This window comes from Antechinus flavipes, chromosome 3 (genome assembly GCF_016432865.1).
Source record: "Antechinus flavipes isolate AdamAnt ecotype Samford, QLD, Australia chromosome 3, AdamAnt_v2, whole genome shotgun sequence".
In the NCBI taxonomy this organism is placed as follows: domain Eukaryota; kingdom Metazoa; phylum Chordata; class Mammalia; order Dasyuromorphia; family Dasyuridae; genus Antechinus; species Antechinus flavipes.
In genome coordinates, this window is record NC_067400.1 from 594,610,578 (window position 1) to 594,734,901 (window position 124,324).

The 124,324-nt window shown below is 48.0% G+C and overlaps 3 protein-coding genes across 5 annotated transcripts; 1 reads left to right on the forward strand and 2 right to left on the reverse strand.

Moving 5' to 3' along the window:
- Nucleotides 1–2,034: 2,034 nt before the first annotated feature.
- On the reverse strand, nucleotides 2,035–9,778 carry UBIAD1 (UbiA prenyltransferase domain containing 1). The gene is made up of 2 exons (XM_051988578.1): nucleotides 8,070–9,778; nucleotides 2,035–4,301 (listed from the first exon to the last, which is right to left on the reverse strand). Exons 1-2 carry the CDS (start codon nucleotides 8,608–8,610, stop codon nucleotides 3,814–3,816), a joined length of 1,029 nt encoding a protein of 342 aa, XP_051844538.1. The 5' UTR covers nucleotides 8,611–9,778; the 3' UTR covers nucleotides 2,035–3,813.
- Nucleotides 9,779–11,240: 1,462 nt separating this feature from the next.
- On the forward strand, nucleotides 11,241–117,580 carry MTOR (mechanistic target of rapamycin kinase). Of its 3 annotated transcripts, XM_051988557.1 has the most exons (59): nucleotides 11,263–11,338; nucleotides 11,691–11,975; nucleotides 15,077–15,224; nucleotides 16,282–16,390; nucleotides 16,832–17,061; nucleotides 17,366–17,566; nucleotides 18,425–18,559; nucleotides 19,271–19,546; nucleotides 19,631–19,739; nucleotides 21,646–21,832; nucleotides 22,989–23,117; nucleotides 23,427–23,671; nucleotides 24,847–25,062; nucleotides 27,157–27,362; nucleotides 29,982–30,104; nucleotides 30,801–30,890; nucleotides 31,004–31,096; nucleotides 33,848–33,982; nucleotides 34,524–34,653; nucleotides 35,976–36,226; nucleotides 38,225–38,311; nucleotides 40,428–40,595; nucleotides 41,267–41,379; nucleotides 41,629–41,791; nucleotides 42,100–42,192; nucleotides 42,729–42,875; nucleotides 44,872–45,014; nucleotides 46,446–46,608; nucleotides 46,755–46,900; nucleotides 74,355–74,430; nucleotides 77,726–77,865; nucleotides 79,550–79,650; nucleotides 80,656–80,771; nucleotides 82,395–82,472; nucleotides 82,668–82,775; nucleotides 87,061–87,186; nucleotides 87,301–87,432; nucleotides 90,840–90,955; nucleotides 91,619–91,736; nucleotides 94,511–94,717; nucleotides 95,190–95,290; nucleotides 96,041–96,137; nucleotides 96,264–96,362; nucleotides 96,533–96,655; nucleotides 96,792–96,974; nucleotides 100,527–100,661; nucleotides 100,909–101,083; nucleotides 102,411–102,546; nucleotides 102,991–103,138; nucleotides 103,878–104,000; nucleotides 104,160–104,242; nucleotides 106,163–106,235; nucleotides 106,733–106,807; nucleotides 107,376–107,511; nucleotides 108,261–108,326; nucleotides 114,146–114,226; nucleotides 114,486–114,566; nucleotides 115,810–115,915; nucleotides 116,730–117,580. In XM_051988557.1, the coding sequence occupies exons 3-59, from the start codon at nucleotides 15,105–15,107 to the stop codon at nucleotides 116,743–116,745; spliced, it is 7,563 nt and encodes a 2,520-aa protein (XP_051844517.1). In that variant the 5' UTR covers nucleotides 11,263–11,338; nucleotides 11,691–11,975; nucleotides 15,077–15,104; the 3' UTR covers nucleotides 116,746–117,580. The 3 variants fall into 3 exon arrangements, with proteins under 3 accessions (XP_051844515.1, XP_051844517.1, XP_051844516.1); XM_051988555.1 differs by lacking the exon at nucleotides 11,691–11,975 and having other exon boundaries at nucleotides 11,241–11,338; XM_051988556.1 differs by lacking the exon at nucleotides 11,263–11,338 and having other exon boundaries at nucleotides 11,429–11,975.
- On the reverse strand, nucleotides 50,282–57,512 carry ANGPTL7 (angiopoietin like 7). The gene is made up of 5 exons (XM_051988576.1): nucleotides 56,879–57,512; nucleotides 53,648–53,748; nucleotides 53,134–53,328; nucleotides 52,403–52,601; nucleotides 50,282–52,089 (listed from the first exon to the last, which is right to left on the reverse strand). The coding sequence occupies exons 1-5, from the start codon at nucleotides 57,246–57,248 to the stop codon at nucleotides 51,920–51,922; spliced, it is 1,035 nt and encodes a 344-aa protein (XP_051844536.1). The 5' UTR covers nucleotides 57,249–57,512; the 3' UTR covers nucleotides 50,282–51,919.
- Nucleotides 117,581–124,324: the final 6,744 nt, after the last annotated feature.

Consider the following 124,324-nt stretch of genomic DNA (forward strand, 5'->3'; position numbering starts at 1 on the left):
ATTGCTGGGAGTTTCTCCAGCCAAGCGGTGGGGACAGCTGGCCACCCGTGCTCGTTTCCAAGGAAACTGCTCTACTGGGGAGGGACACACTGGTCAACGGGCTCTGAATTACTTTCTGGGAGCTGTCCTACTTCCTACAAAAGCCCTCCCAGGGAGAGTTATTCTTAACTGATCCCATCAGTCTCCCGCTCACCTCATAATCCCTAAATTCACCTTTAGCCTCGGTAGCACACGGCAAATTGTCATCACTGTATTTAGATCCAAGCCACTGTGCATTATGGGGCAAAAGACGGGGCTTTCCTCCCTCCCCATTAAATATATGACTTTAGTCTCAATCACTTTGAACCTCAGCTTTTTCATCTACCAAACTGTGGTAGTAATATCTGCTTCAAGGGCCGAGGGACAATGTTCCATAGGGGGATAATTAATATTGATCAGTAACAATATTAATAGTTATAATAATATTGATTATTGGTTATTATCACGGCATTTATGTAGTACTAATGTTAAGCACTTTATAATTATCTCATTTGATCCCCCCAACAAGCCTAGGAGTTAGGGGGAGCATTATTATCCCCATTTTACAAAGGGCTGCGTGACCACCTAACAAGTCACTTAACTCCAATTGCTTCACCAAAAATAAATATATAAACAAATATAAGTGTTGGTTGTCCCAGTGGACAGAGCACAGCTCTAGAGTTAAGAGGACACGAGTTCAAATGCAGCCTTAGACACTTAATACTGCTGCGTGACCACCCACAAGTCCCCTAACTCCAATTGTTTCACTAAAAATAAATATATAAACAAACAAATTACAGCCAGAGGCGCTGACGTTTTACCAAGCGCTCTGGGCCAGAGTCCGAGGGTGACGGCCCACTAGCAGCGGGGCTTTCTCCAGGACCGTCAGCCATCCTCATGCGAAGGACCTTGAAGGGTAAACTCAATTCTGTGTATTTGGGTGTGTGTCCCAAACACCACACACACACACACACACACACACACACACACACACACACACACACACACACGACACACAAACTATCAATAGCAGCTGAGCTCATTACGGCTGGCAGAGAGATTAATGTCCAGCACTTAATTCAACAAACATTGATTAAATACTTCCCATGTGCCCGGGACACCTATGCTAGGTGACCCTGAATAAGTTACTTTTTACTCTCCGGGCTCTCAACTGTCCAAGAGCAGAAGTTGCTGGGAAGGTGCTGACTTGCACTGGGGGAGACTCTTTACTGAAGGGTTTCCTACCCCGGGGCTTCTTAAATTGTTTCTTACAACCCCTTTGGCCCAATAAATGTTTATGGGACCCTGGGTGTGGATATATAAACTAGGTAGACAAATAAAACATTTACTGATAATGAATGATAATTTGACAATATTGTTAGCTGACCCCCTGTGGAGTTGTGACCCTAAGAAGCTTTTCCCACCCCAATGAAATCCCTGCTCCAGCCCTTCCCCCCTACTGTGGGCGAGGAACGAGGTAGCTCTGGGCAGGGAGACACAAGGCTGGGCGAGGGTCCAAGGCACCCGGCTGGCTTCAGATCATTCCCTTCCCCTTTCTGGACCAGCTTCCTCACGGGCGAAAGCCCTTGTGTCTTGGCCCATGACACCTCAGCGCCTGTCAGTGGGACTGAAGGAGCCCGTCCTGGTCTCCCCGAGCCCTGCCTTGATCAGTCCCGGGGAGGCTGATGCAGCCGGGTCTTTGGGTCTGCGGGCCCAGCGCTCGAAAGGGAGGTGAAGCTTCTTGGCTCCTGGGAGATGTGCTAGAGTTGTCCCTGTGTGACAGTGTCTCCCAGGTCCGTCAGGGGGGCGTGACCAGTGCAGAGGTGGGTCCCTTCTAGCTCTGGTCTCACTTTAAACTTCCACACGTGACCCAGGACAGCTTCTGGGGGGGTGGGGGGGGAACCTAAGAACCCAACTTTGCTAAACCACTGGATCAAACCGCTGTCTCGTGTTCCAGGGACCTTAAGAGAACCCGGCAGGGAAGTGCAGGGGAGGCAAAGAGAAGCCAGAGACTGGTGATGAGAGAATTCTTTTTTTTTTTTTAATCAACAAGACTAAGAAAAATTCACTGAATCAAGGATAGCAGTATAAATGCATGGTGAGCTGTGTACAAAACTCAATACCAAATTGGCCTCGTCAGGGTGTGCGTGTATCAAAAATGTATTAAAATCGGCACTAGACTCTAGCTTGCAGGCTGATGAGACAGATGGGACGGGGTCAGAGTGGTGGCCAAGCTGGGGATCCACAGAAGACCCTCTCCTCAGAGGGCCAAGCTCTGGGAGGGGCCACTTCACACACGGATGGACAAGAGCAGCGCCTACAACTCCACAAGTTGGCATTTCTTACCAAGGTCTTGGGAGAGGAGTGCTGGGGAGGACTTCAGCCTTTCTCTTTGCTGCGGGTTCTGTGCCGGGACCAGAACTGTTGCTAAGAACATCCAGGGTCTCCCCTCTTTCTCTTTGTGATGTGACCCGCTCTGCTCATGGTCTGTGACCTGTGCGGTGAACCTGGCCCGCCCGCTACCCTGGGTAGCCTTAGAGCTGCTCAGGAGAGGGGCTGCAAATATTTGGGATGGTCAGATGATGTCATCATACTCTAGCATAGAATGTGGCAGTCTGCCCCCCCCCCCCCCCCCCCCCCCCCCCCCCCCGTGGGATCTAGCCCTGGGCCTTCATTACGCAAGTGAGCAAAGGCAGTCCTAGAACCACCATCTGTCTTCGGGGAGGGGGAAAAGCAGCCCCTGCCAAGACAAAGCCCACCCATTTTTAAGGTGTCCTTAGCAAGGTCCTCCTCGGAACGGGGAGCAGCATCTCAAAACCCTCTAGTGAAAATGTGTCAGAACTGCCTCGGCTTCAGAGATTCTAAATTCGCTGTGTTTGGCCCGCTCTGGCTCAGAAACGGCCACGGGCCTGACCCGGGAACCCCAGGGATTTGTGGGCTTAGTTGGCTTACCCTGGGCTCTGCGACAGCTTCTAAACTCTTACCAGGAAATCTAGGGGCGGAATGCTGTGTTTTCCTCTATGAAAACTGGACAAGGGTATTCAAAAGAAATATTAAAGGATATTCAAAAGGGGAAGGGCTGAGAGCAGGGGTGAAGGGAAAATGGTGTCCCGGACGCCCTCAAACAGCCGACCACGCTGTCATTTCGGGCCAAGGACAGCCGGAACTCCTGGTCCTGCCTCCTTTATGGCTTCCTACCAAGGAAACAGCCACTGCCCTTCCCACACCGGCGGCAGAGCGCCCTCTGGGGCCCGTCTCCTTCGGAAAGGGTGACCCGCTCTCACTGGCAGAACCCGACCGAGAGCGGATCCATCGGGAGAGCTTGTCTGAGCCCTGCGGGCTGTGAACGAGGGGCTCTCTGGGCCCCAAAGGGGAAGAGATGGCCGGGCCCATGTTAACGAGCCCGGGGCGACCATTACCACAGAAGACCAAAACTGGTAAGGGAATGAGCTTCAATGTAAGGGTTCTGGGAGCGCCCTGTGAGGAGGGGCCTGACGGGAGGGGGCTGGGAGGCTGGCCACACGTGGAAGGGACAGTCTCATTTCAAAGTGACCCGACGCTGCCCTCTAGTGGAAGCTGTGAACAGAGCGGGCCGGCGCCGCGGACTGCTCCTGGGTCCCAGCATCCACGGCAGAATCCCAAGGACTGCGAGAAAACATGGATAGCTATAAGACTCTGTTACCCCAAAGGCGAAAGCTCCCAGGTCCCAGGTCCTTCTCACATTCACACACTGAGCCGGGAGTCACGGTCCGCTGGAGGGGACGGGGCGGGGGGGGGAGGGCAGACCCCGGCCCGTTAGAGTCTGGGCAGGGTGCCCGGCGGGGCCAGGATGATCCCAAAGACGTAGAAGAGCCCCAGCAGGAGGTTGAGCTTGGCAGTCCTCTGGGGCAGTTTGTTGAAGTTCTGGCTCCTGAACTGTCTCTCGAGCGCAAAGGCCAGGGGGATGGTGAGCAGGGGCAGTGCCATGCTGATGGTGTAGTGCGTGGCCAGGATGCTGAAGATGAGGTAGGGCACGAAGAGCAGCGTGTTGTAGAGCACGTAGGAGAAGGCCGGGCCGATGAGGATGGCCAGGGTCACGATGCCGGCCTCTCGGTCGGACTCCATGTCCCTGGTGTTGTTGGAGTGCAGGATGGCCTCGGTGCTGAGAGCCAGCGGGATGGCGTACACCAAGGGGAAGATGGCCACCGAGCCCACCTGCACAGCGTAGGCGAACATCACGGCCAGCGGGCCGAAGGTGATGAGGATGACCAGGTCGCCAAGAGCCACGTATTTGAATCCAACCCCTAGGACCAGAAAACAAAGAGCTGACATGAAATCAGAGGCTGTGAATTAAGAGGATTAAAAAAACAAAACAAAACAGAGGAGTTCATCTCACTCTTACCATCAAAAGTCAAACAGCTTTGTAAGAAAAGGGGAACCTGAAGTGGGGTGGCAAGCCCACCATCAGCTCGCCTTCTCAAACAGCGGCGAGGCAAAAATGGATTTATTCACAGATGGAGCAAAGGGATCCAAAGATTACCAATCAATTTGTTTCCAATCAAGCCCCCAGTAATATTCCGACGACTCTCCCAATAACCTAACATTTATTAGGTGCCCACTGTCCAGGGTATCCCTCCACGTGCTAGATGAAACACAAAGTTTAATGAGCTGTTTCCTGACCTCAAGGCTCTTACAATCTGCGGGGGGCAGGAAGACACTGACACAGGGGGTCCTAACCTTTCCAAGCTTCAGCTGCCTCTCAGGGACTGTACTGCCCAGAGTGCCAGGCCAAGAGGCAGGGCCTGATCCTTGCCAGCCCCAGGCAGGTGACTATCTCTGCCTCAGTATCTTCAACTGTAAAATGGAGGCATCTTCCTCCCTGGGCACTTAAACAAGTCACCATCATAAGGCGCTTGCACCCTGGATGCTCATCCTTCATCACCTTCACCCGCTATTGAGCGACCCTAACCCTACTGATTCTAGAACAGTGCTCTCCATGAAACCACCAGAGCTTACCCAGTGAAGTGCCCGGGGGGGAGGGAGAGGAGGGGAGAGAGACCCTGTCCCCAGAACCCCTTCGCACTTGGGGCTCCCCTTCCTAAGCGCCCCGAGTGCACAGCTCTGGGCGGGCCTCCCTGCTCCACTCACTCCTCCTGAGGGCACCCAAGGGAAAGAGCCTTCATTGCAGGATCTGCCCATCGCCTTCAGTCACCATGAATGTGAGCCCTCGGCCTCCCAGAAACACTCAGGCCCAGGATGAGCGCGACGTCCCTGAAGCAGCTGAGGCTCCAAGGCCCCGAGTCACACAAAAGCCGGGGAAGGTTTCCAGGTTGGGCCCTTTCCTACAGCAGCTCTCTCTCCTGAAGACTGCCCAAGGACAGGCGGTCCCCACACTCCCTGAACAGCCCTTGGGTTCTCCTCTGTAATTCAGTGTAACTCGAAAGATCCCTCCCCTCACGCACACGAGTCATTTAGGCTCCTTCTACCCTCCGAGACAGACCAGCAGGAGCGGTCTGAGAAGTATTAAGCAGCTTCCCTCAGCCCCACGGCCCAAGTGAGCCTGGGGAAGCAGAGTGAAAAGTGACCTGCTGCCCCTCTTTGCCTTCTGTCCTTTTGGGCCCGGGTAAGAACAAACCCAGGGCCCTTCCCTTTGCTCACCCGCAGGCTCTCCGGTTCAACCTCTGGTTTTACGGTATCTAAAAACAAAGCCAGCAACCAGTGGGGACGAGGGTTCCTTAAATGTGACACAGTACCGAGATCGAAGCCACATTCAGGAAATGGAGCCCGGCCCCCAGAGGGGCTTGGCAGGAAGCCTCGAGGCGAGAACCCATGATAGCCCAGATCCCAGAGCCCGCATTTCACCAAGTCACAAGGCTCTCTCTTTCAGTCATGGCAGTCCAGGGGCAAAGACTCAGGATGCAGGGGATGGGCCTGGTCCCTAGAACAAGCTCTTCTCCATCGCCCAATCCACCGGGGACATCTTCCCATCCTGGGGGTAGACACCCTTCCCCCAATTCCCTGCTCTGCTTCCTTGGCTACCAAGAGGAGTAATCGGCTTCCTTGTCCTATCTCTCCCAGATCAGACAAGCTAGGGCTGAAGTCCTGAGGAGTTTCTGCAGCCTTAGGGGAGAGACCTTTCTGCCCCTTGGCAGCTCTGGAGGAAGGAGGAATCGACTCCAAGCAGAGGGGCCTGTTGGGAGACTTGGAACAGTCCAGGTGCCCTTGGGGGGAGTGCAGGAGAGGGATTCCAGAGATGCTTGGAGGGAGGGGAGACCAAATGCAGCAGTTGTTTGGGTGGGGGAGAGGTAAGAGGGAGAAGGGAGGAACTGAGGGTGGTCCCATGGATCTGCTCTCCACATGAGCCAGGTCAGGACCTGGGATGGCTGGAGCTCAGAGCAGAAGCGCCTTGGGATGCTGGCCTCCAAGTCTTAGGAAGAGACTCTAGGCTTCCCTTTGTGAGATCTGCCCAGCGGTGGCTGGAAGCTGGGCTTAGAAGAACCTAGCCTGAGAAGAACAGGAGGGGAAGGACTGCCTTGGGGGTCAGGGGGAGGGAGGGGGAAGAGTGGCAAGGCTGTAGCGGAGGCATTAGCAATTAGTGGAGAGTCTCATTTGGGGTCCTCCCATCATACTGGCTCTCAGAGTCCTGAGCGTCCTTCTACCCAGAGTCTGGCACATAATAAGTACTGAAGAAATATATGTTGAACTGAACTGAAAATTAAAACCCGCTCCCTTTTTTTTCCTGCTCCCCTCTTTAAAATAACCTCCAGAAATGAGGACCCAACAGCTGGCCAGAGTCTGGCCAGAGCAGATCGCTAAAGTGATAGTTTGATGACTTTCAATAGTAACTCCCTAAACTGGCTCCCGGAAGGGAGAGCTGTATTCTGGAGGTTAGGAGACAGCACGAAGGACTCTGGGAACTTGCAGTGTTTTCAGATCACAAAATGTCACGCAAAGTGACAAGTGGCAAGCAGGAGGACCTCCTTCAAGGGACGTTCACACAAGAGGAAAATATATGGTCCCAGGGATCTGGAAGGTGGCCCCTTCCCTTCCCCATCACTGACTGTTGACGGGAGCTTGGGGGATGCTCAGATCCAGGCTCCTCACTGTATACAAGAGGAAGCTCAGGACTAAGAAAAAGAAAGGAGGGGTCCAAAGTTCTCAGCCCTGCCTGAAGAACAGAGGCAGCAAGGGCCCCTGAAGAGGAGGGCTTAGCTAGGCCCCTCACTGTCCCTTGGGGATCAAAGGCAGGCCGGATTCCCTGGGCTTTCTGGGGAACAGAGTACGGCCAGGCCCAATCCCCAAACCCGGAGGGAGCACAGCCAGCACTGAACCCGGGCCACCCTGGCCTAGATGATAGCTTCAGACCCTCTGGGCAGCATGACCAGGCCAAGGCTCATGGATCCTGTGGGGAACAGGGCCAGGCCTACCTGGGGCAGCCCAACCAGGCCCAGACCTCTGGGGAGCACGGTCAGGCCCAGACCTTAACTAGGCCCCAAGCCCCTGGGCAGCATGACCAGGCCAAGGCTCATGGATCGCGTGGGGAACAGGGCCAGGCCTACCTGGGGCAGCCCAACCAGGCCCAGACCTCTGGGGAGCAAGGCCAGGCCCAGACCTTAACTAGGCCCAGAGCCCCTGGGGAGCAAGGCCAGGCCAGGCCTCCTGGCCCCCTTGGGCAGCATAACTAGGCCCAGAGCCCCTGGGGAGCACGGTCAGGCCAGGCCTCCTGGCCCCCTTGGGCAGCATAACTAGGCCCAGAGCCCCTGGGGAGCACGGTCAGGCCAGGCCTCCTGGCCCCCTTGGGCAGCATAACTAGGCCCAGAGCCCCTGGGGAGCATGGCCAGGCCCAGACCTTAACTAGGCCCAGAGCCCCTGGGGAGCACGGTCAGGCCCAGACCTTAACTAGGCCCAGAGCCCCTGGGGAGCACGGTCAGGCCCAGACCTTAACTAGGCCCAGAGCCCCTGGGGAGCACGGTCAGGCCCAGACCTTAACTAGGCCCAGAGCCCCTGGGGAGCACGGTCAGGCCAGGCCTTGCTGGGGAAGCACTGCCCCCCCTCCGGGGGGGGGTCCTCACCTCCTGTGTACAGGAAGGAGCCCGAGAGGCCCCCGAAGAAGATGAGCGCCAGATGCTCGAGCTTGAGCGTGGACAGGAAGTAGAGGCAGGCGGCGCACACACAGCCCAGGGTGTAGAGGAAGACTCCGAAGCGCACCACGTCCTGCGGCTCCAGGATGCGGTCCACCAGCGTGCGGTCATCGCTCTTCTTATGGTCGATGCCCTTGGAGAAATCGTAGTAGGTGTTGACCAGGTTGCCGGCGCCGTGCACGGCCAGCACGGCCACGGCGCTGCCCAGCAGCAGGCCCGGCTGCAGCGCGCCCTGCGTGCGGTAGGCCAGCGCGCTGCCCAGGGCCACTGGGGTTAGCGAGGCGCTGAAGCTCCACGGCCGCAGCGCCAGCACGTAGGAGGCGCACTTTTGGCGCCACGTCCGCTGCGGAGGGGGGAGTGGCGCCGACCAGTCACGGCATGGGCAGCACTCCTTGGCCTTCTCTCCAGCCGGGGGACCCTCGCTGCCCGCCTGGATGTTGATCTTCTCCCCGGGGCCCTGGGCCTCGGCCATGGAGGTGGCGAGGGTGGGCTCCAGGGCTGGCAGAGATTGAGGGGGCGGAGCTAGCAGAACACGTGGAGGAGCTGGAGCGAGCACGAGGAGGGGGCGGGGCTCGCAGCTGGAGGAGAGCTCGGGGCCAGCAGGTGAAAGAAAGTGGCAAGGGCCCGACTGGGCTAGGGGTTAAAAGGGACAAGGGAAGGGGTGGGGCCTGAGGGTGAAAGTAGCTAGGGGGTGGGGCTAGAGGTAAATGGGACAAGGGGAGAGGGTGGGGCTAGTGAGTAAAGGGGGCAAGAGAGGGGGCGGGGCTAGCGGGTGAGATGAATACAGAGGGGCTGGAGGCTAGAGCACAACCCCTGTACGGAGGGGTGCGAACCTAGAGAAGGGTACGCCGGGCTGGAGTGGGACCCGCGGCTCCTGGAAAGCGTGGTTCCGGGGAAGCGAGGCCGGAGAGCTTTTGGAGGGACTCGCCGCTAGGTAGAGAAAACTGAAATGTCGCCGAGCGGAGTAAGGAGCACCCGGGAAAGAAGGCTACGGGAGACGGGCAGCCGGCCCGCTGGAAGCCTGACCTCCTTTGACCCTACGGCTGGCAGGTCTTCCAGTCATCCAGGTTTCGGTCAGAAGCAAGGCAGGCGATGGCCCCGGACCATTCCGTAAGACTTAGGGGCCGCCATGTTGTGCGCTGGCCTTTGTCAGCCGTGCGGAAACCCGCTCCTTGAGTACGTGGGGCCCGGGAAAAAAAGGTCTCATCCCACCACACGGGAGGAATTCTCTCTTCCTCCTTCCTAAGACCATTCATTCGGTTACAGTCAACGAATTTAATTTACGTTCCTATATGCAAGGCATTGGGGACACCAAAAGGAAAGGCCGAGATACTGTGGAAAGAACACTGGACTGCTTCTGAGGCTTACAGTAACCTGTGTGACCTTGGTCAACCCCAGCAATAATATGTCATAGTGTTTATACTTCATTCATTCATGTCAGTTTTTATTATTTGTGGCTTCAGCGTCTAGGACAGGTACAAAATAAATATGTTTTTGTTTTTGTTTTTTTTAATTAAATGAAAGGCTGTCTGAAAAGGAATAACATTTGCCCAGGGTTTCAGGGATAGAAGTTGAGTTTCATTTCTTCAATTTCGAACCCCTCCCCCTTTCCATTACCTTCCTGAGCCCCAGATGAGCAATCTCGGTGTTGGAAAGGAGAGAAAGGGAAGAAAGATCTTGTGACCCTATCTCCAGTTGAGTCACTGCCTTTCTGGGTGACCCAAGATAAAATAGAATTCTAACAGGAACTCGTGAATAGATTCCATTCCTCACCAGGTCTTGGTCCTTTTCTCCCCTTTATTTTTTATGTGTGCATTTATTTTAAGAGAGAGAAGGGAGGGGGGCTTGGTGAAGTATCTCAGAATTACTCCCACTTTAATATTTTCTGAGAAAATTCTAATGAAAATCTCTAATTACTCTGTGCCCCGAACTGTGCTAAATTTGCACATTACAAATGGAAGAGGAGGCAGAGATATCAACAAGAGGAAAACAAATTTCTTGGTACCCGGGTGATCTTGAGGGTAGGAGAGGAGCAAAGCCCTGATACACTGATGGATTAAGATTTGCACCGCTGCAGGAAATATCCATCTAAGATCACAGCAGCCAAGGGAAGACAGCATCATATGCAAATTGTTTAGGGAAGGAATCCAAAGGGAAAGATCACCCCATAAATTAGGCTGGATCATGGAAGAGGTGAGAGGAGAGCTGGGCCTTTTGAAGAATGATTAATACTTGGGAACCATGTAAAAACTCATTTCTAGACTGATTTCACAGCCCTAGGGCAATTTTTCTGCCCATTTTGCAGACTTGACCCCGGAGTTGTACAACTACTAACTGTTACAGCCAGGATCCTAACCCAAGTGTAGCATACACACACACCAGTTTCCACTGCTGCACGCTGCCACTCTAGGCAGAAAGCCAAGAAGGAGCATGAATGGGGAATGTGTAAGGCAAGCCGCCAGGCTTGGGGTTGGGTTTGTGCTGGGAGCAGAACACCTGAGCCCTGGCGCGGGCGTGCCGTGACCTCGGGGACCTCGATCATCTCTGTTGGGGTTTGTTAGGAAAACGCCTGTGTTCCCAGGGGTTCGTTTCACGTGTCAAACCCCTGAATGCGACACTAGGGACGTCTAGAGATGAGGCGGAGGGAAAATCCGTAGCTGCGGCTCCAATTCATGCGCGAATCCACTCAGGACATTGACTCGCGTGGGGCGCGGGGGTGGGGAGGTGGGGGAACGACTGACCCCGCTTTCCAGTTAACCCAGTGGAGGCGGTATCAGGAAGAGCTAGGCAGCTGTGCAGGGGGCTTATTTCAAGGCAGCACGCACTGGAAGCCGGGTCGGAAGTGGCAAGGGAGGTCAACTTGCCGCCGATTGGCCTGTGCCGGTGTTGCTCTGCACGGCGCTCGCTTGTTACTGGATGCATGGTTTGTCTATTTGAACTTCTCCCGCCTCCTCGGGGGGCCGGGTTCCAGCGCGTTCCTTCTTGCTCTCTGCCATTGGTCGCCAGGCCCGCCTATCTCCTCCTCCCATCTTTCGGTTGGTCCTAGAAGTCCGGTGCCCCGCCCTTCCCCACCCGGCTCGGAGGGCAGCCGGGAGGGAAGGCGGGCTGTGCTGGGGGTGGGGGGGTTGGAGCGGCGGCGGCGGCGGCGCCTTCGGCAGCTGCACCGGCTGAAGGGGAGGCCGCAAGTCACGCAAGTCACGGTGAGTCTGGAGGCAGCCGCTCGCCTCCCCCGGCCGGGCCAGGGTTGGGGCCCGGACCCTCGCGCTGGAGGGAGGCCGCGGCGCCTCTGGGCACCCTGGGCCCCGCAGACGTCCCTAGGGCCCTGCCCGGCCCAGCCTCCAACCTTGGCTCGCGGCGTCCTCCCGGCCCCAGGGCTTCCCGAACACCTCAAACGCCTCTTGTCTCGTCAAGGGCCCCCCGAAGCACCCCCTAAATCTCCCGACACCTCAGGGACGTCCAGCACCTCCTGGAAACCCCCACCTCGTCAGATGTCCCTTCCCCGAGGCTTCGCTGCCTTGCCAGAGTTCCCCCTGCAGCCTAATATTCTTCCAGAAGTTCCTGATTGACCAGAGAGCCCAGAGGTGCGTCCCCGGGACCCTCCCGAGCTGTCAGAGCCCCCCCATCCCACAAGGAACCCTGTCCAAGCGTTCCCAGGCTTCCCTGCCCAGCCTCCAGAATCGGGGATCCCCAGAGCTCCCCCTCAGCCACACAAGCCAGCGATCCCCCAGAGCCCCCCAGGACCAGCACTCCTCTGCTTGTACGCCGCCTGCCTCAGAAACCCTTTCAGTGTCTGCAGATCTGTCAGTGCCAGAACGACTCCTCCCAGACACCTAAATAGTAAGCATTTATTAAGTGCCTACTGTGTGCCAAGCACCGCGCTGAGCACTGAGGATGCAAAGAGAAAAAGAAAGCTGGGGCCTGCCCTCAAGGACAACCCCCCTCCCCTTAAATGTGGTCTTGGCCCCTGCCTCCCACTAATGGTGAGGGCAGTGGGCGGGGAGGGGACTTATCCCCCCCTGGGGCTCCTGGGCCAAGGTGAAGAGGGCTTCATTTTGGGAGAGGTTCCAGTCTAGTGGCAGAATCTCCCTGGAGCCACCAGCAGCCCCCCAGCCCCCCTTCTGCAGCCTGACCTGTAGCTGTCATCACAACCCTGGGCTCCCTTCTAGCTCCAGGACCAGGAGGAGGCAGCTGGAGAAGGGGAAGGTTTGGGGGCGTTCCAAAGGCCCCTAGGGCAAAGCCAGCTGTGGGTGGGAAGGGCAGGAAGCGGCCTGGGAAAAGTTGCTGATACTTCCAGCCAGTGTGTCGGGATTACTGGCAGGGAGTTAGGGGCTCGCGATTGGGAAGGAGGGAGCAGAAAGCCGCCTGGCCCAGGTACTGGCTACTGCCTCAGGATAGAACGCCTTTGTTGTGCCCTAATGTGATCTCCATTTTACAATTAGAAAAAATGATGTTGCCGGGTGCAAGTCCTTGCTCAAGGCCATCCGGGCTCTATTCCTGTCTTATTTGCCCCACCTTGTAAAGTAGGGAGTTCCTTATCACCTGGGAATATGCAAGCAGAGGCTGGGCAACCCAAGTCAAGGGTTTTCAGAATTTAACTTGGGAGGTGCCCCCCGGGCCCTCCACAGCCTATCCCATCCGACTAGAACTTTGGGCCAATGGTCTGGGCTTGAAGACTAATTATGTTAATTCTTCCACTCCCCTTCCACATGGCTTAGCCCTCCCATAGCTTTTCAGGTAAAATGATGTTTCTCATCATTTCCAGCCCCGCTATCTTCCTATTTGTCCCCAGACTCATTTCTCTGCTTCCTTTCACATGCCCTGATATGGGCCGTCCCCTGTACTTGGATCCACCTCCTCCAAACCTGCTGTAGGACCCCCCCAGATTCCTTTGAGGCTCAGCCTAGGCTTTTCCCAAACATCCCAGTAGTTAGTCCCCTTTCCTCCACAGATTATGTCATATTTGTATGGGCATATAATACATATGTGTATATGTAATACATAACAATATAATATATTTATGTGGGTATATGATACATATGTATATATAATGTGATACATAATATAATATATTAATATATATACCCATGTATATATGGGCATATAATATATATATATAATGGGTACATTTTATAGCCCCCTCACCAGAATTTAAGCTCCATGAGTGCAGAAATTGTTTCATTTTGGCCTTCATCTCCCCAAGTACCCAGCACAGTGCCTTACATATTAGACATTTCACAAAGGTTTAGAGACACATATTTATATTTCCTTCCCTATATGCACATATATATGTCCACATATAGATATGTAAACATACATATGCATGATGGGAAAACAATTCAGAAAGTGCCAAAAAACAATTTTTATTATCTTTAAAAAAAAATATAAAACTAAATAATAAATAATTTTATTCAAATCTTTTTTAAGATCTTTGTGTCTGAAACTTTTTTGATTACTAAATTTTCAAAAACGGGGGGAAAAAAATAGAGATAAAAATCCCTGAGAACTAACTATATATTTATGCACTCATTGATACAAATAACACCTTTCAGTGGTTTTGTTAAAGCTTCCCAAAGTTAATCTTAGGTATCAGGCATCTTATTAACAAGTGTTTCAATTGAATTGATTTTTTTTATTTATACTTCATTGCATCATGTAACACTTTATTTTATTTTTTTAAATAACTTTTTATTGACAGATCAATTGAATTGATAACCTCTAATGAGAGAAAAGCTGCTCCCAAGGCCAAGGCTGATGACTCCTGAAGTTCCTATCAGCTCTTGAGAATCCCCTCTCCAGAATAGCACTTTATGGATATAATTCTGTCTCCACCCTTTACAGAGACCCAGATTCTAAAGGTCCACCTCCATCTTCTCTAGCTTCTCCAGAAACCCCCCTACAGACTTATCTGCCTCTGGCCCAGACCCCTTCTCCCTTGGACCCAGTCCCCAGAAAATGGCCTAACAAAGACTCCTATCTTGTGCATGGGTTATAGGATGCTAGATCTGGAGCTGGAAGGGACCTTAGAACCTTCTCACACACGAAGGAACTGAGGCATGGCAAGTAGGTTAAATGACTTGTCCAAGGTCATACACCTAGTTGGTGTCTCAGGTGGGATGCCCGGTCCCCCTCACACCACTTTGTAGTGAAGGTGCCTTGTCCTTTGGGAGACGGGAAGTCTGAAGGGGCCTGGTTCTTGTAGCTTCCCCAGTAGAACGAGGCATAGAAGTCCATAGTATTTTGTAGTTCACATTGCCCTTAATAATTTGTCCCTATTTCTTTGGGCTTTTTTCTGAAGAGAAATGATAATTGAGTTTGACTCTCTAACCTTAGTCTGAAACGAAGATCTATTCAGACTCTTAAAATCAGTCTTTTGGAAGTCTGGCATCTCCTCAGCCTCTTGGGGCTACATAGTGGTTAGACCTCAGAAACAGTCTGAAGCGGCCATTTGGGCAAGCTCCTCGTCTCGAGGAATCAGAGTGGGGAAGGTTCCTAGGCCTTTATTCGGCAGGTCCCGGGGGAGTCTCCCTTGCTGCCATCCAGGGATGGACCTTGCTAGAATCCCTTCGCTGCATTTTTCCAGGGTCTGTGCTGCTCTGTGTTGAGGACGCGGGGGTTATGATGTCATCACCGAATTTGGCTCCTGGGGGGGGGGAGGAGATGGGGGAGGAAGGGCTGCTGGCAGCTTTGGGCTCTCAGGCAGGGAGCGCTGGGCTGGCTGGAGCCGGAGAGTTCAGCCAGCTGGTAGAAATGGGATGTTGGGGAGAGAGCCCCGGCCATGGAGGCTGCTCACTGGCTCAGTTTGATCTTGGGCAGGCAGCTTGTTTCACACCCTGGGCTTCTTTTCTTAGCTCATGTAACGAAGGTCTTGTCCTGGAGGACCTTGAGTTTATCTCCAGTTCTCTTCTTGAATCCACCATTGATTAAAATCCCTTTCACAGGATCCCCAGGCCTGGACCCAGCCCCACCATGTCGGGCACCGTGACCATCCTCCAGCAGTTTGCCAGTGGCCTGAAGAGCCGCAGCGAGGAGACGCGGGCCAAAACTGCCAAGGAGCTGCAGCATTATGTCACCCTGGAACTCCGGGAGGTTGGTGCCGCGTGGTCCTGGGGTAGGAGAGGTGTGGTGGCTGGGCGCTCTCCACAGGAAAGTGTGCACGTTCGTGGGGACCTCCTGGATACGTCCTTTGTCACACATGTGTGCCTTCCCTGCGGAAAGTTATCTGTCCCATCTTCTTGCAAAGTGGCCTTACTGAAATATTTCCATATGGAAAAGTGGCTTCAGACAAGAATCTGACCATATGAAATTAGGACAAGGGACTGTGGCAGCGTCTCATCCCTCCTCCACGTGTGTCCCCATTTATCCAGTCGCTCGCTTGGAGTAGTCCTTGACTGTTCCCTCTCCTTCTATCTACTCCACAGAGCCAATCATTTGCCAAACTATTGTTGATCCACCTACAGCCTGTCTTGAATCTCTCCCTTCATTCCACTGAACCCCCTCTACCTGACATCAGCTGTCTTCTCACCATTTCCGTATCCCCCATTGGTCTCCTTGCTTCTAGTCTCTTTCCTCTCCAATTTATCCTCTACACATTATTCCAAAAACAGGGCTGTACTGTCACTCCTCTGTTCAACAAACTTCAATGGCTCCCTGTGGTCTCAAGTACAGTCTCCTCAACATGTCGTTAAAGCCCTCCTCCATGGGCCTTCCTCCAGGCTCTCCTGCTTTATCTCATGTTTTGCCCCTTCATATACTCCTGCCCTACAAACTGTTCCCATTACGACTCTGCCTTTGGGGACATGATTTCCCATATCACCAATGCTCTCCTCACCTGCATTTCCTGAAATCCCTGCTTCCCAGGAGACACCTCCTCTTTGAAGCTTTTGCCTCCCTTGTTAGTATCCTTTCCCGCTTGAAATTGCTTTTATGTTGCTGCTATGTGTTTTATATCGACTTTCCTGTGGAAGTGCTGTATTCCCTTGTAAGCTTGAGGGAGAACCTTCTGTTTCAGTTTTTGGGTCTTTCAGCACTTAGCACATAGTCTTGTACATAGGAGGGGCTTTGTAAAGGTTGAATTGTTGTGATGTCTGGAAGGAGCCTTCCCTCAGGGGACAAAGAAGTTACTACAGACTTCCTCCATTTGCAGATGAGCCAGGAGGAGTCTACCCGGTTCTATGATCAGTTGAATCATCACATTTTTGAACTGGTGTCCAGCTCAGATGCCAACGAGCGGAAAGGGGGCATCCTGGCCATAGGTAAGAGAGAACCAGCCAAGCAGGGTCTTGACCTCAGGAGTCCTGGGCTAACTGGGGGCCTCTCAAACAAAGCAGGGCCACGAGTCACATACTTCAGCCACTTTTTCAGTGACTTGTCCAAGCCCCTGATTAGGGCTTTTGTTTCTGGGCCACTTCACTGCTCATTTGCACCTCTCATAGAGAGCAGACCACGTCGATAATCGTGTCCAAAGCTGGAGAATTTTGCTCCCTGTGAAGGGCTCTGGCGATAGGTTTGAAATAGGGAAACATGAAGCCTGTTTTATTTAGTTTTTTAATTCAAAATTAGGGTTCAATTTTCTGCTTCTCCCTTCCATTTGTTCTACAAGTTAACTGAGATTGTGATGTTACAAATAAAGGGACAGGGGGTTCCTTTCTTCTTGGGTCTTGTCTCCATCCCCTGTCTTCTTTCCTCCCTTGCAGCCAGCCTCATAGGAGTGGAAGCATATGCCACCCGCATAGGCAGGTTTGCTAACTACCTTCGGAACCTCCTTCCCTCCAATGACCCAGTTGTCATGGAAATGGCATCCAAGGCCATCGGCCGCCTGGCCATGGCGGGAGACACTTGCACAGCTGAGTATGTGGAGTTTGAGGTGAAACGGGCCCTGGAATGGCTGGGTGCCGACCGCAACGAGGGCCGGAGACATGCAGCCGTGAGTATTGGGAAGACCAGTCTGGGCCAGCCTGGGCCCGGGGCAGACAGGGGTGGATTCTGGCTTAAGAGAAACGAGGTTTAGAAATAGGGGTTTGTGTGGATGGGTGTGTGTGTTTATGTATCCATGTTTAAAAGAAAATTAATGACGATGTTGGAGAAACGTGAGAATATAGGTGGTGGTGCATCCTACGTTAGAGTTAACAGCATTCTAAATCTTAACCCAGTGGGCACTAAAAGTGTCGTATGGTCGGTCCTCCGACACGCAGTCCTCCAGGACGCTAACTTGGTTCTTTCCCCCGCAGGTTCTTGTCCTTCGTGAGCTGGCTATCAGTGTCCCCACCTTCTTCTTCCAGCAAGTGCAGCCTTTCTTTGACACTATCTTTGTGGCAGTCTGGGACCCCAAACAGGCCATCCGGGAAGGAGCTGTCTCTGCTCTCCGAGCCTGTCTGATCCTCACCACCCAGCGTGAACCGAAGGAGATGCAGAAACCCCAGTGGTACAGGGTGAGTGGGTTTGGTCCATTCAGTAGAGTGCAAGCTGCTTTTCATGCATAGGTCCTTGATATTTATTGGATAAGCTGTCTCTGGCAGCTATCAAAGCACACATTTTAAACAAAATTCCCTCCTCCCCCCCCATACACACACACCTTGTTCCCTTGGACTGGTGGTAGGGCCCTCTGATATCCCAAGAGCCAAGAGTTAGGGTCCCAGTTTGTGCAGTTGAGTCTGCCCCCTTCACTTTACACAGGCCCAAAGAGTCCCCTCTTTTGCGTGAGTAGTTCATGCAAGATCACATAGCTAATAAGGGGCAGAGGCTCAGAGCTCTTCCCCCCTTCCCATGCTGCCTTCCCATGTGTTCACCTGTGCCCCAGAAAATAGAACAGCATTCTGTTCCCTGGCTCTCAACCAGGCTTGTTATCAGTAATCCCAAACCAGAGCTCTGGGTTAAACAGCCTAGATTCCCTTGGCAGGGTTCCTCACAGATCACTCTTCGGGCCAATGTCCGCACATCCTGTTTTCCCTAGGAACCCCAGAATTTGGCTTCTATTTAGGTTTCTGCAAAGAAGGAAAAAGGGCTTTTAGCTCATAAGCAACCACTGATACAGAGTAGCTTTCACTTAACTTGACAAATGAAAAACTTGCATCTGGGCCAGAAGTGCAGGGAGCCTTTCCCTTTCTGGTGAGCCCCAGGCCTGCAGAGCTGCCCTGTGCTTGATGTCTTCCTTCACCCCGTTAGTGCCTCCGAGAGCGCTCGGTGGGGGCATCAGGAGCTCTGTAGGAACTTCCCGACTACTATCCAGGGCCAGCTTGTGGGCTGCGGCCTGCATCCGGTCACTGAGGACACCCTCGGTCTCTCCCTAGCACACCTATGAAGAAGCAGAGAAGGGCTTTGACGAGACACTGGCCAAGGAGAAAGGCATGAATCGGGACGACCGGATCCACGGGGCCCTGCTGATTCTCAATGAGCTTGTGAGGATCAGCAGCATGGAGGGAGAGGTGAGTGCCAGACCCAGGCCTGGGCTGCTGCCTCCTGCGCCATGGCAGGTGCCCGGTGCGGGCTTCCCGGACGGAATCCGGGAATGGCTCTGTCCCCGCCGTGTGCCCCGGATTAAATAGCCTGCGCATGTCAGTACTTTACAGGAACTGAAAATAAAGCAGGCGAGGCTTTCTAGGTAGGGAGACCAAGAGAATTGTCAGTTCCCATCAAGTAATAACGTGTGGTGTTGGATTTGGACGTGTTGATGAACAGCATTGAACACTTCTCAGAAAACAGAACAGGTCCCTCTTGGAAGCTTTCCCATTCAGTTTGATGAACCTTGGGACTGACAGAAAGTCATGACTTGCTCCTCGCCGGATCTCTGGGGAGATTAAAATGGGAACCTGCCTTTCCCCCAGGTCAGGCTCTCCTCACGCTGCCTACTTGATGGTCCGTGTGCTGGGGCTGGAGTGCCTGGTTCTGCCTACTTGGCGAAGCTGGGCTCCAGCCGTGGGTGGGTGTTAGGCCCTGAGTGCCCCCTGATGTTTCCCTAGTGTTTCAATAGGTGGTGCTCTTGCCTTAAATGAGACCCGAGCCTCTGCCAGCCGCTGAGCAGGACCGTAGCAGAGATGACCGTCTCCATTTTGGCTGTCTGGGTTGCTCCAAAGAGTCTACCGAGGTCAAGGCTGGCAGCTGCTGCTATACGAAGATGATTTCTTTTTCTCTTGTAGCGTCTCCGGGAAGAAATGGAAGAAATAACCCAGCAGCAGCTAGTGCACGACAAGTACTGCAAAGACCTCATGGGCTTTGGGACAAAACCTCGTCACATCACTCCCTTCACCAGCTTCCAGGCAGTGCAACCCCAGCAGTCCAATGCCCTGGTTGGCCTGCTGGGTTACAGTGCCCACCAAGGAATTATGGGATTTGGGGCGTCTCCCCTCCCAGCCAAATCCACCTTGGTGGAAAGCCGATGTTGCAGAGACCTGATGGAAGAGAAATTCGATCAGGTGAGCCAGGGAAGCCTTCCTTTGGCTCCCAGCCTTCCTTCCCCCACTTCTTATTCTGACCCGTTGTTACTTTTGCCGTCCCAGGTGTGCCAGTGGGTGCTAAAATGCCGGAGCAGCAAGAACTCCCTCATCCAGATGACCATCCTTAATCTGTTGCCCCGCCTGGCTGCATTCCAGCCATCCGCCTTTACTGGTGAGCACAAGACGGGCCGCTCCCAAATACTGGGCTGAGCAGGACCCTTTCCCCGCACACCTAGTGTGCGTCCGAGGGCACTAGGGAGCACCTGCTGTTCTTCAGCCAAGGCCCCATGCATATGGATAGAGGACACCCCCCCACACCCCACCCCCCAAAAAAAGCAGAGGGCCAGCCGGCCCATTCTTGTATATCTATGCATCCCTGAGACACTGACTCCTATCGGGCCCCGTAGCTGAGACGGAACGGCAGGACAAATATAGCCAGGGAGGTGTTACATGCAGGCTGGGTGAGAATTAGGAAGCATCAAATGAGGAGGACAAGGCAATTAGCATAAAACCTTCAAGCTAGAGAGAAATAATTTCAAGACGGCATGGCCCATCTTTTTTCAGTTTCCCCCCTTCTTCCTGCCTGCCCCACAGCCCTCTTTAATGACCAGACAGGCCCTATTCAGTCACGCTCTAAATAAACATGTGATGGTGTCCAAGGTTGACAAAGGGCTAATGGCTCAGCTCCGCGGGAGCAGCCACCTTCACCAGCTTAGGGGCTGCTCAGCAGGAGAGAAGGCCCCAGAAGGCCCTAGATGGAAGCCTTTGATGTGGGCTCTTTCTGTGTTTTCTTAAACAAAACATTAAAATGTGTCACAGCAATCGGGCCTGACAGGAATTCGTGCATACTACCGTTTGGATGAAGCTTTCTAGGCTGGGGTTTGTTCTGAGTTCACAAAAATGCAGACTTCAGGAATCTGCTCTGTTTGCAGGAGTTATGATCCTGGGGACACTGGGGCTGTGCAGTCCCTTTTTTTAGCTTGCCAAATCTGGAAAAGGAAAGTAAATGTCCCTCTTGGCTTCCTCTTCCAAAACCTAGCTACATTTTGTCGAAATTGTGCCCCTTCTCCCTGCCCTCCCACCCCCCAAATATTAAGGCTGAGGATCTCAGTGGATAAGAACTTAGAAAGATCTAAGTTCAGATTCTGCCCCAACTAGAGCTATTCTTGGGCCAAGGTGATAGGACTTGAAAGAACCTGTGATTTGAGTGGTTGCACTCAAAATCTTTGATCCTTTGGTTTACTCTAACTTTGTGAGTGTCACAGCTTCCCATTTTCACAGTAAAAGTAACCTTTTCCCAGCATATCCAGCCATGTTTTGCTAAGAACTCAGGATAGAGAACATTTGAATTCTTCCCTGTCTCTTACAGTAAAAAAATAAATGACATACTTGCATTATTTCCCCAACTGTCCCCTCAGTGCTCTCCCAAATCCCAGTTGTTCTTTCTGTCATTCTTTGGGCCATCCTGTGTCTCCATATGTTTGTGGCATGGCGCTTCTGAGACACGGCCAGGAGGATCAAAGATAGAAGCGAATCAAGAAATGTCAACATTGAGACAGTGTCAGCAGTAGCACTTTAATTTGAATTGCTGGCATATGGATGTTAGCTTATGCAGATCAAATAGAAAAACATTTGAGGCTTTCCAAATTATAGATCTAATCCCTTAATATTAAGTATCATTATGATGAAGATCTGGGCAACAAAAGATTTCCAAGCAATTGGCCCATTTATTAGAAGCCATTTTCAACACAAAGTAATTTACACAATCCCTTAGAATTCATTGTTAGAAGATTTGACCTGTATTTCATAAAGAAGAAATTCAGCTTGATGATTTTGACCCAGATAGCTAAGTGTAAGTCTGTAAAAATGCCTTAGAACAAGGTAATTGCCTTCTCTTTAACATTGCTTCACCTCTTCCAAAAGTGCTTTTGTACGTGTGTCTTTAGCATAAGGCAAGTGATTCTTAGTAGGATCGTAGGAACTTCTTGAATCCATCCAGTGTTCCATGTTCCCCTTGAAAGGTAAACAGGACAGGACCACCCAAGCGCAGACCCAGAGTCTTTCTGTTCTGTCTTTAGATACTCAGTACCTCCAGGACACCATGAACCATGTTCTTAGCTGCGTCAAGAAGGAGAAGGAACGCACAGCTGCTTTCCAGGCCCTTGGCTTGCTCTCTGTGGCCGTGAGATCCGAGTTTAAGGTCTATTTGCCTCGTGTTCTGGAGATCATCCGAGCAGCCCTCCCACCCAAGGACTTTGCTCCTAAGTAAGCATCTTGGTCTTACCTCATTTGGCTGGAGGGGGGAATTTCCTGTGGCACTTTCCATGTCACTCCAACTCTTTTCTTACCTAAATCTTTGGTGTGCAACATGGCTAACGGCACAGGGAAAAGTGGCCCCTCATCTTTAGTGGGAGAGGAAGGGATTAGACCTTTCCTATATCAGGCTATATTTAGCAGCATTTTGGAAAAGTTAAAAGGTATGGTGTAAATCCCGTAGTAGAGGGAGGCAGCAATTTCTCATAAATGACACCCCAAATCATTGAACATGAGGAATAATAGGTACAGGCCAAAAAAAGGAAAGAGGTGGCAGTTGTCATATGATTGACATAATGCATCAAGGAAAAGTGTGCCCAAGAAGAAGGAAGCACATGTCCCTTGTCTGCTGCTCTGCTCTGGCCACACATCTCAGGTCTTCAGAAAGAGCATCCCCAGACAAATGTGCGTCCAGAGTGCTGGGCCCTAGCAGCCTTGTCTGTGAGGGTCCAAGCAAAGGAAGTTTCTCAGCTCAGGGCCTTGGAGTATGATGGCATGAAGAAGGATGAGACTCAGCAAAACTAGGAGCACCAGGGGGAAGAGGAACCCCTCCCAATGTTAGTACTGTGCAGAGGTGACAGGCAGCCTCTTCTTAGGGGTGGCGTCCCTGCGGAGTCCGGATGACAGCTTGTGCAGGACCTTGTCTAGCTGCCTCTGTTTCTCTTCTAGGAGCTGGACTAGTCAGCCTCTGGGCTCCCTTCCAGCCCTCTGATTTCCAAGGCCCTCCCACCTCCATTCTTTTCCCAAGCTCCCGGAAACCTCTAACCCATGGCTGGAGGTCAGGTAGCTTAGTTTGAGTTGGATAATGGGTCAAGATCCAGAGGGGGAAAGGTGGAGGGTGCTCTGCTCTAACAGCAAGGACACTGATGTCTCTTCCCATGTACTTTCTGAATCACCACAGGCGAGTCATTAAATGTCCCCACACTTCACATACCTCTCTGAGAATTGGGCACAGAATCCTTGGCCCTCTTAAGGAAGGAGAGCCCAGAGAGATCCGGAGGGCTCAAAGGAGTATATAGAAGGTGGCACCTCCAGGAGCGATCTTGAGGCAGGGCGTAGGGCAGCCCCTCCCTGCCTTCAAGTGGGCCACTGCTTTGTTTTCTCCCAGGAGGCAGAAAGCCATTCAGGTGGATGCCACAGTCTTCACCTGTATCAGCATGCTGGCCCGAGCCATGGGACCAGGCATCCAGCAGGACATCAAGGAGCTTCTTGAGCCCATGCTGGCTGTGGGCCTGAGGTACGTGTCCAGATGCGCTTCGGGGGGGCCCAGCAGGCAGGGGATTAGGTCTGGCTCCTTGATGGCAGGTGAAACTTTGCTGGGTCATGAGCAGGCCTACCTTGGACTTCCAAGACCTACTTTGCTCATCTGCCCAAGATGCTTAATAATATCGGTCTGTCTCTGATCTCCTGTGAGGACTAATGGAAAAAGGAAGTGTTTCTCATTGTGATCATGGCAAACATGAGCACAGGAGTGGGATTTGTGCTTTGGGATTGAAGCTTGTTGCTTTCTGAACCCTGACTAACACTTCAGGGACTGTCTCCCCAGCCCTGCCCTGACCGCTGTGCTCTATGACCTGAGCCGGCAAATTCCACAGCTGAAGAAAGACATCCAGGACGGCCTGCTCAAGATGCTGTCCCTGGTCCTCATGCACAAACCCCTCCGGCACCCCGGGATGCCCAAGGGCCTGGCCCACCAGTTGGCCTCCCCTAGTCTCACCAGCCTTCCGGAGGCCAGCGATGTGGGGAGTATCACTCTTGCCCTGCGAACCCTTGGTAGCTTTGAATTTGAAGGTAAGAGACTCAGCCAGTGGTGGGACTGGGAAACACAGCCAAGCCGAAGCTTTTCAGAGGGACTGGGTTGAGCCTTAAAAGATGTGAAATTGAGGGGTATTGCCAGAGGTATAACTGAGGATTATTGAACTTGTGATAGTTAATTCCCAAACCTAAGGTTTTTTACTTCCTCTTATCCTATATGTGATTTGAGCAGTGCTCCAGAGCAGCATGTGATGGGTTAAGAAACAGTGAAGATGCCCCTTGGATGGGCAGCTTCCCCACAGAGCTGCCTGTTTAATGTGCTTCAATCTGGTGGCTCTGGAAGCTCTATCTATCAGCAGGGACAGTACCTTGGGTACTTCCCCTACTGGAAGCTGCTGTTTTCTGAGAGTCCCGGATCCTTTAGCTTTTATTATGCCCTTGACATTCCAGGGCTCTGATGAGCCCTTCCAGTGCCCTGGGGAGGGATTGCAGGCCAAGAAAGCACACTTAGAACTGTGGGATCCAGGTGGCCAAGCACTACTTACAGCTCCGGGAGAACCATCTTTCCAGGGCTCCCCTACTATCCCTCTCCTGCTTGCCCTGATGAACACCTAGGCCTGTACCCACATCACACTGCCTTTTGGGTACTTTCTTAGATGCTCTAAGGTACCCAGAGACTGGGAAATACTTTAATCATCCTATCTGGGAACATCCAGAGCGAGCATAGCTAAAATAAGCCACGTAATTTGGAGGGGAGGGGAATCATTTCCCATTCTTCCTTTCTGTTCTTCTTACATGGCACCCTGCCCACTCAGACCAAAGCCACATTTGGTTTCCCCTCCTGGAAAGAGAATTGTCCTTTAATATACATTTATTGAGGGGCTCCTGTGCACCAGGCATTGTGTGCTAAACACTGGAGACACGAGGAAGGGCAAAAGACATTTTCTGACCTCCTTCAGGCTGATGGGGAAGACTCCCGTAGGTACAGATGAGCTTATATACAGGACAAACAGTAAACAAAAAGAGAAGAAAGGCTCTAGAATTGGGAGGGGGGCGGGGCAGGCTTCCTCTAGAAGGCAGGATTTTCGCTGGGACAGGATGGAAGCCAAGAGGTGGAGTTGGGGGAAGCCCAGCCTGGTGGCAGGGAAGTGAGACCCCTGGTATGTTCGAAATGCCAACTCTCTGTCTGCTCCTCTCCCCTCACGCGACAGGCCACTCTCTGACCCAGTTTGTCCGCCACTGTGCCGACCATTTTCTGAACAGCGAGCACAAGGAGATCCGCATGGAGGCCGCCCGCACCTGCTCCCGCCTGCTCACGCCCTCCATCCACCTCATCAGCGGCCACGCCCACGTGGTCAGCCAGACGGCCGTGCAGGTGGTGGCAGATGTGCTCAGCAAACTGCTGGTGGTTGGAATAACGGACCCAGGTAAAGCCTGTTTGCCGAGGGGGAGTTTGGAGGGGGTGGGGAGGAAGCTGGGCCTGCCCGAACCCAGTTCATTGACATTGTCATTTGCAGTACGTTCAGGAGCCATTTGCCCTCTGTTCTGCACTAGGTGCTCCTCGAACAGCTGTCCCCAGCCTCTGTCTCCTTCTGGTCCCTTTGTCATCATGGGCCAGGGGTTATTATGCTTACAAGTCTAGAAACTTCCAAATAAAGCAAACCCAAGTTCTTTGACTGGTCAGCCATTTTGACTGCCAAAAGCCCTGGATTTTGAGTCCAGATCTCGACTTGAGCCCCATTTCTGCTGCTTTGGGCCTACATAACCACGGGTGCCTTGCTTAGCTTCCACAGGATCAGGTGCTGCCTTTGTTAACAATGAGATGGGTGGACTAACTGGCTACTGAGACCTTTTCTAATCCTACATAACTGCAGCTTTCTGTTGTAATATTCTCTCTAAACGAAGCCAAGGATTAAAGTCCAAATCCTTTATTGTCTCTTTCCAAGTCTTGTCTCCTTCCTGGGGCCCGGTTAGCTTTGTTAGAGTTCTATCTTTGGTTCTGAGAGCTTGAGCTCCTGCCGCCAGTCCTTGGTCTTCTCTGCCTCTGCCAGCTTCTTGAGGTCCTCCTGAATGTGTGGGGGAGGCAGGAGGATCACCACCATTGTCTCTGTCTTCCCTAGTTCTCCTTCTGGCTCCAAGAGCTCCCTTATGTGCCCCACACTGAGTATACACCAATCATTATATTCCTCGGGAGCCAGTATTTGGTGCAGGATTAAATCAATGCTAAACTGGATGTAACCACCGTCTCCTCAATTCCACGTAGTACCTTGTTTCATGTTCTGGCCCATAACATCTCCCTGTAGGATCAGATAAATCATACTGAACCATGCTAAATTAGATAACTGTTGTCTCTATCAATTCCACTGACTTAGTACCTTGTAAGAATCCTTTGTTTCAAGTTCAGAGTTCTGGCCCATAACATTCTGTGGCTGTCATCACTCTTCTGTCCTACTTTATACCTATTACCCTTGTAGAGAAAAAGACTTGAGTTGTTCTTTTGAAAACAGTATTGCTGTTAAGTAGGCCAGAGGCTTCTCTGCTAAGGAAGAATTGCCTTGATCCATCCTTGAAAGTGAAATAATAATTCTTTCCAGAGGTTTTGAGCTTGGCAGCTCCAGCCAGTTCTGGCTGGATTGGCCTCGATGCTTAAAGTCAATCTTTTATTTCATTGCCTTTTATTTCCACTGGCAGAAAGAAATCCAGAGGGCCAAATGAGAGCAGGATCTCAGGAGCTTTCATAGTTGGGCGGATGGTACTGAGAGGGCTTAACAGAGCTTCAGGCCTGGTAACTGGAAGCTTGAGGTCACTCCCATTCTTTGAGTCATGTGAGTGTGTAACCTTGCATCACTTTGACTTCCCCCTTTCTCTCATCAATGGCCCGTGGCCAGTCAGCTGCTGAAGTCTTGCTGATTCTCTCTCCACACCTATTATCTGTCCCCTTCACTCATCTCCCAAAGCCATCATTCAGGCCCTCAGCACCTATTGCCAGCCTCCCTCCTGCGATGGCCTCTGATCCCCTCAAGTCCCGTCCTCCAATGGGTTGTAGATTAAGACAGGTCTGCCCGGGTCTTGCCCCAATTTGGAATCCCACTCTCTGGTCTGTCTTTGAAAGCCTCTCATCATCTGGCTCCTCACATCACTCCCCTTCATGCCTTATGCTCCAAACAAACTGCTCTTCCAGCTGTTCCCCCATTTCTCATCTCCGTGGCTCTGCCCAGACTTCTTCCTCACCTTCCAAGGTTAGCTCAATTATTACCTCTTAAGCAAAGTCTTCTTTGATCCCCTGAGTTTTTATTGCTTCCTCCTTTCCAAAATTATTTTCTGAAAACTTCTCTCTGTACATAATGTGCCCCCAGTAAGCCCCCTGTAAGCACCTTGAAGGCAAAAACTGTTCATAAGTTTTTTGACTTAGAATCCTCAGTACCTGACACCCAGGAAGCACTATTGAGTGTTGTGGTATTCACTGGCTTGGAAGAGGTGAGATTGAGTACTCTTACTCAAGCTCTTACTTGCTCTTCCAGACCCTGACATCCGTTACTGTGTCCTGGCCTCCCTGGACGAGCGCTTTGACGCTCACTTGGCCCAGGCAGAGAATCTGCAGGCCTTGTTTGTGGCCCTGAATGACCAGGTATTTGAGATCCGGGAGCTGGCCATCTGCACCGTAGGCCGCCTCAGCAGCATGAATCCTGCTTTTGTCATGCCTTTCCTGAGGAAGATGCTCATTCAGGTAAGGGGCCTGGCTAGGCAGCAGGGACGAGCGCCTCTGAATGGGACTGACCTCTTGGTGGGTCGGGGAAGAAGAGGGCTGAGCCCATAAAACAAACAATGAGTCCTGGAGACTGGAAAGTGGTTTTAACCTTATTTGTGATTTTGGAGATTAGGATTAAGCACAGATAGACTGAGACCTGTATCCTTGGAAGGAGCTCTTAAATCAGCGTGGAATCACTTAGTAACCTGGGCCTGCAATCCAGTGATTGGTTTCAATAATGGTTTGATTGATTGCCTACCTTCAAAAAGGGTTCTAATAGCTCACATTCAAACCTGACTTTAAGCTCTTCCCTTTGGCTGACTGGTGAAGATTGAGGACCCCTTCTCAGAATAATGGTTTTAAATGCATAAAATACAGAGAATTACAAAGGAAACCAATCTTATCAAAATACAACACTCAAAATATTTTTTAAAAAACAGGATCACAATAATGTCAGATTACATTGAATAAGCACCCATTATATCCAGGCATTGTGCTAAGTGCAGAGCTTACAAAGAAAGACCATTCTCTTCTCTCAAGTAGCTCTCTGCCTAAAAGGAGAAATAACACACAAACAGCTCTGTTCTTACAAAAGAAATTAGAGCTAATCAACAGCAGGAAGGCAGTAGCATTTAAGAGGATGAGGAAAGGCTTCTCAGAGGTGGCAAGTTTTGAGCTGAGTCTTATGGGAAGGAAGCCAGGAGACGGAGGTGAGGAGGGAGAGTGTTCCAGACCTGGAGGTTGGGGGATGGCCAGAGAAAAGGTCTGGAGGTAGAGTCCAGTGTCACTGGATCATTAAGTCCCTGGAGAGCAGTAAGGGATTAGAAGTGAAAAATAGGGCAGCAAGTTGTGGAGGGTTATAAAAACCCCAGCAAGAACACTTGCTTCATTTCAAAACTACGTATCCAGTCAGATTTGAAGTTAAAGCAGCCCTTGAAGGAGATACTGCCCTCCCCATTGTGCATATAAAGAAGCCATCTCAGAGATTATCCTAGGATACCCGGCCCTGCTTGTTCTGACTTTAAACTGGGACATCACTGTATCCTATACATTTCTACCTCTAAGGAGGCTCAGTTTCAAATGAGCTAACCTATTAAGCACATTTTTATGACACTAACAGCCCCCATTGAGAACAACTGATTGCAATTTTGCACAGAGTTTGCCACCATTAAGTCTTGTTGTAGGTGTTAGAGGTGTAAAGTGAAAAACCATTCAATCCTTGCCTTTTAGAGCTTACGTCTCTTTGGAGAATTAGACCAGGTGGTCTTAGCAGTAACTGTAGATCCAAGTAGAAGAGAAGGCCCCGGGGATAGCAATGGAAGGAAGGCTGAAGGAAGGCAGCCTTCCTGGAGGAGCTGGTATGAAACTCATGAGAGCTCACGCCAGGAAGCAGAGGCAGGTTCAGTGAATTTTATTCCCCAAAGGGCCTGATTTAAAGGAAAAAGAAGTTAGGACAAGCTTTGGGACTGTTCTGAGAAGCACTGTCTTATTTTAATATACAGCACAGAAGAGACATACTTTAAATTTTTCTCGAAGCCTCAGAATTATTCAGAATATCAATTACTGGGTTGTACAGTGAGAAGCCTGGGGATCCCTGGTTGTGTTCCCAGAAGCTCATGAACAAAGAAGGATGCAGGATTGGCTGGCAGAAGGCATGGACTTCCACCCAAGCCTTGCCACTTGCTGCAGCCTGAGACCTCACTTCCCCCTCTAAAAACGAATGTGGCCACATGAGACCCATCCTGGGAGGCTATTCTCAGGGGAAAGCTGCTGCTTTTACCTCCTGTGTCGCCTCTCCCCTCCTGTGAGTGTCTGCCACCAGCAATCACCCTCTCCTTTTTGCTGCTGTTTGCCTGTAACCTAAGAAGAATTAAATGTTGCCAGGGGAAATGAGCTGCCCAGTTTCCTGGGTCGGTATCTTCAAATTTATGCACAAATACTAAACTATTAGGCTCTGATTGCATTTGCCAGCCCTCCTCTCCTTTGGAATAAAATAAGTGGAAACTGTGAATGCTGTTATTCTCATTCTTTAGAGAGGCTTTGTTTCAAAGAGACCAATCATCCAGATGTTTATGGGAGTAGTTTCTCTGTGGAGTTAAAAACTTAATTGAGTTAATCAGCCATAACTTGGTGACTCTCAATGGAGATCATCCTGTATGGTTTCTGATTTTTGCCCCTACGCTTCGTGGGCCAAGAAAACCCTACTGAATTTTGCAATTACATTTTAAATTGTGTGGGTTCCCCAGCTTCTTCCACAGTGGTTTGACACAGCAGCTACCTGCTGCACGGGGCCCATTCCTTTTAAAATGGCATCGCCTCCAAGAGAGGCTCTTCCTCATCGGTGCAGAAACCTGCCCGCCCCTGCTGTGGCTGCCTGTCCAGCAGTCCGAGTTAGTGCCATCAGGCCGTCCTCCCACGTGGGCGTCGAAGAGAAAGGGTCAGGCGGGGTTCTCCCCCAGTGCCAGTTTGTCAGAGGCCACTCTGGCAGTCTCTGAGGACCTACAGTGGCCCTAAGTCCTGTTTGCCCCTGCTCTCTCTGAAGAATGTCTCTCTCCTAGAATTTCCTTTGCCATAATGAAACAACGTCCTTTCCTTCAGATTTTGACCGAGCTGGAACACAGCGGAGTTGGAAGAATCAAGGAGCAGAGTGCCCGAATGCTGGGGCACTTGGTTTCCAATGCTCCCCGGCTTATTCGTCCCTACATGGAACCCATTCTGAAGGTAGAGGAGGCCTGGGCAGTGGGCACCTTTTTGTCTCTCTTGGTAGGCTTTTCCTTTGCTGATGTAACTCATCCCCTATGGGGACTTGCTCTCAGTCAGTGTCGAATGGTAGATAGGGGGCAAGGTCCAGATCAGAAACCCTCACACACATACCAACTGTGTGACCTCACATGAGGCACTTGGCTCTCCGTGCCCCAGGACGCTCTCTAAGACAGGGGCGCAAAGCCCAGGTAGGGACGTGCGTTGGAAGATGGAGTTTTCCCCACAGGAATTCTCTAGAGCAATGAATTTTGGGTCCAAAAAAGAAAGGTACTCAAGCACACTAACCCCCAAGCCATGGAGGGAAGGAGGGCCAGAAATAGTTACCAAAAGATGGAAGGTGTGTTTTGAATCTGAACATGTTAAAGTATCACGGACCATTTCCTAACATTTAAATCTATGTAAATTACCATCCCATATTATTTGTAGGAGCGAGGTACGGTATTTTCCCATTCTGTTACTCTCAGCTGCAGGCTTATGGTCTTGGGAGGGAAGTCCAACTCTGTGCCAGATAGACGCTCATAGGAATCCCTGAAAAATGGCAATTGCATGTGGTTGGGTTGGTCCATTAGGATGAGAGTGTCAAGTACAAACGGATACAAGAAAATGCCCCTTTGGTGGGTAGTGAGTGTCTGCCTTTTCTCGTGTGTTCCCTAGGCTTTAATTCTGAAGCTGAAAGATCCAGACCCTGATCCAAACCCGGGGGTGATCAATAATGTCTTGGCTACGATAGGAGAGCTGGCACAGGTAAGGGTGCCCCGCTGCTTGTCCTCCAAGGGGCCTCCAGCCTCGGGCTTTCCAACCTGGCACCTGGGTCAGTGTGTAGAGTTCCATCGAAGCCCCTCCCTCCCTCCTTGCAGGTGAGTGGCCTGGAAATGCGGAAATGGGTGGATGAGCTCTTTATCATCATCATGGACATGCTGCAGGACTCCTCTCTTCTGGCCAAGAGGCAGGCAAGTAGTTCTGCTCTTTGGCCTTATGGGGAAAGGGAATTGGTGGGGAGTAATGGGGAGGGGTGGGGATGGAAGGGATAGGAGGGCTGACGAGGAAAATCCTGGCACTAGGAAGCAGGGCCTTTTGGGAACAGGCCCTTTTAAACTGGCCTGTTGTTTTTTGTGACCTCACCAGATCACACAGGGTCAGTTCAATGCCTCCTGTGTGCCAGGTCCAATGCTGATGTGGGAGATAAAAATACAAAGACTGAGACAGTCTGAGACAATCTCCGCTTACGAGAGTTTATGTTCTGATGGAGAAGACAGCGTAAATATTAAGGGCATAAATACAAATATGTACAAAACAGTTAAAATGTTCCCAAGCCCAAGCCCATCTGCCATTTCCCCACCAAGAAAATCTGCAAGGCTCACGATTGCCCCTGGGGTTTGGTATGCAGGGGGTATTCCAAGAGCTCTGAGCCTGGACCTTCCTCAGCTGGGATCCTGCTGGGTAAGTCACTGTCAATTGGGAAGATCTCAAGAGCCTTTACCTCCTAGGGTGCTTTGAGGATCAAATGGGGCCATACACGTAGAGGTTGTGGCTCAGTGCCTGGCCCACAGGAGGATCTGAGTTCCTTCCTTTCCAAAGCCCTTTCTAGTCTGGCCTATTGCCCCTGTGTTCCCTTCATGCAGTCTGCATTCTAGATGCCCTAGGCTCCTTGCTGCTTCCTGAGTCCCCAGTTTCTTTCTGGGCTTAGTTCTCATGTGTCCTCCTGCAGGTGACTTTCCCTGACTCCCTCAATTGTCAGTGTTTGCTCCCCTCTCCTTAGTTAAGTCTACTTATACCTGTTTCTTTCCAGATTAAGCAGGGACTTTTGTGTTAAAAGTTTCAAATATTAGGTATTTATACATGCTTGTTGAATTGGTTTGTATTAGATTAGATCAGGATGACCTTAGTTTTTCACATTTTACTTTGTATACAGTACATTTCTTTTTTAATTTTTTTAATAATAGCATTTTATTTTTCCAAATATATGCAAAAATATTTATTAGCATTCACCTCTGCCAAACTTTGTGTTCCACTTTTTTTCTTCCTGCCTCCCTCCTTCCCTCTCTCCTAGAGGGCAAACAATCCAATATAAGTTAAACATGTGCAATTCTTCTAAACATATTTCCATATTCATCATGCTGCACAAGAAAAATCAGATCAAAAGGGGGAAAAAAAAAACACGAAAAAGAAAAAAACACATGCAAATAACAACAAAAAAAATGAAAATGCTATGCTTTGATCCACATTCAGTCTCCATAGTTCTTTCTCTGGATATGAAGGCTCTTTCCATCACAACTCTATTGGAATTGCCTTAAATTACCTGATTATTGAAAAGAGCCAAGCCCATCACAGTTGAACATGATATATCTTACTGCTGATACACAGTACATTTCACTTTGCTTGAGTTCATGGAGGACTTTCCAGGTTTTTCTGGGAGCATTGTGCTCATCATTTTCCACAGAACAGTAATAACTATCCAGTGTTTAAATCATCTCCATTACCTTTCTTTACTGAGCCTGATTTAACCAAAGCTTATCTTCCCCTTGCTAGTTTTTGAGATTGTAGAAGCAGATCTCAGATCTTTCTAGAAAAGCTTTTTAATCCCAGGAATAAGAGAAAACCCCAGTATATTGTTCCCTTGTCTGGTAGGAGTTTGTGGTTAGCCGGCTATTTAACTTTCCCAAACTTAGAAGTGTTATGGGCCAGAACTCTTATACTTAAAACAAGGATTCTTACAAGGTGACAATGGTTATCTGGTTTAGCATGGTGATTAATAGTTCTCTAGTTCAGTACATGTACTTAGCAGTTAATATAGTTCTACAGGATTCAGACCTACAATGATGTAAGAGAGTATATAACAGCCAGGAGGGACTCAGGACAGATTCACTTCACCTCACACCACCGTGGTGGCTGGCCTCCTGTACTTCCTCCATTGAGACCAAAGCTCTGCCTAAAAGAAGGCTGCTCCAAGACCTCCAGAAAACCAAACAGGAACACTACATAGAAGACTTTTTTCTGGTTTAGGGGGAAAAAAACATTTTCTGGTGTAGGAAAACTGCTTTAGATATAGCTTCTTCTTTATTTTATTTTATTTTATTTTTTTAAATAACTTCTTATTGACAGAACTCATGCCAGGGTAATTTTTTACAACATTATCCCTTGCACTCACTTCTATTCTGACTTTTCCCCTCCCTCCTTCCACCCCCTCCCCAGATGGCAGGCAGTCCTATACATGTTAAATATGTCACAGTGTAGATACAATATATGTTTGCAGAACCAAACAGTTCTCTTGTTGCACATGGAGAATTGGATTCAGAAGGTAAAAATAACTTGCAAAGAAAAACAAAAATGCAAGCAGTTTATATTCATTTTCCAGTGTTCTTTCTTTGGGTCCATCATTGATCTTCTCTCCATCATTGATCAGTTGAAACTGAGTTAGATCTTCTCTTTGTCAAAGAAATCCACTTCCATCAGAATACATCCTCATACAGTATTGTTGTTGAAGTATATAATGATCTCCTGGTTCTGCTCATTTCACTTAGCATCACTTCATGTAGGTCTCTCCAAGCCTCTCTGTATTCATCCTACTGGTCATTTCTTACAGAACAATAATATTCCATAACATTCATATTAGGTATAGCTTCTGACAGAAGTCATTGATGTTTTCTCTTTCCTATTAGTTCTCCAAAGACTTGACTTGTTGGTTTTTGCTTCTGTTCCAGGTGGCCCTGTGGACCCTGGGGCAACTGGTGGCCAGCACGGGCTATGTGGTAGAGCCCTATAGGAAATACCCAACCTTATTAGAGGTGCTGCTGAACTTTCTGAAGACTGAGCAGAACCAGGGTACCCGGAGGGAGGTAGGAAGCTGAAGTGACTTAGCTTAGTGAGGAAATGGAAGAGAGAAGAAGTGTTATGCTTTCTTGGTATCAGCCATCTTTTTGTGATCACAGGAGTCCAGATTTAGAGCAGAGACTCAGAGGCCATCTGGTCCAACTCCCTCTCCCCTTCCATTTACTAGACAAGAAAACCAAATTTCAGAGAGGTTGTGACCCGTCTCTGGGCCTCGTGCTACAGCTACATGTAACCCCTCAGAATGATGAGAAGATTTATAAAGCACTTGACATAAATCCTCAACAAATGTTCCAAATGTGAACCTTTTTCCAGATGACTAAGTTGAGGCTCAGGTGAAGTGCTTTATCTGGGGTCACACAGCTTGTAAGTTTCTGAGATGGGGTTTTCTGACTTAAATCCAGCCCCATGTCCACACACACCCTCGCTGCCCAAGAAAGGACATCATTTGCAGGGACCTAAAAAGAATGTCAGGGCAGGGGAAGGCATTGGGTTGTGTCTGGCAACTGCAGGCTTGGGGCTAATTTGCTTTTCCCCTTCCTCACACAGGCTATCCGAGTTTTGGGGCTTTTGGGTGCTTTAGATCCCTATAAGCACAAAGTGAACATCGGTATGATTGATCAGTCTCGGGATGCTTCTGCCGTCAGTTTATCTGAGTCCAAATCCAGCCAGGATTCCTGTAAGTGGAAGGGGAAGATGAGCCTTCCAGGTCCCTGAACTTTGAAGCTTGGGCAGGATGTCCTCTGATCCTCAAAAATATTAGAGCATTTAGTTGTTTTTGAATGAAAAGTCAGTTTTACCTGGTAGTCAATGAAATTTGCTGTTTTCTGGCAGTCAGAGTATGCATTCATTCATTAAACAACTAGCTATTGAGGACTTGTTCTCAGCAAGGCCCCAGGGGAGGTAGAAGGGGAGAGTGAAGAAACAACCCCAGGCCTCTCTGGGAGGGGGAGAAAGGGTTCTTTCTCTCCTCTTTCTCTAGGTTCTTTGTCTTTTCTGGGGCTTTGGATTCATATGATGTTTTTATTCCTAATTCTCACAGTGGGTATGGGAGGGAGAAAGATGTTGATATCTTATTCTTTTCCAGGGTTTCTTTGAAATAATTCATTTTCACAACACTCCTGGGAGGTAGAGTTCAGAATTTGTTCTCCCTTTTAAAAGACAGATTTGTCCTTAGATTTCCCCAGAAAACCAGTATTTCCTCTAAACACTAGATCCATTAGCCTTCACAGCCTTTTGCAAGGATATTTTTGTCTTCACAGTAGGCGATATTTGTCCTTGCCTTTGACAGCCGCTTCAGGGACCCATTCCCCATCAGTGAAACAGGCCTTTATTTATTAGCTTTATTGTTGAAAAGATTAAATCTCCTACTTCCTTCCTCAGCCCAGAAAGAAGCTTCAGTAAGTGATCTAGTACTGTTGGCTTCTTGGCAGATCCACATCATTGGAAAGAGAAAGCTCAGGGTCTGCTTTCTTGCTCACATCCGCCCTTAATCCCTCATCTTCCTGCCAGCTTATGTCCTTATTCCTCTCAGACCCCTGTTAAATCACAGGCCTTCTCCTTAAAATCCTGATTTTTCTAGTCAGGTATAATTTTCTATTAACTCAGCTGAATTCCCCAGGGCTTTGAGGGCCAGGCAGCTGTTGAACAGATGTTTGCTTAAATGAATCCACTAAATTTCAATTACTTTCATTTGGGAGAGTAGTTATTTTTATTGGTCTCTTCAACTGCTAAAATGTGAACAATAACCGTAAGAAGTTAAGTCAGATGCATACCATTGTAAGGACCATAATCCACAATGCAGACTTGGAGGGTCTGTTGTTTGAGCCATGGAGAAAGGCCCTGGAGTCGTCTCGTTCCGTGGGGATGGTTCCTAGCACCGCTGTATTCTTCAGGATGTTAGGGGAAGGAAAGTGTGAGAAGGGGCAGCTTGCAGTGTTTCCCTTCCCCAAAGTCAGCCGTGTGTGGTGTTGAGATGGTGTCTCTCTGGCTTTGTCCCAGCCGACTACAGCACCAGTGAGATGCTGGTCAACATGGGGAACCTGCCTCTCGATGAATTCTACCCAGCCGTGTCGATGGTGGCTCTGATGAGAATCTTCCGCGACCAGTCCCTCTCCCACCATCACACCATGGTTGTTCAGGCCATCACCTTCATCTTTAAATCCCTGGGGCTCAAGTGCGTCCAGTTCCTGCCCCAGGTTATGCCCACGTTCCTCAATGTGATCCGGGTCTGTGATGCTGCCATTCGGGAAGTAAGTAGGCCAGGGGACCCCCTCTCCCCAACATCCATGTCAGACCCTCCGGCCTCCTTGGGGTCTCCCCTGGGCCTGCTCTCGCCTCACGTGGCCCTGGGGTCTGCCCTGCCACCTATACAGGCTCTGGATCGGCTCACGAAGCCAGTCCTGTTGGTCACCTCAATGTACCGGACGAGGTCCAGCAGGTCCTCCTCTTGTCGAGGTGATGCTCCCAGGGTGGTCGCCCCCTGCTTCCTGGTGAGGTCTCCATGCTTTCTCCCGGCCCAGTACTGCTTCCCTGCTTCGGCACCTTGTCGGGGGCCAGTGGTCAGGGCTCTGGGAGAGCCGGTCAGAGGCGGCCCAGGTAGGCCCATCCCCTTGACTCTCAGATGGAGGCCAACTGAAGAGCAGGCGGGTGGCAGATGGAGGGACTCCTCTCTACTGAGGAAATGATTTGGAAAGAGGAGGTGGAATTCCTCAGCCACTTGCCCTCCCTTGAAGCAAGAGGGGAATTTTAGTGAAGAGTTCCCTCAACATTTTCCCAAAAAATATTAATTTTCAGGTGAAAAATATTAGTAAAAGAAAGTCAAGGAGGGGCGAGTTGGCCCCCCTCAGAGAGGCGCCTCTCTGGACCATTGAAGTGGGATGCACTTGCCTGTTGGGGAACGTCATGTTGCTACACCTCCACCAAGCAGGAGCTTCCTCAGAGCCTGGCTGTGCTCTCTGGCTCTCTTCCTTCTAATGATCATTTGCTTTTCCCTGACCTCTCCCTATCTTCGAAAGTGCTTTGGTGTGCCTCTGCCTAAAGTCCTCTATTCTCCCCATGTGGAGAAAATTCAGTCAAATACACAGGTTGGGAGTTTTGGTTCCATCAGCCTTACTGATGGTAGCACCCAGCCTTTCAGTGGGAAAATTCCCCAGAAGATGGGAATCAGCCCATTGAATCAGAGGCCTGGAACCTCCAACCTAGGCCCAAGCTGTCAGGAGCCATTCCGGAGTATTTGCCATCGGGGCTTCATTTATTCCAGCCAGTATCCCTCCCTCAGTCATTCATAAATTTGCCCAAAGGAATTCATTTCTGTTTCCTCTTCCTGAGGCTGCTGCTTTCCATCAGGCTAATAAATTAGCCATATAGGAAATCAGTGTTCCTTTTATTTACCCTGGCTTTTCCCAACCCAGGCTCAAAGGTGAAACGAGAAAGCTAGGTGCATCTCTGGGCTTTAGTGAAGAAAACTGAAGCACAGTTAATAGGAAAGTCACTTGTGTTTGACACTGGAAGGCAGTGATATGCTTGACTCTTAGACTCTCTTTCCATTGATCATGGCAATGAGTTAATGATGTGAAAACCCAACTCCAAAAGGCTGGGAAGGCTCATTACTTCCCTTCTATAATGCTATCTTAGCCTAGGATCACAGTTTATGATTTTTTCAGCTCTGCTCTACACAGGGTCTCATTTGCTCCTTACAGCACTCTGGGAGTTTTTCCCATTTCATAAATCTGAGAGAAGTGAAGGTTAGGGAGGCTGCCTGAGATCCTATTAGCAGAAGGTAGAGGAGCCTGGCTTTTATTACTCCACCTGCCCTTTTTGCTCTCTTCATCAGCTTCATCCCTGCTGTCTGCATGATCCCAGGAATAGGGAATATCACCAGCCTAAGCGGAGCTACCATTTTCCCTTCCTCCCAAAATCTTATTCACTGGGTTGCTCATATCCTCTGGAAGCATCCAGACATAAATTAATCATCCCCCACCTTTATAAAGAGAATCCCAAACTTCCAAACATGTTGGTAATGTTCACAAAAATTGCTTAAGCAGAGAAGATAGTTTGCGGCAAATAAACAGTCTCCAGATTACATAGGGCTGTTGTTACCAAACTGGGATGATGGCAAATTGGGGTTGAATAAACCAAACGTATCTATAGTTCACAAAAAGCCTTGCCCTGCCTAGTGTTTGTAAGTCGCGGGCTGTCCTTGGGGGTCAGTCTTGAGGACTGGGCGGGTACTAACATCTCCTTTTCAGTTTCTATTCCAGCAGCTGGGGATGCTGGTGTCCTTCGTGAGGAGTCACATCAGGCCTTACATGGACGAGATCGTCACCCTCATGAGAGTGAGTAAAGCCTTGTCAGTCGGCCACGGCTGGGGAGATCAGAGCAGTCCCTTCTTCATCCTGGCCCTTTGTAATGGAGCTGATGGTCGATCCAAAGTATATTCAGCCAGGCTTACAAGGGTGATTTTGTCCCTGGTCCTCAGTGTCCAGGACTGAAATCTTTGGGTTAAGTAGCAAGAAAAGGATGTAGTGGTTTATGTTAGTGCCCACTTCAGGGGTGTAACAGCATGGGCATCTCAGGTCCCAGGCACCCGTGAAGAGCCGGAGAGGAAGAGGGGGTGGCAGTCGTGGCGGAGGAGAAGCGAGTTATTGGCAGCTCAGTATTGTTAACGTGGCTCAGAGCATGGAGGAAACTATTGCTCAGGAGACCTCCCATTGCCTTGAGTGCTTTTCTCAGTGTGTGCCGTGGCAAGGAGTTCTTCCCCTCTTCTGCTGAAGAATTTAAATGTTTCTGTGAAGAAGGTAGCTTTTTGTTCCACTCAGAAAACACCAGAAGATTGGTTCCTGCCCCCAAGACCAAATCTTGATGTAATTGGCTTGGAAGGAAAACTGCTGACCTCCACTCCCCAGGCCCAGCACCCGTCCCTCCTGCAGACCCAAGTAGCTGAGAAGGATGTGGCTCTCCCCGAGGGGCACTGCTGAGGAATATTGGGAAAAGGGGGGCGTTCTTGGGGCTCTGCAGCTGGTGTCATCTCTGACTGATTGATTCTCCAAAGCTTTGAAACTCAGGCGCTTGGGAGGTGGGGCCCACACCTGCAAAGTGTTGCCCGGAGTGGCGCACGTACAACAGGGATCCCATTCTGTGGTTCTGGGTCCAGAGCGTTTAATGAGTTCCCCCTGGATAGAGAAGAGAAGGCTCTTTGTGCACAGCCAGCCAGCCCACATCTGGCGGCAGCAGGCACCGGCCTGGTATCTCAGGGCAGAGAGCCCTGGGGACCGATGGACGTTCTCTGTGGAAGGCAAACATAAACTGTTAGCCAGAAAGTCAACAGTGAGCCCCATTGACAAAGCAGGGTGCCTTCTCCAGCCAGGACCCCAACAGGACTGGGCTTTCTCTCCATGGCACTTTTATTTTTAAATGAAGAGAAGGCCGTTTCTTTGGGGCCTTCTGACTTCTTCATTTTTGTTCTCTTCATAATGAGAACTTAATTTCCATAGTGCCTCTCCCATAAGCTGCTGAACGGGCTTTTGTTGACAGCGGGCCCTCAGTTACTCAGGGCCGTGAGGACTGACTTGCCGTTTGCTTTGTCTCCATGCGTAGCAGCAGCTTGCTTCCATCACTTTCCCCTTAACTTTCTTCAGTGCAGTCCTGCCCAGAAAGGGCTCTTCTGCTCCCCTCTGCACCAGTCTCTTTTGGCCGCCTCCTCTTGAAGATAGCTTTCTTTTCTTTATCACGGACCCATCGAGGCCACCTTCTGATGTTCCACTCTTCCTCCTGGCAACCTCTGGGCTTTGCAAATCACCTTAGTCATCTTTCTGTTGGCTTCCCGACCAGGTAGCTGAAGGTTTTAATCACACCAGAGTAATCTGTGATTGTGAGGGGCTCTCTGGCCTGCACAAGCACCCTCCGTCCTGGGACTTGGCCCACCCACAGGAAGAGTGCGGGGGGCAGTTGTTGTAATGTCCTGGTTAGCTTTCTGGAGGTCTCGGGACCAGCCTTGGTTTCAACAGAATAATCACCACAAGAATAGTCAGGGATCAAGTCCAAAGTCTTTATTGTCTCCTTCACAATCTGTCCCTTTTACCTGGGGCCCGGCTAGCTTTCTCGAGGGTCTCCGGACAGGGTCTTGGTTTCAGTGGAAGAATGCAGGGTGCAAGAGAGCCACCAGAAGCCTGATCAAAGATGGAATGTCTCTCCTCCAGTCCTTGTTGGCTCTTATATACTCTATTATAATTATATCATCGTAGGTTTCAATCTAGTAGAACTATATTAAATACTAAGTACATGTAAAACTAGATAACCATTGTATTATCAATTCTACTGAGCTAACACTATTGTAGGACTAAATCAATGATACTGAGCCTTAAGTATATTTCTCCAAAGTTCCTGCCCTTTACAGGTTGTGCTTGTGATTCAGCTGGAAGTGGCTTTAACATCCCCCCTCTGTCCCTGTAGGAGTTCTGGGTCATGAATAGCTCCATCCAGAGCACGATCATCCTCCTTATTGAGCAGATTGTGGTCGCTCTGGGTGGCGAATTCAAGCTCTACTTGCCCCAGCTGATTCCTCACATGCTGCGGCTTTTCATGCATGACAGCAGCCCTGGACGCACGGTCTCCATCAAGGTGAGTAGCCCAGAGATCCCAGAGGAGACCCTCAGGACTTAGGACCTGCCTCAGGTCCCTCAGGACCCTGCCAGGGCACAGCCGAGGGGCTGCATGGGGGAGCTGGGGAGAAAGGGCAGCAAGAGTTGTGTCAAAGGCCCCAGCCCTGTGAGCATGGCAAGGCTCTCAGGGCCAATGATCTCTACTGGGCGGGCTGATTTGTTCAATGGAGGGAGTTTAATTTGGGGCTTCTCTAAGTTGATGAAATCACAGGCTTTCCCCCCAAAATAAAGATTGGGTTACTAGAGGCCTGCTTATGAGCAAAACTAGCCATTCATGCTGGGCTGCTCCCCTGAGAAGGCCATTGCCAGGGAGATAATGGTAGCAACAGGGAGAAAGAATGGGGACAGTGAGGGGGAAAGAATGGGAGCAGCAGGGAGAGAGAATAGGGGCCATATGGTCATCGCTCCCCAGACCAGCATGTCCCTGAGCTGTCCCTGCCCTCTGCTCAGAGAGTGGGCACACACATCCAGGGAGGACACCCTGTATCAGAAAGGCCCATTTGCCCGGCTCACAGGCCCCCATCGTGGGTTGTGGCTCCTCTGCTGCCTGGGTGCCTTCACACCCACCTCTTGCTCAGCGCAGCGCGCTAAGGCTTGGTTACTGACAGCCCTTTTGTTTTCCTCTTCCAGTTGTTGAATGCAATCCAGCTGTTTGGGGCCAACCTGGATGACTACCTGCATTTGCTCTTGCCTCCGATTGTGAAGCTCTTTGATGCTCCTGATGCTCCCTTAGCAGCACGCAAGTAAGCAGCTGCCTTTTGGTTCTGACAGTCAACAGATGAAGTTGTATGGTCTCTTCTAAGTTCTCAGGCCACTTCCTATCCCTAGGTTATTTTTGTTCGCATTCTGTAGTACTAAAGTGTCCCAGATTTATTTAAATCTGAACTCTCCTCTCCCATTGAACCCATTGTTCAGACCACTTCACCCAAAATGCCCTGATCTGAGGAGGAAGCCCAGCTTTTCAGGCACTTCTCCCTCTGGACTGTTTTTAGGGCAGCCTTGGAGACTGTTGATCGCTTAACCGAGTCTCTGGATTTCACTGATTACGCATCCCGAATCATCCACCCCATTGTGCGGACGCTGGACCTGAGCCCAGAGCTGCGCTCCACAGCCATGGACACATTGTCTTCCCTTGTCTTCCAGCTGGGGAAGAAGGTAATGAAGGCTTCCCGGAAACACAGGGTTGTTGGATTTTAAGCTGACTATCTCTCAGCTTGGAGAGACTTTATCTTTAGCAGGGTTAGGTGGAAAAGTCCCAAATTAAATGTTTTTCTCCTCCTCTCTCCTCTCCCCCATCCCCCACATTTAGCCTTACATAATTACATAAGCCAATACAAAATTGGGTTTTTTTGTCTCTTTTGTTAATATTTAGCAGTGTTTCCTCTGAAATCCATAGATACGTGTAATGAACCTCTATGTACAGTTATGTTGTATTTTCTGAACTTTTCTCCCTCCTGTCGTAGTACCAGATTTTTATCCCAATGGTGAATAAAGTGCTGGTGAGACACAGAATCAACCATCAGCGCTACGACATGCTCATTTGTAGGATCGTCAAGGTGAGCTCATCTGTCTTTTTTCCTACTTCCCAAGATCTTTCTCTCTCTCTCTGTTATTTTTTAGGGTCTTGGCTAGCAGAATTAACATAGCTAATCCAGCTGGCTCCGACTCTCTTACCGCTTCATCATTTTCTAGTTTTTACCTTATGTCCCTTCATAGTATCTTTGTTGGCATGGGTGGCTGGCCAGTGCCCTTTCCCCTGGCACTTACTTTGCATCCACTTCATACATGCCTGTTGTTCGGCATACCCTTCCCCCCTTAGAACAGAGGCTCTTTAAGGACAGAGACATTTTTCTTTTTGTTTTTGTATCCCAGGTACTTTTAGGCGTAAAAGTACCTAATAGTCACTTGCCAAATAAACAAATGACGGGTGGCTGGCTGTGCAGAACTCGAACTTTTTACTGTCCACTGGATTGGCCCATTGTAAACAGGGAATGGCATTGTCCAGAGGAGGGAGGGAGCGCAGAGTGACCCTTCGGAGTGCTAGGAAAGTCTAGCAGCACCTTCAGCCATCTGTGTTCATCTCTGGTTACAGGGCTACACACTAGCTGATGAGGAAGAAGATCCCTTAATTTATCAGCACCGAATGATGAGGAGCAACCAGGGTGACGCCTTGGCCAGTGGGCCGGTCGAGACTGGGCCCATGAAGAAGCTGCACGTGAGCACCATCAACCTGCAGAAGGTGGGTACGTGGACAGACTTGAGCCAAGAGTGAGCCCAGCAGGCCCAGTGCCGTCTGGGACTGGCGTGCTGGAAGCTGCCCTGAGACACATGTAGGGAATTAAAGTCTGGACAGTGGGAGTACCCACCTGGCTCTTTTCCCAGTTTGGAACTATCAGCCTTTTCATTTTAAGAGGGGAAAATGGGGAAGTGTGGAAAGATCATAGTTGGAATAAGATGCCTGCCATCCGAGCTGCGACAGGGGAGCATTGTGGCAGATCCATCCTGGCTTCTCTAATGAATATAATCAGAAGTTGGCCCAGCACTCAAGTCAGGGCTGGGATGGCTGGGCTGCTCCTGAGAGCTTTGTCCTAGTTAGAGCCTGAGATGACCTCGGGAGTCACGGAACCCAGACTTACAGAAGAGGAAACTGAGACGGAGAATATGGACAGGCCCTGCCACAATCCCCTCCTGGCTCATTGAGTTTAGAGCTGGGCCCATACCCAGCCCAGCTAGCCCACAGACCGTTGTTTTTTCCTCTATAGCACATTACTTTACCTGTATTTGGAGGGGAATTCAAAGGAAGCGTCTCTGTTGAACCCAAATGTAACACCGTGTTTATTGTGTCACCTTTTAAGTGAATGTACCACGTTGTTCATTTCGGCACTTTGCATTAATCACTGGCACTCCTCTGTGCCACTTGTGTGGTGGCAGAACCTAACTGATAGCCCAGCATCAGGGTTTGCTCCTTGCCCATTTTACCCAGCCTTGACATGGCTTCATGTAAAAGTCAGGAAGGAGACCTAGGCCACAAGCTGTTCACTTTTCTCAGATGGCTTCCATCTGCTAAACTGGGAGCTCTGGAGGGGTGCAGGAAGCAACCCTACCTGGTATATGCCTTGATGGAACAGAGCAGAGCTGAGCTTCCCACAGCAGGGGTGTGCAGGCCAGAAATGGTCATCCAGTCTGGGGCATTGACCTTCCATTCAGGCAACTGGCCACCCTGCTTCAGAGCTGGCTCAGAGCCCCTTTGGCTGCTGGGCAGTGACCTTGGTACCCAGTTCGCTGGTCTTTGGTGCCTCTAATTGTCCTGTAGGTAGAAATTTTAAAGTAATTCACCTTGGTCTAAGAATAAAGAATATTGAGTCAAGTGTGTGTACACACACACACACACCCATACATCATACATAGGCTTATGATGAAAACTGCTGTCTATTTCCAGAGAAAGAACTGATGAACTCTAGAATGCTTATCGAAACATAGTGTTTTCCCATTATTTTTCCTGCTTTTTTTTCCCTCACAACATGACAAATGTGGACATAAATTGTGTATGACTTCATATGTATAATGAGTTTCATATTTCTTGAGGTGGCAGAAAGAGAGAAGAAAAAAAATTGAAACTGAAATTAAAAATTAAAACTTTTTTTTTTAATAAAATAAATCCTGTGTTTCTCTCCCCCTCCAAAAAAGATGGGTAAGAGTTACATAAACAATAACAAAGATCACTCTTTAGGAGGTGGGACCCAAGTTTCCCCTGTAGCTGCCTTTTGCTAAGCAGATGGTCTGACTTTTTGAGAATTGAAGCTGGGGACCAGGACCCAAGACTGCTTTGGCTTCTGCCTCTGCCAGCCTAACTCTTGAGGTCTGTGCTCATTGCCTGATGATTTCCACTGAGAGAGCCACAGATGATCTTCTCCAAATTCATTCTGCAGAAAACTTAGCATTCTCATTGGAAGATCCTTGTTTTGGATCTTCCCTGTCTACCAGTCAGATTGCTGATTTTCATGACTTTTCACGTAGAACAGTTTTTAAAATTAACTTTTACTATATTTTGATATATTCCAGTCAGTTGCTGCCTCTGACTTGAATTGTAAGTCAATATTACTGTTTTGCAGTTATAGCCATAGGCTGTTTAGTTACAAAAAGTGTAGCTTTACAAGTCTAGGGAAGAAATCATTGTTAAATAAATGGGTACATATTTGACACTGATGACTTTGTGTGACTGACTGACATTTTAGGCCTGGGGAGCAGCCAGGAGGGTTTCCAAGGATGATTGGCTGGAGTGGCTAAGACGGCTGAGCTTGGAATTGCTGAAGGACTCCTCATCTCCATCCCTCCGCTCCTGCTGGGCCCTGGCTCAGGCCTACAACCCTATGGCGAGGTAAGGCGGGCATGGAAGGGAGACTTCCCCCCCTTGTTGAGCATTAAGGACAAAGTGGAAAAGTCTCCCTTTGGACTCAGAGCTTGTACATGAAATGCCAGGCGGCTTTTTTTCATGGTCAGACTTCTTTACCATGGAAATAAGTCAATGAATAAGGAGAGGAACATGTCTGAATTTTTCTACCAGTGGGGCAGATAAAAAGAAGGCAAAAAAACTGAAACAAGGATGGGGAGCAGAGGTCTTGTTCCCCACATTGGGTAGCAGTTCAGATCCTCCTGTTAGGCGGGGTGTGGGCCCGCACTCTTTGGGGCTAGGACTGCCTGTTTCTCAGTGGCTGCTATCGCTGCTGTCTCTTAGGAGCCATAACTAATCACATTCCCCTGAAGTTGGAGTATGTTCTCTGCTACTGAACAGTGACTTTGTTTCTTCTCTCTTGTTTCTGAGGCTTAAAAAATAATTAACTCTGAGGATTCTCTGGCCCTGTTATGTAGGTTTTTCAGACTTAGCTCATGTCTCATATTGCCTTGCTGCTCACAGTATCATATAAGCCCATCTGGCTTAACTCCCACCCTAGACCTTTGAGTCAGGAAATCTTATTTCCTTTATTTAAGTCACCATCATTCTCCTAACTTCTTTCTTCAAATGAATGTTTTCATTTGATTCCTCTACCATCCTCATCCCTGGTGATCTTTTTGCAGAATTCAAAATTCTTTTGTGTCAGAGTCCTTCAAAGTTACTCAGATGTCCTTCTTTGATTTCTTACTGGTTGCCAGAAAGGGGTAGAGATAATCACTCACACTGGCTGCAGAAAAAAGCCTAAGACTTTGGAAGCATTTCCTGTCCACCACTACCACCCCTGCCCCCCTGTCTGATAGATTAAAGGCTAGCTGCAGGAAGCAGGCCTGTCTTGGGCTTCGAGTAGAAGTCTCCTAATTGCCAAGGCCTCCTAAGAAGCTGGCTGGCATTGGAGAAGGGTTTGGTGATCCTCTTGAATCCTGGGGGTTTGGATTTTGATTCCAGTACCTCAAGTTCCTTAGTTCTGGCTGCTGCTTTGCTTGAACCCATCCAAGGGTTCTGTCTGTTTTTTTTTGTTTTTTGTTTTTTTTTAATAGCAGTAAATGATATGTCTCATTTCCTGATCCTCAGGATTTGGAATCGACAGCCAACCCTGAGGTCCCTCCAGGCTCTTGATAATTCTGTGAATTCCCTTTGAAGACCACATCCCATATACCACAAGCTCTTTTCTCCCCTCTCTTCATTGATTCATCTAATGATAATCAGAAATGTCTCTGAAGAAGGGAAATAGTCCTCCCCCATTCTCCATCCACATCCATCAGCCTTGTATCCAACCTGTCACGTTGCCTGTCTCAGGGACGTCAAGAGCAGATAAACTTGGAACATATTTTTGATGTCCTTTTCTCTCCCTGCCAGGGACCTTTTTAATGCTGCTTTTGTGTCTTGCTGGTCCGAGCTGAATGAAGACCAGCAGGATGAGCTCATCAGAAGCATTGAACTGGCCCTGACATCCCAGGACATTGCTGAAGTCACACAGACCCTGCTCAACTTGGCAGAGTTCATGGAGCATAGTGACAAGGTGAGACCTTGCTTTTCCATTGGGCATTTAAGCGTGGCGAGAAGCCGGCTGGTGGGTTCTTCCCCTCCCCCACCCCGGGAAGGGTCCCTCCAGTTATCCCCCAGCCGCATCGGCCATCTTTCTGACGCTCTGGGTCTCCCTTCTAGGGTCCGCTGCCGCTCCGAGATGACAATGGCATCGTGCTGCTAGGTGAGCGAGCAGCCAAGTGCCGCGCCTATGCCAAAGCGTTACACTATAAGGAGCTGGAGTTCCAGAAGGGCCCCAGCCCCGCCATCCTCGAGTCTCTCATCAGGTAGGCCCTGAACGTGCTTTATGGACTTCCGTCCCCTCTTCCCACTTAGCCCCGATGCCAGTTCATTTCAGTGATTTCAGGGCTTCTGACACTGCATTGTGCCCATCAAAGTTGCAGGTGGCGCTCACCCGTCTTCCCACAGATTTGTAATTTGGGGCCTGCCCAGCACCTGGGCTCCCATTGTTTGCCAGTGTGTGTTTTTGCCGACTGATGAAATGTGTCTGGAAGCAATTACAAAGCCGCCTCAGAAAGACTGAGCACGAGGGGCTCCGTGTGTTGCTGGTTGGAGGAGGAGGCATGCAGAGGGTCTCTGGGGGCGGACACTCGCTCAGGGCAGAAGGAGCCGCGTGGTCCCCACCCGTCGTCTGGTGTCTCCCATGCAGGGCAAGGTGGGCTTGCATCTCTTAGCTCCGGCCGTGTGGGTTCTGTGCCTTGGGGGTCTAGACTTGTGTCCCTGGATGGCTGTCACCCACGCACCTCGTGTCCTGCGGCTGACAGCTGCTCAGAGGAAGTTCGCTCGGGGAGCGGGCACCCTTTGTCCCTTCATGACAAACCCTGTGAGCCTCTCCTGCTGGCTTGCGCAGCAAGGAGCTGGGCCCTGCTGGGCGACGTGGTCGCTTCACTCGGGAGGCTCTTTGAGGGGTTGAGGACTTTTCTTTTGACTTAGAGGATGGACCTCTGAGAGGGGGACGGAGAGAGGGCCAGGGAAGGCAGGGGTGCGGTCCTTCTGTCCTAGAAAAGGTACCTCCTCAGGGGCAGGCTTTCAAAAGCAGCCATCGCCCATGAAGGGATAGCCCTTATTTCAAGGGGACCCTGTCTCTTTGCCTGAGCCCAGGGGTGTTTCTGCCATGCACGGTGTGGCCGGAGCCAGACAGGCCGGGAGCCCATCCATGAAGCCCCGCCCCAGCTCCTGGCCTAGCTTTGGCCCCCTTCCACCCCACCTCGCGTGCCTGGGCAGCCTCAGATCCTTTGGGTCTTCCTGACACCAAGTCACAGACAGCGTAGAGAGAGACACTGGATCCCAACAGGAAACAGTGTCTGAGCGTAGAGAAAGCTTTCAGGGTCCCCGAGGCCTTCCCGGCTCCTCAGGCCGCAGCTCCCATCTTCAGACTCCGTTCTCGCAGAGCCGTTTTGGCCCTTTCTAACTTCGTGCCGCCATCCTTTCAGACCCTGGTTCTGGTCTGGTGTGCAGCTGCCTTAACTAGGCTCCGGCTCCCAGGTTCTCCCTGCGGCCTCTGGAGCCGCCCTCCCTGGTGACCCTTTGGTCTGAGTCACACCGGCCTGGCGCACTTCTCTCCCGTTATAGTCAGCAGCATGACCAGGACAGGCTAAGTTTGAAAGGCGGCATAGACTGAACTAATCCTGCACTTGTGGGGGCTCAGGACAAAATAACTGAAAGCCACTCAGTCATTCTGACCAGCGTAATTCACAGGAGATTCAATTTGCTTTCCAAACATCCATTAAACACCTTTTCTAACAAAACAGAGAAGAGCAGTTGTGTAGAACATAAGCCCTTCGAGAACAGGAACTGCTGTTGGGCCTGTCCTGGGTCCCCAGCCTGAGGTCCCAGGCTGTCATGTAGCAGGTGCTTCACATGGCAGCGAACCCGGGCCCGGTGAGAAGGGCCTGCTCCCCCGCAGGTGACGGTGTCCCTGCCTCTTACTCTCACCCGGGACCCCTTTCCACGCTGGAGGGCGACCCTCTGCCCGCCATCTGGAGCTCTTGACAAGTCGCCCTCTTTTTGAACTCTTCTGATTGAGGTTTCAGTAAAAACAAGCGGCCAGACAGGAAGCCAGACTGAAGCCAGCAGCCCGGGGCTAGGAAGGGCTGTGCAGCCGGGGAAATAGCCTCTCTTCTCGGAGAGGTCACCTTTTCTGTCGGCTGTCTGGGGAGACATGTGTGGGTTGGGAGCACGTCCCCCTCGTGAATTTTTTAGGAAAGAATGAGTTTTTCACATGTGGTGTTCCTGCTGCCAGGGAGGTAGAGGCAGATTGGTCAAGTGAGCACGGGATTCTGCGCTGTAATCAGGTCAGGTGTCTGTACTAAGCCGGACACCACATGCTGGTCTCCCTCCCCTCCCCCTGCCTCGGGAGCACAGGGGCCACCAGCATTGCTAACAAGGGGCAAGCACAGGCCATAAACGGCCCCTTCAGGCTTGGGATCACGCCCAAGAGCCAGGATGAAATCAAGAAGTCTCAGGCTCAAAGAAGAGAAAAGAAAGAAACCATTTAGAGATGGCTGGTCAGGGGAAAATGTTACTGTTGGAACAGACTCCAGGTGCTCCTAAAGATCCAGAACCTGTTGTAGGCTAATGGATTGGCAATATTTTTCCTATTTAACAACAAAGTACTTTCTCTTCCTAAGAGGAACTTTCTCCAAGATATCAAAGCAAACCGCACAGGACAGCATTCCTGTCCCGGTCCTAACAGCACGCTGAGGAGAAGGAAGAAGGGAGATTTGCCCACCATTTATACAAGGATCCTGAACAATAGAGTTTCTTCTTCCTCTTCTTCTTTCCAACCCTTTTTTTTCCCCATCTTATCCTAAAGGGATGGTCTGTTTGTTGATCCCTGAAATTTTCCATGTAATTGTGCAAAACCCAATGTTTATGTTTGGAAGTTTTCTTTAGCGTCCACCTCCCAGGAAGCCAAACTTTCTTTTTGTTTAGTTCTTTGCTCTCTTTATTTGCCTTAGCTCCTAGCAACCCACTGTTATCTCTGGCTTGAATTCCCTATCTTTCTAATCTTAAATGCAGGCAAGGTTGAAAGAGCATTGGGAACGGTCTGTTGAAAACTAACCATGTTTAAGGAGCAGGGAAGAAAGGGGCAGCTCAATAGGGCAGATAGAGCCTCCTCACTCTAGACCTAGCTTTTAGGGAAAGACGCCCTCCCTTCCCTGTCCTTGTGTATAGTTAACTTCCTCGGGTGTACGTAAAGGGGCTTGTCTGTTTTGAGACAATTTGGTGAAAGATGTGAGGAATTTTGACAAGAGACCAACAGCTGAAACAGTATCTAGGAGCACCAATTGCTGATCTTTTGTCAGTGTCTGCCGCCCATGGGGACAGAAGCACGCCGGGGCCCTTCTTGTCCTCCGCAGCACAGGGCTTAGGGTTCCGGGCTTGGAGTCAGAAAGGCCCACGTTGAAGCCTGACCCAGTGACCCCAGCAAAGAATCGAACCTCTCTCAGCCTGTTTTCCCAACTGTAAAACCAATAATGGCATCTTCCTTCCACAGTCGTTGTGATAAGCAAAACTCAAATGAGGGAATATTTATAAAATGCTTTACAAACTAAGTGCTAGTTGTTATTGAAGCCTCTCTGATTTTTCTGAAGGCATTATGTCATGCTGTGTTGTAAATGCACTGGACAGATAGCGACTAGAAATTTAAAGAAACTGTGGGTTCAAAAGTTTATTGTAGAGACAGAAGAACGTTGGACACTTAAAACACAAAACAAAGATTTTACAAAGTCAAATGCCTATATACAGTACAAGCTTTGATATCACCTTTCTCTGTCCTTCAGCTACTCTTATTAGTCAAGCCTCCAATTGATCCCTTCTCTTACAAAATGAACAAAAACAGATATCTTAACTGAACATTTTTAGGCAGTGAGTCTCTTTTCTGAAGGAATTTGAGTTCATTCTTCAGATTCCTGCCTACCTAAGATAATAAAATATACTGCGATTTCAACCTGTTAACGGCTTAACAGTGTTTCTAAGCCAGTAATATTTAAATTAAAAACAAAGACTACATCCAAGAACCAAACTAGCTATTTACAAATGACTTAAGTACAGTGAATTGACTTAAGCTTTTTTTCGCTGATATAAAGGTTCCATAATTCTTGTTGGCTTGTAATCTTGGTGGTTATTTTTGATAGTATTATAATTTGCTCAGCTTCGCTGCAGTGTGAAGTCCTAAATTAAAGCAGTAGGTTTCTCCGAGTTTGTGTGTGTGTGCACGCGTGCATGTGTGCATATGCACAAGCACTAAATACTGTAGACAATTTTGAGATAAAGATAGAAAAACTATGGCATTATGGAACATTTAAACTCAGGTTCTAGTAGAACTTTAAGTTACTAAAAGAAATATGTCTACTTCTAATTTTAAAATTCTCTGACTATATTTCTTGCTACATGGTTCTTAAGAACAAGAGTGAATCTCTGTATAAATTTTCTAGGCTCAGTTCGCTCTGTTTTCCATTGGACTGTGGTGTAGTGCCTCACCCGCAGCCCACGTACCTAGCAGTTTCCTTATTCCCATTTAGTCTTGTAAGAGATTCTAATAGTGACCCATGCCTCTGACTCCTATCTAGAATCCCTCTATGTGTCTCATTCCTTTTTGTACTGTGCCATGACTGAGAACAAGAAGGTGAGATGCTGAGACTCTGAGTGCAAGACCCTGTTCCCCTGGAGTTTCCTCTAAGCAGCTAAGACATGGGCTTGCTCACCTTCAACAGAGCAATTACTCAGTTAAAGAATCTTTGAGACCAAAAGCAATTTCATTGGATTTTGAAATAGAACTCTTTGCCACCCTCGCTCTGTCCCCAGCCTTTAGTATTTCTCCTGTGGTTTGAAATAATACAGTTCATTTTAGCAAGAGATTTGTTTTCTGTCTTCACTTAATCCTGGCCCTGGAGAAAGTGCAAGCCATAAACTCCCAATTACTTTCTCCTGAAACTAGAATCACGTGGGAAAAGTCTAACTGCAGGATGTCTTTGGAGCTGCTGCTGTGTCCAAAGGCACAGGCTAAGCTATTTCTGACCCAATGAGAAGAATACCCTAAGAGATTTTAAATGTCTCTCCCTATTTGCTGTCCCTACTGCTGGTACTGATTATGTGACACTGGTGCTTGGGTTCTTTGAGCCTGTTAAGGTTTCTACTTTTCTCATTGAAATGAGTGATTTCATTGGTGCTTGATTCCCTGTGATTTCCCCTCCCTACCCCTATCACACTACCTCATTGCCCACCCCCAGCCTTATTTGTCTCCTAGGATTCTGCACCCCTCTTATAGCGCAAGCTGCTATTTAGGGTACAAAGTCTTCAGGGCGGATCTTCATCTCTACCTTCCTGAGGGAGTAGCTAGAGCCGTGCCAGCCGTACCAGGTGATGCCATCCGTATGCTTATTATGCTCACCATGGCGATAATAAATCCCATTAAGGTTGGAGTCTGTGCAGCAATTATACCAGTATCCACCTGTTAGAAGAAGCAGATCAGTTTTAATAAATTTGTGTCACTTATCAAATAGGGTCACCTCTCTCTCTGGGTCTCAATGAAGGGGCTGGACTGGATGAACTTTAAGGCTTTGGTCTTAAGTGTTTTGAGATTAGATGACATATGGTACCAATTTTATGTCATGTTGATTTGGAACAACAGAAGGACAGAAAAACATACATATTTTAGCCTGTAACAAAAGTACTCAATCCAAATGTCAGGGATAATATGTCACTCTCTCTGCCCAGCTAGAACCACCTTCAGTCAGGATGCCCTCCCTTCCTTCCCTTCTCACCTTTTCTGAGTTGGACACAGTTGTCCAAGCACTTGTCATTGTCCTTGTCCTTGGTGCTGAAGGCCGTGTTGTTGTGGTACAGGAGGGCATCACGCCCGGCATTGCCGCTGTAGTTCCCCACAAAGATTCTATAACTGTTCAACTCATTGCTCAAGGTGAAGTGGCTGTACTCAGCAAAACGTATGTCACCCTCCCAGTCCTGGTGAGGAGAGGAAAGAGTCCTATTTAGGAAGCTTACCAGTTATTGCTAAGAGGTCCTAGCATTGTGTCTTCTTTCTTAAGCTTATATCTTTTCTGGCAAAGGATCTATGAAAACTTGCTTATCTCTGCTCCTTCCTTAACTGGAAGTCAGGAAACCTAGGTTTTAGAACCGGCTTTATTACCGGATTCAGCATATGACCTTGAGCCAGCCTCTGTTCTCTGTTCTTCATTACCCTGTCTGTGGAATGTAGCTCATAATCAGTTGCTGCCCTTCCGTGCTCAGCCATGTCATAAGGATGACTGTAAAAACATAAATCATCATCTTGGAGGACCTTGGGGGGCAGTACTCTGGCTATACAGATATGATTTTGTCTTAAAGGGAGCAATTCCCTTGACCAGAATAAACTCTCCCAAAAGATAAGCAGAGCCCGGCCTCACTGACCAGAGGCAGGCTGTGTCCTGCCCTCATCCCGGATCCCTGCTTTGTGCTCCTTGCCTCTACTTCTCCTAGAGCCTATTCCGATAATCACCTCCATCTCAATCCGCAGAGTGGTTGGGCGCCTGGACAAGCGGTAGATGTTCTCATTTCCTAGCCAGAAATCCCCACGGATGTTGCCAAAGCCCAGTTTGTATTGTTTCCAGTCACGGTGGAAAGAGACGAGACCACTCTTCCGTCTCTGGATGATGGTCCAGCCTCCACCTGCAGTTGTCATGTCACAGAAAACCTGTGGAGGACAGGATGGCACACACACACACACACACACACACACACACACACACACACAATGAGTAATTCACGTTCAGGGTTTGCAGCGGTGTCTAAGTCTTTCAGAAGGCTCTTGTGGCTTGTCTTGGACAAGAAATCGCATTTTGGGGGCAGCTACAGAAAGGTTCACTGGCTTGGTTTTATAGCATTGCTGTTCTTTCTAATAAATTTCTTCCATTTCCCTCTCTGAGGTGTGAATAATGTCTGCAGTTTCTATCTCTGCTGAGGTGGGAACTTAGGAGGAAGGAAAATGTCAGTAAGATGCTTCAGAGGCTCACCTCGAGTTCAGGGCTTCCCAGGAACTCGTCAGCAGGCAGCTTATACACCCCAGAGATGCGGTAATTCTTCTGGTAGAGTGAGGAACAGTCGTAGACAGCGTCTGTTTGAGAGTGGAGCAGAAACCACAGGGATGAGCAAGTGGGTCAGCACAAGGGCTAGGCTTAAAACAAAGGGATTCATGTTGGCATTAAGGGAAAAATTTTTCAGTTGATTTAAGTGTGATCTGGTGATACGGCAGCTTAGCAAAGTGGGCAGGGAGCTAACCTTGGAGCCAAGAAGGCCTGATTTTCCATTTCCCATGGATGGGCTGTGTGAGTGGGATTAAAGTCACTTTCTCCCCATTAGTGCTCTAGGCAACTAATTCTCTAAGCTGTCAAAAAGGTGCTGACCTGCACCGATGGAAGAAGCTTCCTGATTGCGAATCCCGTGTTAATGAAGTAAGAGATCCAGTTCCTAGCCCTGGTCCGTATTGGTGGTTGATGTACAAAGGATTCCCCTCCCCCCCCCTTCTCCCCCCCCCCCCCCCCAGCAGCATTACCAGTAGACTCAAACAAGTGATTTAAAACTTTCCGAAATAGATGACTGGCAGTTGAGCAGGGTCACAGACGCAGCTGTTTAATAACAGATTCTCCCACTAAACAGGTCCTCCTAGCATGGAGCCAGGAAGTTATGTTTCTCCTGCAGTGGCTGCCATGCAGCTGCATGTAGTCTGTAGACTGCTGCTAGTTGGGGCCAAAGCCCACAATTTTTTTATTTTTCCTTTAATGCATTTGAATTAGAAGTGTATCTTTTAAGTACAAACACTGACTTTAAAATGCAAAATTTCTCCCAAGTGAATTCAGTATCAAAATAAGTGGAGCAGCACACAAGATGCATCTCGTGTTTACAAAAGTGTGCATCCTTGACTGGCTCAGAGGGAAAGGGCCTCGGTGGCGTGGAACAGCCCATGTTATGCAGGAGGGCTGTGTCCTACATCATCTGCCCTCTGTAGAGGGTAACTGCTAATGGAAACCAAGGCCATAATTACAAGAGATGGATTTCACGCTCTTTTAAAATCTAATCTCTCAGCCACTTAATACTCTAATTTCTCTCGCATCTTTAATAATGCCAGGCTCTTAGGCCGCAATGAAAACACCTTCAGGTTAACCATTTGAGAGCCACTCGGGCAGCATTATTAATAACATGGAAACTGCAAAGCATTGGCTAGATTGACCTCCTCTGGCCTTGATGAAAGTGATTTTTTTTGACTGTCCTTGAAGATGTTGCTCATGTGACTCACTTAGTTTTGTATCTGCTCCCCATCTCCTTTTCTGTGTGGGCAAGAGTTGAAAGCATTGTGGGAAGGGCAGTGGTCCCTGAGAAGAGCTTAGAGGAAGCCGGGGGCCTTTGACACAGAGGAAAAATCCCATAGGCCCTAGGGATGCATTGAATGTCATTCTGTTGGCTTCTTTGCAAGACCCCAAGACAGGACTGGAAGCATTAAGAGGGTAGATCATAATATGTATCTATACAACATTTCATATATAAATGAGTAGTTTTACATAAATGATATTGATCTGTTTGGCTTCCTTGCATAACAAATGGGTATGTTGTCCAAGAAGATGACCATCCCCATGAATCTTTCCTCCAGTCTGCAGAGGGAATAAAATAGGAAATCTCCTAGAGGGCAGAAAGCTGGCAGAAGAGTTAATGGGGTCGAATCCCAAGGAAGGTATGCTCCAGATCTTTCCTTGGATGGCAAGCTGTTCCTTTTAATATTTCTCTATTTTCTATGAGGAGAACTGGACTAATGGGAGTCTTGCGTGTTTGTTAGGCTTTGCTGGCCCCTTCTCCACTTTGGGTTTATTTTCCCAGTGTACCGGGGGACTTTCTTTTTCTGGGGGATACAGCTAGCAGAATGAGTTTTAAGGAACTAGAAGAAAGGAAGAGCTGATGAAAGTGGTATTTTCAGATTCTTCCACTAACCTGGTTTCATTTTGCAGGTGGGATCAGTATTTACTCTTCCATAAAGGTAATCCCAAAGGCAGGTACAGGATGCAGATGCTTAGAAATAATTTTTTGCAGGTTGACCTGTTTTTACAAGTTTGCAAGATTCTTTCATCTTGATATTTTCTTGAACCAAATTGAAACCAGTGACCTGTTCATTAGCATTAGCCTCTTGTTGCAAGTTTAAATCTTTCTTTGCCCTTTCATCCATAATGAGCCATAATTTCCCTTGGTATAGGGGAAAGATGAGAAACTACAGAACCATAGTCATCTTGCAAATTTGTATCTACTATAAAAACTCTCTGGTTCTAACAAAGACAAATTTGAATATCAGCTAGACTGAGCCAAATAAAAACTGCAAATCATTTTTGTTTGAACATTTAAAAACAAATGCTACTAAAGCCCTATTCCACTTCTCTGTGGCATGGAAGTAACTCTTGTTTCTCAAACATATTTCCATCAGGGTTCAAATTTTGGCAGGAACTAAAGAGGAAGGAGTTTGCATAAGAACCCAGAGATGGAGTGCAGCTCTGCCTCTCAAGGATCAGCAAAGCTAAAATTCAGGCTGATCAGCAGAGTGTTGGCAGTGGAATCTTGGATTATTTCTGCTGAAACAATTCACAAAGAGCATCTCACATGTTATAGAGAGTGCATACTTCTTTGGGGGGTGAGGATGATGGAGTAGGTCCCCACATAAACCCTCCCCTCGTCCATTTTGATTGTGGGTAAATTTAGGGAAGAGACAGAAGTAGGATATCATAGAAACTTCTTGATTCCAGTCCCTTCTGAATTTGAAAACTAGCTCTGAGAAGCTTTGGCTCTGTTTGATTGGTTGTGTGCTAGTCAGCGTGGGCAGGAAAAGCCAAGGTCCGGGTCTCCACTGGCAGGACAGCCGGAGGATCACTGGTTTCTTCTGTGGACCACAGCCATTTGTAAGGAGGCCACATTGGGCATGGAGACGGGTTCTTTTACTGAGCGCTGTGCAATTTGGCCCTCGCTGCCTCCCTTCTCAGTACCGAGAAAGTCATGTTTGAACCTTCCTGCCTCATGAGGGTGAGAGGACAAGGGGGAGCTGTGAAGTTTGGGGGAAACTTGTAAAAGGAAATAGAAACGCAAGAGTATTCGACCGACCTCCTGGTGAAGAGGGGTGGGGAAGGCATGGCCTTCCCCAGGTGGAGAAGTCTGGTGGGGTCCAGAGTGACTGGGAGGACAGTCTGGCTGGGGAGGGGAAGCGCTCTCCTTACCTGCCGAGGTCTGCGTGACAGTCTGGGCTGCCTGGAGCTGCATCATGTCAATCTGATTGTTCAGCTGGGAGAACTTGCTCTCGGCCTCAGTGAGGCGGGTGGCCATCTGCTTGGTGTGGCTCTCCAGCTCCATCACCTGCATGACCACATTGACCCAGTCGCTCTCCTGCTTCTTGCTCAGCACCCCCAGCAGGCTTGTCAGATTGGCCATCTGGGCCTTGAGCTCCCTGGCTTCCTCACAGCAGGCAGCAGCCTTGAGTTGGGCGGGCGTCTTGCGTTTGGGGGGCTTCTGTAGCCACGCAGGCTGACTGGAGAGGGTTAGGGTCAAGACAAGGAGCCAGGCCAGAGAGCAGAGCGTCATGGTCGGCATTTGATCTGGGGCTTGCTGGGGGCTCTCCAAGCCAACTCTTGAAGATTTCTCAGAACTCTAGCAAATCGGAGCCTTCAGGGGGCTCTCAGCCTTTTTTATCCCTCAGTGCTCTCTTTCTCATCCAGTGATCTTTCTTTTCCTTTCAAGGCCCTTCCGTCTCCCAACAAAGCTTGAGTTCCTGAGGGAGATTCCTTAACCCTCCTTCTAAAGCCTTCATCTTAAATATATTTTCTTTCCATACCTCCGCCCCCACTGTGGCCCTGGTGCTAGCCCCTCCCACCTCCTCTGGGAGGATCAGGGGCCTTGGGTGGAGTCCTACAAACTTGGGCCAGAAGGAGGGGGAGGGGGGACCAAGGCAGAGAAAGCATGAGTCCGACTTCCCTTGACGGAACAGTCTCTGGGCTGAGGGGCCTGGAAATGAGTGAGTTTCCAGTTAGCTTAGCCTGCTGGACTGTGACCCTGCCAGAGTCTGGCTGGTCTGTATTAGAGAACAGGCTGGGGTCAGAAGAGGGTCCAGATCCAGCTCTAAAAATTATATAAGGTGAGAGCCGAAGGGATCCAACTGGAAACGAGAATCCCTATTCACCCACAGAGTCCTGTGAATGTAATTCATGCTGTGTTAATGGGAATCGGCTCCCTTGTACGTGTTACATTTTGGCAGAGCAGCGGATGCCTTTTTAACTAGATTGGTTATTCTTTTGTTTGATCATCACTGCTTCTGCAGCAAAATCCCTGCTCTATCTGGATCTTAGCAGTGTTTTATGCCTGCTTAAACATTTCTCAGCTGTCTTTTCCTATAACTTTTCTTTAAGTTTAGACTAGGAATCTTTCTAGTGACTTGGAAGAAAAAAAAAATCTCAAAAACAAGGATTAGAGATGAGTCTTTGAAAAGAAAAGTTGTACCTTGTCCCATAAGACCTACCCTCTTGATAAAATTTCTCTCCTCTTATACTTTGTCTCCATGGGAGATAGGGTTTGACTACTTTTCCAAGACTTGTCATTTTGCAAGAAAGTATATACAGAACTGGAGTGCATGTGACTATGGATCACGATGCCTTAGTGCAGAAGATAAATCAAAACCTTGTAGATTCCCTGAGGTAGAAGCCATATTTCAGATACACTCTTTAAGATCACCATGGTTAACAAGAGCCTGACACTTCAGTGAAAGTCACCGGTCTGAAAAAAGCTTACTGTTGATTCCACTGGTTGTCAGTATTCACCTCAAATTATTCTGTACTGGCTTCTGTCCTTCCCAGGAGAATGTAAACTCCTTGAGGGCAGGAATTGTATTTCATCTTATGTCTTTTATATCCCCAGTGCCTTGCACAAGCTACACACTTATTCATGTAATTTTGTTAAACACCCATCAGGATTTCCTTTGTCTTCTTCATCTAAAGGATAGTGATTCTGCCTTATCCTAAATATGCTCCCATTGGCATTTTAAGAAGCTTCTGTAGCAGAGCTACTTCTAATATGTTTGGATGGGGTATCTTTTTCAAAAGGAGCAGGCTAGGCAAAGGAAAAAAGAGGTTGCAGTAACTTTGTATATTAAGAAAACATTCATTTGAAGCAATATAGGAACAGGGAAAGAACAAGGTGAAGCCCAAAAGAAGCAAAATCAGAATAGACCATGTCACCAGACTTAAAATTATCTGAACATCTGCTAAAGTTTGCTCATACTCTCTCCTTCTCTTTCCTCCCTCCTCTTCTTTCCTCCTGCCTCTTTCACCTCCCTTTCCTTTGCTTTTCTCTTTCTCTCTTCTCTTCATTCCCCCTCCCCAAGAATTCCTAATATTTCCTTGCTTAGCTTCTTGACTGTTTCATTCAAGGTGGGTTAACCAGTGAAGGGAAGGTTTTTCCCCAGATTTCATTCTCACCTATAATGAGGTTTTTAGAAGGTAGAAATTAGGGGAGTCTTAGGAAAAAAAATATTTTCCATCCTAGAGAATTTTTGAAAGAGGAAAAAAATGTTTGGAATGAACTGAGTTGTGGGCTACGTTTTGGGAGAGTAAATTTCAAAGAATTCAAAGAGTTAAAATTCCATGAACTAAAATTCTCTAGGGGAAATCAGCCCAAGAAAAAGGTAGTAAGTTTTCAAGAAAGAAATTCTGGAAATACAAAAAGGAACAGTTATGAAGACAGAAGGTGTTTTTAAAGAAAAAAAAAAAAGGTATGTGCACAAGGAACTCATTGATCAACTTAGATCTTTAAAAACATATAATAGAAATAATGACAGATTATAGAATGAATGTGAAAGTATGACACAGTTTTAAGAATGGCAGGAGTGTTAAAGCTCTTAATAAGCAGAAATGGGTAAATAAAAGCAACAGAAAGAATTTTTTTAAACATTGGGAGGATCATAGAAGGATATGTCCCTTCTATTGCTTACAGTGGATAGACAGGACAGAGACAGAAGTCATTTCTACTGAAACTTAAAGCTCATTTTCTCTGCTGAGAAGAAAATATTTTGGACTAGAAAGGTCAAAACAAAAGGGCAGGAGCTGATACCCAAAATGAGTAGGGAATAGATAGTGAGCATCCAGCTGCCTTTAAGTTCAGAAGAAAGTTGTCCTTGGGCAATGGATATGAGTGTTGACCCACTGTCATTCATTTTTGAAAGATCATGGAGAGCAGAAGAGATCCCATAGAATTATTAGAGAAGGCAAGGGTCCTTATTTTTAGAAAAGGAAAGAAAATGAAGGCTGGAAGCCATAAGCCATTGAGATTGTTTTTTGATTCTTAATAGAATTCTAGAATATATTTTTAAAAAGGATATTTGATGAACCAACTAGTTAAGGAAATAGGGATTAAAAACAAAACAAAACCCAGCACGTCTTCATCAAGAACAGCAAATTAAGCGAATTTTCATTTTGGACAAAATTACTGATTTGGTACAATCCTATTTGTGTAGTTTGTCTGGCTAACGTTTGACTACCTCCCATACACTTCTTGTGGACGAGATGGAGGGACGTTCGTTCTAGATGGCAGTACCGTCGGGAGGTCACAGAACTGGCCAGATGGCTGAGCCCAAGGAGAAGTTGTTAGTGGGCGGATACCAGCTCAGAAAGAGGTCACCAGTTCACATCCCTCCGCCTCGGTGCCAGCCCCCCGGGACCAGTTTCATGAGTACAAGGCGGTGCGGCTGTGTGTGCCGCAGGCTCAGACCCAGTCACCAGCGTGACGCTGAAGCCCAGCGCAGCGTCCGGCCCGTTCAGAGGCGCAGCGTCGAGGGCTAGGGCCGTCCGCGGGCTGGCCAGAGCCTCTCGAGAGCCCTGTGTCCGAGGATGCTCGCATTTCTGTCGTTCCGTCGTTTTCAGTCGGGTCCGACTCGCCGTGACCCACTTGAGGCTGTCTTCGTGGCAAATAGAAGAGTAACAATTTGCTGTGAGTTTCTCCAGCCCATTTAGGGATGGGGAACGGAGGCAGGCAGGCTAAGGTGATCTGCCCGGGGTCACGCAGCCAGGACGCGGCCCAGGCCGGATTGGAACTCGGGAGGAATCCTGCTGACTCCTGCCTGGTCTTTGACGCGTGATGGCGCCCCCTAGTTGCCAACTAACATTTAGCAAGTGTATTAATAAGTAACCCCAATGGCCAGGGGCCTTGAGAGCTTGCCCCATTGACTGATTGAGAGAATTGGGACTAGTTTCCTTGGGAAAAGAAGAGAGACAGAATGATAGGTGTTTTCCAAGTGTCTGGAAGAGTTGGGCTTGGCCCCAGGATCATTACAGAAAGAGAAATTGAGGTTTGGCTGAATAAGGGACAGCTGCCTCCCAAAGGGCAATGGATGGCCCGCTCCTGGAGTCACCTGAACCTCTCCTAAGGCTTTTGAGCGACTAATGGCCACTTTTTGTTGAGTGGGATGTAGAGGAGATTCCTGAGATCAAGAATGGATTGGACTGATTAGTCACTGAAGTTCTTTCCAACACTGAGGTCGTACAAAATATTAAAAACCATGGTGTACACGCAATATATCTGGCCCAAAGTCAGCTCTTTCTGCTTCTACCTATAACATAGTTTGGGACCTTTTCCATAGCCAGAGCTTCCACCTCTCTCAGAGGTCACTAGAGATACCATAATAGGCCAGGATTGACCAGGCTGGTCTGTTACCTCAGATTCAGTATTAGAATGAAATAAGATGCTTGTGGTCCACTTAACAATTAACCAAAGGAGATTTACTTGGCTATAACGGGGGAAGGACATTCAGAGCAGGAGAGAGGGTTCGTGGAAGTTATGGCCTCGATTCAGCTGAGCCCAGCTTTCCTGTGCCAGTGTTGGTCACGCTGCTGGTCTTTGTCAGAAATCTGAAGGAGCGCTAGCCTTTCACACGCTGGCTCTACTCAGACACCCCACCCCCGGGGGAACTACCCCAACAGACCAGGCCTTATTCCTCTGACAATGAGGTCTCGAGGACAGTTTTAGTACCTTTTAAGGAAAAAAACTAGCCTAACCTCCAGGGAGCAAGACTTTTGGATACTAAACCCATCACAGATACTAAGAGTGATTTTTTTTTTTCATCTAAAAGAAAGGTCAAAAAATGACTGAGGTTTGCCCAGGTTTGTTTCCTGGGCTGCTGCTGTATGCTCAAGTATGAAGGAAGCCACAGCCTTAACACCTTTATTCAGAGGTGGCACTCAGACAAGTCTGCCTGTCTTTAGTAGCTTCTGGCAGCATTAGCTCCCCGTACCCCCAGAAACCTGCACTCATCAGGTTCCACTGGAGTTCCTTAAGCCCCTCAAAAACTGTTATTGGTTTTTGTTTTTGTTTTTGTTTTCTTTGATCTCCTAGCCTCCAAATGGGATCATGCTTCTTTCTACCACAGTAGCATTTTGAGCACTAAATCCTCAAGTGATTTCTTAGCTCTTGCCTTGGCAAGCAGGGAAGCTTGGAGTGTGTTGGCTTACTGGCCATTTTTTCTCATCTGTTTCTAATATTCTCCGATCAGAAAATGATTCCTAGTGAGTACCCTTGCATGGGCTGAAAGTGACTTAACCATACTTACCAGCCCTGTGATATTCTTTTCCAGGAAAGGTGATGAGTAGTTAGACCCTCTGAAGTACCTCAGATTCAGCAATTATACCTCTTTACTGGCATCTGCTTCCTGGAAACAGACCCTTGATGCTTGTATAAAATTCTTTTCAACAGTTGGCTTTTCCCTGGAGTTGCTGAAGCTTTTCTTCCCAAGTTGTTTAACTGCCTGAATGTAAATAAATCTGAAGATTGGAAAAGTGAGCCAGAAAAGGAAACATCCCATGCCAAAAAATTGGGTTTTCCAAAGCAGACACAAGTCAAGTGTCCCCTCTTCCCAGCCTTGCTCCAATGGTGAAAATTAAACCCTGATTTGGAAGAAAAGCCAGGCAAGCATTCTTGAATATTGGGGAAGAAAGGAGAGCATCCTTTTTTCTCCTAATCCCTGGCCCTGACTTCCAGTCAGCATCTTCACTCAATTGTTCTTTGATGGCCATGACATTTATTTTCTGCAGCAAATTATTCTGAAGACCCGTGGCTTTTTCCCTTTCCCACCATTGGTGATGAAGCATCATTAAGGATCTGTAGAAATGTACCTTCTGTTTTTTGTAGGGAAGAAACCAACCCTGCTTTCATTTTGCACAGAAGCAGTTAGATGTTTCACAATGATGTGAAAGCTTGCTTTTTACAGAGGGACTTGGAACCCGTACCCTGCTGGGAACGTCCTTGAAGTGGTCCATCCATCTCTCACCTTTTAGTGAGTTAGCTGGCCTTTTCCTGGATGTCTCTGAGAAAGAATTAATTCCTATGTCTCCCAACCCTTTAAAGAGTATTGATTTCAGAGTAGTTGAGATAAAGAAGATTATAGAATCAAGTAAATACTTGCCATCTTAAAAGAATCTACCTTTTTAATGATGATAAGTATTTAATATTTGAACTCTTTGGAAATCTTTTCCAGATTCACAGCTTGCTTCGTTGAGTAGGGTACCAATTATTCTGTCAAGGCTTGGACTGACTGCCTTGTGACGAGGGACTAATTGGTGAAGGGCCCTAAGAATTGTCTTTCTTCCCAGTGGGGAAGACAAGAAACAACCTCTGGTGGGGGAAGGAGGTAGAAGGGGGCAGAATTTTTCAGATACATATGGAATTTTCAACATCCGGGAAGGAAAAAAGAAAAGAATTAGGGAAAAACAGAGTGAGGGAAAGTGGAGTTTGATCACCTGAATATTCAGGTTCTTCTTCATAGTGGTTGCTCAATTCAGTCTTGTCTGACTCTTCTTGGCATAGGTACTGGGCTGGGGGCAGCTAGATGACGCAGTGGATAGAGCACCAGTCCTGAAGTCAGGAGGACCTGAGTTCAAATCTTGCCTCAGACACTTAACACTTCCTAGCTGTGTGACCCTGGGAAAGTCACTTAACCCCAATTGCCTCAGCAAAAAAAATACTGGGCTGGTTTATATTTCCTTCTCCTGCTCATTTGACTGAGCAAACTGAGGCAAATAGGGTGAAGTGCCCAAAGTCTGAAGCCAGATTTGATGGCTGAATGCTCGATGTATCAAGTTCTTCTTTATCCTTTTCAAGATTCTCAGCTTTGTTCATTTTTCTGTCATCCTGTTCAGACACTAAAAACTAGTTCTCATTCTTCTCATAACAAACTCCTGTGTATCTACTGCTTGCTAGGCACCTAGCAAGATGGAAAGATAATTAAGATTTAATCTCTGTCTTTGAGAAGTATATGCTATAGTAAGAAACTAAGGCACACTAAGAAATGGTATCTTGGAACACAAAAAATAACTGGCCGTTTCTTTTCTCCCAATTCCAAGGAGGTATTCTCGGGTAGAATTGATAACAATTCTGGTGAATCCCAGAGTTCCATTCTATTCCTGCTCCCCTCCCTCTGACGTATTTTGCTCTGTAAGATCTTGGCTTTAGGATGTGACTTATATATACAGCATCAGAGATAAAGTGGCTCTTAGCATCATAGGGTGGAATGAGGGTAGGAAAAAGGTAAAAGCTCCCTGCAAAGCTGGACTTCTCTCTGGAATAGGTGTGCCCTTTACAGACCATCCCTCCACTGAGAGTTATCGAATGACTCCATCCTCAGAAGCTCCAGCAATGTCTACGGACCCCAGCCAAGGCTTTGATGGGAAGGTGGGACAAAGGACAGGCCCTTGCTGCTCTGGGCGGCCCCCAGGAGCGAGGATGCTCCCCCTCCGGTCTGGGGCCCGGCCATCCTGTCTGAGTGGAAAACAGACCGGTCATTCTTGAAGAATGTAACGGAACTTGAGACGATAGCGCCTGAACAACCGATTAGCGACAGGGAAAGCTCGGCTGGCTGTGTGAGGGGAGCTGGAGCCGGACCGAGCACTCTCAGGAGACGCACAAAACTTACCTCACGGCATCTTAATTCCAAACACATGTCCCAAAGGTGTTGACACTGCTCCTTGCAAGGCTAAGCCTGGCTTTAACTGTTGCTCCTTGGCTTCCAGGAAAAGTACCCAGCCCTGTTCCTCCTCCCTCTCTCATCTGTTCCCCCACTTCCCCAGCACGGAGAAAGAGCATTTGGTCCAGAGAAGTGAGGATCTGTTCAAAAAACACTCACTTCTCCGCAAAAACACATTCCAGGCCCCTGGACTCACTCGTTTCATAGCCTGTCAGTGTGCCACCAATAATCTGTACCCCTCTTGAAAAGCTCATGCGAGCAGAGTGGAAAGGAAACTTTTTATATAACCGAAGCACAAGCAACAAATTGTGACTTGATAGCTTCAAACTTCTGGTGCTTAAATGCCTCCTATTCAGCCATACCCACAAAACTAGATCTTTTACCTATAGTCAGTAGAGCTCACATTTATTTCTGGCTGCTACTGGCCTCCTGTAGGCTCCTAATATAACAACTGGCCTTTATAAAGCAACTTTGAAGACCTGAAGCAGATTGCTATTTATATGGCATAACATAATTTACTGGTGACATGTTACCCCAAGCCTTCAGGGTACTGCTGTGGGTGGGCCTTCTGCCGTGAACTGTGATTCAGGCTAGAGGTTCCCCAGGCTCCCTCATCGCTCCCAGGCCTTGGTGGGTCCATGCCGATGCAGACCCTCGCTCTGCCCTGCCTGTCTGGCGCTCTTGATCAAGGCCGTTCAGGTGAAGGTGCAGACCTGCCTCTCAGCATCTCAGAAGGCTCATGGGAGCAGCCAGTTCCATGCCTGATGACCCGTGCTTGGGAGCCCCCGAGGAAGCAGCTTTGGGTAGGCTGCCCCCAGCTTCCTTCCCTGGGCTCCTGTCTACTTCCAGGAGGGAAGCAAAGAGCCCAGGACAGTGGGCCCACCATGTCGGCCAGCTGGCCCCCTCAAAGCAGAGGACGTGGAAAAGGGGCAAGGAGGGGGAGGGGAGGAGCAGAACTAAGGCAGCACCAGAAACGGGAGCCGTGCTCATTGTGGAAGAATAAAAGATAATGGCCAATTTGTCAGGAAGTGGTGACAAGAAAGATAAAGTTGGAAGTAATTAACTGGCTGACACTCTGGGAGTGACGCGCCTGCCAGGAGCTTCCTAAATCAGCCCAAGCCTCCGAGAGGTGACAGGCGTTCATCATTTTTACGGCCCGCCTCTGACAGGGCCCCCAGCGGCATACCGCGCCCGCCAGCTTGTGCTCGTTGACACTCAGAGGACGGCCTTCCACTTAGCGAGCCAGAGGATGCGCTAGGCTTCTCTCCACCCCTGCCAGGAAAGCCTTGTGGACTAGCGGCGAAGGGGCAGGGGCGCCCCGGGTGTGAAAGCCAGCACCCGGGGCGGCCTGACGGTCCTTCCCTCCCCAACCTGCTGTGAGCCTCTGTGCCCTCTAGGAATTGCCTCTGGGCAGTCCTTTGTCTCCCCAGTCCGCTCTCCTGTCCTCCCCAACCCCACCTGCCCCCGCCACGGCTGACACTTTGACATCTCCAGACATTTTGACACGTCTGAAATTGCTTACAGAGGAAGGTGAAGATGTGTGGCAAGATGCATTTGCTCCTAGGCCACTCTGGGACCAAACCTTAAGGAATCCGTTGTCATTTGTCTGAGGCTGGTCACCTCTCAGAACAAATCTATTTCATCTCATTTCCAACAACCTGCTAATGTGGTTTGCTCGGAGCTCCAAGGACACAGGGTTCTCCAGCCTAGAAACCTTATAGAAAAAGCCTTGCTTCTTTCCCTTCCCCTCCTAGTGGAGGGGAAAAAAGTAATTCTTCCAAAGTTCTTGACACAAATCAGTGAAATTATGATCCTACCAGACCCATGAGTCCTATTTTCACCTGCCTCTGAATTTAAATTGGGTAGCTCTGAGGATTTTCAATCTCTCCCTTGCTTTTGCCTGCAGTCTGCATTTAAATTGGCGAAATACATGTCAAGTCACACTCTCCTTCCCTGTAACATTTCAAAAGCTCTCACTTTACTTTCTCCCTTAATTGCTGTCTTTTCCCTTTCAAATCACTCCAATCAAAAGGAGACCCACTTGCTTTTCATTTCCTCAGGCTCTTCTATTGCTGTTACCAAAGTCCCTGAGAAGTTAATTGGGTAGCTGATAAAATACAGGACCCAGCTTCCCTGCCTTCTTTCTATGGTTCATGTAGGAATAACAAAATGGTATTTATAATATACTGAACAGAACTGGGTCTCTGTGAGAGAGGAGTGGTAGAAAGAATATGGTGGAAAGTCCTCGCCAGCCCTCAACATTTTAAGGATCAAAAAGCAGCATCTGGCTTGTTCCCCAAACATAGGTTTGAAATCTCCTCATCCAGACCAGCAGCCCCCGAATCATCCAGACAAGCAGCCCCTGAATCATCCAGACTAGCAGCCCCAAACATCTGGGTTGCATGTGGTCCCTGCTAAATGCCAGGGGAATTCAGAGAATTCTCACTTGACAGACCAGATGAGATGCTGGTTATGGGCTCCGCTGGAAATAGCAGAGAGAGCCTAGGCCCGGAGACCCTTGGGAAGCACATGATAATGTCCTCAGCAAAGTCTCGTTGGAGCCCTTGGTAATGATGTGGAGCTCCCCCAGATGTGACTACAGCCTGTCTGGGCTTGGCAGCATGTCGGGGTTGATGGAGAACGGTCATTGCATCACTTAATCGAGTGAAGGTCATCGGGAAGGGCAAAGACTCTTACAAGAGATAAAGTAGAACTCTAGAAAAGCCAGAGGAGGGACATTAGCAGGACACATTTAGCATCATTCAAGCTCCCACTGAAGGTCATAGCTTAGGAAATCCAGGAACTGGGGGAAGGTGGTTAAGGACATCCTCTGTTTCTCAAGTGCATGAGAATGCAAGGGATCACTTGGGGCTTGGCTTGGAGGGGAGAGTGGGAGTGAGGGTTACTTTTACTGCTTTGCTAAGGCCATGAGACTTTCTGGATTTCACCTCCCCTTTTACAAAAGAAGATGCTAAGAGAAAAACATTATGTCAAGCTTAGATGGTCAGAAAGAAACAATCGGGATGCCACAGTGTACTTCAGATGAAACACAGTTGAAAGGGATGGTGCCTGTGGGGATCTCTTCTGCATAAAGAGCTTCTTCCTGTCTTCCCCTTTTTTGGATGGATTGGAGGAGTGTGTGGAAGAGAACACTGTTAACACTTTGGGGTATGTGGGACTGGACCGGGTGGTAGGCAGAAAAGCTTCAGCGCCTCCATCTTTGTGCAGAGAGAATCAAAATCATCAACAGGGTTTCTCATCCCTCCTCCTGCCAATGGGAGGATTTATGGGAAAGATAGCCCTGAAACTCCAAGAAGTCAAGCAGGCCCTCAGTATTTAACAGAGCTTTCTGTAATGAAAATTAAGTCCCGGGGACCAGTTGGGGCTTCCATTTATGTGCGTACATTCCCATGTCTGCCTAACCTGTCCTTTGTGGCGTCCCAGAAAAAGGTTCATGGGATCCTTTTTCCCTTTGGCTCCAGTCTCTATCATCTGAAACAACACTCTGGGCTGTGCTCTGGGGATGGTCTCTGGACACTTGTCTCCTCTGCATGTAGATTGAACACCAGCCAATAGCAGACATGGGATGTCTGTCCTAAGGGGCTCAGAAGCTGCTGCTTTGCCACCTCTTCGAGTGGAATCCTGGTCTCTTTAGTCTCAGTATTCCTCCTTGGGAGGAACCTCCTGCTCTTCTGGCCCCTGGGAGGTTACACAGGAGAGGGAGGCTGTGTTTGGAAAAAGTAGTCTGGCTGTCAGTTGTCTATATCCTTGGGGAATGTTGCTAATATCTCACACCGCCCCCCCCTTCTCTCTCTGTCTCTGTCTCTCTCTCTCTCTCTCTCTGTCTTCTCCTTCCCTCCCTTTTTAATATATCTCTCTCCCACCCTCCCTTGTTCTCTGTCTTCTCTGTCTCTCCCTTCCTCTCTCTTTTTCTGTCTCTCACCCCCACCCTTTCTCTGCTCTTTCCCTCTCCCCCGCCCCAAACTTTTTCTTAGGAGCTTTTTGCTGGTCTCCTGTTAGTGTTAGTCTGGTTTGTGTTGTGAAACACTTCTCTACTACTTTGAACAATTGCCCCTTTAGAAGACCTCCAGCATTAGTAAGTAAGCCCACAGGAAATCTTATATACAATGAGCTTTATAAAATTCCAGCTGCCCCATAAAATGGCAGGTTCTTATTAAAGGGGTCTCTTAAGCAAAGGCCCTTTCTCAACAGGAGCCAAGTCTTTGACTCCTCCCCTTAATCTCATGAAAGTCCTTGTGGGTTTGAAACAGACATGTTTTAAAAGACGGCTATGTTTCTCCCAGACCAGAGACAGAGTGAGAAGCCATGGACTCCTGAGTTCTAAAAGGGCTTGTTGACCCACCTCTTCCCAACATCTGTCCCCACAATTCAGAGTAGAAAGGAGTCCACCCCCTGGACTGTATAGGCCAAATGAATCCCATATGAGCTGATCTGTCCCTTTTCCCCTTGCCCATAGAAATCCCTGCCTCAGTGGCCTGATTTACTAGCACAAAGAAAGGCTTTTAGAATGTGTTTCACTAATTTGTAGAAGATAACAATCGGGAAGAATCAAGAAGTGTATGGTTGGAGGTGAGACAGGTGGAGACAGCCTTATAACATTATTAGCTAATTTACAACATTCAACCCATAAACATGTCAGAAATCTATTTACTATATAAACAAAAAATGTCAACTATTTAAACACTATTTACATGCACAGATAGTATATGTGAGAGCCCATTAAGTTATAAGTTCCCCAAGTGTGAAGATTGCATCTTTGCTATTCTCAATAAAGTGTTCAACTCATTGGGGTACTTAGTAAAGACAGGAGGAAGAGGAATGGAATATCCTAAAATGTCTGTCTCAGTTCATCATTAGGTTGGTAACTTTGATCCAGTTGAAATCTGCAGTGAAACTTCAACAATTTCTGTTAGGATGCTCCAGTAGAATAGTCTTGTTCACATGGGCAGTCCACAAAGACAAAAAGCCAAAGGGAAAAATTAGCTTAAGAAAAGAGTATTCTGGAGGAAATTAAAGTGATAAAAGAGAATCATGGCAATAGTGATGCTTTCCCTCTGTCTTTGTCTGTCTCTCTCTCTCTCTCAGAGAAAAAAATACAGTGGCCATTCTTCAATTCCTCACATCAGATAACAGTTGAGGGAAAATGAGAGGCCAGAGAACTGGGTTGCACCAGTCAATTGTTAGGACAATTTTTGGTTAATTCAGTTATCTTCAGTACTAGATGAGAGAAGGGGAAAGGGGAAAATGGTGGGTAGCACATTTGCTCTGGTCTTTAAAGCTGAAAAGCCTTGAAATTTAAGATAGGAGTGCATATTGATCAGTCAGCATTTATTAAGCACCTACTTTGTGCTGGGGCTGAGAATACAGAGGCAAAAATGAAATAGTACTTGCCCTCAAGTAGCCTTGATTCTCCCTGGAAATAACATGTACTTAAACTACAATAAAGACAAAGTGGAAGGAAGGGGAATAGGAAAGGCTATATGGACCACATGTGGAGCACCACATGTAGGCCAGCATCCAACCCCAGCCTCTGCCCCTGCACCTGCTATTTAGGCCACTTATTTTACCACAAGTAGCTGTGATTTGGTTAGTTTTTACCTGCACGACTCTAAGTATCCAGCTCTGGTTCTTAGGCCTTACTGGTCTGAACTGTTCACTCCTCAGAACTGGTCCAGAAGTCTTTTGCTCTTGACCCCCAGAACTGAACTATGGTTCCTTTGCCTGGGAGTTCTCAGGGCTTTTGTCTTTCCCTGCTTTCTAGATTGTCACCAAGCTCTCTGACCAGCTTATTAATCCACTTGGTTCACAATTGTATTGCATTTGTTCCCCAATTAACACTGATGCTGTATCACAGCTGGATGTGCTATCCTGGAGTCAGGAAGACCAGACTTGAAATGTGCCCTCTGTTAGTTCTGTGACCTTGGGTAGATCACTTCAGCCTGTTTGCCTCAGTTTCTTTAACTGTAAGGAGAATAGCTTAACAGTAGCACCTTCCTCCCTAGGAGGGAGATCAAATGAGATAATGTGTAAAATCACTTTGGAAAACTCTTATTGTCGGATTGTTTTTCAATTATGTCCAACTCTTGATGATCCCATTTGGGGTTTTCTCAGCAAAGATACTGAAGTAGTTTGCCATGTCCTCCCCTTCATTTTACAGGTGAGGAATTGAGGCAAACAAGGTGAAGCAATTACACAAGGATCTTTTTCTGTCTGAGTGTGATTCCCTTTGTCCCCGAACCTCTTCTGCAATTATAGTCCCAGGGAGTTTCCTGAGGCATTGAGCAGTAATATGGTTTGCCATTCTGAATCCAAGGTGGGACTTGACGCCCTATCTTCTGGATGCAGGTCTCTGTCCTGCACCATGCTGCCTTTCATTGCAGATTATGACGGGATCATCACCTTCTCTGTGCTGGGTTCTCCCCTTTCCTTATTGCTGCCCTAAGAAAACAACTAGCTAGAGCCCCAGAGTCTTCTTCATCTAGAACTGCTGTCATACAGTACCCTAAGAGGCAACCTGGCATAATGAAAAGCCATGGACCAAGGGACTGAACACCTCAAATCTCAGCTCTGATATTACTTAGTCACCCAGACCCCTCTTTGGACCTCAGTTTCTTCCTCTGAAAAATGTAGATGAAAATACTTGCTCAGAGAGCTGGTGTTAAGGAAAGTACTTTGTAATATTCAGTCCCCCCTAGAAGTGTGGGTTACTGTGACCATCCTTTTTGTTCTGTGGAGTTTTGTTCCTAAATTAAGTTTAGGAATTTACATTTTTCTTACTGAAGTTTGCTTGGGGTTGGCCCATCACTCAAACCTATTGGGAGCTTGGGATTCCAGTTCTGCCCTCCTACCACCACCCTTGCTAGAGGGCAGAAGAAACTCTCCAACTCCTCAGCCCTCTTAGTGTTGTGTGCACACTGAACCGCTGCCTAATCAGCTGTAATCAGGAGAAGCCCTGTGATCCTGCAGGAGTGGTTGGCTGGTGAAGGAGGCAGCCCTGAGCCTCAGTCCTTCTCCTCTGAGCTAGTTCCTAGTCATTCCTCCTCGTAGGGCTGGTCTCGTGGACATGATGGATTTTTGTCAGTACTATTTTATTTTCCCAAATACATGTAAAAATAGTTTTCAACATTCATTTTGGTAATGTTTTGTGTTCCAAATTTTTTCTCCCTATCTTCCCCCTCAAGACAGTAAGCAATGTGATATAGGTTATAAATGTATAATCCTTTTAAATACATTTCCATATTTGTCACATTATGCAAGAAAAATCAGTCCAAAAGGCAAAAAAACACAAGAAAGAAAAAGCAGAAAGATAAAAATACTATGCTTTGATTCACATTCAGTTCCCACAGTCCTCTCTCTGGGTGCAGATGGTTCTCTCTATCACAAATCTATTGTTCTAAAACAAAAGAAAGTAGGAGATGTAATGGGCCAGAACTCTGGAGGTGCTCCAGAATGTGTCTTGGGGCAGGAGGACCACCATGATAGTCTCTATCTTGAAGTCTCCCTGAGTCCAGGAGCTTGTGCTCTAGCCTCCGGTCTTCTGTCTTCCCTGAGTCTGTTTCAGTCCCCCAGGAGAGCCACCAGGAGCCTGACCAAAGATGGAATGTCTCTCATCCAGTCCTTGTTAGCTGTTAAAATATTCTATTATAATTATATCATTGTAGGTATGAATCTTGTAGAACTATATTAAGTGCTAAGTACATGTACTGAACTAGAGAACTATTAATCACCATGCTAAACTAGACAACCATTGTCTTATCAGTTCCTCTCAGTTAATACTTTGTTGTAAGAATCCTTGCCTAAGTACATTTCTCCAAGAGTTCTGGCCCATTACAGGAAGTAGCTTGAATCACCTCATTGTTGAAAAGAGCCACCCCCCGTCCATCAGAATTGATCATCATATAATCTTGTTTTTTTTAGTTACAATGATCTCGATTCCCATTTCACTTAGCAAGTCTCTCTAAGCCTCTCTGAAATCATCCTTCTGATCATTTCTTATAGAATCATAATATTCCATAACTTATACTATATATATATATACTATAACTTATTCAGCCATTCTCCAATTGATGGACATCTCCTCAGTTTCCAGTTTCTTACTACTACGAAAAGGGCTCCCAAGAACATTTTGGCACATACAGGTCCCTTACCCTTCTTTATGATCTCTTTGGGAAACAGGCCCAATAGCACTGCTAGATCAAAAGATATGCACAGTTTGCTAGCCCTTTGGGAAAAGTTCCAAATTGCCTTTCAGAACAGTTGGATTAGTTCACAACTCCACCAACCATGCATTAGTGAAAAGGCACACTTTTCTAACATTTTGAAAATGTTGACTTGTTTTCATTTTGTTGACATTCTGGAGTTCTGGACACAAAAAAATTGTTGACTTGTGCTTGGATCCATAGTGGGTTTTCTTTTTTATAATGCTCATACAAGATGGCTTCTTTCATTTTTATAACCATAGGCATTGTTAGTCCCATTTTACAAAAGAGGTCTGAGACCATGAGAGGTGAATGACCTGCACAGGGTCACACAGCTAGTGGGTCTGAGGCAGGACTCCAAGTCCTGCCCACTGCGCCTCACCTGTATGCTAGTACTTCCATGGTGTTTCACCCATTCTTCCCCACCTAGAGAACGCTCCTGATGAGACGGAGTCTCCATTCCCCCTTTCCTCGGTATGTCAGGCTTCTGGTTGTGCTTGGCACTCATCACCCAAGTGGCTCCAAGCCTGGCCTCCTTTGTTATTCCCCCAAGGCCCTTGAGGCCCGAGGGCCATCCTCCTGGCTCCACCAGGCCTGTGCCGGAAGCCAGCCAGGTCGGGGAACTCCCGGGAGAACCAAGGCTAGAGCTCGAGAGCCCCTTATCGAGCTGCTCGTCCGCCTCCTTATTTACAGGAGAGAAATGGAGTCTGCAGGTGGTAGGTCTTGGCCGACATCATTCGAGCATTGAGTAGCAGAGGCGAGATTCCGATGCCAGCCCCACGCTCTGTTGCCATCTGAACCCGATTGCAGATATGGGCTCTATAACTTGATTGAACAAATAATCAGTACTTACCAGGCGCCTGGCCTTGGCAACAGTGCGGAGCAGAACAGCCTTCCCCCACCCCCAGCCTATCCACAAGAGAAGGAGGAAAGGAGGGAGAAAAAGAGCATCTGCACTGAGGAAGGGCCACAGCCAGAATGCCCTGAGCATCCTCAGAACTCCCAGCCCCAGAGAGGAGAAAGCTTCCCAGGGGCCCCGAGTCACCGGTGTGCGCTCTCGGACCACTTACACCCTTGGCTCGGCAGCGGCCCTGGTTCCATCAGCATCCCTTGGGTCCGTGAAGCCCCCAAGGAGGGTGGTTCCACAGGCTGCTTTATCCCTGGGGACATCAGAGTAGCGCTTTCTGTTTGTGAAGCCGGGTGGTCTTTGACCCGTGGTGGGCATCTGGAGGTGGCTAGTGGGCCGGGTGCTCTCCAGGAAGCTCTCAGAGTGTCCACTGGGTGGCCACCAAGGCCACCTCCTCAATTGCATCACCCCAAACTGAGTAAGAGTACAGTACTCCAGAGGAGTCGTTCAAGCTGGCCTTTCCAGGCCGGAGGACATTTGGTCTGCCCAGGGGCCGGTGGGCTTCTGCGGGATCCCTAGCACCTCACAGCCTCAGCTCTGAGAAGATAACCACCTTCTCTTTGTTCTCCTAGTATCAACAACAAGCTGCAACAGCCAGAGGCAGCAGCTGGGGTGCTGGAGTACGCCATGAAGCACTTTGGAGAGCTGGTGAGTCCTTCCCTTGGCTAGGGAAAGCAGCCCAAGAGGGTGAGGGCACAGGCAGCCAGGCTCGCCTCATCCCCGACACGGCCCCTCGCTGGGTCTTAGAGACCCCTTAGAGAGAGAGCCAGTTTACATGTAAATGGGAAAATAAAATATCAAATATAGGAAAAATTATACAAGAGACCCAGTATCGGCGCAACACTGAAATACTTATTCTTCTTGGCTCTTCGAGGCTGGAGAAGCACTTTCTGTTTTTATCACGTGGGATCCTGTGAGGCAGACGCTGTTCTCCCCCATTTATAGAAAGGAAACTGAGCCGGAGACTTGAGAACATTTGCTCAGGATCACGGGGCAAGGTTAACTCTTGGGTCCTTGTGGTGCCGAGTTTAGCGCTCTGTCCGCGAGGCCACGTTGCTGTCCCTGGTTTGGGAACCTTGGGTTCACCTCCTGCTGCCCAGCAGTCTGACTGCAGCAAGCCATTTCCCTTCTCTGGGCCTCAGTTTCTGCCTCTGTAAAATGATGGGGTGGGCCTAGATCAGGGCTTCTTAAACCTTTCCATTCCCGGCCCCAAGAAATTTTTAAGTCACCCCACATACATAGATATATAAAATAGGTATACAAACCAAACTTTGTATTGAATTCTTTGGGAGTTGAGATTCTGTGATTGGGAGAGAGCAGAGGCAAATATCACATGGCTGATAAGCTTCCCTCCTTAATGCACTGTCTTCAACTTGGTGTAATGGCTCAGAAAACACATCTGCAAGTACCCATATGCTCCTAGGGGCATATGACATTCATCTTGTACTTTGTGGAAAGAAAGAGATGGAGCCAAGAGGTGCTCAGTTCTTCCCAGAACAGATCGCGCTTTCTTTTGACATCCTCAAAGGCAAGTCTGGGATGTGTGACCCTACAGGTCCACTGGATCTCAACCATGGCAGCCCAGATGTCAGCTTCAAGTCAAAGTCTGCTCTATCTCTGGGGTCTGGAGGTAGCTGCTTCCTTGAGGAGCTTTGCCTAAAAGAAGGCCCTAATTTACTTTTTATGTGTTATTTTGAGCACCTCTTAAGCTCCACAGGAATTTGCGTGTCTTGGTGAATTGAAGCAACCTTCTGAATAGTTTTGCTATAAGTCATCACCTTATAGTCACTCTTTTTTCTAGTTTTTCTCTTTTGGGCCAATTAGAGCCGAGCTATGAAGAAGGTGGGCTGTCCCGTGCGGTTCTGCCCCGTGCACAAGAGGCCCAGTTCCAGTAAATGGTAAAACAAAATGGCCACAAGATTAGTAGAGAGACAGTGGGAGATAGTTCTGCCACAGGTGAGAGGGCCCACTGACCACTGGACACAAAAACAACTTCTTCAATCAGCAACTATTCAAAATAAAAACTTAAGGAAGTGCCTGTTGTGAGCAGAGGAAATGCAAAGACTGGGTAAGGCAGGATCCCATGCTCAAGGAGCTCCCCCTCTAGTAGAGGGCCAGGAAACCAACCTAGAAGTAGAATACCCGATAATTTATGATAAGTGTGCCAGTGAAAACCAAACTGTATTGCTGAACCTTAGAGAAAAAGAAAAATACAGCCCTTTCCTGGCCACTCCTCCAAGCCCCCCACAGCCACGTAGCCCAAGTGCCCATATGTCCCATGTGGAAACAGAGGTCTAAGAAATGTTTAGTGCAATTTCACTCTCTGGGCCACAAAGGCAGATTAGTAGCTCCAGAAATGTCTCAGTGAATGTGTGCAGAATAAGTTTGTGTGCCCTAAGAATTGCATTGGAGAAAGTCAGATAGTTTTCTGAGGTAACTTTCATTTTCCTCACTGGAAACCCACAGAAACCCTGCCCTCTCCCCCAAAGGTGAAGGAATACAAGCTGGGTACAAAAGGGAGGCGGCTTTGGCTTGACGGTCAGGGTTCCTAACCAGGGATTCCTTCACAGAGGAAGAAGGCATTTGAATTGGTCTTTTAAATTTGTCATCTTTTGTTTTTATGCTACCTTCATTTCAAAATCTGTCTCTCTCAGAAAACTGTCCCTTGTAATAAATAATGAAAAGGAAAGAAAAGGGGTGACCAGGAGGGCCACATCATCTGAGTCTGATTGGTTGTCCCACAAACAGAGAAAAGGAGGAGGTACTTTTCTTGCTCTTTTCTTCAAGGTCAAGCTTAGGGATAGCTAGGGACTTAATTCCACAAAGAGTTCAAAAAACAGAAACCTTTGGGAAACATTTCAGCATTGGTTAGTGATTGTGATTCCCAAAGCAGCCCCAGGATTACGTTGTCCATACAGAACCACATCGTTTAAAAGTAATTCTCTGGGCAGCATCTGCCATCTCTTGACAGAAGCTCTTCATCTGGTGGTACCATGCCCCAAAGATAAACTCAGATGGGAAGAGGCAGAGAAAGCACCTAAAAAACACACCAGTCCTCTCTTAAAATTTGGGACTGCCCTTGAGAGTCAGCTTCTGTTGCTTTAAGACTCCACCTGACTCAGTGCTGCTCACGTGGAGGTCTCTGAGTTTGAGCGTGGCCCCAGCTCTGCCCAGGACCCACAGGACCATCATGGAATTCATCTTCTGGGCCCTGCCACAAGCAGAGCTGCCAAGGACTCGGCAAGAGGGAACATTGGTGGAGCATCCAGAGACGGGGACGGGGGGAGTGGGGAGGGGCGGACATATAAAGGTTTCCAAGTAGACTTCTTTTATTTCCTCAAAGTTATAATCCATTAAGGAGAAACCCAGAGATTAAAGAGCTAAAAAGAGGAAGGCTTCTGCTCCAACAAATGTGTGCTCATTTATGGCCAGCAATTATGCAAGCCCCAGCCCATCTTGTGAGGTTAGACCACAACCCCAGGAAAGCAGTTGCCTGACCCAGCTCTAACACTTGTACCAGGGAGGCCCTGGCAGTCTTATCCCCCAGCAGGGCTGCCCTTCCACCCCTCACCAGCCTCAGGACCCTGTGTCCTTCTGCTCCGGGGACTCGAGCCCAGGAGTAAGGCAGGCAGGGATGTGTGGGGAGAAGGGACCCAGGCCAGCATATGCTCTTAAAATATCCTGGCATCGTTTCTGACATTAGAGGCACCAGCATTTCGGACCGGTACCAAAGCAGATGCCTCCAAGTGTGTTGAAACTCTTTGCCCAGACACAGACTTGAATAAACCAGGAAATTAAATGGCATCCACAGTGTGCTTTTCAAATCAAACATGCAGGCCAGTGCCTAAGAAGAATGTGTGGCATACAGTGTGTCCCGGCTGCCTCACAAAGTCCCCAGCACGTAAATCATAGCCGGAACTCTTCTCTGTCTCCCACCCGACAGGAGATCCAGGCTACCTGGTATGAAAAGCTTCATGAATGGGAAGATGCCCTGGTTGCTTATGACAAAAAGATGGACACAAACAAAGATGACCCTGAGTTAATGCTGGGCCGGATGCGCTGCCTGGAGGCCTTGGGAGAATGGTAAAGCCTACATGATGGGATGAAGGGTCTGTTTAAGATTGACCTTTTAGTCACTCATTAAATTCCCATCTCCACCTTATTGGATTTGGTCTTCCATATAACATCATTATTGTTTCCCAAAACGAGCCCCCCCCCCCCTCTCTCTCTCTCTCTCTCCTCCCCTATCCCCTCTCTTCCTCCCTCCCCCTGCCCCCATAGACCCCTGTCTTCTAACTGCACTTAAACAAAGTAATGTGACACTGATTGACTGCTGTACCTCCTTCCATACTTGTATTCCATCCCTTCTCTGAGAGTAGAAGTAGGATTCATCACCAGCAGTCTTTTGGAATTAAGATTGTAGCTTTGGTTGTTTGCCTTTACTTTAAGGTAAACTGTCTTGAGTTTTTCTTACTTAACTATATCAGTTCATATAAATCTTCCAAAATTTCTCTGAAAGCTTCCTAGCTGTCATTTCTTATGGCACAAAATTCAATCACATTCATGTGCCATACTTTGTTCAGTCTTTATCCACAAAGTATATTTTACCAATTTCTCGATACCACAAAAAGTACAGTTATAAATATTTTTTGAATAATAATTTTTCAAAATACATTCATAGTTTTCCACATTCACCCTTGAAAAACCTTGGGTTCCAAATTTTTCTCCCTTCCCTTCGCTCTCCTCCCCTAGAAGGCAAGTAATACAATATAGGTTAAACATGTGCAATTCTTCTAAATATATTTCTACAATTATCATGCTGCACAAGAAAAATCAGATCAAAAGGGAAAAAATGAGAAAGCAAACAGCAACAAAGTGAAAATGCTATATTGTGATCCACATTTAGTCCCCATAGTCCTCTCGCTGGGTGCAGATGGCCCCCACTCTTCAGTGTACTTTCTACCATCTGATTTTGAAAGATCTGATTTTAGTTAATTAAGTCATTGACCACAAGCTCATTGGGTAATGAATAAAGACCTTACATCTAATCATTTCTGTCCTGTTCTGAGTATTCAGAGCCATGGGAGTAAACAGCATTGATGGATTTCTAAATGTAGGCCCCCAGTAAGTTACTCCATCTCTAGGTACTGATCTCAGGTGAAGAGTTATTTCCTTGATCTAGACCTCACTAGAACTTACCCTTGATCTACTCTGCATTTCCAGATAAACATCCTTAGGATGCAGGCCTGCAAGTCCACACTGTAAGAGAAGAAACCCCAGTTTGTCTGACTATAGTTGGGGCTTTTTATATTTCAGACGGTACATATCAACAAGTATGCCTTAAGCATCTACTATTTTCAAGCTACTGAAAATTCAGAGAAAAGCAAAACAGTCCCTGCCCTCAGCTTACATTCTATCAAGGGACACTCTTGTTTCCCTTTATTGGCATCTATACAAAATACGTACAAAATGATATTGGGGGCAGAGGCAGGATACTAGCAGCTGGAGAGTTAGGACGGCTTTATGAGCTCACCTTCATTGCAGATGGCATAATTCAAGGAATCAGACCAAGAAACAATCAGTACAAAGATGCTTTACTCCCTCTGTAAATCATGAGAACCTGCCCTTGTTGTGGGACCCCCAAGCCTAGTCAAGCACACTAGTTTTTTTTATAAGCCTTTGCCCACATCCAAGGGGGAAGAAAGGTAGGCCCATAGTGTCCAGGCATGTATTCTGCTGGCTTAAACTGAGACTTTCTTTTCTTAAGGGGGCAGCTCCATCAGCAGTGCTGTGAAAAGTGGACTCTGGTCAACGATGAGATACAAGCTAAAATGGCCCGGATGGCTGCTGCAGCTGCTTGGGGCTTAGGTAAACGTTCTGTCTAGGACAGGGAGGGTTTTGGTGGGCACTGTGGCACATGGGCAAATGCCTACATAGCGAAAGAGTCAGAATTCTTTGTGCTGGGTTATTTCAAGTAACTAACATGAGTAACCACAGAGTAGACGAGTCAGGAGGATTGAGTTTAGTTTGAACCTTTGCTCTGATCGGCAGCTTTGTCACCAAGCCCCAGACTGATGACAGTTAGAGTGTCCAGTCCAAAGAAACCCAGTGGGGTGAGGAGCAAAGAAGGGGGTTATAGGTCATAGGCGAAGTGCTTTGCCAGTGGTACTCAGAGACAAACTGCTTCACCTCCACCTCTCTTCAGCCTCGCTCAAGTTCCAAAGCCGGTTCCTTTAGTGAGCACTGGGATCTCTCCAAAACATTTTTCAAAAACAAATTGCTTCCTGACGAGTCATCTTTCACTATTTGCTTTTGCCCAAGGGCAGGGAGAATGGATGAGCTGACGTTTCTGAGTAAAAGTCAGGAAAATGCCTTGTAAAATCGCAGTTTGCAGCTAATGAAGCTGATATCTCTTCTGCAGATGGCTTTGGAAATAGTGGAGTTTGATGTCTGTTCGTTCCCCTTGGGGAAATGAATAACTCTTTCTGGCTAGTCTTTTCCTCAGCCATCAAGTGTCTAGTGTGACATAGGGACCTCTGTGCTATGGCTTAGTCTGTCTTTCCATTGCCTTCTGAGAGCCTCCGGTCAGATGGAGAGGTCCCCAAGCACCGCAGGCAGGCTCTTTGACCAGCCCAGTGCCTTGTCCATGTAACCAGGGCATTTGAGGAGTTAGGTTTTTTCTGGCTCCCCAGGGCCATCTTATACCCCTTAATGGTGAGGAAAAGAGCTTTTCCATTAAGTTATTAATAGTGTTAGAAATCTGGTTCCACAGTCCTTAGGGTCCAGGAGTGCTTGGAAACTTGACATGTCAGGACATATCAGGTTACCTGATGAGAAGTTGTAGCTCAGTTGCTTCCTCTGCTCTTGATACAGGTCAGTGGGACAGCATGGAAGAGTATACCTGTATGATCCCTCGGGACACCCATGATGGAGCTTTTTACAGAGCCGTGCTGGCTCTGCATCAGGACCTCTTCTCATTGGCTCAACAGGTGAAAACTCACTTCCACATCATCTCCCTTCCCACCTAATTTAGAGCAAGGTGTGCAAATAAAAAGCCAAATCTTTCAAGGTAAGAAATCCAGGAGACTGAAGAAGGAGAGAAAGCAACCTATTGCTCTGTTTGGCGTATTGAGCTTGCCTTCATGAATGCTGTTCAGGATGGGCCCAGAAGCATCTGTGGCCTTTTTTATCCTTGGGTCTCTCTACTCTGTGAGAGACGGCTCAGAAGAAGTGTGTCTGGCCCCGTGATTGCCAGAGAGGGCCCAGGTACAGCATGTCCTGCCCCTATTCATTATTGCCTCTCTGTTTTTAATCTTCTTTGTCTTAGCTTTCCTTGGAGACAAAAGAAAGTCTATTAGTTTCTCTGAGTAGAATATAGAGAGTGAATGAATAGTCTCACACTGCGGCAAATATCAATCCTCAGGTCCTTTTTGGGCCATGCCGTTGTTTCACATGTTGATTACTTTCCAGGGAAGCTGACTCTTTATTTGAAAATTCTGTGCTGACTTGCAGAATTAGATAATGGAGTAATCAAATCAGCCCTGTCAGGCCCAGACGTGCTTGGATGAGGTGTGTGGATAAATGATCCGAGCACTTAAGGGATGAGGGTTTGGTAATTAACCTTAAACATTTGAAAAAGGAAAAGCTATGGTTGAGAGGTTTTTAAATTGATGGCACAGACAAGGATGTAGCTGCAGTCCCACAGCTGTAGCCAGGACTTGTGGGTACAGGAGGAAGTCGTTGAAACTGTTGTCCATTACAGAGACAGAGGCCCCCTCTGGGAGGGACCCGTGTTCCCTTGTAAGGAGGCCTGAGTGCGGAGGAGTTCTGAAGGCCAGGGAAGGGGGCACTCGGGAGGGAGCAGGGCTTCCGTGCACTTGGGTTCTTGTCTGAGTACTTTTCTGTTCCCAAGTGTGCACCATCAGGAATTGGGATGGCTGAGCTGTAATCCAGAGGCAGCTGCTCCAGGCAGTGGAGGGCATTGATCATTTGCTACCCCTCCTAAGATTCTGCTCCAAGGACATCATGGCCCAGAGGTGACCCGGAGTTCTTAAATGCTCTTCCACCAAAGGCTGATCCTGGTGAGCTGGAAGGGCTTTGAGAACAGGGCAGATGGGTCCGTTATCCAGTGACCATCCTGACTGAGAATAGAGAAGTTTGCCCCTCGTGTGATTGCGGCAGCTCCCCCAAAAGCTCCTACCAAGTCCTCGAGAGAGAGTGTGCCCTCTGGCAGTACAGGGAGGATCCGCCCTTAGGAGGCTGCCAGGCCTGGGAGCATCAGCTGGAGCCTGTGCCATGTCCACGGAGTTCCACTGCTCCTCAATTACAAGTCTCCCAAGTTGGGACAGATCGCTTATATCCCGTGATATTCATCTCACGTTTCCTTTTGTGATAGAGAGCTGACTTGTTTTTCAAGGCATTCAGAGCTAAAAAGAGGTTTCTTTCCCTCTTAGGAGAATTCTTCCCTTTGTCTGCCATTTCCCCATGATGGAATGGCAGGGGGAAGGGAGGAGTCTCTACACCCCATTGGGGAGCCCTGGAATACCAGTCATGACCCAAGCACCCATGTCCAGGGCCCAGTTTCAGCGAGTTCATTTCTCCCTCTCTTCTAGTGCATCGACAAAGCCAGAGACCTGCTGGATGCCGAGCTAACGGCCATGGCAGGAGAAAGCTACAGCCGAGCCTATGGGGTGAGTGTGAGAGCCTGGAGCCAGGGTTCTTTTCCTGATCTATTTGAGCTGTTTGGGTTTACAGACCCTTGGAAATGTGCCTCTGCCTAGTCTGGTCAGCAGATAACCCTTCCTCAGAAGGGCTGATTTAAGATAATCTTCTCTTCTGGATTCCTCATGCTGTGATTAGGATGGAATGTGGTTTGCTTCCTTCAGGCAATGGTTTCCTGTCATATGCTCTCGGAGCTGGAGGAAGTTATCCAGTATAAACTTGTCCCCGAACGGCGTGAGATCATCCGCCAGATCTGGTGGGAGAGGCTACAGGTAAGGAAGCCTCTGAGAAGGGTATGGGCTTGTCCACTGGAGGGGGACCCTCTCTGCCCGCTTTTGCATTCTCACTGAAGGCCTGACTTTATTATGCATGTGGCTTGTGCATAACACTTGGCCAAGGGCTGGGAGGAAGTGCAGAGCTTAGCGAAGACAGGTGTCCTGTACTGGATTCAAAGGAACACTCCTCAGAGGCCCTCTAAGGACAGAAGATTTAGCCTCTCTGTAACCACCTCTTGGTAACACTCCTGTGCACCCAAAATCCAATTTTCTTTCTCTGGCACTTGTGGACCAATTATCAGAGGAGAAGCTAAGCATGGCAGGAAGGCCTGAATCTTGGGGACACACACACTCTCTCTCTTTCTCTCTCCTCCCCCCCCCCCCACCCCTTCTCTCTTTCTTTCTCCATGGGAGAGTTGTCTCCGATGAGCTGGCTACCTTTGTGCCATTCCCCAACCTTTCTGGTGGGATGCTATCTCTATTGAGCAGCCATTTCTTTCTTTCTTTTTTAATTATTAAAGCTTTTTATTTACAAAACATATGCACAGGTAATTTTCAACATTGACCCTTGCAAAACTTTATGTTCCAAATTTTTCCTTCCTTTCCCCATCCCCTCCCCTAGATGGCAGGTAGTCTAATACATATTAAATATGTTAAAATACATGTTAAATCCAATATATATACACATATTTATACAGTTATCTACACAAGAAAAATTAGATCTAGAAAGAAAAAAAAAACCTGAGAAAGAAAACAAAATGCAAGCAAACCTCAACAGAAAGCATGAAAATGCTATGTTGTGGTCCACACTCAGTTCCCACAGTCCTCTCTCTGGGTGTAGATGGCTCTCTCCATCATTGAACAATCGGAATTGGTTTGAATCATCTCATTCTTGAAGAGAAGCTCACCCATCAGAATTGATCATCATATAATCTTGTTGCCATGTACAATGATTTCCTGGTTCTGCTTGTTTCACTTAGTATCAGTTCCTGAAATCATCCTGCTGGTCGTTTCTTACAGAACAATAATATTCCATAACCTTCATATACCATAACTTATTCAGCCATTCCCCAGCTGATGGGCATCCATTCAGTTTCCAGTTTTTTGCCACTACAAAAAGGGCTGCCACAAACAGTTTTGCACATGTGGGTCCCTTTCCCTTCTTTAAGATCTCTTTGGGATATAAGCCCAGTAGAAACACTCCTGGGTCAAAGGGTATGCACAGTCTGATAACTTTTTGAACATAGTTCCAAATTTGAGCAACCATTTCAACTGAAAATACCCCCGGGCCACCATCACACCATTTGTCACTTTCACTAAGAAGGGACTTCTTTACTTGGAAGGGACTTTTCCTTAAGTTCATTGTATCATTTTTGACCATGTGAATGAGCACAGGTTGCCAAGTCAAGTTCCTTGAACTCCCTCATTTATACATTTCAAGGCAGGGACCCTTGATGACCAAAAATCTTGCCAGTGCTTGGCTAAAGGCAGGCAGCAAGTGAGCATACAAAAACAGAACATCTACCTCCTGAGCCCCTTTGGGACCCGAGGGGACCCTGGTCTTGTCAGTCCCAAGCACCCATCCCTACCCTGGAGTTCTCTCCTGCTTCTCATTCCCAGTGTGGCTGCTGACTGCTGACCAGAGGTGGCTCCACGCTTTCTGGGCTATGCAGAGAGCTGGATGGAGCTTTCTGACTCCAACCAGGCTTCCCAGCACATTCCACTGGAAAGGGAGGGCAACCCTGGGCAAGGAGACATCTATGAATACAGCTGTTTATGGTCCTGAAAAAAAGCACATACAGTTCTTTTACATTTTTATAGTGTTTTATTAGTAATTATGAAATGCCTGCTGAATGTTTTGGTGGAAAGTTTTTAAGCACCGGAAAAAGGTTCCATGAAGCAAATATTTCCTTTCTGACTTACATGCATCCTCACTTTTAAGTGCCACTGATGATTGGGGTACTGCAGTGTCCAAATCAGAAACCTGATGATTTTCCTCATGGTATAATAAGCAAAATTTTGTCCCAATACAGATTCAGAAGTTAAAGCACAGGCCAGTCCTGGGTGGAGCTCATGCCTTTCTCCAGTAGGCTGAATCCAACATGGTTTCCCTAAGCCATCATTAGAAGGGGCCAAATTATTTTAGCATCTGGGAGAAACTGACAAAAAGTGGGATTCAATAATAACAACAAAATCACTCTTTGTACTTTCTGTCTTTCTAACTTTATAAGCCATTGTTGCTTTTGTGCTTCCTGGCTTGGAAGGACACTGTGACCCAGGCCCCAAAATAAAGTATGACATATGGTGTGAAAATGTGACTTTGGTTGATGAGATGTTCTGGAAATAGAAAAGAGCTTTTCTGGCCAGGAAGCTGCCAGTGAGGGCTCTGGTCCTTAAAGTCAAAAGTTGATGAATTCATGGAATTCTAGAACTGGAATCGGTTCTAAAGACCATCAGGTCCTTGTTCTGTCATTCTCCAGATGAGGACATTGTGACCCTAGAAAGGAAGGGGTGCGCCCAGTCCCAGAGTCACATTGTTACTCTTCAGCGATGGGGACAGACGGGGAGATGGGGAGTTGGGTCATCGACCATCCCGTCCCCAACAGGAGAGGGCAGAGCCCCTGGATAGGGTGTGACTTGAGTTTCAATCCTGCCTTAAATTTTGACTTGCTGTGTGACCCTGGCAAAGTCACAAATATCTCATGACTTCATGTTCTCATCTGTGAAATGAACAGATTGGACTTAGTAGCTTCAAAGGTCCTTCCAACTTCAAAGTCATGATCCAGAAACTGGGTTTTCTGCCCTTCCCAATCTTTACCTTTATTATTAGCTATTTTGACTCCATTCTACCCCCTCTGCTGTTGTATGCTTTATGACTTTGTCTTGTCTCCACTCATTTCGTGACAAACCTTATCCTGAAATAGTCCCACAATCCACCTTCTCCACTCACAGAATTCATTTTATCCCACTTGAACAAGGGCTTTGCTGCACCAAGAGTACTTTTTCTTCCTCCCCAATTGATCTCATTCCCCATAGATATTATTCCAAACTTCCCCTTTCTCTCTCAAATTTTCTCTCTCTTCCTCAGCTGAGTAACTTTCCTCTTACAGGAATGTTGTGAGGATAAAATGAAATAATATTTATAAATTAAAATTTTAATATATATAAATAAAATGAAAATTTACAAATGAAAAAAATTTATAAATTAGCACAGCGCCCAGCACATAGCAGGCACTTAAAAAATGCTTCTTCTCTTTCTTCCTTCCATATCTACCATCTCAGTTCAGACCCTTATCACCTTTCACCTAAATTATGGCAACACCCTCCCAACTGACTTTCCTGCTTCTGAGTCTTCCTAAATTTTGATACCAGAATGATTTTCCCTTACCCAGAGATGTGACCATGTGATTCCCCTACTGACCTCTGTGACTCCCTGTTGCCCCAATAATAAAATAGAAAACTTCTCTTTGGCTTTTAAAGCCCTTTACAAGCAGGCCCCAGTCATCTTGCTCCCTTGCTCTGGGATCTGGCCAGTCTGGCAGTCTCTCTGTTCCTCTCCTATGACCCCCAAATCTCCTGTCCCCATGCTTTTGCTGTTCCATCCCTCTTGACTAGAATGTCCTCCTTCCATCTATGAGATAGAATTTATGAAGCAGCTCAAGCCTCCCCTTCTACATGAAGCTTTTACTGTTTCATTTCCCCCGCTTAGTCCCAACTCTTAAAGGCCCTCTCTACCTAACTATCCTGTATTTAACCAGTCTTATTTATTTGTATTTGTATTCATGTATTTATTCTTTACATACATGCTGGCTTTCCCCTCTGAGGGAATGTGAGCTCCCTGGGAACCAGAATTATGTCACATTCCTCGTACTGTATCTCCAGTGACTAGCACAGAACTGGGCACATCTTAGTCGGCCTTTCATAAATGCTAGTCGATGAAGTGATGAAGAGAATTTAGTCTCCTTAATAGGACTGATTGTTTTTCCCCTTTCAAATTGAAAAATAGTTGGCACATATACACGAATGTGGCACTTTATCTTCTGTTAAATTCAAGTCGTGTGTGCGTGTGTGGGTATGTGTGCGTATTTTAGCAATATATAATCATTTTTCTATGACACACAAGAGGGGAATAATAAATGCTATGACTGAAAAGACTAAAGAATTCTACTTAGTAAAGAAATTTCTTTGTTATTTGGGGATTGAGAAAGAGGGGTAGGGTAGAATATTGATGTGAGACCCTTGGAAGAAGCTCATTCGTACTTCTAAACCTGCCATCCCTTAGGGCTGCCAGCGGATTGTTGAAGATTGGCAGAGAATCCTCATGGTACGGTCTCTCGTTGTCAACCCCCATGAGGATATGAGAACTTGGCTTAAATATGCAAGTTTATGTGGCAAGAGTGGAAGATTGGTGAGTCCCATCTACTTAGCTGCTTCCCACCAAGACTGGGATCAGGAGGATCAGGAGGAAGATGCTCTTATTCCAAACCTGTTTATAACCTATTCTCTTCATCTTATTTTTAAGGCACTTGCTCATAAAACTTTAGTATTGCTCCTGGGAGTTGACCCTTCTCGACAACTAGACCATCCACTGCCGACTGTCCATCCCCAGGTGACTTACGCCTACATGAAGCACATGTGGAAGAGTGCACGAAAGGTCTGTATCCTCCTTTACCTTTCTTTCTCAAGGACTCGCTCTCTACCTGGTCCATTGTGATCAGTCTGTGATTCCCTGGTCTGGGTCTGCTCTCCACTGCGTGGGTCAGGGATTGCAGAGTTGGCTCCCGCTCTCAGCCCTTTTAACATTTCCCCCTTACTTTCCTTTTTAAAGAAGGGTAAGTAAGTGCTAGGCTCTTGGCACAGATTTCAGAAGGGAAGTTAAAGTGAGCGTATGTGTCTGTGTCCCCTTTCCATGTGCTTTCTGGGTATCATTACTAAGTGAGACTGCTTGCACATCCAAGGTGCCTTGAGTCCCAGAGAAAGCCTGTCCCTTTCTTGCCTTTTCTGAACAAGTGAAGGGGCTGTATGTTCAGATCGTCCACTCTGAAAGATACAGGTTCTGAAGCTGTCTCCTGGAGACCTTCCCAAGACCAGTTTGGTTTGTCCAGGATTTCACTGTTCTCCTTTTTTCTGTCATCAAACTGGAATTCACAAGCAACACCACCCAGGGTATACTGATGCCAGGACTGGGGGGGGAAGTCTCACTGGGAGTCAGGCCCACATTCCTCCTCTTCCCTTTAATGAGAAACTCTTTGGAAATGGGGCTGCCCCTGGTTTGTTTTTTAAAATCGCACTAGACCATGATCATGTTAACAAAGAATAAATGACCCCATTTAAGACCAGTCTTTCCCCTGGAGCCTGAATAATGAGTAATTCAGACAGACTGTCCAAAATTGACCCCTAGTTTGACTATTTTCTCATTCAAGAAGAGAGGAACAGGGGCACTACCCCCACCACCTCCCCTCTCCACTGTGATTACCACATGACAGAGAAAAGATGGCCATCAGCAGTTGTGCAGGGGGATAAGATCATGTTTTACTGCAGACCCTTTTCTTCTTCAGTGGGGGAGAAGGTACTTCTGAATGTCATTGTTGGACAGTTTGGGTGGAGATGCAGCTTTATGGGGGTTGGCTACTAGTCTGGACTCCAGTCCCTTGGTCTTCTCCCGAGATTTTCATCTACCATTGACCCAAGGTTCCTTCTTCCAAAAATGAGGACTTTGTTGAGATTGCTGTTGGAAAGGGGCTGGTGTTTTTTCCCCTCCCTTCTACTGAGTTTGCCAGCCCACAGATTTGTGATGCACAGTCTGATCTCCCTCCAGTCCAATGGAAAAAACAGAAGGACCTATTTTGGCCAGTGTAGATAGGAAGGCAGACTGATTTCCTGCCCAGATTTAACCATGGGACTTCTGGGTAATCTTTCAGGAATGCGATCACCACCAAATAGCGTAGCTCGTGAAGGTGAGCCTAAATTCTGGGCTCGCCCCCAAGAAAAGTTTAAACCGCTCAGATTAAAAATCAAGCCTGTATAAAACTCCTGCTGCTTGGGCCTAGAAAGGCCACATTGGCCTGTTGTGGGAACCATCACAAGAATCCTAGCTTCTAGCTCCATATAGCCAGGAGTCTATGATTATTTCTGTCTGTATACCTCCATACAATTTTCAAAGTACTCTGACATACATGGTCTTACTTGATCCTTTGAACACCCTGTGAGCAGCTGGGTCTGGAGTTATTACTCCTATCCTGTAGTTGAAGAAATTGAGACTCGGGTTAAGAGGTGGCAATACCATGCCCCTAAAGAATCCAGTTCTTCAGAGCTGCCCTTTGCTCTTTATTCCCACCTGTGCTACACACACTTTGCTTAGTCTGACCTGAGCAGTACCATCTGTGCCAAGAAGATGAGGAGAAATGACTCTCTGCTCATTAGTTCCTTTCTAAGTGTAAGCTTCTCCAGCTGGGCTCATCTCTCCCATCCCCAATCCTGCTCCACAGGAACCTTGGAAAAAGGAAGTCTTCAAGGAAGTATTTGTCATTCCTTGGCAGAAAGTGTTGTCTGCTCTCCCAAGTATTCACTGTACCTGACCTTCGTCATCTGCCTTTACTTTAGTTCTCAAAAGGTCAGGTAACCTTGGCCCCTTCAGGAATCCCATGAGAACAGATCCTGAGGCTTATAGTGGCTAACCTCTGTGCTGTAAGGAGGGAGGAGAGCTGATCTTCTACCCCTGCCAGGGGATCCTCAGCCATCTCTTTCATTAGACACCTTGGCAGGTTTATGGGAGGCAGGAGGGTCTTCTCAGCTGGAAATATAGCTGGTGTCAGGGACCTTTTCCTGACCCGCACACATGACTTATCAACAGACCCTTGGCTTTAAGCTCTCCCAGTGCTTTTCTCTTTAGAGAGAGACTCCCTTGTCTTGTACTGGCCTGGAATATAAATGCACTTCTTATTTCTGCTAAGTGACGGACTCCGACTCTTAAAGACAAGTGTCTTGTCAACATGTAGGTTCTGGCTCCCTTCCCGTATGTGGATTCTTGGCCTGCTGAATTGCCTGCCACGCTGTGCTGGATCTAGGTTAAAACCCTGTTTCATGATAAGAATTAATTCATCATCACTTTGGAAAGTAATTGAACTTGTCTTTCCCGTCCCCTCATCCCTCCAAAAAAGCCACAAGTTATTTCTGGCTCCTTAAAAGCTTCTTCGGGGCCCATTTTTTATTTTTAAAAAATTAGCGTGGTCTCTTAATGATGGCGATGGCGCTCCTGATTGAGATTTTGTTATCTCCCTCCTCTTCTCCGAGGGAGGAAGCCTGAGTGGCTGCTATTAGAAAGGTTCCCCTTTTTTGCACATGACTGTTAGCACCGCCCCTGCCCGTTCTCCACATCGGTAAATTTGGGTCACAGTCTCTCCCTTGTGTGAGTTCCACCCATGCACATTCTGTTCCTCCTTAGCCCCAAGATCCCTCAGAATGGAGCAGACACCATCTGTCATGAGCACTTTGACATACATTGTCATGGATAGTTTAGCCCTTCACCTGTCTGGGGGTGGGAGGCTTGGCCAGCCTCCTCCAGGCCTTCTGCCCCTGCCTCAGTTCTGCTTCTCTGCAGGAGACCCCTGCTGCACCCCTTCCCCCCAAACACGGCCTGCGCCTACGCCAACCCTGGTTCATATCCCATCTCCCTGGGCTGGGCCCGAGGTCACAGAGTCTCCAAAAGGGCCACAGGCCTTGCTTTCCGAGCCACGGCCCCACAGCTGGGGCCTCTCCTTTACCATTTACATCTGTCCAGAGAGCCATCACCTGCCTCGTTTCCTCCCCCTCTGCCCGTTGGGCCTGACTTAGAAGCTCTGCTTGGCTGTCCAGTCTTGGGGAGGAGGCCAGGGCCTCCATCTGGCCCGCCTTTCCCCATCATGTCCTCACCTTTCCCAGACCGGCCCAGCGCAGAGCGGGGGTCGGGGGCTCCGTCGGAGCTGGCCCCCGGCCCCAGTGCAGACCTAGGAGGGAGGCGAGAGGAGGGCAGGGGCCACGGGCTCCATGTGGCCGCTGCCCTGACACTCTGCTCTGTTCCAGATTGACGCCTTCCAGCACATGCAGCACTTTGTGCAGACCGCCCAGCAACAGGCGCAGCACGCCATCGCCGCCGAGGACCAGCAGCGCAAGCACGAGCTCCACAAGCTCATGGCCCGGTGCGTTGCTGCTCCCTCCCTTGATCCGGGCACAGGCCAAAGCAGGCCTGCTCCTGGAGCCCGATGCCCTGTCCATGCTCGCCAGGCCCTCCGCCCAAGGGTCCATCACAGCCCTGCCTCTTCCTCCCTGTGGCCTTGGCCAAGTTCACCCCACTCTCTCTGTAAAATGAAGAAGGAGCCCTGCCCTTTGGCAGCCCCAAGAGTGGTGGGCTTAAACCTAAGTGGGTGCCTGGCCCGCCTTCCGCCCTGGGGCTGGGAGCAAGGGAGGAGCGAAGGGGGAAGAGGGGACTCCTCCGTGCTTCCTCAAAGACCCAGCCGGGAAAACTTTTGTCCTTGGCAACTTGTGCTGTCAGAGGTGGTGAAGGAGAGGGAAGGGATCATTCACCTGAAGCCCCCCTCACCCCAAGCTTCTGGACATCCCGGCAGCTCCAGGGAACTCCAGCCCGGCCTCTCAGAACCCAGAGGTTCCAGCTCTAGGCCTGTCACCAATTGGGCAGCCGCTGGCAAATCCGGGACCTCTCAGTTTGTTTCCTCCTCTAGGAAGTGAGAGGTGACCCTGGGGGTTTAGGCATGGCCAGAGGGGCCTCAGCCCTTTAGAGAAAGAACCTGACCTATCCCCGAGTCTGGGCCCTTACCCTGACCGAGGAATCCCTTCCCGGCTAGGTGCTTCTTGAAGCTGGGTGAATGGCAGCTGAATCTCCAAGGCATCAATGAGAGCACCATCCCCAAAGTCTTGCAGTACTACAGCGCTTCCACGGAGCACGACCGCAGCTGGTACAAGGTAACCCATGGGCAGCACAGGCCCCGGGGGCGGGAGCCTGTGAGGGCCTGTCGCCCTCACCCCACCAGTGGCCATTGGCGGGGCTGGCAAGGGGCACTCCTGACCAGAGGGCACTCCTGACCATGGGGCACTGGGGCACTAATGTCACAAGAGATGACGGTCTTCTTGCCTCACCTTGCTTCCCAGTGTTCCCTGAACTCAGTTAGATGTGGGTGGCAGCAGGGAAGGAAGGGAGTGGTCATTTTTGGCTGTCTTCTCCTCATGGGATCCAGAGGGAACCCTAAGGAGCTCAGCTTCCTGGAAGCCAACTCTTCTCTCCCCCAATCTTAGATTTTTTTCATGGCTACCTTGTGCTCAAGCCCTAGAGGTTAACGTTCTCTATTTGTGTTGGAAGATTCCAAAAAGCATCCTATTAGGTCATAGGAAATGTCTCAAAAAAAATAACAAGATTTAGGAAACATATGAAAGATGTTATTCAGTGATGAAGAGCTGGTTCCCGGCAGTGTCTTTCACAAGACACCAGTTTCTCCTTTAGGAACTTTTAGGCGAGGCTGTCTCATCATCGGCAGGTGCGAGGCCAGGAACAGACCTGAGGAGCACTTTGTAGGCTTCTAAAGTGGCAGAGAAATGCTGATGAAATGCGCTAGTACATTACCCTTGACATGGGAGGAGGAGGAGGAAACGAGCTAGGACGACCTGCTCCATGTCCCACCTCCACCATATCCTGCTAGGCGACCCGAGGCAGGCCACCAGCCTCTCAGGGGCCCAGTCAGCTCCGTTAAGATGATGCGGTGCCGAGGGAACAATGAGAAACCTGGGTTCATGCTCTCCGTTAATGCTCTTGGATGGGGCAGCCCAGCCTGGTGGATTTAGAATCAAGGCCCAGATTTACTTAGCAGGATTAGTAGGGCCATGCTCCCTCATGTAAAATGCAGGGGTTGAAACAGAAAGAGTGACTCTGGGAATACAGAGAAGCAGCAAGATGGACAGCCGTGGGCAGATGAAACAGGCCAGAGTCTGGCCCAGCTCTGACGTGCCAGACCGCACAAATAGTCTCACCTTTTTCTATGAGGCTGCACGGGACACTGGGACAGTCCCTAACTCTGGAGGCAGAAGATCAGGGTTCAAGTCCCACTTCTGACATGTTTGTGTGACCTTGAGAAGTGACTGCAGTCCCTAGGATTGAACTAGCTGCCCTCGAGATCTAGGATTCTGGGTCCGGGCCACCCCGGGAACAAAGGTCCCTCCACCCGTACAAGTCAGCAGCTCCACCATCGCTAAGAGTAAGAGAGCCTCAGGGAGCAAACGGAGATTCGGGGTGGGCTTGGCTGGCGGTTCTCTTGAGATTCCAGCATGGGCACTGCCCCGCGGCCCACACCATCCCCATCCATAGATAGCATCATGTGGTAACAGAGAAGCACATTTTCAGTATCAGAAAAGTTTTCTTCATTAGCTGTTCAACAACTCCTACACTCACACAGTAAAACTTGAGCATGGAACGGGTCCCCATGACTGAAGTACTCAGTCACATGTTCTGGAGATACAAGACAGGCAGACAGAGCACCAGGACAGGTTGGGGAGGAGAAGCCCAGCATATCTAGGTCTTGGGCATTAGAAAACAGTTCCAACATGTGGAATGAGAGATAGAACATTTTCTTTCAGACATGGGAAATGCTGCACAGTGAAATGATGGTGGGGCCAGATGGGACATAATCAAGAAACAGGGATGGTGAAAGAAAGACTGAATGAGGTTGACCATCCTGGAGTCAATCAGGGAAAACATGAGCAAGTTTAAGTTTAAGAAATATTTTTGACAAGGGAGGAATAAAAGTTGCTCAATTCCATCATAAAGTAGATTGTTTTGAATCTCAGAATCTAGTTCTGGTCAAAAGTGGTTCACGCGGAAAAAAATCTAGGATTCTTAGGGGGCTGCAAACAACATGAGGACATGGCAGTCAAAAGAGGCAGTGCATTCCATGTTGTCCAAAGTCGGGGGGAGGGGAAGGTGGTTCTGTTGGACTCTGGGAATCTGGGGGCATCTGTTTAATTTGGAGCCCTACATTGTAGGAAGCACAGTCACAATCCCAGAAAGCCTAGATACCGTGCCATTTAACCTGGAAATCAGAAGTCAGAGTCTGCAGCCTTCTTTGGTGGCCCACTACTCCAGATCGTATCCCAGAGGACTCCCCATTCTAACATAGTATAGTCAGCTTTTGGAGACCACCTGCCAGGAAGAGAAGCCCAGCCCCTCTCAAGACAGCCCATCCTGATTTTAGAGAGCTCGAGGGGCTCTAAATTATCCTCTTTGCCGCTGTCCCCCAGGGCTCTGAGGCCCAGCCCTCTGCCAGCTGCTGAAGCTTGTCTTCTCCAGATTCATATCCTCAAATGCTCCCCCCAATCCCTGAGGTGGACCACGGCCCTTCAGCCCCCTCGTAGCCTTCCTCTGTGGAAGGGCTGTCTGTCACCCTTCATGCAGAGGAGCTCTGCCTGCCTGGCACTTGTAGCCCCGGAGCAGCCATGTACAGGACAGCAGGCTGGTAGGGTTCTTCATAGGGCCGAGCTCCAAGCAGCGGGGAAAGTGTGGGAAAGCCCAGGGTCAGAGCACTAGAAGCAGGAGCTGGCCAACCCCTGCAGGGTGCTGCAGAAGGAGTGCTGGATTGGGCACTAGTCACAGAAGGTGCCCCTTGGTTCTGGGACCTCCTTGGTCCTAGAAAACCAGCATTGCCTCCCAGAGTCACGGCTCCGTGCCCATGTCCGATCTCTCCCCACCACAGGCCTGGCACGCCTGGGCAGTCATGAACTTTGAAGCTGTGCTGCACTACAAGCACCAGAACCAGGCCCGAGACGAGAAGAAGAAGCTCCGTCACGCCAGTGGGGCCAGTGTCACAAGTGCCCACACAGAGGGCAGCAACAGCGAGAGTGAGGCAGAGAGCGCCGACAACAGCCCCGTGCCCTCGCCTGTGCAGAAAAAGGTCACTGAGGTGCGTGGATATGGGGGAAAAGGAGGGGGGGAGGGGCGGAGACAGCCCCATGCCCTCACCTGTGCATAAAATGATCACCAAGGTGAGTCAGGGGGAGGGGAGAAGAGGACAGCCCCCTCCCCTGGCCTGTGCAGAGAGAGGTCCCAGAACAAGCTGGGCATTTGAGGTCTGGGCCCCGGCCGTGGTGTGTGGCTGCTGCACAGCAGGGGCCCCTGGCCGAGCCCAGCCCTGCAGCTCCTCCAGCCCTCTCCCGAGTGAATGAGCGTATTGTCCGAGTGCACCTGCGCGTGTGGGTGGGAGCGGCCTGTTCCGCTCTCAGAATGTGGTCCAGCGTGACTCACAGCACCGCTCCCCGGCCTGCCCTGACCTCTCAGTGGGCCCCGAGGGCAGCGTGTCCTGAGTCTTTTCCAGTCTCCCAGTGGGGGGATTTTTCTCACCCTGACACGTCACTGACCCCCGTGTGTTCCTGCAGGATCTGTCCAAGACGCTCCTGATGTACACAGTGCCCGCGGTGCAGGGCTTCTTCCGCTCCATCTCTCTGTCCCGGGGCAACAACCTTCAGGACACGCTCAGGTACCGGCGATGGGGGGCGAGAATGGGAAGCACTGGCATTCCCAGAGATAGCAGCCGCTGAGCGTTGCATTCAGTGTCTCACAGGCTCCTGCGGGCAGCCTCCCTCTGAGATGCGTTTGGACACAGTTGCCTCGTGATATTTGGTCATCTGTATGTCCTAATGCAGAAGAGGAGAGGGGCCTTGGAGAGCACCCAGACCTCCTGGACAGAGGAGCAGAGAGGGCCCAGCAGGGGCCAGGGCCTCTGAACCCCTCCGGGCCCTTGGGCTGTTGAGAGCCTGGATAGCAGGAGGACATTGGTGCAAGGTTGCCGATGGTTGGGATGGCCTCCACCTCTTCTCTGGGATCTCTGACCGTAGCAGGCCGGGCCCCTGTTCTCTCCAGCCCAGGAGGTTCCTATCCCTCCTCACAGGGATCCACAGCCCTCAGGCAGGAAGGTCTGCTGGCTGCTCTGTCCCTGGGCTCATCTCTCACGGGTCCTCGGATCTAAGGAAGGAGCCTCCTGGGCCTCTGGGGTGGTCCTGGTGTTTAATCAGGCGCAGCACCCGTCCTTGCCCTGTGTTTGCCATGGAGTTCCTGTTCGGGCAGTGGTTGGCAGAGAGCCCGTTGCCTTCTTGAGCAGCTCAGCAGTCTGACAGTGCCTGAGAATCGGTGCCGTGGATCCTTAGGCTCCCTGTCTCCTCGGTATCCGTGCCAGGAGGGGGCTAGGGAGGCCCAAGAAGAGCTCACCATCTCCTCCCTCTTTCTCCAGAGTCCTCACCTTGTGGTTTGACTACGGACACTGGCCAGACGTAAATGAAGCTCTTGTGGAAGGGGTGAAGGCGATCCAGATCGATACCTGGTTGCAGGTAGGCTGATTGCTCTCTCCCCTGCAGTCTTCTCTGGGAGCCCAGCTGCCCTTCAGTCCCTCAGGCCTTGGGACATCCCAGCCAGCCTTGTCCAGGTAACGAGAGTCTGTCTCCCCTTGAACCCAGGTCATCCCGCAGCTCATTGCAAGAATCGACACTCCGCGGCCCTTGGTGGGACGCCTTATTCATCAGCTGCTCACAGACATCGGTCGCTACCATCCCCAGGTAGGCCGAGTCCGTCTGCTACCCTGAGAGGCTTCCCAGGGGCAGGGCTCGGGGCTTGGGGGAGATGCTCGCCCCGACTCTCCCGGGACGGCTAGTGTCCGTCCTGGCTGGAAACGCTCCCGGGGGCTCGGAGCCTGCCTCACCTGAGCCACGCGCTCCCTTTGTTTCAGGCTCTGATTTACCCCCTGACCGTGGCCTCCAAGTCCACCACCACGGCCCGCCACAATGCGGCCAACAAGATCCTGAAGAACATGTGTGAGCACAGCAACACCCTGGTCCAGCAGGCCATGATGGTGAGTCTGGGCGCCCTCCCCAGCCAGTCCTCCCAGCGCCCTCTGGTGGCCAGGCAGAGGATCTCTTCTCTGCCACCAGGGAGGGACCGGGCTGACTCCTCCTTGTTCTGTTTCCTTCTCCCTGCCCGGGGTCCAGGTGAGCGAAGAGCTGATCCGCGTGGCCATCCTGTGGCACGAGATGTGGCACGAGGGTCTGGAGGAAGCTTCTCGTTTGTACTTCGGGGAGAGGAACGTGAAAGGGATGTTCGAGGTGCTCGAACCCCTGCATGCAATGATGGAGCGGGGTCCCCAGACTCTGAAGGAAACCTCCTTTAATCAGGTAGGGATTCATGGGATCTCCTCCCCAGCCTCCATTGCTTCAGATGCTCTCAGACAAGGGCTGCTGAGCCATAAGAAAGTATGTGGGCACTTTTCCTGTTAAAGACAGACAGCTAGAATAACTCTGCACTTGGACCCAACCCATGGGAGTCCTAGGGATCCCATGGGACCTGCAGGAAATCCTGGTGAGCCACGTTGAGCAGGTCTCTGCCCATCATCTTCAGTGAGGGCTTGGGCAGTCCTTTCCAGCTTTGGATCTTTACCCTCCCCAGACTCTGCCAGCAGGGGCTCTTACAGGGCATTTGAGGGTATGGTGTGCATCCGGCGTGTTTTGGTAATTCTTGCTTCATCGGCAGTCCTGGTCAGAATTCATCAGTGCCTTAGCTAGGAAGGAGCTCCCCAGGCTCTTTTGACAGCCCTCATAATAGTTCACATTTCTCTAATATTTATACTTTTCCCGAGGCCATCGTCACAACCATCCCACGAAGTAGGTAATGCGTGTTAAGTTCAGGGCCCCAAAACAGTAAGACTGAAAATAAGGCATATCAGTAAGTCACAAAGCTGAGCAATCATATACATTATTGTAATCTCCAGGAGAAAAAAAAAGGAAGATAAAAAAATTAACAAGATAAACTATTACAAACAGAGAATAGAGATCATTATCAGAAGGTCCTTTAGGCCAGTAAAACTGAGAATTCAGTATCTCTGCAAAAATAGAAACTGCCCCAACTAAGAAATCACAAAGACAACCATCGTCTCAGAAAAGGGAATTGAAGAAGCTATGGAGGACTTGACAAAGAAAGGGGGGGAATAGGCCAACTGAATTGATTAGTGAATTGTACCAGACATTTACTGTTTGGTTGGTTGTTTTTTTTTTTTTTTTTTGCTGAGACAATTGGGGTTAAATGACTTGCCCAGGATCACACAGGTAGGAAGTGTTAAGTGTCTGAGACCAGATTTGAACTCAGGTTCTCCTGACTTCAGGGCTGGTACTCTAATCACTGCGTCACTTAGCTGCCCCTGCACCAGACATTTAGAATAGTAGTTATTAGAACTCTCTCTACCAAACTCATTTTATGAGATTAAATGTGGTCCTGCTAGCCAAGCCAGGATGAGAGAAAGCATAGAAGTGTAAGGCAACCTCAGTGATGGCTATCAATGCCCCCCAAATGTAAATGAAGTCCTTGCAAGAAGACTATAGAAATATATCTGGAAATTTATTAACTGTGACAATGTTGTATCCCTATCTATCAGCGTCATTTATTAACAACAAAAACTACATAATTATTCTAGCAGATCTAGGAAAAGCTTTATAAAGTACAGCTTTCATTTATGCTTTAAAAAATAAAAAACTGTAGGCATTAAAAGCTCTTTCTTTAAAGTACAATCAAAAGTAATTCTCTAAAACCAAGAACTAGCATTCTTTGTGACAGAAAAATGCTAGAAAATCTCCTGGTCCAATATAAGGAAGGCACACCTACTCTCCCCACTGGGCCCAGTAGCAGTATTACACACCAGGCATAGCCAAGAGGCTACAAAACTCTTATTGCTTACAGGTGACAGGACATGTTAGAAAACCTCAGAGAATCAGTGAAAATTTTGACAGACATGATTACTAAATTCAGAAAAGCAGCAGGATACAAAGTAAGGCTATATGAAACTAGCATTTTGTATATTATATTAACAGAAAACAAGATAAAATGAAAATCAGAGAAAGACCATTCAGAGTAACTACAAAATGTAGAAAGTATCTGAAAGTTAGCTTGCCTACGACAACTACAAAAACACTATACAGAATAAAGACTTATTAAATAATGGGAGAGAGACTTGGTGCTCACATTTGGGCCATGATGACATAATAAAAATGACAATGCTATATCAATATACTGGTCTAATTCCACCTGCCAAGGCAGTACTTTGTGAAATCAAATAAAAGAATAGCAGAAATTCATTTAAAAGAACAAAAGTGTCTGAAAATTAAGAAGATGCACAAATGCACCCCAAACTCTCCTGAAGACCAAGACTACTTACACTTTGTCTATTCACAACCTCTTTTTGCCCAAGAAATTTTTACATGACCCCAAGTATATTGGTATATAAAGTAGGTATACAAATCAAACGTTTACTGATAATAAATCATACAGATCAAACTTTACTGATTATAAATCATAATTTCACAACCCCCATATTCAGTTACAAGGGATTCATATAGAGTTACAAACCAAAGTTTAAGATATCTGGCATATAGAGTAGCAGTCATCACAACTTTTAACTAATAGCAAATGATTCCAAAAATTAGAAAAATAAGTCCCAGGAACAGAAAGAAGAGTCCATAGATTCAAGAGCATAAATTTACTTCTTTTTAAAAACTTTTATTTTTTACTTCACTTGCTTTTAATAAGAAAATAAGTTAAGTCACAGGTAAAACTGGAAAGCAATTTAGCAAAAAGTATTTATGCTAACAAACTTCAAATAGGATATGTGATGTGACTGTAAAAAGTCACATCTTGCTAAAATTAGAGGAAAATAGAGAAGGTGCTTTTCCCAAGGTGAGAATTGTTAGTATTCCTGAATGACAAAAATAGGCTGCCTTGTTTTTATTTAAATAAGTCTTATATGAAAACAACAGTAAGGAAGGTAGAAAAAGAAAAAGAAAGAACACTTAGTAGGACAGAGAACAATGAAAGGAAGAGCACTTAGTAGGACAGAGAACAGTGAAGGGAGGAGCACTTACTAGAACAGAGAATGGTGACTTTGCGGGCCAGCTTCTGCATTCAGATTCTGCCTCTGACGTGACCCTTGTGACTCACTTAGGCCTCAGGCCCACTTTCTTCACTAGTGAAAGGGGGGCTCCTCACAGATCTGTAACCCTAACATGGATTGTATAGTGCCCTGACAAAAGCAGACAACCCTAATTGTGATTTGTCCCTAGATAAATGATCGAATGAATGTTAAGAGATTTCAAAAGGAGAATTCCAAGTGACTATTTGAAAACATTCTCCAGATGACTATCAATCAACAAGCATTTGTCAAGCACTGATTGTGCCAGGAATGGTGCTAGAAATGCAGATAAAATGCGAGATTGCCCCTGGCTACCAGGGGATAGGAAGCATCCCGAGTGGGGAGGAGGGGCAGCTCACCACCAGGGGATTAGGGTGACCCTTGAGTTGAGCCTGGAAGAGAGCTGCATACAGCCAGGAGATGGCTGTCCTGGACAGAAGCCAGCAAGTCCAGAGAGCCCGAGCCCAGTGTGGCCCATCTCTGTGTGGGGGGTGAGGAGGATGGTGATGGGTGATTGACTTGGAAGGATAGAGAGAAGCCAGCGTGTAAAGAACTGTGGATGTTGTCTGCATGCTCTTCAGAGCCCCTGCGGGGTGTCCCTGTTGGGAGGATGACTGATGCAAAGAAAGGGAGCACCGTCTTTGGTGACGGAGAGGGACTGAGACCCGCGCACCCCAGAGCAGAACTGCTGCCACATTTCTGGAACTCTGGCCAGGAGTTGCCTTAGAAAGCACTCCCACCTGAAATCGGCTTCTTTCTCCTTTCTTCCTAGGCATATGGCCGAGATTTAATGGAGGCCCAAGAGTGGTGTCGGAAGTACATGAAGTCAGGGAACGTCAAGGACCTGACACAGGCGTGGGACCTCTATTATCACGTGTTCCGACGGATCTCCAAGCAGCTGCCTCAGGTAGGGACCTCCAGAGCCCCCAGGGGCCACATCCCTGTCCCTGCGCCATCTCTGCTGGCCCTGAAACACCCTGGGGCACCTGAAAGGACAAAAAGGCAGCTAAGAAGCATGTGCCGTGTGCCGGGCCCTGTGCTCAGCACGCGTCTGTGACAAGTCCTGGCGGCTCCAGAGCTGGGTCGGGAAACGCCCACAGCCGCGCCGGCCTCCCCTCGGGCGGCCAATGTGACGTCTTGGTGCTTCTTCCCAGCTCACTTCCCTGGAGCTGCAGTACGTCTCCCCTAAGCTCCTGATGTGCCGGGACCTGGAATTGGCGGTGCCGGGCACCTACGACCCCAACCAGCCGGTCATCCGGATTCAGTCCATAGCGCCCTCTCTCCAGGTCATTACATCCAAGCAGAGGCCCAGGAAGCTGACGTTAATGGGTAAGAGTCCCCTCGGCGGGTCACATGCCGCCCTTTGTGGCCCTGTTTGTGTGGTCTCCGCAGCTCCCAGGGTAGTAGAGCCGCCCTGCCGGGGCTTGCCGAGCTGAAGAGGCCAGTGCCGAGGGGGCCGGAGGGGCTCTCCCTGGCTTGGCCAGAGCTTCGGCCAGAGCTGCTCCCAAAGACTGCCAGCTCATGCCTCTGAGTATGGGGGCCTGGGGGCACCTCAGGCAGCATCCACAGGGACCTGGTGCCGGGTCCCCACTGGCAGTGCCAGAGTGAGCAAAGTGGGCGTCAGGGCAGCCTCCTTGACGCCATCTCTCTATTTCTGACTCTTTATTAATCCTGGGACCTGAGTCCTCCAGCCCCCCAGCGCTCGGCAGCCCAGCTCAGTGACGATGGCAGTCCTAGCAGTGCAGGAGCAGGGCTGGACACTGGGCCCTGGGTGGGGTCTGATGGTATCAGGCGCCTGTGGGCAAGGGCCAGGAGACCTCAGCCTTCCCAAAGGCGGCCACCGTGCGGCGAGCGCGGTGCCGAGAAGTCTGGGGGGGCAGTCATCCCCAGCCAGGGGAGCAGGGCGGGCTCCAGGGCCAGAGGCCTAGGGAAGGAGCCGTGGGAGATGCTTCTGGGACACAGCCAGAGCTTTTTGGTGGGAAGTTGTGTTGCCAGGTGAATTTAAACCCTGGGTGAAGGCCATGAGGTTTTACAGTGACCTTGGTCCAACAGCCAGACTCTGACCTTCACTCTGGAGGGAGTAGAGGCTGTGCAGCCCCCAGGGAGGGCAGCGAGCTTCCACCCTGCGACTGTCTGTAACCCGGACGCCGGACACTTAGCTACTCCCTGCCGCTGGAGTTTTGGTGTGTCGTTTTTCAGTGTGAGGCAAGATCCTCTCTGGGGTTTTCTCGGCAGAGATCCTGGGGTGCTCCACCATTCCCTTCTCCAGCTCATTTTACAGATGAGTAAATTGAGGCACACGGGTGACTTGCTCAGGATTTGAAGTCCTCCTGACTCCAGGATTGGCCCTCTACCCACCCTGCCACCAGCTGCCCCCTGGAGTTTGCCATATCAATGAAATCACAGATTCAGTCCAGAAAAAAGAAAAGGCAAAGCAGGCTAGTGTTGTCTGAGAGCGTGGATGGGATCCTGCCCGAGGTTGTGAGGCCGGCTTAGTTCTCCACCTCACTCCGGCCGGATTATTCTAGGTCTCTGGAGGTGCCCTCGTCCTGCGGCCCAAATGCGATCACTTCTGGTGGTCCCTGGGGCGGGGCGGTAATAGGCCTCCCGGGCCCCAGGACGCAGGTGCCGGAACCCTCTCCCCCTCTGCTTACAGGCAGCAACGGGCACGAGTTCGTGTTCCTTCTGAAAGGCCACGAGGACCTAAGGCAGGATGAAAGAGTGATGCAGCTCTTTGGCCTGGTCAACACCCTGCTGGCCAATGATCCCACCTCCCTTCGGAAAAACCTCAGGTACCGGGAGGGGGAGGGGGAGGAGGGCCACCCCAGGGGCCGCCGGGGACGCTTGGCCGGAACCGAGGCTCCCCTGAGAGCCACAGGGCGGCGCCATGCGCCTGCAGGAGGCCAAGGCCGCCTCGCTCTGCCCTGGAGCTTCCTCCGCAGCGCAGCCAAGGCCTAGAACTGGCGCCCTGAAACCCTGCCCCAGGTTCTGGGGGGCCCCGTGCTGACTTCTCATTCGCTTCCTTAGAGCTCTCCCAGTTGCGCTTTAATCTGCTTTGGGCTTGTGGACTGTGGGCGAGACCTCTGGCCTGAAGGGTTCAGTGACTGCCCCCTGCTGGCTGTGATGCCCGCCAGGTGGGAGGGGAGGGCCCTCTTGTTGGTACCACCCCCTGGGAGGAGCTTGTTTAAGGAGGCGTGGGGAGAGGCCGCTCACGTGGTCCTGGCTCCTCCCTCCAGCATCCAGAGATACGCAGTCATTCCCTTATCCACCAACTCGGGCCTGATCGGCTGGGTCCCCCACTGCGACACGCTGCATGCCCTCATCCGGGACTACCGGGAGAAGAAGAAGATCCTTCTCAACATCGAGCATCGGATCATGCTACGAGTAAGACTCGAGTGGCTGCACTGGCACCCCGCGCGGCTTCCAAGCCCAGAGCCCTGAGGGCGGGGAGGAGGAGGACAGCCGGTCCCACTCCTGGGGGCCCCGGGCCTGGGGCCTGCACAGCTTGGGGGCCCCTGCTTGGGAGGGAGTGGAGGGCATTCCTTCCGTCCTGAGTATCGATACACTCCAGGTAGTACTAGGGGCTCTGGAGCCCTGCCGGCCTCCCACTCCCTCCGAGGTTCTAGAAGAATACCATTTTCACACAAGTGCCCAAAGGACATTTTAAATATAAACCTAGAAATGGGGCAGTTATTATATGTGAGACACTGGAGAAATTTTTTTTGGACCTGACCTGTAATTTCAAAAATGGAGAACCTCTCAAACCAACCAGATTGCCCCCCACACACTCTTATGTCCCAGAGAACTTAGGTGGCTTACCCAGAGCTGCTCGGCCGCCCAGCCGCTCCATCACATGCCTCTCAGTCCGGAAGGCAGAGGATTTTTCAAAATGAGATAATATTTGTATTTTTCAAAGGCTCCGTCCTTGCCCTCATGAGCCGGCAGTCCCCTCCCAAGGAGGCCGGCACTGCTACTGACAGCTTGCCCCCAGATCCCCCTGACAGGCTGTGGAGGACGGTCACAGGGTTAGAGGAGCCCCCGCCATCCGGGCTCATTGCACTGGGTCCTTCTCTGCATCACCAGCCTGTCTGGGGCTTCAGCGAGCACGGCCGTCTCGTTTCAGATGGCTCCAGACTACGACCACTTGACTCTGATGCAGAAGGTGGAAGTGTTTGAGCACGCGGTCAACAACACTGCCGGGGACGACCTGGCCAAACTGCTCTGGCTGAAGAGCCCCAGCTCCGAGGTACCGCACGCCACGCGCTCTGCGCCCCCTCCCCCAGAGTCACCTGCACCAGGAGGGCATTTACAGGCTCGGGCTTTGTCTCTCTTGGCACTGCCCTGGGGGCGGGCAGCCTGCCTGAGGCCGCTCTGGGTCACGTGCTCTGTGTGTGCTGTGTTCTAGGTGTGGTTTGACCGAAGAACCAACTATACCCGCTCTTTAGCCGTCATGTCGATGGTTGGGTACATTTTGGGCCTGGGAGACAGGTAAGTGACTCTCCTTCCTCCTTCCATTCATCATTTCTCCCTCATGGTTTTAACCATCTATCACTTTTTGGCTTCTTGATTAGATTTTGTAGCTGGTTAATGAATAAGTATTTCCATTTGACCTTTTCTGCCATGTATCCTGTTGTGCTTTCTGATAAACCCTGGCTGGATTTGGAGTCAGAAAATCTCCTACTTGCCACCCATGTAGTAAAGTCTTGTGCTGGTGTATCCTCATGTCAGAGATTCAGTAAGGCTTTATGTTTCTCAGAGCTGTAGCAGGCCCCCAACTTGGCATTTTGGCAGAGGGAACAATATTGCTTTTAATCCTCAAAGTCTGAGAATGAATCTTTTCAGGACTTCTGAGGAAAGGACTTGGGCATTTCAGTTTCATTATTATTTGCTGCTTAAAAGATTCCCTAGTTTACAAAAAGCAACATGGGATCAAGGGAAGAGCACTGCGTTTGGAATCGAAACCTCATTCGGGAGCCTGTCTTTGCTCCTTTCCTCACTGTAAGACTCAAGATAAGTTACTTAGCCATTCTGGACCTCTCACAGAAGCGCAGAGTGGGAAAGGGCCTCAGAGGCCACATTGTCAGGACCCTCTACAACCAACCCAAGCAGTAACCAGCCTGCCTTTGCCAGAAAGCTCCAAGGAGGCCTCATCCCGTCTGGGGCAGCTCTAGAATTTTCCCCCCGAGAGCTAGCCTAAATCTGCTTCTTTCCAGGTGCTGTCCACTCATTGCTCCTGGTACTGTCCCCAGGCTTAAGAAGGACAAGTCTGGTCCCTTTTCTACAGGATGAGCCCTTCCTTTGCCGAAAAGTGTGTTCTCACATTGCACTTTACCTCCCTTCTCAAGCCTCCCAAGTCTCCTGAAGCTAATCTCCCTGGTTTCCCAAGTGATCTCAGTGTGAGATGTTCTAAGGACCCCTACTCTTGGGTTAATTCCTCCTCCAAACCCATCGGTCCCCACACTGGCAGCTTCTGGGCTGCTAGACTGCAGAAAGCTATAAAGAAGGCTCTGATTAGGCAGCCCTTCCTCAGGAATTCCCACAGCTACTGTGTCTCAACTACCTGTTGGGTTTCATGGCCCCTGGTCCAGCTCTAAGTGCTGCTGTCCTATTTATGGGGTCTTGGCCAGCTCTAGACGTGGCTGTGATAAGCTGTGAAATCAGCTTAAGAGAAGAAAAATGCAAACTCCTTCCCCTTGAGTGACTTTATTAGGATGGCAAAGGCTCGGAGGGGCTAAGTGACCTGTCCGGGTAACCTAGGAAGGCAGTATAATAAATGGCAGGACTAGAATTCAGGACTTTCTGATTCTTAAGCCTCACGCATCTTCTTGCTGCCTCTCAGAGTAATAGGTTGATATAACTCATTCAAAAATACATTTTAAAATCTCTCCTCTGTACTTTGAGAATGAAAATGAGAACCGACCAAACTCAAATTCTTCTATCCTTCTGTCCTGTAAAGTTATCCACTCTGTCGGTGACAGAAGGAATCTGCTCAGAACTAGATGTTCAGTCCTGCAAGCATGACTTCTGCCGTCCCGAGTTCTGGTCTTGAGTCCCCCGCACACACCCATGTGTCCTGTCTCTGTATCATCCCCTTTGCTGTCTCTTGAGCTACCCAAATAACCTGATCCTGAGATCAGTGGCCCCTCCCCACAAATGCGCATGCATGGACCACGGGGCAGAGCCCTGTTCTCCCAGTGCCAGACCCTGAGGAGCACTGGGAGAAGGGCCGCTCAGCTGCTCGGGGCGCACCCCCGCGGCCTCTCGCTCGGACCGGAGCATGATGGTGTCAGCACAACTTCCAGCTTGCCCAGAGACACTCGTGCAGGGCCTCAGCCGACCCTGAGGGGTGATGGATCCTTTTGGACAGTCATAATGACTTGTGTCTCTGCTTTCTCCTCCTCGGAATAGACACCCATCCAACCTGATGCTGGACAGGCTCAGTGGGAAGATCCTGCACATCGACTTTGGGGATTGCTTTGAGGTGAGGAGGCGGCCTTCATTCGGCCGGGGTGAAGGGTTCACTCAGCAGCCTTTCCTCCTTGTGCAGCTTAAGGAGGTTCTGAGACCCTCCCCTGTCCTGCCAGGGGTGGGATGATCCCCCATCCCCCCCGACACACACACCTTTGTTCCCTAGCTCTTCGCTGCAAACTCCTTGAGGGAGAGACCGTGGCCAGCCTCCCCCTCAGCACATAGCACAGTACTGTGCCAGATGACCCACTCAGATTTTATTGATATAATTTCTACCGATGAAATTTGGTGACTTTTGTGAAAGACCACAAGGCTTTTTATGCTCTTCATGAATCCCTTTGGAGCTCTCCCCTTCCCCGGTCCTTGGCGCAGGGCCTGGCACACAGCAGCTCTTGAGTGAGGGAGGTTTCTGTAATTCAGGATGACTTGGGGCAGGTGCTTCTCTTGGCCTGGTTTCAGCTTGAGAAAGCAAACTAACCAGTGGTTTTGTGCCTGCTTATTGTGCCATAGGTGGCGATGACTCGAGAGAAGTTCCCTGAGAAGATTCCATTTAGATTAACAAGGATGCTGACCAATGCGATGGAGGTGAGCAGGATGGGGCTGGGCAACTTCCGAATGAGCTGAGCCCAGGCACTCGGTCCCAGAGTCCCTGGGCCATGCAGGCGAGTCCCACCACCAGCTCTTCCACCCTGACCCAGGGGGCTCTTCCACATCCCCTCATGGCCCCATCCAGCCCCAGTCAAAGGTCCAGGGCAGCCCCTCTGACAGACAGAGAGGTAGTGGGGCGGAGTGGCTGGAGCTGGCCGCCCATGGCACAGATCAGCTTTATGATCCTGGGCAAGTCACCCTCTCCAGCCCTGGGCACTAAGAGGTTGACTTGGGCAGAGGGAAATTCCTTGTATTAGGCACATGGCGGGTCCAGTCTCTATCATAGCTCCTCGGGATGGGGGCTGTGACTTTCTCCTAACTTTAGAGCTTTTTAGTTGGGAGCATCAGACAGCAATCTTTGTGCTCCTGGCCCTCTTCCTCTCAGCACCCCTGCTCTGCCCATGTCAGGGCAAGAGCTGTGACTGACTTCTGTTCCATGAGGAAGGTGGAACGGTGGAAGCTGGAGCATGTGGCCCTTCTAACCAAGTTCTGGTCTGTGCCTCAGGTGACCGGCCTCGATGGCAACTACAGAATCACCTGCCACACAGTGATGGAAGTTCTTCGGGAGCACAAGGACAGCGTGATGGCTGTGCTGGAAGCCTTTGTCTATGACCCCTTATTGAACTGGAGGCTTATGGACAGTAAGTGCTGGAGAACAGACCCCTCCATCCCAATAGACCTGAGCCATTCCCCAATTTCATCTGGGCAGCAGACAGTTCCCTCATAGAGCCCCTTTTAGAGTAGCTGGGCCCCTGGAACGTGCATTCCCAGCAGATGCTCCACATCATTACACACCTTCAGGATGCCTCCTGTTTGCAAGTTGAGAACTTAATGTAGCTTCTTGGCCATTCCCCCTCCTCCCCTAAGAGATGGAGTAGCTGCTAAAATTATGCTTTTAAGTGTACAACAAATTGTTCCACTTTAAAAAAAAAAAAAAAACAAATCTTTATATCCTTAACTACATAATCTAAAAAACTGCTCATTAACCATTTGAGTGCCTACCCCAAATCACTTTGAATTTCTTTCTCATCATAGACACTCTCTTTGATCGCTCTCCCTTTTGGGTAGGAAATGAGTTATATCTTAAGGGAACACTTTTATACAATTCTTTATTTCTGCCTATTGATGGACATTTTTCCTATAATTCACTACCGTCTGACCCTGTTCCTCCCATTTCCTCTTTCATATCTTCTCTGAGTCCAAAGATGGAGGTGGATGCACTGCATGTCCTCACTACCCCTGCTACACCAAATAAGGAATAATTGTCTGAGTATTGCTAGTTGGGAAAGGATCAGGGCTTCGTGATTGTAAGAGAATGTCCTTCAAGTTTCCTTACCCTCAAATGAAAGCATAAAACACTCTTCAATGTTAGTTTTATTTCTTTCCCCAGCAAATACGAAAGGCACTAAGCGATCACGAACGCGGACAGACTCCTACTCAGCTGGCCAGTCTGTAGGTGGGTGTATCATATAGAAGAGTGGGATATGGGTCTAGTAGACCTTGGGATATAATAAGAGCAAGACAGGCCTTTTCTTCCAGCACTTAGTGAAGGTACTTGTTGCCTCTGTGTCATGTGCCAGTATAGAATCTAAAGGCTACCATCTCCTATTAAAACATGATATATGATAATTTATAATGATAATACCAAAAATGTACAACAACATTGTAAAGAAAAACAACTTTGAAAGCTATAAGAACCATGATCAACTAAATGGTCATCTGTGATTCTGGGAGACTGATGCTGAAGTATACATACTCTCTACCTTCTGGCAGAGGTGGTAGATTTAGGGAACAGAATCAAACATATCTATATTAAACATGGCTAATGAGGACTTTGGCCTTGCCTGGCTGCATATCTGTTACGAGGAATTGTTTTCTTTTTTTCAGAGTAGTGGTTGTGAGGAGAGAAATGTGGAGAAAGGGGAGGGAGGAAAAGGGAAAGGGAAAGAACACTGATAACTGTTCATTAAAAACATAAAACTTTAAAGGTAAAGGAAATGAGAATACAAATCTGTACTCTGGACGTGATTTTGAATAATAAGTGAGAAGTGATTGGTAAAGTGTAAATTATGAAAGGAAGTAGGAATCCTTTGTTTTTTTTAATCTTCTTTAAATATTGTTTCCAATTGCATATAAAAACAATTTTAAATGTTATTTTTAGTTCCAAATTCTCTCCTCCTTTTTCTTCCCATCACCCCTTCCTTGAGAAGCCAGTTTGATATAGATTACATATGTGTAGTAATATAAAGCATATTTCTACTTTAGTCATGTTGAAAGAAAATACAGACAAAAAGAAAAAGAATTATATATATATAAATGTTTCAATCTGCATTCAGGTTCCATCATTTTTTTTTCTGGAGGTATTTTCCATCACAAATTCTTTGGAATTGTCTTGGATCAGTGTGTTGCTCAGAATAGCTAAGTCATTCACAGTTGATCATTATACAATATTGCAATTACTGTGTATAGTGTTCTGGTTCTGCTCATTTCACTTTGCATCAGTTCATGTAAGTCTTCGGATGTTTTCTGAAACCATTATACTCATCACTTCTACAATACAACAGTATCCCATCACAATCATGTACCACCACTATTCAGCCATTCCCCAATTGATAGACATTCCCTTGATTTCTAATTCTTTGCCGTTACTAAAAGAGCTACTATAAATGTTTTTGTACAAATAGGTTCTTTTCCTTTTTTTTTTTTCATCTTTTTGGGATACAGACCTAATAATGGGACAGTATGCAGATTTTTATAGTCATTTGGGCACAGTTCCAAATGCTCTTCAAAATAGTTGGATTAGTTCATAACTACCAAGAGTACATTAGTGTCCCAATTTTTCCACATGCCCTCAAACAATTATCATTATCTGTTCCTGTCATATTAGCCAATCTGATAGGTATGAAGTAGTACCTCAGAGTTGTTTTAATTTGTATTTCTCCAAATAATAGTGAATTAGAGCTTTTTTTATGACTATAAATACTTTGATTTCTTTATCTGAAAACTGCCTGTTCATATCTTTTTACCATTTATCGATTGGAGAATGACTAGTATTATAAATTTGACTCAGTTCTCTGTATACTTGAGAAATGAGGCCTTTATCAAAAAGACTTGCTGTAAATCTTTTTTCATAGGATTACTGTGTAATTTCCCTCCCTTCCCCCCCCTTTCTTCTTTCATCCTGCCCCTCTTCAAAAGTGTTTTGCTTTTTTGACCACAGCCTACCAAAATCCACTATTCCTTCTATCAGTACCTCTTCTCTTATATCCTCCTTCCCCTCCAACTCCCTTAACCCTCTGTAGCGCAAGATAGATTTCTATACCCAACTGAGTTTATATGTTATTCCCTCTTTGAGCTAATTCTGATGAGAGTAAGGTTCATATGTGGTCAACCAATCCACTCACCCCCATTTTCTTCTCCACTATAAAAACTATTTTGTGCCTCTTCCATACGAAACATTTTATCTCTCCCTTTCTCTTCTCCCCTTCTCCCATTAGCCCCCTCTTTCTCATCACCTCTTAACTTCATATTATCATCCCATCATAGTCAATTTATACCTATGCCCTCTGTCTATGTGTAGTTCTTCTAATTGCCCTACTAATGATAAAGTTATTAAGAGGTACAAGTGTCAGTTTCCCAGATAGGAATATAAACAATTTAATTTTTAGGATTTTCTCATTCCTATTTATCTTTTTATGCTTCTCTTGAGTCTTGTATTTGAAAGTCAAATTATATATTCATCTCTGGTCTTTTCAACAAGAATGCTTAAAAATTCTCTACTTCTTTAAATCTCTATTTTGTTCTCCTGAAGGATTATACTCAGTTTACAGTGTAGCCCCTTTGCCTTCTGCAACATCATCTTCCAAACCCTCTGATCCTTTAAAGTAGAGACTACTAAATCTCATGTAATCCTAACCTACATCCATGATATTTGAATTGTTTCTTTCTGACTGCAGTATTTTCTTCACTTCAGAACTCTGGTTTTTGGCTAAAATATCTCTGGAAGTTTTTGTTTTGGGATTTCTTTCAGGAGGTGTTGAATGGATTCTGTCAATTTCTATTTTATCCTCTGGCTCTAAGATATTGAGGCTATTTTCCTTGATAATTTCTTGAAATGTGATGTCTCAGCTCTTTTATCATGGCTTTCAGGTAGTCCAGTAATTCTTAAATATCTCTTTGATCTGTTTTCAGGTCAGTTGTTTTTCCAATGAGATATTTCACATTTTCTTCTCTTTTTTCATTCTTCTAACATTTTAAATTGTTTCTTAATGTCTTTTAAAGTCATTAGCTTCCACTTGCCTGATTCTAATTTTTAAGGAATTAGTTTTATTTCAGTGAACTTTTGTACCTCCTTTTCCATTTGACCAACCTTAATTTTTTTTAAAGAGTTCTTTTCTTCGTGAGCTTTGTACATTTTTTTCCCTTGGCCATTTCTTCTTCTTAAGGAGTTCTCGTCTTCAGTAACTTTTGTATATCTTTAGTCCTTTTTTGTTGTTTTCTCATTTTCTAGCCTGTTTCTTGACTTTTAATTTTGTTAAAGTTGGGCTCTGCTCCCAGGGTGAAGGGGGCACTGTCCTAAGTTTCAGGTCTTCTGGGCTGCCATTTTGTAAGTTTTCAGTTCTTCCAGTGTGGTATAATCCGAGGAGAGATACAGTCATTATTGTTCTAGCTTGGATTGTGGTCTGTGACTGGGGTCCTTCCCCACCCTCTGCAGCCACAGCTTCTTGTGCAATGCAGTAGTCCTGCCCCTAGGATCCCTCACAAAGTCCTTATCAGTTACCCTGTGGCCACCGAGGCCCATTGCAGCCTGCACCTGGCCTGGGCTTCGCTCTTACCCAGTGAGGCAGACCTTGCCAGCCAGCCTTCCAAGCCGTCTGGGCTGGAATATTGTTCTACCCTGTCCTTCCGCTGACTCTGCTACTCCAAGATTCGTTTTGAGGCGTTATTTTCATATTGTTTGGAGGGAAGTTTGGGAGAGCTCAGGCAAGTCCTGCCTTCGCATCGAGGCTCACACCTCCACTCACCTTAACTTTCTGAGAATCGCTTAAAGTGACATTCCTCTGAAGGGGAGGAGACCCTCACCGCCCTTCTAGAGACACTTGTAACGTAGTAGTTGCTTAATAAATAGCTTTGGATTGACTGAACAAGTCAGTACCTCTTGTGCCCAGCACTAAGAACTTGAAAATGCTTCAGATGGACATGCTGGGCTCCGAGATGTTCCGCCCAGCCCCACTCCATTCAGAGCCCGATGGTAATAAATCTGAGCATCAGCCGGTGCTTAGAACCCACTGTGCCCGGTGCATCGAATGCCGACCTCACCCCTCGGAGCATGCTTCCTCCTGGCTCCCTGCTTCTCACCATGAGGCCACTGGCCTTCCCAGGACCTGCACTAGCTTCCGTGTCTCACAGATTCTTCCTCCGCTGTATGCTCTCCACTCCTCCTGTACTCACCTCCTGTTGGCGGTCCCCCCCCCCCTTGCCCTCCTTTGTCATCCTTCATAGTACATGGCACCCTGCCCTGCCCAAGTCTCTGTTCTACTCAGATATCTTCCTCGCTCCCCCCACCTACTGCCTAATGAATAAGTATCAACTGCTTTCCCCCCATTCCTCGTAGAATGTAAGCTCCTTGAGGACAGGGATTTTTTGGTTTTGTATCTTTGGTGTCTGGAACAGTTGCCTGGTACGCAGTAGGTGCTTGATAAGACACTTACTGGTGTTGAAGGCCCTGCCACAATTTGTCCCAGTCCCCCAGACCCATCTTTTTACTTTCTTTCATGTAAGCTTCTCTCCAAACTGGACTGCTTCCTTTTTCCCTGTTCTTTCCCTATCCTTTCACACCACGTTCTGGACCATCTCCACCTATTAAAGCTCCCCCTTACTTCCCTTGAGGACAGCGCCGAGATATGCCTCATTGCTGTTGCTGTTTTCCCAAACGGAAGCACCTCCTAGATTTGCCGTAGCATCTTCTCTAGATCTCTCCTTTGCCCTTGGCCCGTTGTGCCTGTGGCCAGGCCCTCTCTCCCTCTTAGATTCAAAACTCCTTGAAGGCTCCCCGGTACCTTGCACATCCCAGGGGCAAGGCATTTTCCTCGTGAGATTATCTCCTCTGGTTATCCCCGACATTGTGATGTCCTACAGAGAACGCAGCCAGAGGGGCAGGGAAGGGAATAGGCATCTAAATAGGATCTACTGTGTGCCGGGCACTTTGCTCAACACGTTGTAATTTTTATTTCTTTTAGTCCTCACAGTAACCCTGGCAGATGGAGGCCATTACAATTTCCATTTTACAGATGAGGCAAGAAGAGGTTATTAGCTTGCTCAGGGTCACACAGCTACTAAGTATCTGAGGTGGGATTTGAACTCAGATCTTCCTGACCCTGGGCCCAGCATTCTAGGCACTGTACTACCTCATTGTTACTCACAGGAGAAGTCTGGGAGGTCTCTCTTGAAATGAAATCACAGATCCTAATTTTAAGAAATCCTTTCTTAAGATATTTAATATTTTACATGGGTAATTCTACCTAATTTATATTCTTTTCCCCTGAAGATGTGACCTCCAAAATCTGAGAGTTCTCCTTTCCCAGAGAAATGTGTTCTGGATTCAGAATTGGGTTTCTGTTCAAAGAAATAAGTGTTTGCTTGTGATGTGGGAGGCGCTGTCAGGGGCCGCTGTGGACAGCAGCCCTTTCTCTTAGCTCTCCTTCAGAGTTCGCAAATTGTCTCTTTGCCTCATAGCAGCCCTGGGGGGGGGGGGGGGAAGGGGGGAGGGGTAAGTATACTTCCTGCCCCCATTTTACAGATGAGAAATTAAGTTTCCGACATTCAGGTGCATTCACATTTAAATCTGGCTCTTTCTGGCTCCAAGTCTCTGTAGTCCCCATTGTGAGGCTTCCATAGTAAGCTTGAGGGCTTCAGAGAAATCTCCTTTTACTTGATGGCAGGAAGACTGTTTTCTGGATAAGTCATGGCGGTGACTTCTCTTGGCAGTAGTCTAAAAGCATTTCTGTTCTTCTGCACTGGTGTGCCTCTTGCTGTTTCCTGAGCCTCTTTTTTGTTTCACCGAAAACTCTATTCTTCATGCTTAAGGAGGATGTGACAGCTTGAAGTAGACTCTCTCTTCCAAATTCCCTGCCTCCCCAGCCCAATGCTCTGCGCACAGTAGGTGACTGAAAAAATGTCTGTTGAACTAATGGAAGCCGAGGAGGGTGGGGTCAGAACCTTGCGACAGAATCGCATCCCGAGGACCCATGGTTTTTCCTGTGTCTTTTCCCATAGAATTACTGGACAGCGTGGAGCTTGGGGAGACCACTCATAAGAAAACGGGGACCACAGTGCCCGAGTCCATCCATTCTTTTAGTAAGTTCAGCCTCTAATTGTCTTAGGTTATGAGGAATCTCATCAAAAGGGGTAGGACTGTATGTGAATGAATGTGTGTTTGTGTGAAAGTGTGGGAGGGTGTGATGGCTGGGGGGGTCAGCAGAGGTGGGGCAGCGCTGGGAGGGAGGAGGACGAACGTCTCAGGCTTCTGGCTGTCTTCTGCTGACCAGGAGGAACCACAAAGCCCGGCCCCCCGGGCCAGTCCTGAGCGTTGCTCTTTCTCCTTTTTGTCTTTCAGTCGGGGATGGTTTGGTGAAACCCGAGGCCCTCAATAAGAAGGCGATTCAGATTATTAACAGGGTTCGAGATAAGCTCACGGGTGAGTGTGTTTGTGTTTGCTTGGAGGGAACACGTAGCCTGTGTTTCATTTCTGTAAGTAGACGGTTGGCGTGATTCTGGGGCTCGCTGCTGGGGCCCAGGCTTTTACTGCCAATTAGCTAATTAATGAGATGTCGCTGTTTCTCTGAGGTCAGCAGTTTCAGAGGCTTTCAGGCTCTCTGGTTGATGACCTGCACCAATAGTCCGAGTTAAGGTCATGAACATAACTTTAATTGAGACATATAAGATTCTTTTACTTGGGTCAGCTATGTTTTCCTTCCGTGAGCTTCACCAGCATGAGGGGCAGCCAGCCCATCAGCCCATGTTCATTCCCCACCTAAATTGTTTGAAATTATCGTTTTAGAGAATATTATATAAATCAAGAGAGAGAGAGCAGGCAAGGGGGCCTCAAACAGAAGAGATGGCTTCCAGGGAGAGGGTTCCTTACTTACTGTAGCCCATACCTGGGCTAGCAATGGTAGGACCCCAAATAGATAACTATCAAATATATTATAAATATGGCTCAGTGGATATAGTGCTGGGTTTGAAGTCAAAACAACCCAGGTTCTAATCCCAGGCAGCAGTGGGGCCATAGTGCACAGAACCCTGGGTCTGGAGACAGGAGGAACCGAGTTCAAATCTAGCCTCGGACTCTTGTTAGCTGTGTGAACCTGGGCAAGTCACTTGACTTGCCTCAGTTTCCTCATCTGTCAAAGGAGCTGGAGAAGGAAATAGCAAACCGCTTCGGTATCTCTAGACTCGATTGGGCTCATGAAGAGTCGATGGGACTGAAATAACTGAACATCTAAATCTGCTCCCTTGTCAACATGGCCAACATGTGGCCATGGCCAAGTCCCCAACCTCTGTGCCTTGGGCCACTTCCCCCATCACATGTGAGTCCTGGTGGGCTCTGGTGCAGAGAGTCTCCGCTTTGGAAACTCACAGGTGAGGAAGTTCTGGATCACGCACATAGATTCCCATTTATGACACAAGTCTCAGAAATGATCAAGACAGAGTAGTCTGTGGTGACTAAGGGGAGCTTGGAGGTCTCCCTGCGCCCAGCTCTTTCCTTCTTGCTGTGAGGCTGTACTGACTGTCCTTTTGGGGAAGCTGGGAAATGACCATCTCTGGCTTCTTTCACACTTATCAAGAAAAGTCCCTATGGACCAGGGGACAATGGGAGCATCTCTGAGAGGCTTAGTTAGTCCAGCGTAGACAAAGGTTTCTCCTTCCTGCTTTCCCAGGTCGAGATTTTTCTCATGATGAAACTTTGGACGTTCCTACACAAGTCGAGCTGCTGATCAAGCAGGCCACGTCCCACGAGAACCTCTGCCAGTGCTACATCGGCTGGTGAGCGTGCCCGAGCAGCTTGGGAAAGGGGGAGCACAGGGGGCGGGGGGTCAGCAGGTGCTACTCGAGCATTGGCCAGTGGTGTAGATGGGCTGAAAATCCAAGTGAAAGTCAGTGCAGGGGCAGCTCAATGGTGCAGGAAGACTCAGGAGGACCTGAGTTCAAATGCGGCTTCAGACACATAACATTCCTAGCTGTGTAACCCTGGACAACTCACTTAACCCTCTTCAGCAGAAAAAAATAAAAGAAAGAAAGTCAATGTAGACCATTCAATTCACCTAAGCAACAGGGGCAACGAGTGTTCTTTATCTAAGTCCCGTAATCGTAATAGACTTAGACTTTCTCAATCCACATATACAAAGTAGAATAATAATAAACACCAATGGAGAAAATAAACCTTACAATTAAAATAGGAAAGAGAAACTTGGTTTGAAGGAATTAGTTGTCCTTTTGAACATTAGTTTGGAGAGGGAAAAGTGGAAGAGGAGAGCAGAGAAATGACAGGAGCAGCAAAGCCTTATGATCTATCATTGTGACCTCAAAGACCGGGCCTTGGCCAGCCTCAGGAATCGCCCCAGGCGTGCTTCAAGGCGGGGGAAGTTGAGGAAGGGACTAAGAGTGCAGTGTTCTTCTGGGATGCAGAAGAGGCCAGAGTCCTTGACTAGCACTGATGGGCATGTCCCGCTCTATTAGTTATGGGAAAGTGCAGGGAGTGCCCAAGGGACCGCCAGACCTTGATCTTTCTTATTTCAGTTTCTTCCCATTAAGTTTAGAAAAGTCCTGCATTATTAAAGTCTTGTCTTTGTCTTCACAGGTGTCCTTTCTGGTAACTGGAGGCTCCAAGCTGCCATGATTCTTCTCTGGAGGCTTCTGTACTCCAAATGTACACTTCCACAAACAAAGCAATGGCCAGATGGCCTTTGTCACACACTTTGCAATGTAAATGAAGAGAACTACTGTATATTAAAGATTGGCTGACGCCAACTTTAGAGCTGCTGTTGGAGAATATACATTGTCAGAAACACAAGACTTGATATGGTTCCCAGGACAGTGAAGAGGGACATACCAAGGCCTAAACAAAGCACTTGGTCTTTGGGGTCAGATGGTCCATAACTTTAGAAATATGGGTTTTGACTTAACTCACAAAGAAACTCATCGTCAATATTTCCCAGTTAAAGAACAGGCCTGTCAGCCCAGTCCTTGCGGACTGCAGACATGGCACAGTCAGTGGCAGGGAAGGAAAGGGACAGCCTTGGGACGACGGTCCGAGAGCCCTGCCAGGTGGCAGCAGCATCCCCCGCCCAGCCCAGTGATGCTGCGGGCCGGTCACCGCCACGGCAGGCTGGGCGAGGGCCTGAAGCCGGCAGAGCAGAGCACTCGGGGAAAAGCACAGCACCGTGAAGGGGGAGTCCCCCTGCTCCCCTCTCCCTCCCAGCCCAGCTAAAGAGCCGGATCTGGAACCAGCGAGTGAGACCCAAGTGTTCCGTGGTGAGGAAGGGGACGTGCCGCAAGTGCCGTGTCACACGGAAGGAAGAAATGTCTGAGGCAACGAGGGGACTAAGAGTGGTATGAGTGCACAAAGTATAAAGTGTAGCCATGTTTAGAGGCCATGATGTATCTGAACAAAAACTTTTGTGCCAATAAACACCAAAATGTTATCAAAGACCTTTGAGTAGCTTCTCATTCCTGATCATCATGGGAAAGTGGGAACATGGAGGGAGGCGGCCTCCTTCCAGAAAACAAGCTCATCTAATCAGTGTTCATTTAACTATTAAATACTATAAAGTACGAGGCCCAGAGAGGAATGCTTTGCCCAAAGTTAGCTCAGTTTCTTTTTTTATTTAGTATTTTATTTTTCCCCATTACCTGTAAAAACAATTTTTAACATTTGCTTTTAAAACTTTTTGAGTTCCAAATTCTCTCCTTTCCTAGATCCCTCTTTGAGAAAGCAAGCAATTCAATGCGGGTTATATACATGTGTAGTCAGGCAAAACATTTCCATGACAGTTATGTTGAAATGAAAACAAAACAAAAAAAATACTCAAGAAAGATGAAGTTTAAAAAATATGTTTCAATCTGTATTCAGACACTACCAGTTTTTCCTCTGGGCATGAATGGCATTTTCCATCATAAGTCCTTCAGAGTTATTTTGGATCCTTATATTGCTGAGAATAAGTCATTCACAACCGATCATCTTACAATAATGCTTTTGCTTTGTACACAATAAATGTCGCTTTGCATCAATTTCTGTAGGTCTTTTCAAGTTTTTGTGAGGGTATCCTATTCATCATCTCCGAGAGCACAATATTCCATCACAATCATATACCACAATTTGTTCAACCATTCCCCAATTGAGGGACGTTCTCTTAATTTTCAATTCTTTATCACCTGGAAAGAGCTGCTATAAATATTCTTATACATATAGATTCTCTTTTTGTTTTTTAATCCCTTTTCAGATAAAGACCTAGTAGTAGTATTGCTAGGTCAAAGGGTGTGCATGGTTTTATGGCCCTTTGGGCCTAGTTCTAAATTGATCTACAGAACAGGTACACAATGCAACAGTGCATTAATGTCTCATTTTTCCCACATACCTTCCAACATTTGTCATTTTCTTTTTCTGTCCTATTAGGCAATCTGATAGGTACCTCAGAATTGTTTTAATTTGCATTTTTCCAAACAATAGTGATTTAGAGCATTTTTTGATTGGTTTTGATTACTTATTTGAAAACTTCATAAGTTTTGATCATTTATCAAGTGGAAAATGGCTCTTGTTTTTACAAATTTGACTCAATTCTCTATATGACAAATGAGACCATCAGAGAAACTTGATTCAAAAATTTTTTTCACAATTATTACTATCTCTCGCCACCCTATTTTCCCATTTATTCTTTCTCCTTTCACCCTACCCCTCTTCAAAAGTGTTTTGCTTCTGACTCCTGACTCCCCCAATCTGCCCTCCCTTCTTTTACCACCTCCCCTTCCTTTTGTCCTCTTCTGTTCCTACTTCCTGTAAGGTAAGAGAGATTTCTTACCCATTTTTCCACTCAGTATTGATTAAGCACACTATGTGTAAGGGATGTTGGATATAAAGACAACAGGCAAGTCCCTGCTCTCGAGGAGCTTATATTCACTTATACAAAGATAAATAAATATAAGGTATTATATATATATATGGTAAATATGCTTTATATTCATTACATATAAATATAAGGTATAATACAAGGAAAGGAAAGACGGTCCCTACTCTCAAAAGAGATTTGTTGTGAATAGGGAAAGATCACCAACGGCCAGTTTGGGGAGTGGGCAGAGATGTGAATTGGAAATACATGAAATAAGTCTAGAAAAGCAGGTTGGATTCAGATTCCAGAAAGACTTAAAGGCCAGATTGGGGATAATGCCCAATATGCAGTGATAGGGTCAGAGCTGTACCTCTGGGGGATTAATCTGGCAGGTAGGGAGCAGGGAGGAGGGAGTTTTAATAACCCATCAAGAGGCAATGAGGGCCCGAGCTAAGGGAGGTGTGGAGAGGAGAGGATTGCAAGAGATGGAGACCAGATTGGATGACAGAGCAAGTGTGAGGTGAGAAAAGTGGAAGACCTGAGAATGATTCCAAGGTTGCCAGCCTCAGTTCCCTCTAGAGAAATAAGGAAGGAGAAAGAAGGAATAGATTTAGTAGGAAAGAAATTCTACTTCAGATCCGCCCACTCCCTGCCCCCACCTCCCCTCAGCCCTTAAGCTTCCTTGGGGATGGACTTCCTCGGGCTCCCTGATCTCCAGTGTTCTTAGGAAGCATGGCTGGGCAGGCCCTGGTCAGCCACTCAGAGCCACCAGGAGAGCGGGGCCGGCTTGGGCCTTCTTGCACCCACCAGCTCCAAGGACAGCTGGGACCAGGTAAAAATGAAGAGGGAAATATTGAATAAAGTAAATAAAAATACAAAAAATAGGTAACTTGTGGCTTTCTAAGTCAATATGCAGCCCATGGGGGTCCTTAAGTCCCGTGCCCTTCTATTTGAGTTTGACCCCAACGGCTAGTTGAGGAAAGGAAGGAGGGGCACCGGGTATTTTCTGCAAGCCAGCTACTCAAGGTACCATCTCTGGGTTTGCCACCAGATGGTGCTACAAACCCTTTCCCTTTCACGTCCTCCTTAAATGCATTTGATTGCGATTTGTCTGGGATCCTCAGCTCCCAGCTTTCCTTTTAACAAAAGCCTCGGTCCCAATCTCAGTATATTGAAATCTAGAAGGAGAAATACACTGTAAGCAATAATTTGCAATTTATCAACCAGTGAAAGGGAACTGCCAAGAACTAGAGAGCCACAGGGAAAGAGCTGAGGAGAAAGGCCGGGGAAGGAGTGCTCTACAAAAGATAAATGTGAACTAGTGTTGTTGGGCTCTGTATTTCAAGAGAGACCTGGAGCCTTTGTTCTCCCATGTACCTACAGAGTTTTAGGTCAGATTTAAGAAAGAACCTTTTTGACAAAGTTGTAAAATGAGTGACCATAGACAGCTAGGGAAACCTGAAAATCTGCAAATACAGGATTAATTTACCCTAATGGCTTCATAAAGGCAAGCGAATGGAGTCAATCCAAAAAATATTAAGCACCTACTGTGATCCCTCCATTCCAAGGGGGCTATGATTCATTTGTTTGAAAATAAATTTTTATTGTTACTTTTTTGTTTTTACGTTGCTAAAATTTCCTCTACCTTTCAGAGGCCCCTCCCATAAAACAACAATAAAAAAATTTTCCCAATATATTTTTATTTCATTAAATATTTCTCAATCATATGTAAAAATTTTTGACAATTGTAAAATTTTTCATTCCAAATTTTTCCCTTCTTCTCCCATCTTGAAAAGGCAAGCTATTTGATATAGATTATACACATGAAGTCATGCAAAACATTCCCATATTAACCATGTTGCAAAAGAAAACAGACAAAAAAAAATTTTTTTTAAGTATGCTTCAATCTGCATTTAGACTCTATCAAGTTCTTTCTCTGGAAGTGAATAAGATTTTTCATCATTAAGTCCTCTGAAATTGTCTTGGATCATTGTATTGCTCAGAATTTCTAAATCATTCACAATTCCTCATTGTATGTTACTGTACTACAATATTCTCTTGGTTCTGCTCATTTTGCTTTGCATTATTTTCTTTAAGTCTTCTCAGATATTTCTGAAACCATCTTGTTTATCATTTCTTGTAGCACAATAGTATTCTATCACAATCATATATCACAACCTATTCAGCCATTCCCCAATTGATGGGCATCCCCTCAATTTTTAATTCTTTGCTACTACAAAAAGCTAATATAAATACTTTTGGACTTTTCCTTTTTCTATGATCTTTTTGGAAAATAGACATTGCTAGGTCAAAGAGTATATGCGTTTTTATAGGTCTTTGAACATAATTCCAAATTGCTCACCAGAATAGTTGGATCATTTCACAACTCCAACAACAATGCATTAGTGTCCCAACATTTCCAACATTTGTCATTTTCCTTTTCAGTCAGAATTGATTTAATTTGCATCTCTGAATAGTGACTTAGAACATTTCTCCCCATGACTATAGATAAGCTTTGATTGCTTTGTCTAAAAACTGTTCATATCCTTTATCAATTTATCAATATCTCCTAGCCTTATTAATTAGACTTAGTTCTCTATATATTTGAGAAACGAGGCCAAACCAAAAAAATTTTAAAAGAAAAAAATCAACAAAACTGATAAATACTTTGAAAAATATCTGACTATATAGTGTTCTATACTAGTAGACTTGTTTGCCTTTATAAAGAAGTAGGGAGAAGTGTAACCCATGTTTTTTTAAACTACCAGGGCACCATATTGTAATAACTAAGACCTAGAGGGCGTAGCCCAGAAAGAACAAAAAGAAGTAATTTCATAAAATAGTGGGTTTTTTGTTTGTTTTTTGGAGGCTGGGTCACCTTCTCTTATCTAGACCAGAATTGTACTAGTCACTCATCAGATTCATCCCACTGTTGATTGGTATAGAAGCTCACCCTGTTCAATTTTTCCTTATCCAACCATCCTTAGGCAGCATTTTGCTCCCAGGGATTCTTATGTAGGTCATACTCACTAATCATGGGTGACCTCGAGGCTTTATCTTGGGTGCTGAAGTTTTCTCCTTCTATCTTTATCACTTAGTGATCTCATCAGCTCCCATGGATTCAATTATCTTCTCTATGCAGATGAATCTCTGATCTATTTATCCAATCCAAATTTCTCTACAGAACTACAGTCTCTCAAATGTTAGTCAATCAGCGATAACATTTATTTAGCATCTACAATGTGCCAGGTACAGTGCTAAGCACTAGTACTATAAAGAACGGGAAAAGAGAAGCTCTGTTCTCAAGGAGCTCACAGTTGAAGGGGGGGAGGGTGACAACATGCAAACAAGCTAGCTATATGCAAAATAAATTGGAAACTATCAATAAAATAAAGGCACAGATTCAAAAGGAATTGGAAAAGGCCTCCTGTAGAAGGTGGGATCTGAAAAGAACCCAAGGAGCCAGCAGGTGGCAATGAAAAAAGTTTTCCAGGCATGGGAAACAGCCAGGGAAGATGCTTGGAGTAAGGAGGTAGAGTTTCTTTTCAGAGTAGCAGTTGTCACTGGATCATAGAGTATAGAGTGTGATTTAAAATGTAAGACTAGAAAGCTTGGAGGGGCGGGACTCAGCAATACTCTTAGTAGGTCTGTATCCCTAAAGAGATCTAAGAAAGAGGGAAAAGATCCATATGTACAAAAATACTGATAGCATCTCTTTGTAGTGGAACTCTGGAGAAGTATACTTGAAACAAGGTGTTAACTCAGTGGAACTGATGAGATGATGGTTCTTTAGTATACATATACTTAGTACTTAGCTTGGTGATGTGATGGTTCTCTAGTTCACACATATTCAGATGCTGATGTAAGGGTATTAAAACTGGGGACAAAGTCAAACTGGGGGGGGGGAACTGGTTGAGACTGTCAGACTGCTGGAGGAGACTGGGTCAGACTATGACAGACACAGACTGTGTAAGAGACAATAAAGACTTTGGACTCTATTCTTGTTCATTCCTCATGGTGTCTATCCTGCTGAGACCAAGGCCCTCTCAGAGGACCTTCAGAAAGCTAGTCCGGACATTACTTCTCTTTTTTGTGTATATGGTGACCATAAAACAAAAACAAAAAACAAAAAGATCCTGGATGCCATCACTTGGGGAATGGCTTGAACAAATTGTGGTATATGACTGTGATGGAACACTACAGAGCTGTCCCATAATGAAGGAGATGGTTTCAGAGAAATCTTGGAAGATTTGAATGAACGGATGCAAAACGAAATGAGCAGAACCAGGAAAACAGTTTATACAACAATAACACTATTATAGATAATGAATTGTGAAAGACTTAGTAACACTACACTTCCAAAGGATGCTATCCTCCCTTAGGTAGAGAGCTAACAGAGTACAAATTGAAGCATGATTTTTTTTCCTATTTCTTGTTCTTTTTTTTTTTTTTTTTTGACATGGCTAATTTGGACATTTGTTTTGTGTGAATATTCATGTTTATAATGAGATGGTTTTTTTTTTCCTTGCCTTTTTAATGTCAGGGAGAAAGAAGGAGAGAATTTGGAAATGATAAATTTGAGTTTTTTTTTTTTAAGTAAGGTGGAGAGGGCCAAGTTATTAAGGTTGTCGAATACCAAAAAAAAGGATTTTATATTCTGAATCATTGGAGTTTATTGAGTAGGTTGACAATCAGTGATTTGACTTTTGGACTTAAACTGGCTATTCTACAGGCATCTCAGATTCAACATGTCCAAACAGACCTGATTATCTTTCCCCCAAATTCCCTTCTTCCAAAACTTCCCTGCTATTGTCAAGTACAGTATCATCCTTCCAGTCACTCTGTCATCCCTAACTGTTCTGGGGCATTCACTTCCCACATCTAATCAGATTTCTATGTTCATAAACTCTCTCAGTCCCTTCTCCCATAGCAGTCCCCTTGCTGCTGGCCCTCATTATCTCACGTCCCAAGTACTGAAATTGCCTCCTCATTAGTCTCCCTGAAGCCACTCTCTGCAGACCGCAATCCATCCTCGGCTGCCAAAGAATTATTCCTAAATTACAGGTTGGACCCTGTCCCGTCCTGCTCCATAGGAGGCTCCCCTATTACACCTTACTGTCATTGTTGTTCAGTCACGTCCCTTTGGGGATTTCCTTAGTGGTTGGCCCTCTCCTTCTCCAGCTCATTTTACAGAGGAGGAAACTGAGGCAGGAAGGTGCTAGTATCTGAACTTGGTCTTTCTGACTCCAGACCTGGTGCTCTACCCACTGTGCTATGCAGCGGCTCTCCTTGTCTTATTCCCCAACACAGACCTCTGCCCAGTAACATGCTGGCTGTTCCATGAGCAAAG

What these genes read in the sequence shown, in the direction of transcription:
- ANGPTL7 (XM_051988576.1), bottom strand. Translation starts at nt 57,248, where the DNA reads ATGCCGACCATGACGCTCTGCTCTCTGGCCTGGCTCCTTGTCTTGACC. An exon ending in TGTCACGCAGACCTCGGCAG is followed by an intron (nt 53,749 to 56,878) that starts GTAAGGAGAGCG and finishes ACTCTCAAACAG; the next exon opens with ACGCTGTCTACGACTGTTCC. An exon ending in TGGGAAGCCCTGAACTCGAG is followed by an intron (nt 53,329 to 53,647) that starts GTGAGCCTCTGA and finishes TGTCCTCCACAG; the next exon opens with GTTTTCTGTGACATGACAAC.
- UBIAD1 (XM_051988578.1), bottom strand. Translation starts at nt 8,610, where the DNA reads ATGGCCGAGGCCCAGGGCCCCGGGGAGAAGATCAACATCCAGGCGGGC. An exon ending in CTCCTTCCTGTACACAGGAG is followed by an intron (nt 4,302 to 8,069) that starts GTGAGGACCCCC and finishes TTCTGGTCCTAG; the next exon opens with GGGTTGGATTCAAATACGTG.
- MTOR (XM_051988555.1), top strand. Translation starts at nt 15,105, where the DNA reads ATGTCGGGCACCGTGACCATCCTCCAGCAGTTTGCCAGTGGCCTGAAG. An exon ending in ACGACCGCAGCTGGTACAAG is followed by an intron (nt 91,737 to 94,510) that starts GTAACCCATGGG and finishes TCCCCACCACAG; the next exon opens with GCCTGGCACGCCTGGGCAGT. An exon ending in CAGGAAGCTGACGTTAATGG is followed by an intron (nt 101,084 to 102,410) that starts GTAAGAGTCCCC and finishes CTCTGCTTACAG; the next exon opens with GCAGCAACGGGCACGAGTTC.